This window comes from Bidens hawaiensis, unplaced genomic scaffold (genome assembly GCF_021521415.1).
Source record: "Bidens hawaiensis isolate Kalapana, Puna unplaced genomic scaffold, B.hawaiensis_p1.1 tig00026587_1, whole genome shotgun sequence".
Lineage (NCBI taxonomy): Eukaryota > Viridiplantae > Streptophyta > Magnoliopsida > Asterales > Asteraceae > Bidens > Bidens hawaiensis.
Window position 1 is genome coordinate 198,635 of NW_027494266.1, and position 144,179 is coordinate 342,813.

The following is a 144,179-nucleotide window of genomic DNA, read 5'->3' on the forward strand; positions in this document are numbered from 1 at the left end:
CTTTAGATGGAAAGGAACTTTTATGGTTGATAGCTGAAGATGTTACGGCTTTTGCTGCATGACAATATATAACACGCAATCGTTAATAAAACGTCTAAATATATGAAATATATCTAAAAAGTAAACTGGATATTTTTACAGACCTGTAGGTAAATTAGATATACTTTCACTGCTTGTCTCATGAACATAATCAGGTTTTACGCTATGATGAAACAGCTTTCTTCTCTTACCATTGTGATCAAAGGGTTTGACTCCAACCCCTAAAATAACCAATATTATAAATAAGTAAAATAATCACATAACATGAAATTGCGGAAAGTGTTAAAGAGAGTTATTTACTTTTACTAGTAGTGTTATGTTCATAATCTTTCAGCTTCGGTAACGATTTCCAATGCTTATTAGCAGCCATGATCTTCCTCATTCTTCTATATCCAACACTCGACTGTAACTTAAGCGCCCTCATTTTGGTAACATGTTGATTAAAACTAAACAAATTTTCGTCATCATCTCTAATACCTATCTTTACATTATTCCAATAAAAGGGTAGATGTACACCGTTACATGATTTATGTAACACACGTTGATTCACACATGATTTAACCGTGGTTAAATCTTCACTATGTTTCTCTACTGCATTTGTCTGTACTTTGCCTCCATTAGTATCCATTCGAACATCATTCTTGCCATTGGCGGTTTCCAACTTCACATTAGTAGTAATCATCGAAGCATGTTCGACACCAGAATCACTATCAGAATGTGGCAAATCCTTCAACGGGATTGAAGATTCTATCTTCAACTCGGGTTCGGGAACAAACTCGCTCTCACCGCAACATCCTTGATCAAGATAATCTAATCTTAACGGATCGAGTTTAACGTCAACTGGTTCCTGCTTGACACCATCTTTAATAATACTAATATGTTCTTTTGTTTCTGGAGCAGTGCTAGAAACCGAACTTTCACTCTCCTGCAATAACTTGCCGGCAACAGCGGCCAATAACTCAAAGGGGCAAATTTCACTACCAGCTGATGATTTCTTATGCGGAGTCCTCTGAATAAAGAAAGAAAGAATAATGTCAATTATAGAAGGTGTTATGTTACATATTGGGTTAAGTTCTGATTAAGAAATATATTTTTTACTTACCCTTAAAGATCTTGGAGCTTTAGGTACCACAGGGGCACGAAAACCATCGAGCCCGCCATAATATAATCTCTTCTTTGACACCATCTTTTAGGCATACATGTCCAATTATGTTAATCTGTTGTCTGATAATGAAACAATCAGACGCTTCATATACACTAATAAAAGAACATTTTTTTTCCTCTGTCAACAAATATAGCAAACCGCGCCATGAAGCGATTAAATAATAGCTCGTGATCATAACCAACAATAGCAGTAACACAACTTAAGGTCAAAATAACATGTACGGATGGATCCAAACTATATCTTTACAAAACGATCTTCAACAACTAAAAAAAACCTTAATTATGCACCAATTCATAAGCAAATAACTGGCAGCCATTGTTACACCAGAAACATGATCCCATAATTTAGGAGGTAAGATTAATAACGACAAAAATATATATATATATATATATAAATGAAGATAATGATATAGATCTATGAAAAGCTGGCCTTAGTCCCCACAGAGAAACCACCGCATGTTAGTCAAACACTTCACAGTTTCAAGTTTCAATCGTCATATTAACAAATACGGAAAACAAGACTAAAAAGTTTTAAGTACACAAATTCATACAACATATCAATTTCCTAATAAAAATAATAAAAAACAAAAACAATAAAAATTAAAAAAAAAACACAATCACAAATATTAGAACCATAAACCTCATAATCCATAAATAAAACTTTTACTTTATGATCTAATAATTGAAGGTGAAATGGTTATTAATAATGCACCGAAACCCATTCCGACCCGGACCCGAATCCGTTCCGACCCGACCCAAAAAAACCCTTTTTAATTCGACCCGATTCCCCATTTCAACCATAACCGTTCTGACCCGTGACCCGTTCTGACCCGACCCGAACCGAATTAGACTTAATAACATCTTCAATTCAACGCGATTAAATGTTCCGATCCGATCTCTACACCACAATTACCACCGATCGAAGATCAAATCCAACAATTAAACCCTAATTCTCCAATTCCGGTAAAGATCGGACCAAATCTCTTATAAAAAAACACAAATTCTGACGAATCGGACCTTTAGATTCAATACCCACCAACCAATTGAACCAAAATCAACAAAATTAAAGATCGATCGTGAATCTTTACCTGGTTTTATGATCTGGGTAATTCCGATATTACACGTAACTGTACAACAATTGGCTAATTGGGTTTTGGAATTGGAATTGAAGAAGAAATTGGGATGAAAATGGAAAGAAAGAGGGTTTAAGGTCCGGTTTAAATATTTGGGGAGGAAGGGTAGAATGGTAATTTGAGAGGTGGATGTGGGTGAAAGAGCATGTGACCATAAACCCTCTAATCTGATTGGGGCGGTTTTTAGGACCACTTTACCCTTGCGTGGATATGTGGATAGCTTTTGACACGTGGATTGGTTTTACAAGTCTTCCATAACTCCCATTTATGTTTTTTTGTTTTTCTTTTCTGTTTGTGAATGGTGTTTTGTGGACCAGATTTGTTTACTGTTTTTTATAATTTTATTACTTTGTGTTAAAACAAAAAGAAATATATAATGTGTGTGTGTTATATTGGGATTTGCTAATCCTAGTTATAAGGGCCAAAATTACAGTAATAAATGTTTGATCTTAAGATATAATATAGTCATGCCAAAATTTAAACCATGGTTTTTAACTTTTTATCATCAAAGACAAAAATCTTTACCATTCAATAAAGATATTATGACATATTAAGCTTTAGTAGCCAATACTTTGTGTTAGTGGGTCGATAAGGTCACATGTTTATAGCATAACGAAACATAACGATTGAAGAAACACTAACCGGACCCCGGGCAGATTACTGGTAACCTGGGGGTTGGATAGCTGTTTCCCACGAGGGGTTAGACCCTTGGAAGATGGTTCTTCTGATAACCTGCAAAACAGACACCGTGAGCTCGTCACTGAGAAGGGGGGGTTCCTCCTTGTGACCACCCTCCGGCGTGAGAATCAGACTAGATTGCTCTTTAAATATAAAAGTATATTAAGAGATTGCTAGAGCAGATATCAGGTATATTATGATGATAATATGATAATGTAATGTGTTGAGATGATCATACCATTTGGGGTATTTATAGCCGAAGGTAGGTTTCCAAGGAGGTATGGCCGGCTGCAACAGTGTTCCTGTTCATCAACAGTAGCCTACGCACGTGCCCTGCTGGTAGTTGGTGGGTAGGCAGCGGCTGATAGTGACCAGGCCTGCTGTATACTATTCCCTTTCCACCAACTGTCGGCTACGCACGTGGTATGACAGTAGTTGGTGAGTAGGCAGCGGCTAATAGTGATACAGTACAGGAGCATGCTGCTCGCCATACTGTATCAGTGAGCTGTCGTATCTCTGATCAGATCTTTCGCCCATACCTCGTTAGGTACAGTAAAAGGTCCTTCAGTATACAGACTGGCTTATTTGGGCGGGAGTATTCCCCCTCCCGCCTCTGTGCGGGATTGCTCCCGGCTTTGCTCATTCCTTCAGGTGACACTGAATGATCTAGAGCTAAGTACCTAGTGCGTGTAGCCATGCTGCGCGGGTGGCCTTCCCTCATGGCTTGTATCCGAGGCTGCGGGAACAGGCGGAGTCCTTCACCATGGGAGGCATTTCCTGCGGGAACAGCTTGCGTACTGCGCGTAAGGACGTCACGTCTCTGAGCATGGTTGGTCCTGCGGATCCAGTTGGTCTTTGCGCAGACGTCCCTGTTTAAGGTGAGTCTTGCGGGACCAACTGGGCTCTGCTGGGACCTACCTCTTCAAGTCCCCCCAGTCCAATGTTCTTCTCATGCGTGTTTAATAAAGTGAGGTGAACTTTTGGACTTGAGCAAAGGGTTTTGAAAAGGGTTTTGTAAGGTTTTCCATGGGGATTTTTTCCGCGGAAGTCCTTGTCACTTGCAGAAATGCCCGAGTTTCCTGCTTGGTCTTTGGGTATGATGCGGGTAGGTCTGTAACCTCCTCGCAAGTCAGGAGCATTGAGTCCCAGTTGTATGTATTTTCCATGAGGTTTTGGTAGTTTTGAACATAGTGATCAATTATGTTAAAACCATCAATTCCATCTTGGAACTTCCAACAACGTAGTTCTCGACGTTCCCGCTATGCGGGGATGTTATTTCCGTTTCCGCATGCATTGCCCAGAAGATCCTTCTTGGTTTCAATTCCTAGCGGAGCGCTAGGTATGTGAAGGGTTTTGCCTTGACACTGTACCTGCGCTCGTCTTACGGTTACTTTACTTCCAAGGTATTCCTGGCGTCAATTCCCTGCGGGTGCTAGGTATGTGGAGGGTTTTGCCTTTACACTGTATCCGCACCCGTCTTGTAGTTACTTGGTTGCCGAGGAATACTTGGCTTCAATTCCCTGCGGGTGCTAGGTATGTGAAGGGTTTTGCCTTTACACTGTACCCGCATCCGTCTTACGGTTACTTGTTTGCCAAGGTTTATTTGGCTTCAATTCCCTGCGGGTGCTAGGTATGTGAAGGGTTTTGCCTTTACACTGTACCCGCATCCGTCTTACGGTTACTTGTTTGCCAAGGTTTATTTGGCTTCAATTCCCTGCGGGTGCTAGGTATGTGAAGGGTTTTGCCTTTACACTGTACCCGCATCCGTCTTACGGTTACTTGTTTGCCAAGGTTTATTTGGCTTCAATTCCCTGCGGGTGCTAGGTATGTGAAGGGTTTTGCCTTTACACTGTACCCGCATCCGTCTTACGGTTACTTGTTTGCCAAGGGGTAAAGGGGTATTTTCCCGCTTACTTTTTAATATTTTCGAATTTTGAATTTTGAAATTCGAAGAGTTGGTGAAAAGATCAGAACAGTCCAAACCTCTGAAACGTCGTGCGACGGTTTCTTCTGACTGTGTCAGGACGTGCAGGAAGTTATGGTGACGTGACAGAACATGGTCATTCCAGTCGCTTTTTCAGGCGCGTGGGCGCGATTTTTCGGGCGCGTGGCCGCGAAATTACTGGCACACGTCCTTTCCACAGCTGTTGCCAGCTTGCTTTTTGCCACGTGTCATAGTTTCATTGCACATTCGATTTCTCTCTCCTCCGCATTAAATTCACCGCATTAATTGCGATTACTATATAAAGGGGTAGAGGGTTATTTGCAATTCACACTTTTCACTCCTCTTCATCTTTAAGGCGATTTCCGGCGAATACTCCTTTATTCAATCGAGCATTCTCTCGAAATCGTTCTCTTCTTTCTCTGCAAGATGTCTTCTCGTGATGCTGAAGCTATATCTGACGACAGGGGTACTGCTGGCGAGTGCCAGTGTGCTCTGCCCGGCGATCAGTACCGGTATGTTGTCAGGAAGTTCATGCTCGATCATCTCGAGCCTGAGTTTCCTGAATCCCACCAGACCGTGTATGATGCCCCCAGAGGCAAGATCGGGGTTTATGCTGCATTTTTTGTCTATGGGAATCTTAGATTCCCGTTGACAAAATTTGTTTACCGTGTCCTTGAGAGGCACGGTGTTCATTTGACCGAGCTGCACCCCATGGCGATCGCCAAGATTCGCCATTTTGAGTGGGTGTGCCGGATTTTGGGCATCGAGCCCCATGTGGACCGCCTGATGACCTTCTATACCTGGAGGTGCATCCAGGGGTGGTACACCTTGACGACCCGTATTAAGGGTCTGAAGATTTGCGACACCGAGCGCAGTCTTCGCGCGTGGAAGCAGGAATTCTTCTACATTTCTGCCCGCGCCATCCCCCTTGCCATGAAGTTTAAAAATGGCCAAGCGATACCGAGCCTTCACGCCCCCAACTACCAGGAGGCGGAATGGTTTTCGAAGATATCCCGGATCCAATCTCCGGTTTACCGGTTTGCGGAGTCCGAGATGGTCATGTTAGGGATGAGCCGGGTGTGGAAGGATGCGTCTCAGGTTCCCATCCTTCTCGAATACGGTTTGAACTCTATTCCCTATGGTATGTCTTGTCTTTCTTTTTGATACAAGTTTGTCTTCTAACTGTTTCTTTTCTTTCAGAGGGAAATAATTTGGAGTCGCTTCTGTTCCCGCGGGAAACCGACGGTCCCGCGCGGATGGGTACTCGTGCTCTGGACGAGGGCGAGTTGCCCATCCTGGAGCAAACGGCGGATCGTTTTGTGGAGGTCTATCCGCTGGGCCACGAGATCCTGAGCCACCGGCGGCCAGGTAAGGCGATATTCTTTCCTCAACCCCTTAATGCTGTACCCGCTGTTGGAATTCTTGACCTGTCTTCTTCTGAGGAATCCTCAGATGCTCCTCCACTGGTGCGGAAGAAGAAAGCTGCTGCCGGCGGGAAAGGGAAGGAGAAGGCCTCCACGGCTGGTCCGGTGGTTCTCTCTGACTCGGAGTCAGATAGTGAAGAGGTGGCGGGGAACCCCGGTGGTGAGGAGACCACTGCTCCGGAGGCTACGACCGTTACCTCCGGAGAACCAACGAAGACGACGGTGACCGGTACCAAGAGGCCGGCTCCATCGGGTTCCTCCCCGCCCGTCCGTACGTTCAGGGTCAAGAAAACCCGTAAGTACAATCATAATGTCTTTGCAGATTTATCACTATAAATTTATCTAACACTTTCTTCTTTGTGCAGGCGTGGGTGTTGACGCATTCCGGGGTGAAGAGCAGGGGAGTATCTCCCCGCCAATGACGGTAGGCTCGGTCAGCCTTCCTGAGGCGTCGACCCAGGCGCCTGCGCCTGCATCCGCTGGTCCAGTTGCTCATTCCTTTGAGCCAACTGTTCCGGCAGAGATGACGTCACCGCCGGCTGTGAGTGCGATTTTTACAGCATCCTTCACAGAGCCGGCGGTTACTGCTGCTGCTTACAAGGCGGCGACCACAACGGCGACCACGGCGGCTGCCACCATGCCCGCGCCACCGGCACCGATGGCCGGACCATCAGGTACGCGCAGGGCTTCCCGCCGATCTTTGCCACCTTCCCGTCTGCCTGACCTGTTGGATGGATTTCCTTTAGGTTCAGGTGATGGGTTTGGCGGCTATCGGCCTGTCATTGACCCTACAGGTGCGTAGGGATCCTTTCTTTTTCCCTTATTTTTTTTATCATCTTTTCCTTACTGCTTTTGTTTCTTTTGCAGTGTCGGATTCCAATGAAGTGTATGTTCCTCGATGGAACATACGCCGAGGAACAACCCTTCGCACACCTGTGGAGTGCGTGGATTGGGCTCGCCACGCTGCTCCTCCGGGTGCGTTGGGGGAAGCCATGGTTAGCTACCAGGAGGGTAGGCTAACCAATGAGCTTCGGGTTCTCCAGGCCCGGATGCAGCCGCGCGTCGAGCTGCTTTGTCGTGAAAACGACAAGTTGAAAGCAGCTCGCGCCAAGGACATATCTGAGGCGCGTGCTCTTCGGGTGGAGAACCAACAGCTGGCGGCAGCTGCCGCCGACAAGGAGAAGGCCTTCAAGGCCCTCGAGGTTGAAGTTCAGGCGCGACTCGAGGCCCGCTCCAAGGCTGCCCAAGCTGTGAATGAACAGCTTCGGCTGGCCAGGGAGACTGCGCGAAACGCAACCGAGAGGGCTGCCAAGGCTGAAGCCGTTGCTGAGCCTTTGCGTGTGGAGAATGAGGAGCTCAAGGCCAAATTAGAGGCTCTCCAACGCGCTCATGATGCCTTGGCAATGGAAGATGCCAAGAAACTCCAGGAAATCCTGGACCAGAGGGGGGTGCTTGACCACACCGAGCGGAAACTTAAGGGCGTCGAAGAGGCTGCCGCAAAGGAAGTTTTACTTGCCAACCTTAATAAGAGCGAAGCCGAACGCGCCCATAACGAAGCTCAAGCTGCCCTCCAATGGCTTCTTCGAGAAGCGTTGCCTCAGGTATGTTTAGTTTTATCTTCACGCTTTTCTTTTGTAAGAAAATGTTCTAATACTTGTGTTTTCTTTGTAGGTTGTGCGTCGGGTCTTTTCAGAGACCTCTTACGATGATGCTATGACCGCAGCCCTCAACGCTTCTCATGAGGATGGGGAAAAGGCCGGCTTCTTGCTTGGTCTAGGGTTTGTTGAGAAAGGCGTCCCGCCTTCCAACTTCCCTTTGTTCAATGTGGATACCGAAGCCATTTATGACCAAGCATTGAACCAATACGCCGCCTTCCCGCATCCAGTGGTGGAGAAGGTGGACGAAGTAGCTGCTGCTGATGATGGGTTAGCTGTCCTCAAAGCGTTCCTCGAACCACCCCGTTCTTCTGACGGAGCGGGTCCAAGTGGAAGCGGCCCTGAAGCTTGATCCTGAAGATCCCTTCCCATTGCTAAGATAGACAGTATAGTTTTTTTTTTTTTTTTTTTTTTCTTTTAGGCGGGTAGTTACCCGGCCATTCTTGTAATATATTCTTGAAATATTAATCTTTTTGCGTATAAGATTGTTATTTCCTTCTTTGGGTTCCTTGCTTTATAAACTTATGACTTGCATACTTAGTTTAAATTAGCAATTTTCCAAGTGTTTAGAATAAGAACCTTTGAACGTGGTTGATAATGGGTTAAAGTTTCGCTTCCTCCTTCGTGATTGTGCGGGTAGAACCGTCACTTGCACTTGGTAGGATGGCTAAACTTTAACCTTCATCTGACCTGCGTGTAGGTTTTCCTTATCTTTTGAGGATAAGTGAACCCTTGAACGTGGTTGATAGTAGGTGTGAAGTTTTGCTTCCTCTTTCGTGATTGTGCGGGTAGAACCGTCACTTGCACTTAGTAGGATGGCAAAACTTTACCCATATCTGACCTGCGTGTAGGTTTTTCTCATCTTTTGAGGATAAGTGAACCTTTGAACGTGGTTGATAGTAGGTGTGAAGTTTTGCTTCCTCTTTCGTGATTGTGCGGGTAGAACCGTCACTTGCACTTAGTAGGATGGCAAAACTTTACCCTTATCTGACCTGCGTGTAGGTTTTCCTTATCCTTTAAGAATTTTGTTTTGAACCGTTCGACGCGCGGTTGTCGATAGGTTAGTGTTCGGTTTCCTTTAATGATTCATGCGGATAGACTGGCACTTTCATTTAATAGGATAATTGAACTCTTCCCCTTCAACTGACCTGCGTGAAGGTTTGTCAAGTTATTGGGTTCGTGCGGGTAGGACCGCCTTCCCACGCAACGACTTCACGTAATGTGAACACCGTCACCAGTGTTGCATAGTTTAACCGTTCGACGCGCGGTTGTTGATAGGTTATTATTCAGTTTCCTAATGATTCATGCGGATAGACCGGCACTTTCATTTTTGGGTGCTGAACTTTTTCCCCTTCAACTGACCTGCGTGAAGGTTTGTCACGTTGCTGGGTTCGTGCGGGTAGGACCGCCTTCCCATGCAATGACGACGTAATTATGCGGTGAAAACCGGCATATTAGTTCAGAAAAGTATAAATGTAAAATCATCAGCTTCGGTGTTCTTAAAGAGAATCATTTCCATTAGAAGTGGCTCTTGGCCTTTTCTTTACAAATTGGAATTGATTTACATGCAGACTGTGTAAATGAGCTCCCTTCCATGATGGGAGTGCCATCGAGCCGATACGCACCTGGTTCGGGATCTCGTTCTTTACGCAGCATGTAGTCTCGATATTGAAGCTGGAATTTTGATTCGTGTTTTCCCCAGCTGGGGTTCTACACGCACCCGCCTGCTCAGCCTTTATTGTGCCACGAGGTGCGCGAGCGTCCCATCTCTGACAAATGCTTCGACCATGTCCTTTACGTCTATGCATTCTTCAGTGTTGTGGCCTTTTGTCTTGTGGAAGTTACAGTATTTGCTCCGATCAGCATCGTGACGATGTCGGATTATTGGAGGCTTTGGCCATGGGAGCTCTTCAGTGGCGAATATCTCAGTGACGCTTTTGGTGAGTGGTGTCCATCTGGAGTTCCGGTGCGACTGTACATTATCCCTTCCGCCCACTCGATGTTGCAAGCCGGATGAGGTGTCAAAGTTTACCCTTGACTGCCAAATGCCTAGCTTTCGCTTTTTATTTAGTCTGGCGGTGAGGACGTTGTCTTCTCTCGTCTTCTGAGTGTAGAGGTTTGTGCTCTGTGGGAGATCTCTACCCAGTTGCTTCTCTGTTTCCGCATAGCGTTTTGCTGCTGTCATGATGCCATCCCATGTGGATGGCATGCCATCTTTACCCGTTAGGGTGCGGATGAGCTCTGGGTCATGTGCGCCCTGGATGAAGGCAGCGCGAACAAGATCTTCGCTGATATTGCCCAAACTTAGCTTCTTTGAGTTGAAGCGAGTGATGAAGTTTGGCAGAGATTCATCTTCCTCTCGTATGCATTTGAGGATTGTCCATTGCTCCTCGGTATACTTCCGTTGCTGGCTGAAGTGTTGGCTAAACTTCTGCTGGAAGTCTGCCCAGTCGTAGATGTGGTTGACCGGTAGGCGATCAAACCAAGCTCTAGCAGCCCCCACCAGCGTCATTTGGAACATGTAACACCACGTGGGTTCCGTCCAATTGCTGACGGTTGCCCCCGCTATGAACCTGTTCAAATGATCGTCTGGATCAGATATACCGTCATATGTGCCTATGTTGGGCATTTGTATGGCACTCTTTGGGGCGATTGCTTCAGCAATGTCCCTTGCAAATTTGGACGTTCCTGCATTTGCAACGTTTGGTCTGAACGTTTTAGAGAAGTCTCGTGGACTTCCACCTGTGCTTTTTGGTTTGAAGGCTTGTCCAAAATGCCTTTTCGGTTGGGATTCCGTTTCCTTACGCTTCCCTTTTGCCCTATGGCGAGGGTTCGCGTCGGAGTCGGATTCCTCCGAGTCATCCTCCCAGTATTCGAATTCGTCGGCCTGTTGCACGGAACGCAAGCGTTCGTCCAACTCAGCCTGGAATTCCTTTTGTCGTGCCTCCGCCCATGCCTTAACTTCATCGAGAGTCTGGCGGGGGAGTCTTCGTTTCTCAAACTGGGTATCGGTGGATCCCAGTAGGCGATCATTTACTGCACTTGCCCCAGCTTTGGTAAGTGGGGTAGTGTTCGTAAAATTTACTTCACTTGCCCCGGCTTCGGTAGCCGGGGTAGTGTTCGTAAAAACTGTGTTGCCGGTGTTCATCCCAGTAGCTGGGGTTGTGGTTACCGGAATTTCTCTAACCATCTTTGTAGAAGTTTGAAAAAACTGGAGAAAAATAAAGTTCTAGCTTTATGCACGGATGGCGCCAATGAAGAAACACTAACCGGACCCCGGGCAGATTACTGGTAACCTGGGGGTTGGATAGCTGTTTCCCACGAGGGGTTAGACCCTTGGAAGATGGTTCTTCTGATAACCTGCAAAACAGACACCGTGAGCTCGTCACTGAGAAGGGGGGGGTTCCTTCTTGTGACCACCCTCCGGCGTGAGAATCAGACTAGATTGCTCTTTAAATATAAAAGTATATTAAGAGATTGCTAGAGCAGATATCAGGTATATTATGATGATAATATGATAATGTAATGTGTTGAGATGATCATACCATTTGGGGTATTTATAGCCGAAGGTAGGTTTCCAAGGAGGTATGGCCGGCTGCAACAGTGTTCCTGTTCATCAACAGTAGCCTACGCACGTGCCCTGCTGGTAGTTGGTGGGTAGGCAGCGGCTGATAGTGACCAGGCCTGCTGTATACTATTCCCTTTCCACCAACTGCCGGCTACGCACGTGGTATGACAGTAGTTGGTGAGTAGGCAGCGGCTAATAGTGATACAGTACAGGAGCATGCTGCTCGCCATACTGTATCAGTGAGCTGTCGTATCTCTGATCAGATCTTTCGCCCATACCTCGTCAGGTACAGTAAAAGGTCCTTCAGTATACAGACTGGCTTATTTGGGCGGGAGTATTCCCCCTCCCGCCTCTGTGCGGGATTGCTCCCGGCTTTGCTCATTCCTTCAGGTGACACTGAATGATCTAGAGCTAAGTACCTAGTGCGTGTAGCCATGCTGCGCGGGTGGCCTTCCCTCATGGCTTGTATCCGAGGCTGCGGGAACAGGCGGAGTCCTTCACCATGGGAGGCATTTCCTGCGGGAACAGCTTGCGTACTGCGCGTAAGGACGTCACGTCTCTGAGCATGGTTGGTCCTGCGGATCCAGTTGGTCTTTGCGCAGACGTCCCTGTTTAAGGTGAGTCTTGCGGGACCAACTGGGCTCTGCTGGGACCTACCTCTTCAACGATAGTTACAATTAAAACCTAATTATTAATGAATAATTATATATTAACAATGAACCATAATAAATAGATGTTTTGAAATACTCTTTTGCCGCTAGAGTGGGAAGATATTGAACGCTCATTTGGATCAAAATACAATAAATATTCAAGTATGGCCAAAAATATATAATCTTGAAAAAAACCTATAAAAAGGAAAAACATTTAGTTGCGTCAAGATGCATGAGTGCATGACACTCAGGCCATGATGACAAGAGCTATGATTGCAACAGAAGCTACAACGACAGCATGGTGCAAGAAGCTACGACTACGTCGGAGCTGTGACTGTGTCGACACAATAAGGGCATGAGAGGGATAGTAACAGAGAGAAGAAATATGCAACAAAATAAAGTTTATGGTTTCGATACCTCATAAAATTATGAACCTTTGAAAGGCATTGTGCATTACTGATATTTTATTTACAGGTGTATAATGAAGATAACTGTAACGAAACCTAATCACATCATTATCACATCGCCACTCTTCTCACTCACTGGTGATGGACTCACTCGCGCTTTTAGTTATTTTTCAAATGCAATTAATATTTTATACTTCGTTAAAAATCACTACTGGTGGCCTTTTCACAAGCATGCGCCGACTCATGCATGGCCGCTCACTTGAGGTCTCACAAGTCACAATGGGATAGTTACAACAGGATGCACCTAGGGGAGGGATTACGTGAGTTAGTGACGTGCCACATCCCTATTCACGGGTGGTGCATCTTATGGGCCATAACACATAGTATAGAAAGAAGTTGGATCCATTGAGACAATCAAAAACCAGTGACACTTAAGTACGTATTTAGATACGTGATTGTGTATGGGTTTAATTTAAAACAACATTGAGTCTAGGACAAGCTTAGTATTAATAATTACATGTCTAATTTACTCAACCCGCATTACATACTTTAAATTTAATAACCGTGTGGCTATCGAGATGGATTTTTAGCCTCCAATAACACTTCTTTTGGTTTTCGTTTTTTCCTTATTAAATCACGTCACCAACAAATTTTATGCTTTTGATTTGATTTGTTTGACGTTTCAAATGCGCTTTTATTTTCTACTTGAGTTCTCTTTCTAAAAGTGACTTTAAATTTTTTTTTCAAAACAAAATATTATACATACATATTAGTGTTCAAATGGTTATATATATCACAAATTTAGTGTTCAAATATGTTCCCAACTGGCGGTTTGTAGTTTTTTCTTCTGGATTTTTTATACGTAATTATCCAGCGTAAAGGAAGTAAACATAAAATTGTATAAGATACAATCATTACAAATTATCTCTACTACTCAACGGCTCAACGTTCCACTAGGTCACTTGATCATGATGCCTATTTAATTGGTCCGCCCATGATAGTTTGCAAAGGTACCTTGTTAGAAACTTTAATTAATTAAGTTTTGATAACCGAAATTTATACTTGAATATTCTATATTTTAAGTGAGATTTTAAGATGAGTTTGACTAATTAAGATCGAGTTTCAAGTAATAAGTGTTTCAACCATTAACCTTTAATCACATCCATATGGGTTAATGGGTATATATGTATCATAATACCATAAGTAACGGTTACATGGCGAGCTCGAAGTCATATACTAGACACGAGTTTATAATAAGTATTGTACTAAACTATCAACGATATTCGCGATAATCAGTATATCATACTATATAAAATATTGAACTCCTTCTGCAACAATAATAAAATATTTATAATTTTAATGTAAGTTTAAACTATTGAGATCATTACATTTTCATGTGAGAGATCTAATAAGAATTAAATAAACATGTCGTGTCGGTGTTAGAGTTAATCCTATGACTTGACATAATTTACGGAAATGGTCTTTCTATATCTTTAACAGAGTCAACACTTTTAACAGTCAAGCTGTAAAGTTGTGAAAATAATTAATTTTCCAATTTGATTGTTAAATTTGTCGTTTGTTTTTTCTATAATATTCTTTTTATAACAGTCATTTAGATCACTAACTGAAAGCTCGTACGTCAGTCCGCCTGATATTCTTCATTTCCTAAGTATGAGACCGTAGGATGCTAGGCTGGCACAATCCCGAAGAAAAGCTCGTACATCAGTCTGTCCAATCAACCCGACCCAAATACTACCCTTGAAAGGAATCCCACCACAAGTGAGAAAACCTTGTGACACCACCATGAACTCTAATTTTTTGACACATGTGACACTTAAACTTAAGAGATGCTCAATTTTAAATGAAGTCTTTAGGTAACTCAATCTTAATCATACATATACACACACATATATATATATGTATAATGTTAATATAAGTTATTTGTTTATGTAGCCATGGGCTTTTTTAACCTCTCTTCTTCAAAGGCCTTCCAAAAACCCGTAATGGATTTAGCTGGACTAAGGAACCACAACCTATCGTTTATTATGAATCGTTAACTTCATTGTTGCCTTCAACCAAGGGATAGCTTTGCAATTCTCAGTAAAGGTTACTAAAGCCAAAACCTCATTGGTGGTCTCTGACATCAAAATCATAGGTGGACGTCTAAGAACACAGATTTCAGATTACTCAACTTTCATTTAAAGAAAGGGTCGAGACAACAAACAAGAGCCTTCTTGGCAAGCCTGATCACGTTTTGATTTCCTCTTGTATTGCGTCAATGGATCAAGTAAAGCCAAAAATGAAATATTTGCATCATTAGCCCAGTTGACAAATGTTAGTTGGGTTAAGTATGAGACAAGAATATTTATGAGGGTTCGAACCATACATGTGCCAAGAATTTTGTGTGAACCTCTTGGGGTCCCGATACGATTTCAACATATGCATGTCACTAAGACACTAATAGGTAGAACATCACGATTATGGGATTCGAACTCGGGTAAGGTGTGCTTTATGCAGATGGTAAGATTTTCGGAGTCCATCGGCAATTAGATAGTAAAGCTGTTTAGAAAAACATATTATAGAATAAACGACACGTGAGACGATCAAATCTAGATGATTTACTACACAATCAAGAACAGATGATTACATGCTTGTAGGATATCATGGCATTAATGTGGTTTCATAGTTGTTTCTTTTTAGGACCACCATGTTACTTTTAGGTAATGGATTATGGTATTATATTAAGGCTATGTGTAGTGAGTTAGCTAACACATGCTATTTGAAGTATTATGTCATTACTACGTAGACGCCAAGACGGTGGGGCTTTAACAATCTCACCTCCTTAGTTGTGGCACGGTGTATCTGGAGTTAAGGGCTGATGTTCCAGCCAAGATGCCAGCAGCAGCGTTACTCGACAACGACCAGCCCCATAACTATCTCTTTCCTTATGCCTTATTATTAACTCCAAACCGGCAAGCCTATAACAACAACCTTGCATTGTGAAAAAAGAAAGAGAACACAAAAGCAATGACCATTTCTTTCGTAACTTGTCACAGATTGTGATTAACATAAGTAATAGAAAAAATAACGAGGAGTCTTCTTGATGTATATGACCATGCACCATGTGTTTGAGACAAACTGGATTGATTATAAATTTATTTGAACAGTTAACTTTCTAAACCAAAAGAAATGTACCGTGTGAACCGAAATTATTTGCCATTTAAAATTTATAAACTTAATGTAGAAGTTAGACAAAAGTGATCGCGTGGCCTAATGGATAAGGCGCTCGCCTCCGGAGCGGGAGATTGTGGGTTCGAGTCCCACCGTGATCGCATTATTTTAATTTTTTAGCTGTTGACTAACAAATATGGAGTATACTATTCTTCCAAAGGGATTCGTTTTAATTTTTTTTTCACATGCATGTCATATAAAGGACTTAAATTTAAAATTGACTGAAGTATGGATGTTTTTGGGGTTTTATGGTCAGCTTATTCGAGTTTCATAGTCTTATATCTAGACCCGAAACCATTGGCGAAGTATAATGAGGGCCCGGGCGGAGGGGCCGGCCCCCCTGTTTTTTCGCATAATAGTGTACATTTACCCGTTTTTCATCCGAAACTTGTTATACGTAGTGTAAATTAAGTCGTTTTCGACCGAAAAGTTAAGCCCGGACCCCCGTTTTTTTGTGCGGTAGTGTGAATTTACCCGTTTTTCATCCGAAATTTGTTATATGCAATATAAATTAAGCTGTTTTCGACCGAAAATTTAAGTCCGGACCCTTTTTTTTGCGCGGTAATGTAAATTTACCCGTTTTTCACCCGACATTTGTTATACGTAGTGTAAATTAAGCCGTTTTCGGTCAAAAATTTGAGCCCCACCCCCGCGTTTATAACTTTTTTAAATACATTTTGAGTCCGCCCCCCCCCCCCCCCGGTATCTTAGTCCAACCTTCGCCACTGCCCGAAACACAACCCAAACCTTTCGGGTTGTGTCAATCGAGTTTAAATTATCCTAGAAAATAGAAAAAAAATAAAATAAAAACTACAATGTTAAATTAAAGTTAACAGACTATTTTTGACTCGTAGTGTAAATAAACAAATAATAAATCAATGCCACTTGATAAAACAAACAAAAAAAGAGTAAAATTTAACAAAATCAACCATATTAATAAAAAAAATCCAACGTAGTCGTCTTCAGTCTGTCGTGATTAAAGCAATAAACATTTAATCCTTAAAAGATGGAGCTGGAATACCAAATCTAGGCCAAATCTAGATAACTTTAGTGGCTAAAGCTTCGAAAATTATACCTAAAAATATATTTGGTTTAAAACTATAATTTATTCAGGTTTTTCTAGTTGACTTAAAACCCATAATTTGGACCCCAAGAACCAACCCAAATTACTTCAATTCGGGTTCGTGTTCTGGTTAGTCTTTTTTGAGGTTCCGGTCTTCTCAGGTCGGGTTTCGGGTATAAGTATTGAAGTTTTCCTTTGGTGAAAAATAAAACGTGTATTTGTTATTTTGTTTTTCTTTTTTCCGTTTTAATTATAAGCATAAAAGTAAATTTTTAAATTTGTTACGAAATGACACAGTTTTGGGCTTATATACAAAGGATTCAGTGTGATAAATAAATGGGTCGAAAAGCTGTAAAAATATATTTAATTAGCCAGGGTTTCAATTAAAATATATCCAGAAGTAACAGTATGAAAAAGCTGTAGAGATAAATAATAAATTAAATGGGCGTCTATGATCGCTAACCCAACTCATTGAGATAAGACCCAAAGAATTTAATGTAAAAATTGTGAGGTATTAGATTCAAGTCTACTTCTAAAAAAAATAAAGGGCCCCATGTTAGATTAAGTGGGTTTTCTCACTCACTTACGACCCGGGGGGGGGGGGGGGTCTTTCTAACGGTGAAATTAAGATGATCGGGAGGTTAGTGTTACGGCACTTATCGAAATGGTTATTAAAAAAAATCAAATGGCCAACATTTTAGTAATAGTTTAGATGGGCCTGTACTTTTATAGATAAATTAAAAGGCCTAGTTTAACTCTTTAGTCTAATTACTGGCAGGTTGAGGCCCACGATTGACAGCCCCACTTGCTAAGTCAACACAAGAATATAGATATGAAGCCCAACAGAGTCTAGACATAGAACTATAGAAGTATCGGATCATAATTGTAATATCCGAATTTTTCAGATAATAATTATAATAGCTAAATTTTATGATAATAAAATAAGATGATTATTTAAATGATTATGGTTTAATGGAAATTGTATTGAATTTAGAATTTCGTTGGGAACTCAAATTTGATATGTAATCAAATGGTATTAGAGGTAAGATAATATATATACGTGGGTTAACTTGTTAACGATATATATATATATATACATATATATATATTATCACTTATGATTTGAGTAAAGATACCATTAAGTAGAATTTGAATATTATTATTGTAGTATATCGTTGCAAACTCATATAAATAAACAATTTAAATAAATAGATAGATAATAAGCACACCTAATCCTAAAATTTCAAGATATAATTTTTGAACTAGTCTTATCACCTCCAAGTACATCATTAATTAAAAGTGTTAGTATCTCGTAAATGGGTAGAACGTTAATGAAATATAAGCTAAACTTTTTAACATAAATACTATTTTAACATACACATGAGTAATAATAACCAAAAGTAAAAGGTTACTTAAAACAAACACTAAAGTAAAATGTTTGCTAAGTAAATGTGGAAATAAATTATGAAACAAAGTAGAGGGACCATTATTGCCTTTTCGTGAAAACCAGTTTGAAGAACACATGATCTGCATCTCTTCACAGCCGACTTACGTAAGGCTATCTCAACAAACCATACGGCTATATCGGGATTTGATTTTGTTTCAAATTCGTTAATATAGATACATACGATAACAATTCCAAGGAATGTTCATTGATTAAAAATCCAATAAATCTTAATCTTTCCCTGCCGTCAACACCACCACCGTAATCCCTACAACTCGCCGGAGAAACGTGGGCACCGCAACCACCTCGAGTTCTCGCTGACTCCGCGGGTAGTCACACACCACCGTTCGCCTCCGCTCTCTGTGTTTCCGTATTAAGCCGCTATGTACCGCCACCGTGAATCCCCCACCTTGAAGTTTCCGGCGACTAAGATGTTAAATTGGAACCCGATTCCCGCGTCAAACTCTTCGTTCCGTTTCATTCAGTTACTGAGGTGCTAATTCGTGACGAATTGAGAACTACCCGAATTTGTTTACGTTTGATTTGTTAAGGTACGGATTCTGGTTTCTGTCACTCATAGTATAAATTATATTCCGTTACTTCATTACGGTTTCTGTTTTCGGTTACTTATAGTATTGAATCTATTCCGTTACTTTGTAGTACGGATTCTGTTTCTTGTTACTTCGTAGTACGGTTTCCGTCTTTGTTTCCTTTTAGTATTATTAATATTCCGTTACTTCGTAGTACGGTTTCTGTTTTTGTTACTCTTAGTATTAATTATATTCTGTTACTTGGTAGTACGGTTTCTGTTTTTGTTACTCTTAGTATTAATTATATTCTGTTACTTGGTAGTACGGTTTCTGTTTTTGTTACTCTTAGTATTAATTATATTCTGTTACTTGGTAGTACGGTTTCCGTTTTTGTTACTCATAGTATTATATTTTGTTCATTCGTAGTACGGATTCTATTTCTTGTTACTTCGTAGTACGGTTTCTGTTTTTGTTCACTTTTAGTATTGACTCTATTCCGCTACTTTGTAGTACGGATTTTCGTTACGCGTCGGTTATATTTTGAGTTCAGTTATTTTATATAATATATTTTAGTTATACGACTTTAGTTCAGTACTCTGTTACCCGAGCATTTCTGACTTGTCGTTGGGGCGTCAACGACATGGCACTTATCGTGACAGTGCGTAATCAAAGTTCACGGCGTCTCTGAAAGTACTCATGTAGTACCTTGGCCACTTAGAGGCGTATAGATCGATCTTAGCTCCGACTCCTGACTCCTGACATGGCACTTATCGTGACAGTGCGTAATCAAAGTTCACGGCGTCTCTGAAAGTACTCATGTAGTACCTTGGCCACTTAGAGGCGTATAGATCGATCTTAGCTCCGACTCCTGACTCCTGACTCCTGACTTCTGTTTGAGATGGAACAATGTGTGCACGCCACCCACACCGTCTCCTTGGTGCATGGACTAGCTAGCTGTGTACCCCTCTGTTTAGGCTCTGGGTGCTTCCGTATTACACGACCTATTTATTTTAACATCATCGTCGTGTATTTTAGTAATTATATTTTGTTTCGCTATATTTCTGGTCCGTTTTGATATGTGTATATGCATTTGATTAAATTTGAGTATATTCAGATTACGTCCCGATCGTGTATCGGATTATGTTTCGCATTTAATTATAGTTCAGTTAAATGTTACACGTTATATGTTACACGTCACACATTATATGTTACAAGTTATATGTTTCTGGCTCTGGGTGTTTTTGTTATAGTTCTGATATATTTCCGCATGCGTTTGACCATGTTCTGACCAAGTGTCGGATCATACATCCGAATTTTATTAAGTATATGTTTAGGTAAAAAGGGTTGGTTTCAAGTTTGAATTGAAGTTCGTATATTTATTCTCTTACGTCTGTCCTTACCTATACTATTGTTCTTTCCGTTACTGGGCAATTTTTGGCTCAGCCGTGTTTTCTTGTTTTGTTTTTCTTATTTTGTTTTCAGGTAATACGGGATTCTGGGAATTTAGTGATGAGAGATAATAATGAAGTTCAAGTTTTTTTAAAGGCTATTCATTTTCGGTTACTTGAGTAAATATAATTTGACTTAGGCTTATTCGAATTTTGTTATGATGTCTGTAATAGTAACACGTTAGCCTGTTCCGGGTTGGGGTGTTACAGTTATGGTATCAGAGCTAAGGCTCTTTCCTGTAGAAAACTTAAACCTTAAAATCAGACTTGTGAGATAATGGGTAGACGTTGGGTTAGGATTAATATTTCATATCAATCTTCGTGCCGATCATTTTGTGATTTTCGGTCTATTTTTAGAGTCCTTTCTAGGCACCTACGTCAATCTCTGACTTTCCGGATTTCATTTAGTTGAATAAATTGTTCATGCTTACACTATACAAATATGAAAATGACTTTTGAAGACAACGTTTGACACAACTAAAAGGATCACGACTTTGACATAGCCCTCTATGCTCGATTCAGACTTTGCTACCATGCACGCCTCTCGACGTTTTCCGAAATAATTATACATTTGAATAAACATCATTTCTTAATTAGCCTGTCGTCACGTCATTTTTTTTTGTTATAAGCTAAGTCGTGTCTTTAAGGTGCATAATGGAAGGACAGTGTGACATCTGCCCCGATCCGACCCGACCCAGGTACCCGTTTCTCTGACCCGATCTCTTTCTTTTATTATTTAATATTTATACTTATATTTTACTTTTAATAATAATATATACTTTTCCTTCCCGCCTCTTTCTCTCTCTTTCTTTCCGCCGTCCCGTCCCTCTCCTTCTCTCTTTCCGCCTTCTTTTCCCTCTTGTCGCCGTCCCGCCCTTAAGCCTTGTTTCCCTCTTTTTCTTCTAACTCTTTGCTTGTCCTTTGTTCCTTCCCGCCTAAGGTTGTCTGCGCAGCTCCACGCGCCAGACCCCTTACAAGGAATCCTGCGTGAAGACCACCTGTTTCAGCGATACGCGAGACGAACTCTTCTCGCAGCGCGCTAAGGATTTGTAGTTCTTCTCGCAGCGCGCTAAGAATCGTAGTTCATCCCTCGACGCGCGAAGAATTATAGTTCTTCCCGCGGCGCGCTAGGAATTTTAGTTCCTCCCGCGGCGCGCTAAGAAATGTGATTCTTCCCGCGGCGCGCTTAGAAATGTAGTTCTTTCCGCGACGCGTTAAGGTTGTTTCTGTCTGCCTTCGCGCTCGCGCTCTCTTGACCTTCTGTGTCTGCCTTCGCGCCTTAGCCTTCTCGCGCTCAACCCTTTTAGTTTTCTTCTGTTTAATCTAGCCTTTTTGCTTTTGTGTTGTCTTATCTTTTGAGCTGTTGACCTAATCTGCTTTATGTCTGAAAAGTTACTTTCGGCGCAGCATGCGCACCAACCTCATTGGTTGACAGATAAAGTGACTGACATAATCTTTTGAGAATCTGCTTTTGCCATGCTTGACCAGTACCTTTTTCTGACCGCCCATGCCTTTTTACTGTTCCCTGACAGCTTTATCTTGCCCTCTGCAGCTGCCATATCTTTTGATATCTTTTGCTTTTGGAATCTTTTACTTTTTGAGATCTTTTCCCCTTTTTCCGGATTTATGTCTCCTAGGGTTTTCCTATAAATAATAATAATATTTTCATAACACATCACACACAAACACTTAATCTCTCCTGTTCTCTTGCCCCTTGCTCTCTCTGCCGCCTCCCTCTCTGCCTCCGTCTTCCTCCCTGTTCTGCCCTGCTTTTCCGGTAATATATATTATATATAATAATTTACTTATTAATTATGCTAACTTATAATCAAGACTTAAAACAAATCATTAAAACAACAATCTTATTTATAGGTTAACTTGTGCTTGTTTAAAGTTGGTTCTTGCTTTATCTTACACCGCACCGATTATCAAGTGAGTAATCTCGTACCTAATCCCTTTTTGCTTTTAATGTTTTGGGATGTTCATGTGTTCATACAAACTTAGAGTCTTAAACTTGTTTATGAACTTTAGTCGCGCAGTATCCCATGTGTTGAGGACGTAGACTTGGCTGTTTATTTGTATGTGTGGATCATTAACCGTCTTGTCGGTCTATTCCGCAGTTTTCATGGTACCATTAGATGAACACGGGAGAACTATCGTTTATGATTTTCTCTTTTGTTTACACATGCACAGTTTGTTTTGTTTGTGAGCTCAATTGTGAGCACTGGCAGTCTTATGAATCTTAGAGTTGGTCCCGATCAGATTACACCCTTGTTGAAAACCAGACATACACATGTTGCGCGCAGATTTATTGTTATCTATGTATTGTATTAAACTTGATTTCTCACCAACACGCAAGTGTTTGACGTTTTATTTTAACACATGTTCAGGTTTGCAGTAGCTGTTTTGAAGCTTGTGGACACGTAGGAAGTTTTCTTTATTTTTGACCTAGATTAAAATGTATCAAGACAAGTTATTGCTGTTCGAATATTATGATTTATAATATATTGATTTATGATGATTTATGTTATCTTATGTTTACTTTGCGCGTGCGCGAATGAATGTATTTATTAAATATTGACACCCAATAGTGTCACGAGTAATGAAACAATATGTGGCGCCCCGATGTATAATCCGCCTTTGGTCGGGGTGTTACAGATTGGTATCAGAGCTCGTTGACTTTAGGATAGGTGGTTAGACGTAACGGCCTAGAATACCTAAGAGTCCCCTCTCGCGCATGAGAGAAATCTCATGTTTGCGCGCTTATTGTTAATTCCTCGTTATTTATGAATATGCTCGCGCTTGCGCAGTATATGATTTTATGTTTTATTTCGCGATATTTCGATTTTTGCTGAATTTCGATTTTTACTGATTTTACCTACATATTCGTTTGTTGGATTTGAAAATCCGAAAAGTCATGGTGATACATGAATAGTTGATTTTCAATTTTCATTTACGATTATGTTCTGAGGTTGGAGACTTGAAAAGTCATGGTGATACATGAATTGTCAACCTCCAATACTCATATTCTTGTATATTTTATATTGAAGATTGAAAAGTCATGGTGATACATGAATCGTCAATCTCCAATACCCGTTTACTAGTCATTTAAATTGGGAATTCGGAAAGTCATGGTGATACATGAATTGCCGATTCTTGGTTCGAGTTTGTTACCTTTATTAAGTCTGCATTTAGGGTCATTTATTTTACTTTGGACAGTAACTGACTCCGTGAAACCAAGCTTTATAAGATTAAAACTTTGCGCTAAAACCAAGATATTAACTAAAATTAAAACTTTTATAGAATGCCTCCGCTATCTCGCCGATTTCAGAGAAGAGAAGCCTCGCGCATGCGTAGACAGCAACGTTCCCAGGAAATGGCCGCCGCGATAGCCCAAGCCTTGAGCCAAAACAATACCTCCAGTTATAACATTAAGTCCTTTAACGCGGGTAACCCTCCAAAGTTCACAGGTCTTGAAGGAGCCACCGTGATGCTCCAATGGCTCGAAAAGATTGAAAACACTTTCCTCCATACCCAATGCCCCTCAGACAGACGAACCCTGTATGCTTCCAGTGTCCTGGAATCTAGAGCGCTTACATGGTGGAATGGAGTAGCTCATGCGCGTGGCGCAGAGGCTGCTTCTAGCATGACATGGGAGGAATTCAAGGAAATTCTGACGCGAGAATTCTGCCCTCCCAACGAAGTTAAGCGCCTGGAGGAGGAATTCTGGAACTTGAAGCAATACAGCGGTGAAGCGCGCGAGTACGCGACGCGCTTCCATGAACTAAGTTTGCTTGTCCCTCACCTTGTTACCCCTTCCCGCCGAGCCATAGAGAAATTCCTTGGGGGTCTCCCCATGGAAATTCAAGATTCTGTATGGGCCAGAAACCCAGTAACCCTCTCTGACGCCATCGAGTTGGCCGCTGTGCTCAGCGACAACCATGTCAGAGCAGGAACCCTGTTCCTGCGGGGAACAGAAAAGACCAAACCCACCAAGACTGCCCCTGAACCAACAGAAACCAAACCCGAACCCTCAAACCGTAACAACCTCAAGCGCAGGCGCAAGGCCTATGCGCTTACCAACCCGCCCATTGTCCAGCAACCCATTTACCAACCTCCAGTTTATGCGCCTAACCCTCTGTCAACCTACCCAACACCTCCTGTAGTCCACAACTATGCCTTAACCAATCCAGCACTCCCTGCCCCGCCAACTAAGAAACCTTACACAGGAAACCACCCCTTTTGCCCAACCTGTAGATTTCACCACCCAACCCAAACCCCGTGTCGACTTTGTACCCGATGTGGCCGTACTGGTCACCTTGCAGAAAACTGTAGAGTCCTTCTCGCCAACCCAATTGCGCCAACACCACCAGTCTACCCGCAGAACCCACAACCAACCTACCAAAACCCACGACCCAGATCGTGCTTTAACTGCGGTGATCCCAGTCATTTCCGGAACGCGTGCCCGAGACTACAAGTGCAAATCACACAGGCGAATCCGGTGAACCAGATTTCAAACCAAGTGACGCGTGGACGAGCTTTTAACATAACCGCGCACCAAGCGCAAGCGAATAATGACGTAGTTAATGGTACATTTTTGCTTAACGGATTTCATGCTTCTGTACTTTTTGATACTGGCGCCGATCGAAGTTTTATCTCTCGCGCCTTCGAGCAGAAGCTTGCGCGACCGCGCAGCGATTTAAAAGAAAATTTTTCAGTTGAATTGGCTAATGGTGAAACTGTTTTAATTAACTCGGTGATTAAAGATTGTACGCTTAACCTTAACGAAAACGATTTTCTGATTGACCTCATCCCTATGCCTCTTGGAAGCTTTGATGTTATCATTGGTATGGACTGGCTTACGCATAATCGCGCCGAAGTTATTTGCGCCAAGAAGATGATTCGCATACCTCGAGAAAATGGTGATCTTCGCATTTACGGCGAAAAACCCTCCCGCGGTCTTAAACTTATGTCTTGCGCCGAAGCCCGAAGGCTCATGCGGAAGAAGTGTATTGCATTTCTAGCCCATGTGGTTAAACCTGCTGAAGAGAAGAAGCTTCGCGATATCCCTGTTGTGCGTGATTTCCCTGAAGTTTTTCCTGATGATCTTCCTGGTATCCCTCCCGCTCGTGAAGTCGAGTTCCGTATTGATCTTGTCCCTGGTGCTTCCCCCGTAGCTAAATCTCCTTACCGTCTTGCACCCGCTGAGATGCAAGAATTGGCCAGCCAACTTCAAGAGTTGACTGCTAAAGGATTCATTCGCCCTAGCTCTTCGCCCTGGGGTGCTCCGGTGTTGTTCGTTAAAAAGAAAGATGGATCGTTTCGCATGTGTATTGATTACCGCGAGTTGAACAAACTCACCATTAAGAACCGGTATCCCTTACCGCGTATTGACGACCTCTTTGATCAACTCCAAGGTGCCTCTTGTTTCTCCAAGATTGATCTCCGCTCTGGCTATCACCAGTTGCGCATCCGCGATGAAGATGTTCCGAAGACTGCTTTTCGAACTCGTTATGGCCATTTTGAATTCTTGGTCATGTCCTTCGGTTTAACCAACGCACCCGCCGTTTTCATGGATCTAATGAATCGGGTGTGTAGGCCTTTCTTGGATAAATTCGTGATTGTGTTTATCGATGATGTTCTGGTGTATTCTAAGACCAAGGCCGAGCACGAGCAACATCTTCGGTTGGTGTTGCAAAAGCTTAGAGTTGAGCAACTCTATGCTAAGCTTTCCAAGTGTGAATTCTGGTCTGATGAAGTACAGTTTCTTGGTCATGTTGTAAACAAGATGGGTATTCATGTCGACCCATCCAAGATTAAAGCAATCAAGAACTGGATCACGCCATCCTCTCCTTCCGAGATCCGTTCCTTTCTGGGCTTAGCTGGTTACTACCGGCGATTTATTTCGAACTTCTCAAAGATCGCTTTGCCTTTAACAGCTCTAACGCACAAAGGTAAACCGTATATTTGGGGCTCGAAGCAAGAAGAAGCCTTTCTGACGCTCAAGCGTTTGTTGTGTGAAGCTCCTGTTCTTGCGCTACCTGAGGGTAATGATGATTTTGTCGTGTATTGCGATGCATCCAACCAAGGTCTCGGTTGTGTTCTTATGCAACGAGGCAAGGTTATCGCTTACGCATCAAGGCAACTCAAGGTTCATGAAAAGAATTATACAACTCACGACCTCGAACTAGGTGCAGTTGTTTTTGCCTTGAAGATCTGGAGACACTACCTTTATGGTACTAAGTGTACCCTTTACACCGACCATAAAAGCCTTCAGCATATCTTTGATCAAAAGGAACTTAACATGAGGCAACGCCGATGGAACGAACTCATCAGCGATTACGATTGTGAGATCCGGTATCATCCTGGTAAGGCTAATGTGGTAGCCGATGCGCTCAGCCGAAAACCCTGCCAGCTTAACTGTATCTTGCCGCGCACCCAGCTTCACTTCGCGCCGATTCAAAGCAACCTTGAATCGCGTATTCGTGATGCGCAGCGCGCATCCATCAGTAATGGTAACCTTCGCGCCGAGTTAGCGTGTGGCGCGGAAGCGCATTTTGTGCCTAATCGGAGTGGAATTCTCTGCTATCTCAATCGCATCTGGATTCCCTTTGATGAGAATCTTCGCGCTGATATCCTGAGTGAAGCGCATAAATCTCGGTATTCTATTCATCCCGGCGCTGATAAGATGTACAAGGATTTGCGCATTACTTATTGGTGGCCCGGTATGAAAAAGGATATTGCTGTGTTCGTAGCTAAATGTCTGACTTGTTCTAAAGTGAAAGCTGAACACCAACGCCCATCTGGTTTGCTCGAACAACCAGAAATTCCTACGTGGAAATGGGAAGGTATAGCGATGGACTTTATTACCAAGTTACCTTTGACAGCAAGTAAACATGATAGCATTTGGGTAATAGTGGATCGTTTGACTAAGTCTGCTCACTTTCTGCCCATTCGTGAAAACTACCGTGTTGAGCAACTCGCGCAGCTTTATGTCAAGGAAATTGTCTGCCGCCATGGTACTCCTTTGAGCATCATATCCGATCGCGATGGCCGTTTTATATCTCGCTTTTGAAAATCTCTCCAATCTGCACTAGGAACTCGCTTGGACATGAGTACGGCATATCATCCTCAGACCGACGGACAGTCTGAGCGAACTATTCAGACTCTTGAGGATATGCTCCGATCTTGTGTTCTTGATTTTGGAGGTAATTGGGATTCACACATACCTTTGATTGAGTTCTCTTATAATAACAGCTATCATTCCAGTATCGGTATGGCCCCATTTGAAGCACTTTACGGTCGTAAGTGCCGCTCCCCGATCTGCTGGAGCGAAGTGGGTGAAACTCAAATCACAGGACCCGAACTTGTTCAAGAGACAACCGATAAAATCGCCAAGATCCGTGATCATCTGCTGACTGCCAGAAGCCGACAGAAGAGTTACGCAGATCGTAGACGGAAGCCTCTCGAATTTCAAGTTGGTGATCTTGTTCTCCTCAAAGTGTCGCCCTGGAAGGGTGTTGTCCGCTTTGGGAAGAAAGGTAAGCTTGCTCCTCGTTATGTTGGTCCATTTAAGATTCTCGCGCGTGTAGGAAAAGTTGCCTATAGACTTGACCTGCCGCCCGCGCTCAGTAATGTGCATCCAACGTTCCATGTATCCAATCTCAAGAAGTGTTTAGCTGGCGAGAACCTTCACATTCCACTTGATGAAGTTCAAGTTGATGAAACTATGCGTTTCGTTGAGAAGCCTGTTGAGATTATGGATCGCGAGGTTAAGCAAACCAAGCGCAGTCGTATCCCTATCGTGAAAGTTCGCTGGGAGTCCAAGCGCGGAGCCGAGTTTACATGGGAAAGGGAAGATCAAATGAAGATCAAGTACCCGCACCTGTTCTCTGCGCAACCTACTTCGAGATAAATTTCGGGACGAAATTTCTTAAAGTAGGGGAGACTGTGACATCTGCCCCGATCCGACCCGACCCAGGTACCCGTTTCTCTGACCCGATCTCTTTCTTTTATTATTTAATATTTATACTTATATTTTACTTTTAATAATAATATATACTTTTCCTTCCCGCCTCTTTCTCTCTCTTTCTTTCCGCCGTCCCGTCCCTCTCCTTCTCTCTTTCCGCCTTCTTTTCCCTCTTGTCGCCGTCCCGCCCTTAAGCCTTGTTTCCCTCTTTTTCTTCTAACTCTTTGCTTGTCCTTTGTTCCTTCCCGCCTAAGGTTGTCTGCGCAGCTCCACGCGCCAGACCCCTTACAAGGAATCCTGCGTGAAGACCACCTGTTTCAGCGATACGCGAGACGAACTCTTCTCGCAGCGCGCTAAGGATTTGTAGTTCTTCTCGCAGCGCGCTAAGAATCGTAGTTCATCCCTCGACGCGCGAAGAATTATAGTTCTTCCCGCGGCGCGCTAGGAATTTTAGTTCCTCCCGCGGCGCGCTAAGAAATGTGATTCTTCCCGCGGCGCGCTTAGAAATGTAGTTCTTTCCGCGACGCGTTAAGGTTGTTTCTGTCTGCCTTCGCGCTCGCGCTCTCTTGACCTTCTGTGTATGCCTTCGCGCCTTAGCCTTCTCGCGCTCAACCCTTTTAGTTTTCTTCTGTTTAATCTAGCCTTTTTGCTTTTGTGTTGTCTTATCTTTTGAGCTGTTGACCTAATCTGCTTTATGTCTGAAAAGTTACTTTCGGCGCAGCATGCGCACCAACCCCATTGGTTGACAGATAAAGTGACTGACATAATCTTTTGAGAATCTGCTTTTGCCATGCTTGACCAGTACCTTTTTCTGACCGCCCATGCCTTTTTACTGTTCCCTGACAGCTTTATCTTGCCCTCTGCAGCTGCCATATCTTTTGATATCTTTTGCTTTTGGAATCTTTTACTTTTTGAGATCTTTTCCCCTTTTTCCGGATTTATGTCTCCTAGGGTTTTCCTATAAATAATAATAATATTTTCATAACACATCACACACAAACACTTAATCTCTCCTGTTCTCTTGCCCCTTGCTCTCTCTGCCGCCTCCCTCTCTGCCTCCGTCTTCCTCCCTGTTCTGCCCTGCTTTTCCGGTAATATATATTATATATAATAATTTACTTATTAATTATGCTAACTTATAATCAAGACTTAAAACAAATCATTAAAACAACAATCTTATTTATAGGTTAACTTGTGCTTGTTTAAAGTTGGTTCTTGCTTTATCTTACACCGCACCGATTATCAAGTGAGTAATCTCGTACCTAATCCCTTTTTGCTTTTAATGTTTTGGGATGTTCATGTGTTCATACAAACTTAGAGTCTTAAACTTGTTTATGAACTTTAGTCGCGCAGTATCCCATGTGTTGAGGACGTAGACTTGGCTGTTTATTTGTATGTGTGGATCATTAACCGTCTTGTCGGTCTATTCCGCAGTTTTCATGGTACCATTAGATGAACACGGGAGAACTATCGTTTATGATTTTCTCTTTTGTTTACACATGCACAGTTTGTTTTGTTTGTGAGCTCAATTGTGAGCACTGGCAGTCTTATGAATCTTAGAGTTGGTCCCGATCAGATTACACCCTTGTTGAAAACCAGACATACACATGTTGCGCGCAGATTTATTGTTATCTATGTATTGTATTAAACTTGATTTCTCACCAACACGCAAGTGTTTGACGTTTTATTTTAACACATGTTCAGGTTTGCAGTAGCTGTTTTGAAGCTTGTGGACACGTAGGAAGTTTTCTTTATTTTTGACCTAGATTAAAATGTATCAAGACAAGTTATTGCTGTTCGAATATTATGATTTATAATATATTGATTTATGATGATTTATGTTATCTTATGTTTACTTTGCGCGTGCGCGAATGAATGTATTTATTAAATATTGACACCCAATAGTGTCACGAGTAATGAAACAATATGTGGCGCCCCGATGTATAATCCGCCTTTGGTCGGGGTGTTACAGACAGTTAGGACACAATCGTAAGGTAAATTGACGATTATGGTCGCGAACGTAATCGTGAATTTACAGGTATGTATGTGTGCTACTAAAATCCCATTGTGCCGATAAATGTTTCTCTAATACTCTAATATGACATCCTAAGTTTTCATTATTCTGTGCTAGTGTTACGTGCCTTTTGTTATTTATTTAATTAACTATATACGAGTTAAGAAATTTATATTAACATTCAAGACGTGTGTTTGAATTTTTATATTTAAGTCTTGGGTTTTTCGAAGTGTCTGATTGGCTACTACTTGTTCAACTTATAAGTCACATGCGTCAGTTAATTGTTTTTAGATTTAGCTATTGAGTGCATGCTAATGTCTTTATTTACCATTTTTTTTATTAGTCATCTTAAATGTATTCATATAAATTTTCCGTTTTCAAAAAAAAAAAAAAAACATTATGTTTCTCCTAATCCGTGAAGTCTAAAGTTTCATTTTGAATTTGTTTTTTTTTTTTTTATGTTATTTCATTTATGCTTAATTATTTTAGCTTAATTATTAATTTCGAGGTCGAAATTTTTTTTAGAATGGTAGAACTGTAATACTCAGACATTCATAGGATATATACTTAATAATTCAGTATTATTCTCACGACTAGGTATCCTTCTCTAGCCATTAGTTATTCAATTTTATTTATTACATTGTCAGTTATTTGTCTCCAAAAAGCCATCGCTTCCCAATACCTCTAAATCCCAGTTTCATCTATTCTACCAAAACTCTTGTGGTTTGGTGTGTTTAAGACATTCATAGGATATATACTTAATAATTCAGTATTATTCTCACGACTAGGTATCCTTCTCTAGCCATTAGTTATTCAATTTTATTTGTTACATTGTCAGTTATTTGTCTCCAATAAGCCATCGCTTCCCAATACCTCTAAATCCCAGTTTCATCTATTCTACCAAAACTCTTGTGGTTTGGTGTGTTTAATTTTTCGATGTTCGAAACAGTGAAAAATTAAATTCTGTTATGTATTTGTTACATCTAAAATTTATTTTCATTAATTATATATATCAAATTTCGAGGACGAAATTTATTTTAAGGAAGGAAGAATTGTAATATCCGAATTTTTCAGATAATAATTATAATAGCTAAATTTTATGATAATAAAATAAGATGATTATTTAAATGATTATGGTTTAATGGAAATTGTATTGAATTTAGAATTTCGTTGGGAACTCAAATTTGATATGTAATCAAATGGTATTAGAGGTAAGATAATATATATACGTGGGTTAACTTGTTAACGATATATATATATATATACATATATATATATATATTATCACTTATGATTTGAGTAAAGATACCATTAAGTAGAATTTGAATATTATTATTGTAGTATATCGTTGCAAACTCATATAAATAAACAATTTAAATAAATAGATAGATAATAAGCACACCTAATCCTAAAATTTCAAGATATAATTTTTGAACTAGTCTTATCACATCCAAGTACATCATTAATTAAAAGTGTTAGTATCTCGTAAATGGGTAGAACGTTAATGAAATATAAGCTAAACTTTTTAACATAAATACTATTTTAACATACACATGAGTAATAATAACCAAAAGTAAAAGGTTACTTAAAACAAACACTAAAGTAAAATGTTTGCTAAGTAAATGTGGAAATAAATTATGAAACAAAGTAGAGGGACCATTATTGCCTTTTCGTGAAAACCAGTTTGAAGAACACATGATCTGCATCTCTTCACAGCCGACTTACGTAAGGCTATCTCAACAAACCATACGGCTATATCGGGATTTGATTTTGTTTCAAATTCGTTAATATAGATACATACGATAACAATTCCAAGGAATGTTCATTGATAAAAAATCCAATAAATCTTAATCTTTCCCTGCCGTCAACACCACCACCGTAATCCCTACAACTCGCCGGAGAAACGTGGGCACTGCAGCCACCTCGAGTTCTCGCTGACTTCGCGGGTAGTCACACACCACCGTTCGCCTCCGCTCTCTGTGTTTCCGCATTAAGCCGCTATGTACCGCCACCGTGAATCCCCCACCTTGAAGTTTCCGGCGACTAAGATGTTAAATTGGAACCCGATTCCCGCGTCAAACTCTTCGTTCCGTTTCATTCAGTTACTGAGGTGCTAATTCGTGACGAATTGAGAACTACCCGAATTTGTTTACGTTTGATTTGTTAAGGTACGGATTCTGGTTTCTGTCACTCATAGTATAAATTATATTCCGTTACTTCATTACGGTTTCTGTTTTCGGTTACTTATAGTATTGAATCTATTCCGTTACTTTGTAGTACGGATTCTGTTTCTTGTTACTTCGTAGTACGGTTTCCGTCTTTGTTTCCTTTTAGTATTATTAATATTCCGTTACTTCGTAGTACGGTTTCTGTTTTTGTTACTCTTAGTATTAATTATATTCTGTTACTTGGTAGTACGGTTTCTGTTTTTGTTACTCTTAGTATTAATTATATTCTGTTACTTGGTAGTACGGTTTCTGTTTTTGTTACTCTTAGTATTAATTATATTCTGTTACTTGGTAGTACGGTTTCCGTTTTTGTTACTCATAGTATTATATTTTGTTCCTTCGTAGTACGGATTCTATTTCTTGTTACTTCGTAGTACGGTTTCTGTTTTTGTTCATTTTTAGTATTGACTCTATTCCGTTACTTTGTAGTACGGATTTTCGTTACGCGTCGGTTATATTTTGAGTTCAGTTATTTTATATAATATATTTTAGTTATACGACTTTAGTTCAGTACTCTGTTACCCGAGCATTTCTGACTTTTCGTTGGGGCGTCAACGACATGGCACTTATCGTGACAGTGCGTAATCAAAGTTCACGGCGTCTCTGAAAGTACTCATGTAGTACCTTGGCCACTTAGAGGCGTATAGATCGATCTTAGCTCCGACTCCTGACTCCTGACATGGCACTTATCGTGACAGTGCGTAATCAAAGTTCACGGCGTCTCTGAAAGTACTCATGTAGTACCTTGGCCACTTAGAGGCGTATAGATCGATCTTAGCTCCGACTCCTGACTCCTGACTCCTGACTTCTGTTTGAGATGGAACAATGTGTGCACGCCACCCACACCGTCTCCTTGGTGCATGGACTAGCTAGCTGTGTACCCCTCTGTTTAGGCTCTGGGTGCTTCCGTATTACACGACCTATTTATTTTAACATCATCGTCGTGTATTTTAGTAATTATATTTTGTTTCGCTATATTTCTGGTCCGTTTTGATATGTGTATATGCATTTGATTAAATTTGAGTATATTCAGATTACGTCCCGATCGTGTATCGGATTATGTTTCGCATTTAATTATAGTTCAGTTAAATGTTACACGTTATATGTTACACGTCACACATTATATGTTACAAGTTATATGTTTCTGGCTCTGGGTGTTTTTGTTATAGTTCTGATATATTTCCGCATGCGTTTGACCATGTTCTGGCCAAGTGTCGGATCATACATCCGAATTTTATTAAGTATATGTTTAGGTAAAAAGGGTTGGTTTCAAGTTTGAATTGAAGTTCGTATATTTATTCTCTTACGTCTGTCCTTACCTATACTATTGTTCTTTCCGTTACTGGGCAATTTTTGGCTCAGCCGTGTTTTCTTGTTTTGTTTTTCTTATTTTGTTTTCAGGTAATACGGGATTCTGGGAATTTAGTGATGAGAGATAATAATGAAGTTCAAGTTTTTTTAAAGGCTATTCATTTTCGGTTACTTGAGTAAATATAATTTGACTTAGGCTTATTCGAATTTTGTTATGATGTCTGTAATAGTAACACGTTAGCCTGTTCCGGGTTGGGGTGTTACAATAATTTACTAAGGACGTGTGAACCGATGCTTTAAAAACCGATATTTTACTCGTATCGGATTTGTCTAAAAAAATGGTACAACCGGTTGAACCGAGTTATACCGAGGGTTCAACCGGTTGAATAGTTTACCTTATAATATTTTATAAATGTAACTTTAATCCAAAAATAACCCAAAACTAGATGATTCCTATAACAAAAAATAATTTAAAAGTTAATCTATATTAAAAAAAATGCAAAATCACTCATTTTTAAAGGAATAGTTCTAAAGTTTACACGTTTGAATGTTATTTGTTAGGTTAAAAATAATTTTAAAAAAATATGGGCCGCAAATATCTAAAATTTCTCGGGTTTAAAATCAGTTTGCCGGTAAAAACCGGTATTTTAGACAAAAACCGCCGGTACGATGTTCTAGCAAACTACCTAGTCAAAAATACCGGCCTACTGTGCGAAATCCAGTTTTACCGGTTCACCCGCCCGATTTGAACCTGTTTTTAAAAGTGTAAAGTGATGCTCTTTAACATAACTTCCATCAAAGGCGGTTAGTGTTAGTTGGTTTGGTAGTTGCTTTCTAGTACAATAAAACAATAAATCGCAATGGAATAAAGCAGTCCCAAGAGTGACCATAGTTGGTCCCTTCATGATATGATTATTTTGATGAATATTTTATACATTAAAGTTTTCTCTTTCAAATAGAACGAACATTTGAAACAGTATTATTTTTTTATAATAATTATATAGAAAAACATATTGAAGTTGATAAACAAGTCGAAGATATATTCGTAAGTTTAGTTGCTTGAAGAAGTTCGAGAGAAGAAATTCTTGTGGGGATTGCGTAAACCGGCCAAATTGAGAAGGAACACTATCTATTGATCTGGTCCCTATTTTCATGAATGGCTGAGTATAAAACTGTGTTTTTTTTCTTTTACTTCCATATATTTTTATTTATGGTGTTTAAATGAATACCTGTACACCCAAATAGAAAAAAAAATTATAATATACATGAAATCCTATATGCATAGAGTATTTATAATATTAAAAAAGCTCAAATGGGGGTGAGCCCAATATGGATTCAGAAAAGAGATATAAATTAAAAGAAAACAGGAAAAGAGAGATAAATTAAAAGAAAACAGTTAAAATAGAACTACAAATATTAAAAAAAAATCTCTTTACAAAATAAATATTTACTAAAATCTTACAAGAATCAATAAGTAGTCGTCTTCTTCACAATTAACCTCCCCCCCTCCCTTTTTTTTTCTAATTATTTATAACCAAAACATGTCAAGATTATATAAATGGGTTTTACATATCAATCTAATTGGTTAGATATCGACGCACTTTTTAACTTGCATTATAAGGGGGGAGGGGTGGTGGATGTGGTGTGATCACTGATCACACATCCCACCCAATTTTATTGTTCATCACACATCCCACCCAATTATATTGTGTCACATCATCAACCCAGATTCCATCACATGTGATGGTTTTTTACTAGGGGTGGTAGTGTGGTGTGATGGTGTGTGATGAAATTTTTTATTTTTTTATTTTTTTTGTAACTTTAAAAATTAAAACAATATTTAATAGAACTTAAAAATAAAAACAATAGTTTAATAGAACATAATTCAACTTAAAATTTAGAAATAAAAAATAAAAGTTACAACGAACGTCTACTCCTCGTCTGAATCCGGAAGTTCTTTGTATAGCAACGGGAACCATTCGAGAATGTCATCGTCCGAAGACGAAGAGCTATCGGTGTGTAAGGGCATCGAGTGTTTCGGAAATTCTATATTTTTTGTTGTGAATGAAGGGAAAGTTTGAGAGTGTTTTTGAGTTGGATTTGGTTTTGATTTGGATTTAGTTATGTTTTTGTTTTGGTTTTATATTGTTTTTTTTTATTTAACCCCCCCCCCCCTTTTAACTTGCATTATAAGGGGGGAGGGGTGGTGGATGTGGTGTGATCACTCATCACACATCCCACCCAATTATATTGTTCATCACACATCCCACCCAATTATATTGTGTCACATCATCAACCCAGATTCCATCACATGTGATGGTTTTTTACTAGGGGTGGTAGTGTGGTGTGATGGTGTGTGATGAAATTTTTTATTTTTTTATTTTTTTTGTAACTTTAAAAATTAAAACAATATTTAATAGAACTTAAAAATAAAAACAATAGTTTAATAGAACATAATTCAACTTAAAATTTAGAAATAAAAAATAAAAGTTACAACGAACGTCTACTCCTCGTCTGAATCCGGAAGTTCTTTGTATAGCAACGGGAACCATTCGAGAATGTCATCGTCCGAAGACGAAGAGCTATCGGTGTGTAAGGGCATCGAGTGTTTCGGAAATTCTATATTTTTTGTTGTGAATGAAGGGAAAGTTTGAGAGTGTTTTTGAGTTGGATTTGGTTTTGATTTGGATTTGGTTATGTTTTTGTTTTGGTTTTATATTGTTTTTTTTTATTTAACCCCCCCCCCCCCCCCAACGGCTAGATCCCCACCCAATGGCTACATTCCTTCTTGGAAATCACCCCCACCAAGCGTGATGGCCATCACGCAAAATACCCATTTTCGCATGACCATAGGACCGGCGGTGGTGTGGCTTTTCTCATCACGCGTGACGGGGAGGCCACCACGCACCGCCCCGTCCGCCCTAAAACCTAACCCAAATATTTCTTTTTTATGTTTAATTTAACTTGCATTATAAAACCTAACCCAAATATTTCTTTTTTATGTTTAATTCGCGTCTAAATTCTCTTTCGCGTTAATTTCCGCTTCTAATTATAATCATAAGAGACGATATTTTTCTGGCTCTACTTTATATATTTTAGAGTACTACACACTCGCACTTTGAGTTGATGTTTTGAACAAATTTATGATGTGTATAACTTAAAATAATGTTGCAAATGATTTAGTAGTCCCTTTGCGTTGCAGATTGGAGACATTTAACAAACATGTTAATGATTTGATTTTTCTACCCCTGAATATTATATTTAAAGGATTATAAGTAGACATAATGGATTTTTTTTATCATTAGTAAAACCATGAAATATATAAAATAAAGTGTTGAGAAAGTAGTATCTTTAGAGGTATATATGGTGCAAATATGAGTGTTGGTAGAAAGTTTAAAATCTTGGAATACAAGATATGAATTTGGAGTAGTCACAAACAAGTTCTATTTATCGAAAAATCAATTGCTTGAAATTATTCTCTCTTTCTTTGACCATCACCAAAAATATGGCTTTTATACTTCCATCAATATTCTTTTCACATCTACTACAATACATTAACATTCTCGTTTAAAAAACAGCTTATATATTTCAAAATTTTGTTACGTAGGGTTTACATTTATTTTTATTTTAGCTCGACCGAATTATATAAATTCTTGAAGACAACCATGGCTACAAGCGAAATTCACTAAATCAAAATACATTCACCTCCTAACTGGGGAATGTTCTAATTAGGCCCATTAAAGTAATTTTGGGGAGTAAGTTAAAAACCCTAATTCTAGTATATATATACCTATTTATTGTAATTTTAATATGTGTGGCTTCTGTAGCACCAATAATGAAATAACCTAGTTGTATTCATGGATGTGGGTTTCATGTTGTGATTGAACCACGTAAAATTCTTGTGTCAATTCTATTTATTTTCTATCTCTGCGTGTTTATCATTTGTGCATGTGTGTTGTCGTTTCCGCGTCGCCGCCTTATTCTTAACAGGGCAGACCCTCAGCTAAGGCTAAAGATCATAAACGCTCGCCTAAAGACAGGACAATGTTGTGAGATAAAATCTGTATAGTTCAAGGATCGAACTAGCAATTGTTGTCTACTTCCCTAGTCTTACATCATCATCAACATCGCCAATACTAAATGGTGAAGACATAAATCAAACTTGGATCACACGAAATAATAAAAAAAATTAGCAGGTAAATATAACACACGTATGGTAATCATAATTTACTTGTCAATTCAATTAATCTATTTCTACATCTTAATTATATTTTGATATCTTTTTAGAAAAAACTCAAATATTTTTATCTTTAATTCAAGGACAACTATTTATAATATTAAATATATATACATATATATATATATACTATAATATATATATATATATATATACACTATATAGATATATACACACATTTATATTTTATATTTGATATTAATGCTTTAATATGATACGAGTATATTCATTTAGAAATAATTTGTATTTATACTGGCGAAGAATTAAGTAAAAATACGAGAATAAGTCCAATCAGTATAAAGGCAAATCATCGGATAAGAAGGAGTGAGGTATGTGTTCTCAGATGGACATTCGTTATGACAAGAAAGACGGAAATAGTATCTTTTTTTAACGACCAACAAAATTTTATTGCTATAAACATTAACACTAACTTGCAAGATGCTAGCAACACCAAAAAGCAACCACCCAATACTACGCAAAACACACCTAGCTAAGAACTGCCCATACCGCCCAATTACATAACCAAATTAAAAGAACACCAGCCCTCCCAAGTCAATGTCATATTCTTTGATCTATTCGTCACCCATAAAAAGCTCAACGCTTTGATCTCATTTACGACATTGCTTATTTCATGTACTTTTCGAACACTAAGGAATTTCACACCTTTTAAAGACACCATATTGTTGTAAGACACACCATATGAAGCATTTTAGCTTTACGAAAATATAATAATGATAATTGTTGACTTAGTTCAAGCATTTTTAAATATATACAATATTTACATATTTTGTTATCCTTTAAGAAAAAATTGTACCTTAAACTCAACATTTTTCTCTATAATTCAAGGACAATTGCTATGATTAGAGTGTGTCGAACTTTAGCGTCACCCAGTACACAAAGTTTTAAATTTATAATTTCGTAGTTACTCACTTAGATGGTGGTCCATCATCAATTCATCACACCAGCTAAAGTGATTTAAAATTTTTCAAAATAAAAAAGCTTATGAAAATTTTGTACAAAAATGGTTCTACAAACAAGCTTTAAACTCAATATCCACCGAGTATAGATGAATAAGTTCATTTCATAATAGTGTTTAAATCCTTGTATCATAAAAGACTCAATCTTAACCAAAGAAAAAGAAAGAAGAAAAACAAAATAACGAACAAACTAACTATAATAACAAAAAAAGATATGTTAGCCAGTTTATTACAATGTGGTCGCAAGTATTTCCGGTAGAAAATGAGTGAATTGATCAAGTTAAGAAGCACTCAAATACTTGGTTATAACATTAGTAACTGAAATGATGTTTCTAAACCGTTCAAAAGTTTTTTTCTATTTTTCCTTTTTTACCTTTTTTTAGTGATAAAAAATTTTATTATAAGAAGCTAGCAAAAAGCTAGGCATACCAAAACATCCAATACAACTATGAGAAACCCACCAAGATAGAAGTCAGTGTCGGCTCAGTCACTTTAATGGCCTAAAACGATGTTTAAAAATGAGATATTGTTGTAAAAAAATATCTTTCTTTCACTCCAAACAAATTAAAATGTTGTCATCATTTTTTGCAAATACAAAGGTAATGCAATTCCCACATATTCGTACACCTAATTCAGTTTAAACACTGCTTAAATCATACACACTAATTCAAATCCCATATTAATGAAAATTGGAGACCTTAATTAAATGTGGGGGGCTAAAGCAGTAGCTAGGTTATTCCTCACAATTAGATTCATACTACTAGAGTTCAAATGCTCAATCAATGTTTTCATTTCACTGTCCCTGCAGGTGGTCCTTACTGAAGTCACCAAACAAAACCATCAATTTGGTTGTATCCGAAACTCACACCAATCTTTGTAAGACAAACCCACATTAGATGACTTATTTTCAACCAAAAAGAAAAGACTAATCACCTCGCTTTTAAACTGTTGAAATCTGTTAAACTGTTTAAAATGAAAAATTCTACCTCATCAAAATCTAAGAATGCATCTTACATATACTTGGTCAAAATAAAACTAAATGGTCTCCTTCTTTACTATTAAGCAAAGAAGACCGCCCATTAGCTAGGTTATTCCTCACAATTAGATGCATAGATTCCTCCTACTAGAGCCCAATCACTGTTTTCATTTCACTGTCCCTATAGGCTCAACGGTCCTGACCGAAGTCACCAAACAAAACCATCAACTTGGTTACATCCGAAACTCACCAATCTTTATAAGACATACCCACCTTAGATGACTTATTTTTAACAAAAAAAAAAAGACTAATCACCTCGTTTTTAAACTGTTGAAATCTATCAAACTGTTTAAAATGAAAATTTTTACCTCATCCAAAACTAAGAATACATCTTACATATACTTGGTCAAAATAAAACTAAATGTCTAAATGTTCTCCCTCTTTTCTATTAAGCAGAGAAGACCACCCACTAGCTAGGTTATTCCTCACAGTTAGATTCCTTCTACTACCGCCCAATAATCATTGTTTTGCCTCATTGGCTGAGTTTTAAATATATAAATATACTGACATTAACAATAAACACATGTAAAAAATTATTTTGTTTTTAACCACGCTATTTAACAATTAAAAACATGTTTAAATGATTTTAAGATGAAACTTTACGTAGGTATTGATTATTACTTTAATCTTGTTGCATATATAAAATTGAGGTATTGATTATTACTTTAATCTTGTTGCATATATAAAATTGTTGACTTCATATTTTACAGGAATATAGTATAACAAAATATCTTCACTAAAAGAATATGTCATCATGATAAGGTATGATAGTGAAATTTTTATCCTTTCCAACTTTTTATATCGAATATATGTATATATGACCAATCAAGCTACCCAGGAATATTATCTTAAGTTATTTGAAACATACGTATAAATGAGTTAGATTAAAAAAGAAGCTAACATTAAAAAGTTACTAATAGTCATTTTATTTATTGATGATTATATTTATAAGTTAATATATAATAGTTAGTTACTAATCATTTTTAAGATAATGTACGTTATTGATGAATACGAAACATGAAGCATTAAGTAGAAGTTCTCTATGCTTGTTAAGCAGTTTTATCCTAAATTGGCATAACTTTACGCTTAGCATTTTGGGGTTGGAATATAGTTATAAGCAATACCCCATTCGGAGCAATAGTGAATGAGACTGAAAACAAAGTAACGAGACATTCATAAAAACTTAGTATTTGTACGCAGGGGCGCGCAGCTTCACTAGGGCCAGGGGTCCCCCCCACCCGTTTTTCCGCTTAGTAGTGTGAATTTTCCGATATTCGGCCGAAAATTTGTACACGTGGTGTAAATTTACCCGTTTTTGGCCGAAAATTTGAGCCCCCCCCCCCCCCGAGTTTATGATTTTCACAATACATTACCCCGTTTTTGCCCGAAAATTTGAGCCCGGCCCGCCCGAGTTTATGATTTTCACAATACATTTTGAGCCCCCCCCTCCCGACAAACTTGTCCAAGCTTCGCCACAATTTGTACGTACACTAGAAATTCAAAAAATAACTATGTGTAACTTTTTGTTGTATATCAAATAAGTAAATAACAATATTTAGCAACTGATTAAATTAAAATATCCGAACTTGTACATGTAGATTACTGTAGATAGATTCTAGTAGCCCAAGTCTTGGTCCTTTTATGACTATAAAGCCAAAATGACCTCAAACAAAAACTTGACTGTCATATGTTACTGCAAAGCCTATGTTTAACAACTGTCATGGACGATTATTAAGCTAAAGGAAAATGGTCCGGGTTAGAGCACATATGGCATACAAATAAACTTTAAATAAAGAATAAACACGTGTTATTATAGCGTAGAATCTATTCCTTTCCAACTTTCACTATCAACCGTGCCCATATGTGTAAGTTGCAAATGCGGTCAATCTTTATAAAAGTTTGATGGTTGTACGCCTTCAGAATCTTCAAGTCATGGTGCTAACGGTATTTCTTTTTGTCTCGCGATATTATTCATTCGATCATTCTATTCTAGATTATCATTCTATTCAGATAAAAGTATGATATAGTGAAATTGATATATGAGATAATGAGAATCTAATACAAGGGCATTTAGGGACTGGAATAACAATTAGAGAAAGGTAAAGGGGTAACAAACATTACCCACTAACAATATGTTGAGAGAACAACTTCATTTTCAAGCAAAGCGGCAAACTTATTCCATTTTTTTCCCTCTAATATTAATATTATTTTAATTTAACTCAACGTTAATTTGGAATTCCAGTGTTACCCCTCTCTCTTTCAATAAAGAGTCTAGCAGCCTTTGTCTAGTGGAAGGGTATTTTAGACAAAGTAAGGAAAGTACAATAAGAGCTTCTTTGACAAGATGACTTGAGTAGTTAAAACACTTAAAACTCCCTACCCCTAGTATTGCCTCTAATTAAGGAATCAAGTCAACATAGTTTACTCTCTTTTATAAAAGGACTTGGCTTAGTGATAGTCCGGTTGGTTTTTTTAAGAGAGGTCGCTAATTTGAGCTTGATGTCTGGGACGGGTTTACCCGGTTGTCGAGATTTCTGTCTACATGGGTTTTTGAGTCAGAGGTTAAATGACAAACAAGTAAGGACGGTTGAAAACCAGTCACAAACAGACTAAAAGGTTGGCTCGAAAAAAAACATTGTTAAAAAAGGTTTAGTCCCTCCAATCATATAAAAAGACATAACGTAAATTAAGTAAATATTAATATTTATAATATAAAAACTTTTAAGAATATTAAAATATATAACAACGAAGAACTACAAGAGCCGAAAACTACGTATATATAGTGATTGGCGGATACAAAGATAGACAAGAAAAGAAATGAGACAAATCAGTTTTTTAGTCTATTTTGCTAATATTATTTTCTTAAAGATTAAAATTAAAATTGTTTATAACATTATTTTAGTTTACTTGATTAATAGTAAGACTATATAAATTATCTCACGTAAGTATTAAATTGAATAATTGGTAAATATTTCCATTTAAGTAGATGGTGGAAAAAAGTCTTGATAAGTAATGGCTATATTAGACCGAATGTTACCAGAAAAAAACATAACTGATTTTACAAGAGTCTCTGAAGTAAACATCAATTTTTAAAAGACAACAATTCATAAATTCTTGAGACTTTAACTTAAACTTCAGTTATTTCTTTATAGAACATTTAACTCAATTCATACAAAGACACTTTCAACATAACTACTTCTGATACACTTCGATAACTCTAGTCCCTAGAGTGATTGAAGAAACACTAATCGACCCCGGGCAGATTACGGATAATCTGGGGGTTAAATAGATGTTTCCCACGAGGGTTAGGTCCGGCAAAGATGGTTGTTCTTCTGATGACCTGCAAAACAGACACCGTGAGCTCGTCACTGAGAAGGGGGGGGGTACCTCCTTGTGACCACCCTCCGGCGTGAGAATCAGACTAGATTGCTCTTGAATATAAGTGTATATTAAGAGATTGCTAGAAAAGATAAGATGTGATAAGGTAATGTAATGTAATGTCCCCCTACCATTCCAAGGTGTTGGAGTATTTATAGCCGAATGTAGGTTTCCAAGCAGGTACAGCCGGCTGAATAGTATTCCTGTTCTGCCAACTGTGGGCTACGCACGTGCCATGCTGGTGGTTGGTGGGTAGGCATCGGCTGATAGTGACCAGGCCGGCTGTGTACTATTCCTGTTCCACCAACTGCAGGCTATGCACGTCCTCCGACAGGTTGGTGAGTAGGCAGCGGCTGATAGTGACATTCAGTACAAGAGCGTGCTGCTCGTCATACTGTTGTCAGTGAGCTGTCGTATCTTTGGTCAGATCTTTTGTCCATACCTCGTCAGGTACAGTACAAAAGATCCTCCAGTATCGTACGGACTGGCTCATTTGTGCGGGAGTGTTCCCGGCTTGCTCACTCCTTCTTCAGGTGACATTACTGAATTATTTAAGAGTTAAGTGCCTTGTGCGTGTAGCCTTGCTGCGCGGGTAGCCTTCCCTGATGGCTAGTATCCGTTGCTGCGGGAACAGGCGGAGTACGTCGACCATTGGGAGGCTTTTCCTGCGGGAACAGCTTGCGTACTGCGCGTAAGGACGTCACGTCTCTGAGCAGGTGGGTCCTGCGGATCCAGTTGGTTTCTGCGCAGACGTCTCTTCAAGGTGAGTCTTGCGAGTTTAGCCTTTGCGCAGACGTCCCTGTTGAAGGTGAGTCTTGCGGGTTCAACTGCGTAGACGTCCCTCTTTGAGGTGAGTCTTGCGGGTCCAGCTGGGCTCTGCTGGGACCTACCTCTTTAAGTCCCCCCAGTCCAATGTTCTTCTCATGAATTGTTAATAAGTGAGGTGAACTTTTGGACTTAAGCAAAGGGTTTTGAAAAGGGTTTAGTTTTAAGGTTTTCCCTGGGGATTCTTCCCGCGGAAGTCCTAATGTCACGTGCAGAAATTCCCGACTTTTCTGCTTGATATTTGGGTATGATGCGGGTAGGTCTGTAACCTCCTCGCAAGTCAGGAGCGTTGAGTTCCACTTGTATAGATTCTCCATGAGGTTTTGGTAGTTTTGAACATAGTGATCAATTATGTTAAAACAACCAATTCCATCTTGGAGCTTCAAACAATCTAGTTCTCGACGTTCCCGCTATGCGGGGATGTTATTCCCGTTTCCGCAAGCATGGCCCAGAAGATCCTTCTTGGTTTCAATTCCCTGCGGAGTGCTAGGTATGTGAAGGGTTTCGCCTTAACACTGTACCCGCACTCGTCTTATAGTTACTTTACTTCCAAGGTATTCCTGGCTTCAATTCCCTGCGGGTGCTAAGTATGTGAAGGGTTTTGCCTTGACACTGTTCCCGCACCCGTCTTATAGTTACTTGGTCGCCGAGGTATTCTTGGCTTCAATTCCCTGCAGGTGCTAAGTATGTGAAGGGTTTTGCCTTAACACTGTACTCGCACCTGTCTTATAGTTACTTGGTTGCCAAGGTAAGGGGTATAGTCCCGCTTACTTTTGAATCTTTTTGAAATTCGAAGAGTTGGTGAAAGAATAAGAACAGTCTAAACTGTTGAAACGTCGTCCGACGGTTTCTTCTGACAGTGTCAGGACGTGCAGGAAGTTATTATGACGTGACAGTATATGGTCATTCCAGACGCTTTTTCAGGCGCGTGGGCGCGAGTTTTCGGGCGCGTGGCCGCGAAGTTTACGGCACGCGTCCTGTCAACAGCTGTTGCCAGCTTGCTTTTTCCACGTGTGAGTTCACCTCTGTTGGTTCCTACGACGGCGGCTTCAACCGCGCCTCCGGCACCGGCGACCACCTCGCCCCCGGCCGGTTCAGCAGGTATGTTTGGGGTTGGGGCGTCTAGCCAATCTCTGCCTCCTTCCCATCTGCCTGACCTCTTGGATGGATATCCGTTAGGTTCGGGTGATGGGTTTGGCGGCTACAGGCCTGTCGTCGACCCTACAGGTGCGTAGGGTTATTTTGGCCTGTTATGTTTTTTTTTTTTATATCATCTTTTCCTAACTGCTTTTTGTTTTTGCAGTGTCGGATTCGAATGAGGTGTTTGTTCCGCGGTGGAACATCCGCCGGGGAACCACCCTTCGGACGGCTGTGGACTGCGTCGAGTGGGCGCGCCACGCCGCCCCCAGTGGTGCACTGGGAGAAGCTATGTCAAGCTACCAGGAGGGTAGGCAGACAAACGAGCTTCGAATTCTCCTTGCCCGGATGCAGCCGCGCGTAGAGCTGCTTTGTCGTGAAAACGACAAGTTAAAAGCAGCTCGTATCCAAGAAGTAGCTCAGGCGCGGGCTGTCCGGGAGGAGAACAGGAGGCTCTCCGCCGTTGCTGCGGAGAAGGAGAAGGCCTTCAAGGCCCTTGAGGTTGAAGTTCAGGCCCGTCTCGAGGCCCGTTCCAAGGCTGCCCAAGCTGTTAACGAACAGCTTCGGTTAGCTAAGGAAACCGCTCGGAACGCAACTGAGAGGGCCACCAGGGCTGAAGCTGTTGCTGAGCCTCTACGCACCGAGAATGAGGAGCTCAAAGCCAAATTAGAGAGGCTCCAGCAGGCTCATGACGCCTTGGCCATGGAAGACGCCAAGAAGCTTCAAGAAATCTTGGACCAGAGGGGTATGTTTGACCATGCTGAGCGTAAGCTAAAGGGCGTTGAAGAGGCTGCTGCTAAGGAAGTGTTGCTTGCCAACCTTAACAAAAGTGAAGCCGAACGCGCCCGTAACCAAGCTCAAGCTGCCCTCCAGGAGGCTCTGGTTACCACGGAATGGCTTCTACGAGAAGCGTTGTCGCAGGTAAGCTTAGCTTCATAATGTCTTCACGCTTTTCTTTATACTTAGAAAAGGTTTTGATACTTGTATTTTTGTTTTGTAGGCTGTGCATCGGGTCTTCACGGACACATCATATGACGATGCCATGAGCGCAACCCTCAATGCTTCTCATGAGGATGGGGAAAATGCTGGCTTCCTGCTTGGTCTAGGGTTCGTTGAGAAGGGATCCAACTTCCCTTTATATGATGTGGATACTGAAGCTGCTTATGACCAAGCAGTGAACCAGTATGCTGCCTTTCCGCATCCAGTAGTGGAGAAGGTGAACGAAGTTGCTGCTGCTGATGATGGGTTAACCATTCTCAAGACCTTCCTTGAACCGCCACAGCCAAGTGATGGTGCGGGTACAAGTGGGTTTGGAGGAAGTGGTCCTGAAGCTTGAACCTTTAAATCCCTTTCCACTGTTAGGATAGGTTTATGTTTTTGTATAGATTTACACTCTTGTAGGCGGGTAGATACCCGGCCATTCTTGTAATACTTGAATTTTTATGGAATGTAAATTCTTTGTGCGGGTAGGACCGTCACTCTTGCTTTATAAACGTTATACGACTTGCTCATGCATAGTATAGTTTAATTTGGCACTTGTTTTGCCGCATAAACAATATATGATTCGCTTGTGCATACTTTAGTTTAACTTAGCAATTTCTTATGTACTTTGAATAAGTTAACCTATCAACGTGGCAGATAATAGGTTAAAGTTTTGCTTCCTCTTTCGTGATTGTGCGGGTAAGACCGTCACTTGCACGTAGTAGGATGGCTAAACTTTACCTATATCTGACCTGCGTGGCGGTTGTCAATAGGTTAATGTTCAGTTTCCTCTATCATGATTGTGCGGGTAAGACCGTCACTTGCATTTAGTAGGATGACCAAACTTTACCTATGACTGACCTGCGTGAAGGTTGGCCGTTTTTTGTGTTTATGCGGGTTTTGCCGCCTTCCACACGCAACGACTTACTTCCCCACTTATGTATGCGGTGAAGACCGGCATATCAGTGTTTTGGATAAGTTAACCGTTCGACGTGCGGTTGTCAATAGGTTAACGTTCAGTTTCCTCTATGATGATTGTGCGGGTAGGACCGGCACTTTCATTTAGTGGGATGACCCAACTTTACCTATAACTGACCTGCGTGAAGGTTGGCCGTTTTTTGTGTTTATGCGGGTTTTGCCGCCTTCCACACGCAACGACTTACTTCCCCACTTATGTATGCGGTGAAGACCGGCATATCAGTGTGGAAAGTTCATAAGTATAAATGTAAGATTATCAGCGTCAATGTGATAAGGAGAATTATTTCCATTAGAAGTGGCTCTGGGCCTTTTCTTTTACAAGTTTGGAATTGATCTACATGCACTGTGTAATTGAGCTCCATTCCATGTTGTGTTGGATGGGAGTGCCATCGAGCCGATATGCACTTGGTTCGGAATCTCGTTGTTTACGCAGTATGTAGTCTCCAACATTGTAGCTGTAGTTTTGTGTTTTTCCCAACTGGGGTTCTACACGCGTTGGCCTGCTCAGCATCCTTTACGCCACGAGGTGTGCGAGTTCTCCATCACTGACGAATGTCTCGATGATGTCTTTCAAGTCTATGCATTCGTCGGTGTTGTGGCCTTTTGTCCTGTGGAAGTCACAGAATTTGCTCTGATCAGCGTTGTTACGCTCTCGGATTATTGGAGCCTTTGGCCATGGGAGCCTCTCGGTGTCGAAAATCTCGGTGACGCTTTTGGTGAGCGGCGTCCACCGGGGGTTCCGGTTCGACGACTGCCTGTTGTCCTTTCCGCCAAACCGAGGGTGCGAGCCGGATGAGGTGTCGAAGTTTACCCTTGACTGCCAAATACCTAGCTTCCTCTTTTTGTTTAGTCGGGCGGTAAGGACGTTATTTTCTCTTGTTTTCTGGGTGTAGAGGTTTGTGCTTTGGGGAAGATCTCTACCCAATTGCTTTTCCGTTTCCGCGAAGCGTTTAGCTGCTGTCATGATGGCATCCCATGTGGATGGCATGCCATCTTTACCCGTTAAGGTGCGGATGAGCTCTGGGTCTTTCGCGCCCTGGATGAAAGCAGCGCGAACAAGATCTTCGCTAATACTGCCCAGACTTAGCTTCTTTGAATTGAAGCGCGTGATGAAGTCTAGTAAAGACTCATCTTCCTCTCGGATGCAGTTGAGGAATGTCCATTGCTCTTCAGTGTACTTTCTTTGTTGACTGAAGTGTTGGCTGAACTTCTGTTGGAAGTCTGCCCAATCGTAGATGTGGTGGACCGGTAGACGGTCGAACCACGCTCTGGCTGCTCCAACCAACGTCATCTGGAACATATAACACTACGTGGGTTCCGTCCAGTTGCTGACGGTTGCCCCGCTATGAATCTGTTCAAATGATCGTCTGGGTCGGATATACCATCATAGGTGCCGATGTTTGACATCTGTTTGGCACTTCTTGGGGCGATTGCTTCCGCAATGTCCCTTGCAAACTTGGAGGTTCCCGCATTTGCAGCGGTTGGTCTGAAGGTTTTAGAGAAGTCACGTGGGTTTCCACTCGCGTTTTTTGGTTTGAAGGTTTCTCCAAAATTCCTTCTCGGTTGGAAGTCCGTTTCCTTACGCTTCCCTTTCGCCCTATGGCGAGGGTTTGCGTCGGTGTCGGATTCCTCCGAATCATCGTCCAAGTACTCGCACTCATTGCTCATGTTGAGCTGTTGTCGAGTGCTTCCGAATTCGTCAGCCTGTTGGAGTGAACGTAAGCGTTCATCCAACTCAGCTTGGAATTCCCTTTGACGTTTTTCCGCCCACGCTTTAACTTGTTCAAGTGTTTGGCGGGGGGGGGGGGGGCTCGTCTGTTGTCTTTCCACCTGGGTATCAATGAATCCCAGGGGAGGATTGTTTACGGCACTTGCCCCGGCTCGGGTAACCGGGGTAGTGTTCGTAAAATTTACTGCACTTGCCCCGGCTTGGGTAACCGGGGTAGTGTTCGTAAAATATGTGTACTCGCCGGTGTTCACCCCAGTAGCTGGGGTTGTGGTTACCGGGGTTTCTTGGTTACTCCCTGGCCTGGGGACCTGAGTAACGTTAACCATCTTTTCGGAGGATTTGAAAAAACTGAGAATTAGTTCTAGCTTTTATGCACGGATGGCGCCAATGAAGAAACACTAATCGACCCCGGGCAGATTACGGATAATCTGGGGGTTAAATAGATGTTTCCCACGAGGGTTAGGTCCGGCAAAGATGGTTGTTCTTCTGATGACCTGCAAAACAGACACCGTGAGCTCGTCACTGAGAAGGGGGGGGGGGGTACCTCCTTGTGACCACCCTCCGGCGTGAGATTCAGACTAGATTGCTCTTGAATATAAGTGTATATTAAGAGATTGCTAGAAAAGATAAGATGTGATAAGGTAATGTAATGTAATGTCCCCCTACCATTCCAATGTGTTGGAGTATTTATAGCCGAAGGTAGGTTTCCAAGCAGGTACAGCCGGCTGAATAGTATTCCTGTTCTGCCAACTGTGGGCTACGCACGTGCCATGCTGGTGGTTATTGGGTAGGCAGCGGCTGATAGTGACCAGGCCGGCTGTGTACTATTCCTGTTCCACCAACTGCAGGCTATGCACATCCTCCGACAGGTTGGTGAGTAGGCAGCGGCTGATAGTGACATACAGTACAAGAGCGTGCTGCTCGTCATACTGTTGTCAGTGAGCTGTCGTATCTTTGGTCAGATCTTTTGTCCATACCTTGTCAGGTACAGTACAAAAGATCCTCCAGTATCGTACGGACTGGCTCATTTGTGCGGGAGTGTTCCCGGCTTTGTGCGGGAGTGTTCCCGGCTTGCTCACTCCTTCTTCAGGTGACATTACTGAATTATTTAAGAGTTAAGTGCCTTGTGCGTGTAGCCTTGCTGCGCCGGTAGCCTTCCCTGATGGCTAGTATCCGTTGCTGCGGGAACAGGCGGAGTACGTCGACCATTGGGAGGCTTTTCCTGCGGGAACAGCTTGCGTACTGCGCGTAAGGACGTCACGTCTCTGAGCATGGTGGGTCCTGCGGATCCAGTTGGTTTCTGCGCAGACGTCTCTTCAAGGTGAGTCTTGCGAGTTTAGCCTTTGCGCAGACGTCCCTGTTGAAGGTGAGTCTTGCGGGTTCAACTGCGCAGACGTCCCTCTTTGAGGTGAGTCTTACGGGTCCAACTGGGCTCTGCTGGGACCTACCTCTTCAGTGATCTAAATATATAAAAAAGAGGTGAAACCAAACTAACTCTATAAACCTACAAAGGTTACATTTATATACATAACAGATTTATATAAAATTAGTATCATTATAAAGTATGATGATTCGACATGATGTATAGATTGAGTAGATAAAAAGAAAAAAAGATTATGTTGTGAGATACGTAGTTGGAACAAAATCAAAATACTTTTGAGAACCAAGATTCCTAAACTCCCTTTTTTTTTCTCACTTCTTTGGCCACTATAAGTAGCCGTTTAGATTTCATTATCTTCATATTTCACACTTCCAACTTCCAACTTCTTCTTGTGCGAAAATGGCGGTTAAGTGTGTTGGCTATGTTGTAATTCTTTGTGCACTTTTGAACGCAGTTAGCGCTCGTATTCCTGGAGTTTACACCGGCGGGCAGTGGGAGAGTGCCCATGCTACCTTCTACGGCGGCAGCGACGGCTCTGGGACCATGGGTGAGTCACCATTTGCATTTTAATATGTTACAACTAACTAACCTACTAATAATACTAATAAACGATTTACAATCTAATATGTTACAACAACTCACTAACTAACTAACAGACCGTTGGACACAAGTGATTAAGTTGTGTGCCACTAGTAGAAAAAGTAATTTTTTAGAAGCAGAGCTTCTAAATAGTTCAAATCCTGCAAAATACATATTATGAAGTATTTATTTTAAAAACTCGTGTTAAAAACTTAAAATAAAGAAAACTGATTTTCTACCTTTTTTTTTCATTAAATTAAATCTTACTTGTTTACATATTGCATTTTTGAATTATGTTTGTTTATTATATGGTTATTTACCTTTAAAAATGCAGATAATTATGTTGTTTTAATTTTTTACATTTTACTTAAAAAAATCTTTCTAATTTTTCCGATAAAATACTCGAAACCCGATAAATGTGTGACAAATTTGAGTTGAGTTACGGGTGACTATTTAAAATTTTCAAAACAAAAAAACCTGGAACTAGAAATTTTAATCCGAAAAACACCAGTAGTTACAACTAACTACCTAACAAAGTCAACAAATCAACACCAACTAATATTTTGATTGTGTTACAGGAGGAGCATGTGGGTATGGAAATTTATACAAACAAGGCTACGGTGTTAACACCGCGGCACTCAGCACAGCTCTGTTCAACAACGGGCAGAGCTGCGGTGCGTGTTTTGAGATAAAGTGTGTGAATGACCCACAGTGGTGTCATCCGGGCAGCCCTTCTATTTTCATAACGGCCACCAATTTCTGTCCGCCTAATTTTGCTCAGCCTAGTGATAATGGCGGGTGGTGCAACCTGCCTCGAACACATTTTGATCTTGCCATGCCCATGTTTCTCAAGATTGCCCAATACCGTGCCGGAATAGTACCCGTCTCTTACCGCAGGTGAGTCGTTTTCTAATATCTATTTAAATTACTATAGTTAATATTTTTTACTTCTAGCTTCTTTACATGATATGAAATACTATAAAAAGTACTTTTTTTAGATTACACGATTAACCTAACAGAATAAAAATTTAAATAACCAATAAAACCAAACAGAAATAACACCTTAAACTAATAACTGACAGTTGGTTTTTTTTTTTTTTTTTTGCTTTTTTATTATAAAAAGAAAAAAGAGACCTAACCGTGCCAAAACTGTATCGTACGACAACGACGCTATCCGCACAAAAAGCGAACTAAACTGTGGAATCGAACCACAATGAACTTTTCTACAATGGTTGATAATTGTTATTGGTTTTATGGTACAAACTTATTTGAGCTAAAATTTTTAAGCCAAGTGGTTAACAAAAGCTTTTGGGTAAAAATTTTTACCCAACATCATCTTAGGTAATTTTTGCGGTCACAAACATTTAAGCTCAAATGTAAAATCTAAAATCTACACATGACCAAACCAAACCCGTATTTAAAACCGAAAGCGAACTTTTTCTAAAAACTGAAAAGCGGAAAATTTGATTTTGGATGTTTGAACTCAAAATTGACAAATACACACCCATAAGTTCATAACTATAAATAGATAAAGTTGATGTGTTGTACAAGTTTTACACCTTAAAATAGGCATGCCCTTAAAAGTAACCGTGGGTCTCACTATTCTTTTATTTACATTTTACCTTGTAGAACTAAAATTACAAATGTTTTTGTTTACATAGGGTCCCATGCCGAAAGCAAGGCGGGATAAGATTCACCGTCAACGGATTCCGTTACTTCAACTTGGTTCTGATCACCAATGTTGCTGGAGCCGGGGACATAACACAAGCATGGGTGAAAGGTTCAAGGACTGAATGGATGAGCCTTAGCCGTAACTGGGGTCAAAATTGGCAGTCAAATGCCGTGCTGGTTGGCCAGTCACTTTCATTTAGGGTTAGGGGAAGTGATCGTCGTACCTCCACCTCATGGAACATTGTCCCCGCTAACTGGAACTTTGGTCAAACCTTTATTGGGAAAAATTTTCGAGCTTAACCTCCCTTGATTATTAAAGGGGATTAAGTTGGAACTTAAGGTTTTTTGATCATACTAAAAGTCATTAGACAAGTTTTATAATAAAGATTTTGGTGTGCTAGGTTTAGGTGTCATTTAAATTTGAAATCAGGTTTTGACTTTTGAGAGAAGAAAGTCAAAAGAAAGAGATAGGACCAAGTTTAGTAGTGTGTGATTGAGAGGTTTGTTTGAGGGGTATTTTTGACATTTGAGAAATGCTTAATAGGAGCTGAAGATGAGTCTCAACTCATAACGGCCCGAGCTTTCGGTTTTTTATTTATTATCTATCATCATTATTATCAATGATAAGAATACAATAATCTATTTTGCTTTGGTTAAGTTTTTTGGTTGTGTTTAAACTTTAAATGATGGAGTGGTATTTAACAATATGTTCATAAATGATTGACATCTAACCAAACATCCAAACCAAATCTAGTCAACGTGTTTGAAATCAAACGGTCCGATTCACAATTTGGTTTTGATATTGTGTGTTGTTTATAAGGTTCGGTTCAATTGAGCTTGGAACTTGAAACAGGTCATGTAAAATGAGTCGTCCTTTATATGTGTTCTCTATGGAATATCTAGTCACCATCCTATAACACTCTTAATTCGAGTCCTACTCGTATTCAAATACACAATTCGATACCAACACAAATAGGATTTATGATAAGACTAACGACCAACTTATTAATAAATAATAAACACATTATTTAAAATCTTCTCTAAACCACCCCATGAGATTTACCGAACCGCCCTTAAATATCGTCTCGTTTAACAAAAACAATGGCTATAGTTTGTTAACCCTATAAAGTACAAAAACCTAACCGTGAATCAAACCGACTGGATATCAAAACGAATGAATTCGTGGTTCGGTTAGGCACCTCATTTAACATTGATTATGATATACTTTATATTTAGTTATGCATATGGATTATAGTCACCAACTGTTAAACCTATAACAACTGTATTCATCTGATACAAGACTATCATATTATTAAACAAAATTGGATTTTAATAATCCCAACTGAATGTAGTTGGCCGATAATAATCCCAACTTTGAAAATAGTTGTCACTGGTCCCAACTTTCACACTATTTGTTTTCATTGGACCTCCGTTAAAAAAAATTTAACGACGTTAAGTTTTTTCCAAATCTCAAATTGATTTTTTAGGACTTTTGATATGAATGAGAATGTGAATCGATTGATGTAAAACTTAACTTGAAATGACGCTTCAAACGGCTTGATTTTTGTTAATTAAAAGTTTAAACACCGGAATTGAAGCATCATTTAGTCGTTTGAACCACCGTTTGGACGAAAGTTTAACATCAATCGACTCATATCATCATTCCGATCAAAAGCCATAAAATATCAGTTTGAAATTTGGAAAAGACTTAACGTCGTTAAGTTTTTTTAACGGAGGTTCAATGAAAACAAATAGTGTAAAATTAAGACCATTGACAACTATTTTCAAAGTTAGAATTATTATCGGCCGACTGCATTAAGTTTGGGATTATTAAAATCCAATTCGCCTATTATTGAGCATGAAATAGGCCATCACATCGTTTAACAAAAACTGGGTCCCACGCGTTCATTTCTACTAGTTTCACTTATTTTACATAAAACAAACATAGTCTTAAAACAGTGCAGTCCATAAACCCATGACCAAATGCAACAAACATTTAGCCACCAACAATTATTAACACATAACTAAACGATCCATCACACGACTCGCCTGCGCTTCTGATCCCTCTGAGCATCCCACATCTTCAAAAGATACGAAACCCCCTCCTGCAAGCTAGCTTTCCTCCCTTCCGTAAAGTTCCACAGCTCGGTTGTTATGTACATTCCACTCGGATTATAATCATTAATCTCGATCAAAGCAGTCGTCACAGCGTTATACACTTCTTCACCCATGTCGCGCTTTAAACCTTTCAGCTTCTCATCATTTTCATCAATAATTTGCTGTACCAATAACATCAAACTTTTAACCACAAGTTTTAATATAAATAATCTAATTTCAACATATTTGTTAACCGATAACCACGCGCACCTTTGGTCTCCCGTTCACTGTTACAACTTCAAACGGATGCCAGTTCAGATCTCTGAGATATTCTTCCCACAACGAACGCATTTCCGAGGCGCGATTCTCCGCATCTCTCCCCGTACTTCCTTTTCATAGCGTCTAAAAAGGGTTTATTCTCGAGCTCCCCCATTCTCTTCACACCGATTTGTGCACTTGATAGATCCTTCAACCCCTACACACATAATATATTATTATTATAAATACAAAACATAAGTGATTGATTATTATAAAATACTTGCATCGATTAATTCTTTGCGTGCATCTTGCAACTCGTCATTGCTTTTACGTTCTTGAACAACGACAGTTTGATTCAAGCTTTCTAAATCGTCAAGCTCTTCCTCTTTTTCCCTTAGGTTTTTGTGTGTGTCTTCCACTTTCTTCATGACTTCTAAATCATCATCTCCCATGCGCTTCATAACATTTAACTGACCCCTCAAACGCTCTATTTCAAGCTCGACCGCTTGCTTTGCGTCTAGTTGTTTCTCGAGTAAAATAATTTTCTTGTGAAGTTCTTCCTTTTCCCACTGCAATTGATAATAATAATAATAATAATAATAATAATAATAATAATAAAAATAATAATAAAAATCATCATCAACATCCACAACACGAAACATGATCTTTTTTTATAAGTTAAAACACGAACCTTTTGATCATCAGCAAGTTTCATGACACTTTCATCGGCTTTCTTTTGTTCATTAGATGCCCTTTGAAGCAAACTGTTTCTTGCAGCATTCTAACATAAAAATAAAACTATTAGCCAATGTTAACAAAGTAGAATTAATAGAAGGTTAATACATTAACATTTTAAAAAACACCTGTTCCATCTCTTCAGAAACCTTTTTCCTTTCGTTTTCATTATAAACCTCACGTTTTTCCAGCTCTTGCCCACGAAGCTCGAGCTCCTTCTTTTCATTTACCAGCCGTAATTTAATCTTTTCATGATCATTAAAGATCTTTAGAAAATGCTCGCGTGCGCCGACCTGGATTTTCTTGAGATCTGATAAACAAATAGTTAAAACAGTTTAGTAAATACTATATAGTGTCTAATAATATAACTGAATAAATCGCATGTAAACAAACCGAACGTACGCGAACAGGGCATGTTCGTGTTCGTTCGTTTAACTTTAACCGAACAAACAATCGAACAAGACCAATCAAACGAAAATAGTTTTATGGTTCGTCTTCATTCGTTAAGAGACGTGTTCATGTTCGTTATTCTTTTCATGTCAATTCGTTTACGAACATAAACGAACTACCAGCCGAACGATTCACAAATTGTTCCCTGAACGTACAGTTCATTTACAGCCTCGCAGGCCTATGCATAATCTTTAAGAACAAAAACGTAACCTTCATTATAAGATTGATGAAGCACATCTTTTTCAGCAATTAACTTGCCTAACGAACTTTCAGTCTCAATAAATTTACTCTCCATTTCTTCAAAATGTCGTTTCTTCACTTCAATAACAGTTGTCAAATTCGACACGAGCAACTTCGCCTTTCGCTCTTCTTCCGCCATAATATCAGAAACGGTTCTAAGATCGCCAATCTTGCGAAGATGCTCGCCAATAATATTAAGACCTTCGAAATCATCAGCACGTGCTACCCAACCGTAAATTTCAGAATTTTGATCTTTAAAAACCTTCCAATCCCGCTTGCCGTGATGATCCGCTTCATAAGCCTTCTCGAATGACATGGCGTTGTTAAATCCTTCCCACCCTTTGTTAAACTCAACAATCGCGGATCCGGAGTGACCGCGGAAGTTCCACAGTGGAACAACACGCGTGGGATTAAACCCCCTCGCGGTCAACTGGTCCCTCATGTTTGACCCGCTTTTCCCTCCGTCTTTAAGCTCAATTGGGAGATTTACAACAATGCCCTTCCATGGCCATACAAACATCTCATCACCATCATGGTCTGCAAGGCGGTCAATATCGTCTATCGGCTTTGATGGGCCCGAGGTTTGCGCTATGTCTTTTTCAAAGAAACTTGACTAAAGCAAGATGGTTAGCTTTGTCTTTTGGATTTCTCTTTTTCGAGTCACTTTTACCCACCATTGTAGCATGTTGAAGAAGATCCTTGTATTTATAATCTTGCTTTTTTTTGTTGGGACAAAACGGGCAAGTGAAGGCTTCTTCAGATAACTTGACTCGGCGTTTTCCGCTTTTTAGTTGTTCATAAGATTCTTTCACATATTGCTCGACCTCGGAATCACTTCCGTCAGTGTCTCCTCCCGAGCTTTGATCCATATAATCATCCTCCATTTTTTTCTGTAAAGTATAATAAGAATAACCAAAATAATTATAAAAGGATTGTCATAAGTCATAACAAGTGAACAAACAAACATATCCACGATAGTCCCACTCGTGTAGTAAGGTCGGGTCTACGGTAACAAAATGAAGAAAAAACTATACTAGTAACAGATAACAATTAGTAAAAATTATATTTTTAGCAGTAAACCACTGGTAAAACAAAATGGTGAGAAAACCATAGTACTAACAAATAACAAATAAAACGTGAGTATAGTATCTACATAACATAAACAAAATGGAGAGAAAACTATAGTAGTAACAGATTACATAAGAAAATGCAAGTTTAATATCCAAATAACATAAACATCAACAAAACAAAAGGAACCAGAAATAATAGCAGTAAACTACTTGTAACACAAAATGATGAGAAAAACTATAGAAGTAACAGATAACATAACAAGTAAAGCGTAGTTAGTATCCACATAACATAAACATCAACAAAACAAAAAAATTACTAAAAATAATAGCAGTAAACCACTGGTAACACAGAATAATTAAAAAACCAAAACCATACTAGTAACAGATTAAAAAAGACTTTATAAACAAAAACAAAAATTACCAGCCAACACCCTCAGTTTCTTGCAGATTTACACTAATAATAACACAAATTTACATGACTAGAAAATCATAACTATAACAATTCAAAATTTCAAACATCAATACTAATGTTATGACCTCAAGATCTATGAATATAATTCTTAAACGACTTGTGGTTGTTTGGCAATCTTGTGCTGAACCATTAAGGGGCATGACCGATTAAGAGGCAGCCTCTGAATCATTCATCATGTTTCTGAAACTTACCCGTTAAGAGGCTCTATAAACCACAAAGAGGGTGTCTTTTTAATGAACCAAACACACTCTACATCTGACCGATTCAGAGGTAGCCTCTTCACGGAATTTTTGTTGGGCGTTTGCCTTGTATTTCGATCAATTTTGTGAAAGCTTCAATTTTTTTGCAATTTTGGAAACAAAAAACCTAACTTTTTATGAACCCACAAAACGCTAACGATTACTGAACGGAAACCCAAATGTAGTATGTATATAAATCAAATTACAACCCACACTCAGCAATTCAGTTTCAAATATTAGTAACTAAACATAAATATTAGAACATAATAAAGACTAAAGAAACATACAATTGAAACGAATTTGAGCAATTTATAATTAGTATGGTAGTGCGTACAAGATCGATTGATCGATCGTACCTGGAAGTGAAGGTAGAAATTGGGGATTAGGGTTTTAGTTAGGCTGAGGGGTGTGGGGGGCGCGAGAGGGGGCGCGAGTTGGGGGGCTCCAGCCAATAATATTGTGACGTGTGGCAGAGAGAGAAACTTGATAAGATGGGTGTTGGTTGTGGTGCTCGCGCCCCGGGGCCTGGTGTGGAGGGGCGCGAGAGGGGGCACGAGCGGTTTTTTTTTTTAATAAACAAAGAGCCCAACGGCTCTATTTACGCATTCCCAGGCCACTTCACGCGTTCTCCCAGCCGCTACCCCTCTTGCGCCCGCCTGGAAATCCGCGCTCGCGCCCCTCTCGCGCCTCGGTGGTGTGGTGCTCGTGCCCCGGGGCGCGAGCGGATGACCTCATGCGCCCTTTCTCGCGCTCCACACCCCTCAGCCTTAGGGAGAAGAACACGTAGGATGAAGTGAAGTGAATAGGAGGAGTTCGAGATAAAAGGTGAAAGTTTAAGTCAAGTGCTTTTGTCGTGTATTGGATCTCAAGTCTAAATTGCAGTTTTCGTCATTTAAGTTTGTAATATTTTTTTTATTGGTTGGATGTTCTTTCCGTTTAAAAATATCAGAATTTGTATTTTGTGTTTCAAAATCTTGTAAGTTCTATCATTTTCATTAACGAGTGTTAGATTTTCCAATTTAGATGATCTATTAGTGAAAAGAACATTACGTGCAATATTGTAAAATATAAAGTACGGATTATTATATCTCTAAAGAGAAAAAGGATTACCACTGAAAAAAGAAACTAATGTAAAGGACGAAAAATGTAATTTACTCTTATATCTCATGTCACAATGAATAAAATATTATCATAAATTTAATATAAGTCGTTACATAATAACTGCAAATTTTATATTTAATTAATAAATGCTCACATTCGTCAGTTTAGGCTAGCCCGCTTGGTAAAAGAATTGCCCATTAAGGGTGACATAGTGCCCCCACAATGGTCTCGAGGTGTCCCAGTACCAGCGGGAACACCGCACTAGGTCCCTCGGAATAAAAGAAAATTATGTAACGATAGTCAACTGAATATTGACCTAAAAAAATTCCGACTCATATTAGAACATTTTCTGATTTCGTCACTGACGTTTTAAATAAAATATTACAAAGGGTAAAAATACAATATACAAGAGTTAAAACTCTAGAACTAAAATAAATAAAAATGTATGCAATGTATAACTTATGAAAAGAATGTCTCCATATTTAGTTAGTCATGATTCTTGAATTGATTATTGAGAATGGATTATTATTATTATATTAAAATCACATTTTTTTTTGCTATTAAAAAACAAACTGATTACAATAAAGTGACAGGTAAATTTGCATCAAGCTGCGTTGTAACCCACTTTTAGATAGCGAAACTAATTTACTAGAAACAAAGTTCGAGGTCTCATGGGTCGAAGAACGCACCACCCGTTGAACCTGGCTAAAAAATTCCACACCCTCTTGGTCTAAGAAACCAATTGTATCAAAAGCAAAATTGATAACACGTGTTGATTCTCTAAGCAAGCATTCTCGTGTTTAGGCAGTTTCCACGATTCTTCCTTAAACGTCGCTTGCCCCGTAGTGTAGACCTCCTTTCAAGCGGATCCATAAAAAATTCACGGGAGCCTCCTTTTTAATAGAAATTCCTGCTCACTTAAGAACATCACATAGAACACCCTTAACCAAATCATGCATGTATTTAAACCCAGGTAACTCCTTACTATGGACTACGTGCTCGCCAAAAGAATCCAAACAAGCCTTACAACACACTGAACAATGCCTATCAATTGAAAATAGAAAGATCATTAGCCGGTATTCCAAAGCCTGCATATGTTGACCTAGTCCTTTTAATAGGTACGTCTGTCAGAAAATCACGAGTCTGAAGAGCCCGGGGACACTAAAACATTACTTTATGACGAGGGGATAGATCGAACTTCATTTAGCATGTTGGACTTAAAAAGGGGGGGGGGGGGGGAGGTGTCCTTATTAGAGAAATCACTAAGATCAAAATCTGGAAGGAGCATGCGTAAGGGACCCATCGAATATCCATAATCGGATTCAACCCCATCAATATCACAATTCTGAATAATGTGGTCATGCAACATCTAAGATTGAGCCCTTGAGGTCACAAAAGCATATGTAGATACATCCTTAGCCGAACATAAACATAACCCGCCAAGATTATTATTAGGTTATTATCGTTGATACTAGATACTATGGAGCAAATAAAGTTTTCTCCATGTTATGATAATGTTTCTTGAATGGTCCATGTCATATTGTCACCAACGCAAATTTAGTGTTTTTTTTACTATTTTAGTTAAGATGTCATATATAATGGTTTTATTTGGTGTTTTTCCTATAATAATATGAAGGTAATTTTGTGTCGAAAGTACAGCGTGATGATCTGAATCATTGTTATCAAGGCCGTCTTTGAGGCATGGCGGGGTAGTCGACGGCCACATGCCCAACACCCCGCTAGGCCCGAATTTTTTTTTTCAAAAAAATTATATGTATTTTTATCAAAAAAAAAATATGTATAATTAATGTTTCAGCACAATTACATAACCACTAGCTTGGTTTAGTGATAATGATGTTGACATCTAACCAAAAGGTTGTGGTTCTAATCTTACTTGAAACATTTTTAACCATATTTTTATACAAAACTCAAATCATAACTAAGTAAGCCCATTTAAAATTAAATTGTTTAAACCCAAAAAAATGTTTCTTTTACTTAAGGCCTAATAAAATTTCCTTCTTCGACCCAAAAAAAATTTCGCCTTCTCGGAGCCGACCCGATTGTTACATTACTCAATAGACTTTCAGTGATTCCCTCCTATACTGTGCGTCTGAACCTACATGTCTCTGTACTACATGTCTACATGTACCCTCCTACTTCACTCACATGCATTTCAACAACAATTTTATATTTTTATTAGTTATTTATTGAGAAAATTACCAAAACAGCCTTTTAACGAGAGAGAAAACATCAAATAGCCCGTGAGATTTGAATTTCCCAAAATAGCCCTTCAAATCTCACGTCCACGTTAGTTTGTGATATTCCCCGTGAGTTTTCGTGGTCAAATCAAATTCTGTCATGTGTTTTCCATTACCACCTACCACGCTATTTTTCATCCCAAATCTGTCGGCAACGTAACTTTTGGCATCAAATATAACATGAAGAAAACCAACTGTAACGTGATGTTTCAAGCTGTTTTCATCGGCAACGTGAGCTTTCAAATAAGATGATTTTTGAGTTATTTTGAAATTCATCTCCTAATTTCATATGAATTTCGTCTTTTAAAAAAAATCATATTCATCGTCTTCATCAAACTTCCACCATTTCCTCCGCCACCTAACGCTATCGGACACCACGCCCACCACAACCACGCACCACCACTATATCGACACTCTCAAACCAAACCCTCATCACCAACCAAACCCATGTCTGAACCAAACCCATATCGACACTCTCAAACCAAGGTGAAAATAGGCAGATGAGGAGGTATTAATTAATGTTACTTGTTGGTATTTGCTCAAGCGAATGGGGTTCCGGACGAGCCGATGATTTCGATGCCGATTCGCTCTAACCATGGTTACTCTACTTCTGTATGACTGTCTCTTTATATTCATACATACACAAACACACTCCAAAGTCAAAACATATATATATATATTTGTTTGATCTTGTTTTATGTTTACGAATGAGGCTGTAATGATGAAATGAATTTTGAGCAACATAAGCTCTCTCCCGCGTTACCGTTGAATTCAGACCTAACTCCGCTGTCGTGCCGGAAACCAAAACCGAAACCTCATATCTGTCCAGAAAACGGCGGTTTGAGGCGGTGGAGACGAGCGCGTGCACCAGTCCTAAGCGGCGCGTGGTGAACCGGTGCTTAAGTTGCAAATGGAAGGTCAGATTGATCGGATTCCGGTGCCGGTGCGGCGATAGGGATGCAAGGGACTGGTCACTCACTCCCATTATTTAAGTTTGGAGTTTGATGAAGAAGATGATGAATATGGTTTTTTTTAAAAGACGAAATTCATATGGAAATTAACTTTGGAGATTAATTTCAAAATAACTCAAAAATCATCTTATTTGAAAACTCACATTGCCGATGAAAACTGCTTGAAACATCACGTTACAGTTGGTTTTCTTCAGGTTATATTTGATGTCAAAAGTTACGTTTCCGACAGATTTGTGATGAAAAATAGTGGTAGGTGGGAATGGAAAACACATGGCCTAATTTGATTCGACCATGAAAACTCACAGGGAATATCACAAACTAACGTGGACGTGAGATTTGAAGGGCTATTTTGGGAAATTCAAATCTCACGGATTATTTGGTGTTCTCTCTCTCATTTGAAGGGCTGTTTTGGGTTATTCAAATCTCACGGATTTATTTCCAGTTTTCCTTATACCGTTTTGGTTTGAGTGTGGATAAAATAAATTTCGTTTAAATTAAATATAACCTCTTAAACTTGTTTTAAGTTTTCCTACACATTAGGGTGGTGGGGATGATAGCGGGTAGCCTGGGTTCGCGGGAACATCGCTGCCACCCCATAAAAATTGCCATCGGGTTGTAATTCCGGATGGTAGAACTCGATTCTCTCTCTTCTTGGTGATGTTTGCCTCCATCTTCTTGTGGGTTTAAAAAAATAATAATAAAATCATTCTGATTATTTCCATCTCTAGTTTTTTTTATTCTTTTTTTGTGTTGTAGAATTGAAGGAGTAACGGTTTTTCTCAAATTTTTGACTTCCGTACAAGTACCGTACTTATACTGAATTGAACATTTTTTGTATCGGTACTGAACATTGAAGTATAATGGGAGATTTAGGTGAGATATTTTTTGTTTTGGGTCATCATATATAGATTTCTTTAATTAAGTATTAAGTTATTTAAATAAATATTTTTCCGATTCATAAACTTTGAAATAAAATCAAAATAGGTATCACTGTTGGTCCCACATTTAAATGTAATAAAATAGTTGATACTATATCTTTTCTCAGTAAAAATAGATTGAGCTCTATTATAGGCATTGTATATGTTGATCCAAAATGGTAACTTCTTTTAATGTTGACAATTCCCATTCTCTGGTGTGTGTTTTCTCCAAGTATAAACTGAGGTTCAACTTGTGGAGTTTCCTCTCAAGCCACATGATTTCTTCTTCCACTGTAACCAGTTCTGTTAGTAGTTATTTTATCTGCAATGAAACAATGAATTATGAGTTATGCTACTCTTATATACTACTAAAAATTATATTCTCTATATGGTAACAATAATTTTATATCATTATAAATTTGGTGCCTCAAATCTTAACTCAAGGACTTTGCTTGGCATATATCTGAGACATTCATTAAAAAATGAATGAAATGTTTTATTTACCGAAGTTGAGTTTGAATGGATAAACATGGGCTACAAGGGTGAAGTGGACCATCCAATGCATACATCAAGACTTTAGTTAAATTCAACTCATTCTCTAATTCTTCTTCAAGTTGCTCAATCTACACAACCCTTTTCTCAGCATATACTTTAAGATTGGAAAACTATTTTTTAAATGTTCTAAATAACAATATATATATATATATATATATATATATATATATATATATATATATATATATATATATATATATAAACAAGGCTCATCCTACTATTGGATATATGATATATCTAATGGGACAAAGCAGCTAAACAAGGCTCATCCTACAATAACTACAATATAAAAATCAATATATGAATACTTACTAACTATTTGATTTTCAAAATTTACAACTATTTGATCGTTAATTAAAAGTTTACTACATGAATAAATAGAAAAAAGATATGACCTCTAGCTGAAGATCCATTGTTTTTTGCTTCTCCTGAGACTCCTGCATTATGAGCTCTTCAAATTTCATTGTATTCAAGAATTACAGAAATAGAGAGATAAAGAGATGATGGGGGGAGGTGTGATTTGGAGTAGAGTAGAGTGTAGTGTAAGGATCTATAATATATGTCACCTGCATGTTGTCTCTGCTAGCTCCTTTAAATTAGTGTTCATCATAATTAACTCTCTGTCTTCAACAAAAATACAAAAAATAACTATTTCTTTTTCTTATATATATATATATATATATATTTATTTATTATTTATTTTAGATAAAGTTTACCTCTTGTACGTGAAATTGTTTTGGGTATCCATATTTTATGTTAGCGTATTATAAAAATTGTTTTAAATACGCGAACGCAACCGGCTTGTGAAAAATTAAGTTGAACGCAACACAAGTTTTTACGGGTTGAATTTAAGTTATAATAAAACAATATTTTTACACACAAATTATAAAACCAAATTGTGTGCAGTGAGAGGTCTTGGACACATAATATTAGTGGGGGAGTATGATCTTGAACAATAATTTGAATGTTCCACGCTCAATACATACAAATCTTTTTTATTTTTAGGAAAAAAATACAATTGATGTAAAAAGCTATGAGCTATCAATTCCATCATCACGTGTGTGAGTGTGATGCTTACCACATGCAAACTGATCAGGCACTTCCCCAAATGGATATCACAAGTTCGATGTTGATCGGACCCATATATCAATAACATTTGCTGTGTTCTACCACCATTGTATTCATCATTATTCTTTCGGAACTTAAGATGTTGCACATCTAACAAACAGAGAATTGTTTAGATATTTCGTACAGGGTGATCCAATAACAAAAGGCTAAGTGACTCAACCTAGTTGTGTGGAGCCCTTAAGGGCTTTCAAGTTATTTCCAATTTCGGAGAAAACGTATCCGCCCGAAGGCCAACTGGTAGTAAATCCGGACGCCCACAAGATTGAACTGGAGATCACAAATATTCAGGTTTTTCTTCAGTGAGTCACTCATGCCCTCCTCAAATTGTTGTAAATAAAGATTGAACTATGTCTCCGTTGAAGAACCCAGTCTCTATGACTCCATTGAAGATCGCGCGTACGATTAAAAGGAACTTAATAGTTGTAAAATGATAAAAGATTATTGCTTAATCAAACAAATAATTTTAGAAAACTTGTAATAAAACAGATTTTTATAAATCAAATTAGTTACTTAGGTTCTTAATAAAATTTTAAAAAAAATCTATAAAATAAAAATAAGAAAATATATAACTTATTCAGACGGATGATAATAATTAAAATAGAATAATTAAGTATAAGAAGGATATGTCTTTATAAAACAAATAAGTAGGTTATTTAATTAATAAAATTTTGGTTAAATCTATAAAATTATAAATTAAAAGTGATAAAAAGAAAAGAAAATAAAGAAAACTTTAAGTAAAAAATAAGAAAACTTTCAGTTACAATTGTTATATATAACAATTGACAAGTTTGGTGCCGCTGAGGGCACCGTACTTGTCAATTGTTTTTTTTTCCGGTTTCTTTTTTGCTTTTTTTATTGTTTTTAGTTATAGTATCGTAGCGAAATTACGAAAGCTAACCAAACGTTAATTTTGTGGCTTATGTTTGATTGACTTCCAGTATCGTAACAAACATGATAGAAACTGAATGATTCCGTCTAGACTCATCGCCTTAACGTCCGGAACCGACAACGCTCGAGTTTACCAACGCCCAAGTTTACCGATGGACACCAATGATTCGTGCACCTCAATATATATATATATATAATCCATTTTTTCGCTTTGGTACCGTAACGAAAACGGACTGAATGACAATTTTTTTCCGGTATTCTAAAGAACGTCACCGAAACTGACCGAATTCACGTAGACTTACCGTATTTTGTTATAAATCCGGTATCGTAACGCACGTAACGAAAACCAACCGAATGCCAATGTTTTTTTTTGTTTTGGCTCCGGTACTGTAATGAACGTGACGAAACCGGTCGAATTTACGTGCACTCACCGTCTCAACGCCCGAGATCAACTACACTCGGGGTCTTCCCAATGTCCGGGTTTTACTGACCGATACCACCCATTAGTCCACCTCAATTTTATACTTTTTTTGTTTTATGTTTATGTTTTAGTTTCGATATCCTAACGCACAACACCGAAATCGATTGAATTCGAGTCGACTTATTGCCTCAACGATGGGATCGACGACACTTGAATTTTACCAACCTGTCCGGCGCAACGCGCCGGGTAAAACCCTAGTTTAAAAGTATAATTAAATGGCCAAAACCGCCAACAAAACAAGAATTTTTACAAAAAACTACACTTTAGTCTTTGTTTGATGAATATAAGTCTTGTTTTGTTCTTTTAAGTAAAAGAAAAAGTAATTTGTTAGATATGGATGTGGCATGGAGATACGATAGGAAACTCTGGTGGGACTTCACGACCACCTTGTTAAAAGTCACGCGCTCTACCAACTGAGCTAGAACGGCTTGATTGATTGTGGCTTTGATATATCCTTTGATGAATGGGTTCTTATTAAAATTTTGAAATACATTTTTTTACAAGCATTTTTTTTAATTTGATCAGATCGAAATGCTACCATTTGATAAGAATAAACACAATTGTGTAGCTTGAAGGTTTCTTAGGTATTCGAAAAAAGAAAATACGAGAAAAACGTTATCTTTTTTCTTCTTATCAGCATACGACTTTTGTTCACGTTCAACCGTTTCCACAACTTCTCGAAGTTGATAAATCTTTTGACTATTTCTTGCATAATTACTTTTCCACCAAGGTCTTGTTGACTGATTTCAACTCAACGAGTTAAGATTATACGCATTTCATTGAGTTCATTCAATGAAGCATTATTAGATATGAAAACTTTACCAAGTGTAAATGTGCATCCCAACTATCCCTACATCTCGACTTGGTTGATATCGAAGTCGTTCACGTTTTTTTGTAACGAACTGCAATAGGTCATCACCCGCGGTCATGCAGAGTTGAACTCATACGTAGTTATGCAATCTTACTTTGTAATTCACACCATTCGATTTTACTTGTATAAATTTCGTAATATTTGCCTTGAAAAACAGATTGTGTCCACTTGCAAGAGAGAAGTAAAAGAAACAAAGAAACCCATCACAAACTAACATAACTAACAGATTCTTTTAACAGGTTCATGAACTCTCCCGCCACTAAAACAACCACAACACAACTCACATTACAAACATCTAAAATTCAGACACAGAACCTGCACAACTTGAATCAAACATTACACATAAATCACCACTGGGTCTCTTTCCACCCTCCAAATTCCTGTCCATAATTTTCATTTTCCGCCTGCATCGATTAAAATCCAATTCTTGAATATAAAATTTTCAAATGGTATGTATAAACTATGAAGTAGATTAAATACCCTTGGGGTGAAAGTGATGCCCACTCGAATATCTCCAGAGTAGCTTTGATTGCTATCCACAACACTGTACTTTTGAGCCCGTAATTCTGCAGTTCCGTTCTCCACTCCTAGCTCCAATAACTCTTTCAAGTATATTCTGTATGCATATATGATTAACAAGTAGGTTCTTTTGTGAAACAATAATAAAGATTTGCACGGTCTTACGTTGTTTGTCCAATGTAGTCATCAGATGACAAGGTGTCATGGTCCATAATCTTGAGAACAAGTGTCGGTTGATCGTCTGCTCCTGGATATTCAACCCGGAATGTGAACTTTTCATTCCACTTTGGATTCTTTCCCTGCCCTGCATCATTTAAATGTTACATCTTTTCATGAGCAAATCAAACTCAAAATAATATGATATATGTTGAGAGGTTCACAATGCAATAAACAGTATGGATTTCATATTTATACAAGTCATAAAAACAACTTATTTATATAAATAGATTTTCTTTTTTTGATCACATAAACCCAAGCTCTGTGTTCATCACATTTATTGTCACACATTATTTTTAAATGGTAACTTAGAGTCTTAGATTATACATTAATAATGTTCATTCTTTTTTCCACATTGTGTTTAATTTCAATTTTCAACCAAGGTAAGGGTATAACCTTTGGCAATACTGCTCTTGTGCTCCTGGCTCCTGTATTTGATCAACACATATGGGTCTATTTTGTCTGCACCAAAATGAATGAAAGACAATAAAGTTATTTGATAATTTTAATTTTTTGTAAAATACATAAATATATCACTTTATATCAATATCAATCAACAAGATCCTATATGCTTCAAACCATAATGATATATCAAAATGTACAAATGTCATCAAGAGGGGCCTAAAAATAACTAAAATGATTAAATGATGTTAGGATCAATACTCTTTCACAATATATCTACTGCTTATTATAGTAGTTCCAACTTCCAACTATCCAAAATAAGCTGAATAGAGTATTAATTATTGAACATTCAATGGTTACCTACGGCCTGCCTACCACCAAAATCAATAAACAGTTTTTTGACGTAGTTTTGACTTTTGAGACTAATTAAAATGTAAAAGAGACGAGCCGAGCCGAGTCACACCCGAGCTTGGCTCGTTTAGACTTACGAGAGTTCAGGCTCTAGCTCGGCTTGTTTCGAACCCTTTTTCTAACGTTTGAGTTCGGTTCGTTTATTATTTATTAAAATATTTTATATACATTTTTTATTATTTTTTATATAAATTCAGAAAAACCTTAACGAACCTAAGCTCCGCTAAAACCAGTGTGCATTACGTTAAACTAGCCAAAGCTCGGCCAGAGCTCGAAATAGCAGTGTGAAATTAATACATAGTGGTACAAAAGATTTAAAACATACATATACACTGGCACCTAAACGAACTTCCACACAAGGCTCGAGAGTGGGCTCGATAATTAAACGAGCTTTATTAAAACATACATATACACTGGCACCTAAACGAACTTCCACACAAGGCTCGGCTCGTTTCGAGCTTTTTATCGAGCCAATATCAAGTAGCTTGTGACCCGTTTACACCCATGCCGGTCTCATTCACCGCAATTGACTGCGAACATGAACGTAACAAACTAACAACCCCTCAATCAGCTGATCATTTCAAATTTTAAACAAATTCACCAGAAACAGGTGCGATTAAGCGTAAAACTGAACAACAATCACATATTTATCATCAGAACTACAAGAAAAGTCAAAATTAACGTCAAATACACTAAATTATAAGAGTTTGAATACTTACTAAAGAAATCGGATTTGGTGAGACCGTGAGCATCCACCAGATTCACCTCCATTACTCCGATCGTCATCTTCAATTATCTTTCTCTGATTCTCTCTCTCACACACACAGTAAACAAAGTTACAGAGGAGAATAGGCTTAATATGATGAAAGTGAAAATAACACGCAGATGGCAGCGTCATATATACAGAATAAAAGACGTGACTACTAACTTGTAATATAGGAAAATGACGAAAATGTCCATTTTAGCGGCTAAAGTAAACAAAAAGTTTATTTGACTCACTTTTTCTCATAATGTTCATCCTTAATATTGTTCACTCGTACACTTTTTAATCGAAGCTGGCGAGATTTTCTACCAACAAGATTCGGCTACGTGTCATGTTAATCTCGCCAAAAGCTATAAAAATCTCGTCGGATGTCTAAAAAATATGTCGGCTCTGGCGATTTAAAAAAATACGGGACAAATAAACGTTTTGTTTACTTTGGCTAATTAATGGGCATTTTCGTCATTTACAATTGTAATATTTACATGTTAAATCCCTGTATGTTCAAGCAATGGCCAAACAACCTCCTTGTAGTTTCATAATGGTTACTAAAGTGGTGTACTTGTCATGAACGAGACATGAAGAATTGAAGATTCCTATGGTGACATCTTTGATTTTTTCAAAGTCAACCATTGACTCGGTTAATATGTCATTAGTCATTACATAATTTTTGAATGTTACTTTAAAAAATTACTACTAAAACATGCTCGAAATCGAACTTTGCAACTATTGGGTCTTTAGATTTTGTCGTATCTTAAGAAAATATTTAAAAGTGTCATCACTCAACACGTCACTAGTTATGGTTCTTGGTGGTGTCAACTAGGCTATGTAGTTGAGGTCTAGAGCCTTGGTGTCTCTCGCTACCGTTTGTTGTTTTCATTCGTCACCGTTGATAGGACGACGTTGTAATAAAGATGGAGAAGGTAAAACAGAAATGAATTCATATAAGTGTTAGATGTTCTAGCAAACGTTTAGATATAATTTACATAGGAGACATTTTATTGTAATATAATTCATTGTTCTAAATATTACAAGGGCGCTTTTATTTATAGGTCATTCTACCAGTCTACACATAAAGTAACTGACATATTATCCCTCGTTAGAACTTAGAAGGTGATTAGAATAAGTAGATAGTCATATTCAGTAAACTGTTTGGTAGCCAGGGGACAACCGTGAGGAGGTTTATACCTGAAGTTTAAAATCCAAGCTTCAATTTTACTCTCTAATATTATTTTAAAGAAATATTTGGTATTGTGTATCTGTGAATATATTTTTCCAATAGTGCTCATAGAAAATGAAGATAACATCATTATTCATTAATCCAACTTTTGATTAGTGTTAAAATTTAAAAGTTACTAATTCTTTGCTTTTTTCAAACGATGAATTCTAGAATAAATATAGTTTAGGAACAACATTTAGACGTGTACACTACTATCTAGTTACAAACTGATTGAGTAAAACCGAACTTTACCGAAATCGTATAAAAGCAAACCAAATTATATATTCAGTTTTTAATCCGTTTAAACCGTGCACGAACTTTTTTATTTCTTTTGTCAAAAGTTTTTTATTTACTTTTTTCCGTGTCATATTGCCGAAATCATATAAAAGCAAACCAAAATAGTTTATTATATGTTTTGTTTTTATTACCGCCCATCCGCACCCATGATACACCGATCTCCTTTAAAGTCTCATCTTTTTTTCTCAAAAAAAGAAAGAAAAGAATCTACATATTATAGTGTAAATGTTTTTTTTGAAAGCGAGGTGATTTTATTAAAATATAAAAATCCTATGATACAAACATGACAGTTGCAACGGAAAATTCACAAAACTAAATCTATAACACTTAAACTAGGATGAGCAATTTGGTTTTTGCAAACATGTAAATTTTAATTTTGTAAACTAGGAATGAGCAATTTATATACAAATTAAAAGATTAAATGATTAAAGTAAAAATGTTTGCTAAAAGACATATTGAAAGTTGTAAAAAGTGTTTTAAGTGTCTTTACTAATTGAATTTTTGATAATCCAAACTATGAATGGGCAATTACTTACAAGAAATTAAACAATTAAAAGTATAAAAAGCGATAAAAGACATGCCAAAAGTTGTAAGAAATGTACAAAGTGTCCTTATGAATTGACTTTTGATAATCTAAACTATTTTCAATTAACCAGTAGGCAGTTTATAATTTATAATTGTATTTTGACTAATGACACCAAAGTGTATTAGTGTAACACCTCAAATTGTTTTGAAGTATGATGATGGTTCGGTATATCCGGTATGAAACAAAGATTATGATGAAGAGTAGTCAAGTTAATATGATTCAGGGAGTATGATGGTAGTTCAATACGACCAAATCAACCTGAAGAATATGAAGATGATACGGATCTTGAAAAAAATCATTATACGATTGTAACAAAGTAGGGACCACCGGTAACATACTTACAGCTGTTAACATCCAAGTGAAATTATTTAACTCGAATAAGGAACCACATGCTATGTCATCACCTAAATATCTCAGCAATATATATACATCATCTAGGATCTCGGTAAGGAACCATAATCATTTTACATTTACCATCACTAATTCAATACCTCCGACACTTATTCTCAAGGCCGAAGTTTGGTCATAGAGAAACCTTCTATATGTGGCAAGGCTAACCAATGTTACTTTGTGCAAGATCGTAAAAAAAAAATTTATGTCATCATAACTTATCGGAACTCTAGAAGTTCTTTATAATTTAATAATTGAAGATCTCTTGAAGCTACACTTTAACTTTTATTTTTGTTGCTAAGGACAATTTGCAGATAAGATCATAAGAGTTTGAATCCGAGGTAAATCATGGTTACACTTTAACTCCTCACACGGCCACCCGCTTTTTGACTAGAGTTGAATCCTAGGTTAGGGGCACATGCTTACCAACTTTTCAACATTTAGGTTGTGACTTCATTACTCAAGCAAATGATGAATGTGGAGTTATGAGCCCCGAATATGATACTTACGATCAAACCAAAAAATAAAAAAGTCATTATAAATCATTTATGTCGAAGCACGAAATGAATCTGACCTGATCCATGACGATGTTTCCACGGATTTTCGAGATGAACGAACCACGTCTTGATCTTCTTCATCAGCTGCTGGTGACCTGCGATGGCTTTTTGGGGGGTGTGGAGGTGACTGCTAAGAAATCTAAAGATCTCTTGTTTACAGACACAAAAAAGTGGTGGTGGCTCTTATTGAGCATGACCCCTTGATAAGGAGGTGGAGACCTCCTTATATAGAGAGTCTCATGGCCACTATCATGGTACCCTAATGGGCCTAGCCCAGTTAGGGTTACCTTCACAAAACCCCCTCAGCCCAATAACATTGTATCAGTCCATATAATAAAATAAGCCAAACATAATAAATTTAGGGTCGTAAAACCGGGTTTAGTACCATACCCCTACAAGCCCCCCCAAGTCCAGCGTTGCTCCTGGGCGCGCAAGCATCTAGGTGGAGCGCTGGACTTTATGAGGTGTGTTAGGCTATGAGGAGGTTTTTTCCCTTTTCTTTGGCCTTGTCTTTATTGTCTTTGAGTTTTGGGAGGTTTTCTTCATGATGGTGACATGTTGCGGTCCCTATGATGATGATGGTGCCCTGGCTTAAATAAGATATGGCACGCATCATAGTGGCGCGAGGCCTGATAAAAGATGGGGCGCGCATCTTGATAATAATGTAACATAACTTGCGCGCGAGGCAGCTTATGAGTTATGAGAATAATAAAGCTTGCGCGTGAGGCGACTTACGAGCTATAAGAATAGTAACAGCTTGCGCGCGAGGCGTCTTATGAGCTGTATGAATAATAAAAGCTTGCGCGCGAGGCGTCTTATGAGCTGTATGAATAATAAAAGCTTGCGCGCGAGGCGTCTTACGAGCTAAAAGAATAATAACAGCTTGCGCGCGAGGCGGCTTATGAGCTATAATAATAATGAAGCTTGCGCGTGAGGCGACTTACGAGCCATGAGAATAATAATGAAGCTTGCGCGAGTTGCGGCTTACGAGCTATGAGAAAAATAAAGCTTGCGCGAGTTGCGGCTTACAAGCTATAATAATAATAAAGCCAGCGCGTAAGGCGGCTTACGGGCTGTAATAATAATGGAGCTTGCGCGAGTTGCGGCTTACGAGCTATAAGAAAAATAAAGCTTGCGCGAGTAGCGGATTACGAGCTATAATAATAATGAGGCTTGCGCGTGAGGCGACTTACGAGCTATAAGAATAATAACAGCTTACGCGCGAGGCGTCTTATGAGCTGTAATAATAGTGGAGCTTGCGCGTGAGGCGTCTTACGAGCTAAAAGAATAATAACAGCTTGCGCGCGAGGCGTCTTATGAGCTGTATGAATAATAAAAGCTTGCGCGCGAGGCGTCTTACGAGCTATAAGAATAATAACAGCTTGCGCGCGAGGCGTCTTATGAGCTGTATGAATAATAAAAGCTTGCGCGCGAGGCGTCTTACGAGCTATAAGAATAATAACAGCTTGCGCGCGAGGCGTCTTATGAGCTGTATGAATAATAAAAGCTTGCGCGCGAGGCGTCTTACGAGCTAAAAGAATAATAACAGCTTGCGTGCGAGGCGTCTTATGAGCTGTAATAATAGTGGAGCTTGCGCGTGTGGCGGCTTACGAGCTACTTTATGTCCCGCGCCACGCGCAGATGTTGCATGCGCGTGCGCGTAGACTTTGGTTTTGTGTTATGCGACACGCGCAGATGTTGCATGCGCGTGCGCGTAGGCTTTATGTCCCGCGCCGCGCGCAGACGTTGCATGCGCGTGCGCGTAGACTGTGATATGTGTGAGCATGTGATGCGTAAGCATGTGTAATATGCGTGAGCATATGTGATGCGTGAGCATATGTGGTGCATGAGCATGTGGTATGAGGATTCCCAACCCTTAAGTTTGGCGCGTGTCCATATGGGATATTATGAGGATTCCCAACCTTGAAGTTTGGCGCGTAGCCATACGGGATATTATGAGGATTCCCAACCTTGAAGTTTGGCGCGTAGCCATATGGGATATTATGAGGATTCCCAACCTTGAAGTTTGGCGCGTAGCCATACGGGATATTATGAGGATTCCCAACCTTTAAGTTTGGCGCGTAGCCATACGGGATATTATGAGGATTCCCAACCTTTAAGTTTGGCGCGTAGCCATACGGGATATTATGAGGATTCCCAACCTTTAAGTTTGGCGCGAGGCCTGACGCGCGCATACACGGCGATGGAGTGGTGACTCGTGAGTGCGCGTGCATGGCGGAGGTCTCTTGCGCAAAACCCAGATGGTGGTTTCCGCGGCGGCACGTGCACGGCTGCGGAGTGAGAATCCGCGGGCGCGCGTACATGGCGGCGGAAGTCTGGTAATTTCTGGATCTGCAATTTTAGAGTTAGATCTGCAACTTTAGACCTAAAATCCAGGTCTGTAATCTAGACCTAGATCTGTAAATCAGACCTAGATAGATCTGAAGCTCGGAGCAGATTTAAAACCATCACAGATTCGGAGACCTGATCATTCGAATCAGGCCGTTTCTTTTTGCACAGATCTGGAAGCCTCTTTTTAGATCTATGGATCTTTTTGAGCTTTAATAGAACAAGCCTTGAAGCCTTTTTCTGTAAACTTCCAGATCTGGGTTTTTCCTGGGAGAGATCTGACAGCCAAGATGAAGATCGAAGGGTAGTTCGTTGCCGTCCCACGGATGGCGCCAATTTCGAAGCACGAAATGAATCTGACCTGATCCATGACGATGTTTCCACGGATTTTCGAGATGAACGAACCACGTCTTGATCTTCTTCATCAGCTGCTGGTGACCTGCGATGGCTTTTTGGGGGGTGTGGAGGTGACTGCTAAGAAATCTAAAGATCTCTTGTTTATAGACACAAAAAAGTGGTGGTAGCTCTTATTGAGCATGACCCCTTGATAAGGAGGTGGAGACCTCCTTATATAGAGAGTCTCATGGCCACCATCATGGTACCCTAATGGGCCTAGCCCAGTTAGGGTTACCTCCACAAAACCCCCTCAGCCCAATAACATTGTATTAGTCCATATAATAAAATAAGCAAAACATAATAAATTTAGGGTCGTAAAACCGGGTTTAGTACCATACCCCTACAATTTAAAAATACCATACTTGTATAAAAAAAACTTTGCATCACCTACAACTACATTATCTATACATCTTTTTGCATAAAATCTCTATTACAACGTAGGAACATTTTTTACCACTAAATTAAGGAACCAGATATAATTAACAATTTAATAATCAACATCTACAATTTCAAAAATACAAAATCAAGGCAGGGTCTAATTGTACAACTGGCTCTCTTTCCATCCACCAAATTCTTGTTCATAACTTTGGGTTTCAACCTGCATCCATCAAAACAGTACAAGATATGTAAGTTAAGAGGGACAATAAAGATCATATATGCATATAGTTACAATCAATACACAATCAGTTTTAAGCAGACGAAGTAAGCACCCTTGGCGTGAAGGTGACCCCGACTTGCATATCTCCGCAGTAGTTTTGACTATTACCCACAACACGATATTTTTGAGGATGTAGTTCAGCGCTTCCATTCTCGACTCCTTTTTCCAATACTTCTTTCAAATATATCCTGAATTCATCAATTAATCCGAATGAAAACGATATTAACTAGTTTACTATACAGCTGTACTAAGATGTGCATGTAACAAAAATAAAATAAAAATTTGAAGTTGCATTCTTAACGGGAGCAACCTCTCCATCCCTTGTGACAAAAGAAAAGTCTGCCCTCGTCCCACCCTACTAATAGGCTAATAGCTATACTATAACTTTATAAGTGAATTTTACTGGGTACGCTTGTTTGTTTTTTTAACTCAATATATCCTAAAACACATGCTTACGTTGTTTGTCCGATGTAGTCATCAGATGAGAAGGTTTCGTTGTCCATAATCTTGAGAACAAGCTTAGGCTTTTTTGTCGGCTCCTGGATATTCTACCCGGAATTTGAATTTTTCTTTCCATTTTGGGTTACTTCCTTGCCCTGCATTATGTATTTAAGGTTATAGTTATAATCTTACTTATTGATATGTACATCTTAATATTTGACAACATTTAAATCATACCTTTAGCAACACTGGTTTTGTGTTCTTGACTCCTGTATTGGATCAACACATATGGATCTATTTTGTCTGCACCAAAATGGATAAAGTTATTTGGATCAATTCATTTGATCACGCTTCGAGCCAATTTGGCTTGGCTCGGTTTCAACTGAGTAGATTTCTGAGATGCAATGTACATAAATAGAAAAAAAAACGTACTGAGGAAATCGGATTTGCTTAGACCATGAGCATCAACCAGACTGACCTCCAATATTCCGATCGTCATCTCTCTTAACTTCAAATTCCTTTCTCTATTTCTATCTCTATGTGTCTCTTTCTCTTGCCAAATCACCCTTTGAATGAACTGAAAATTATGGGAAGTGAATGTATTTATAATGTTTAGAAGTTAGGCCCCCAAAAGTTGATCAAGTCATGTCATCCAGTCCACTTGTAATTGTTTCTTAGTTGTTTAAAACTTTAAAAGGGTGGTTGGGTGTCACTATTTTGAATAAGACTTGGAATCTTCGATAATTCCATGGCGTCTTTGACATCTTCAAAGTTAACAATACTTTTCCTTCTAATTCAATTCAAGTTATTTAAGTGCTATGCTTCCATAACTAACATCTAATAATGTAATGTCTTGTTTCTGGACACAAACACCTATAACTATAAGTATTATAAAATCACAAAAATAGTAAAATACTCATTAATTTCCTCACGTGTCAGAAAACATTTACATAGAAAACATTTCTTTTTTACTTTGACTTTCTTTAATAAACAAAATTATTTATGTCCATCCATCAATCTACATACACTCCTAACGCCCTGATTAACAAAATGTACATTTTATGGTAGCTAGATGGTAAAACTCAATGCGTACTTGTAGGTACTCGGGTATTAGTTATTTATTTTTTAATTCAATTCGGGTAATTAAATTTGTCATGTTTTAGAGAATCGTAATATATCAATGAACCACTATATTTGGTCCTTAGATTATCAAATCAACTTCATAAATTAATTATTTAGTGAGGCTAGTTTCTTATGTTTAATTTAACCTTCAAACTAGACGCCCTTTCATTAAGCATCATGTTGTCTAAAAAAATTGTGATGATTGACAACCTATAAAACAAAAATATTTTTTCTATATTGAGTATAGTTTCATAGCAAAAACATACATACTCGTTCTTGACTTTTCCAATGACGGTTTCAAGTGTCCATCAAAATACTTCAATCTGAAAATAATTACACGATTCATACACATAATCTACGACATTACCTATTTATCCACATTGTCGGCAACGGATGTATCTACCTTTTCTAGCCTCGAACTTTTCGACACTTGGTTCATAGGTCTTACACGTAGGATAAAACTTAGGGTAAGATAGATAATACCCTTAACCGTCAATAACTAACTAATAACTACCCTTAACCGCCAATAACCAACTAATAACTAACCTTAGCTGCCAATACTTAGGGTAAGATAAATAATACAATAATATTAACTTAAGACAGAAACTTGATTATTCTTCCAACATGACACACCATTATGGTTTGAGATTGACTTCACTATTCAACCCGGATATGATACTGAACAAAATTTAAGAAGCAATGCACTTGGACACACGGTAAATATTTTAAAATGCAATACTTTTATAAAAAAAATATCATCAATTACAACATCCACATTACATCATGTATAAATTTATATAATCTCTATTTACATATATGAACATTTTCACCATTAAATTAAGCAATATATAAACAGTTTACACAATGAACAATCTACAACTTCAAAATACAAAATCAATGCCACTGGTTCTCTTTCCATCCACCAAACTCTTGTCCATAACTTTGGGTTTCAACCTGTATCCATCAAAGCGATCAGTGAAAATATATAAGTCACAAGACCGTTATACTTATATAAATACACATATACGCAACCAATTTTAAGTAGAGACTGTGAGATAAAGTGATTAAGTACCCTTGGAGTGAAGGTGACCCCGACTTGCATATCTCCACGGTAGTTTTGATTACTACCCACAACGCGATATTTTTGTGGATGTAGTTCCGCACTTCCATTCTCAACTCCTCTTTCCAATACTTGTTTCAAGTACATCCTGAATTCATTATTTTATCGGAATTAAAACAATATCAATTTGACATCTATGGTACATTGGTTGCTTAATATTTCCTAGGCCAAATACTTACGTTGTTTGTCCGATGTAGTCATCAGACGAGAATGTGTCATGGTCCATAATCTTGAGAACAAGCTTAGGTTGCTTGTCGGCTCCTGGATATTCTACCCGGAATTTGAATTTTTCGTTCCATTTTGGGTTACTTCCCTGGCCTGCATTATTATATATTTAAGATTTATATTATGATTTTGCCATTTCGTTGAGGTGAACATGTTTATACTTGAAAGGATTTAAACCATACCTTTGGCAATACTGCTTTTGTGTTCTTGACTCCTGTATTGGATCAATACATATGGATCTATTTTGTCTACACAAAAATGAATAAAGTTATTTGGATTTCATTTGATCATCAAACTGAGCCTACTCAGCTCGGTTCGAATTATAAACCGAGCTGAAACTAACTGAGACAGCTCGGCTGATTTTGAGTTTTTATCAAGTGAGTTTCAAGCCATGAGCTATTTAGACGGATATACTGAATAAATACGTACTGAGGAAATCGGATTTGCTGAGACCGTGAGCATCCACCAGATTCACCTCCAATATTCCGATCGTCATCTCTCTCTTAACTTCAAATTCCTCTATCTCTATATATATCTTTCTCTTGCCAAATCACACCTTTGAATGAACTGGAAATTATGGAAGTGAATGTATTTATAATGTTCAAAATTAAGTTAAGACCCCAAAAGTTGAACTCGTGTCAATTCAGTCCACTTGTAATTGTTTTTTAAATTTTAATTTATTTAAAGAGTGGTATAACTGTTTTGAATAAGACTTCAGGAATACTTCAATGTCGTCTCTGACCTCTCCAAAGTTCTCCATAGAATGCAATGTTTAAATCAAATTTAAGGTTTTTAGGAAAATGCTTACTAGAAACTAATTAGTGTATTATTATTTTCTGTAGTCATGTTAGAAAATAATTACATTTATGTTTATAAGATATGCCACCTCAAAGTTATGTATCTACTTTCATTCTCATACAAGAATTAAATCCTATAAATGTAGACGTAAAATCATCTCATTCGCAATGGGTAACTCCCGTAACATCTTTTCACTCATAAGTTATCACGAAACATCTATATCTATATTACATAATATAGAGGTTAATTTTTTTATTACGTGTCACTCTCTGAAGCAGTTGCTTAATGTTTTTTATGCTAAGCTAGACGTAGGTGTTGTCCGCGTCCGCCTATTGGAGAGACATGGAAGGGGTGCATAAATTGGGTGTTGGACCATAACTGGTTCCGGGTATGGTCAACAAAACTGCAACCATCCTTTTTTATCTTTTACAAGCTTTAAATAAAAGATTTGTGTTTTGCCATAAAACTTGATTTGTTATCAAACAAAAATCACATTTAAAAAGGGATACAAAGAAAATACACCTTAAGCATTCATAGAGTTCCATAATCCATAAAACACGCAACACAACAGAAAGTCTTCACATGAGAATTCTAGGAACATACATGCCAGGTAGCGACATCACCAGGCTTAAGTTTTAAGTAATTATAATGCATGCACATAATAACCAACTCAACAGAAACTTGTATGATCTAATCGCGCGGTGGTGACATATCAGCAGAACGGGACCTAGAACCAGATGGCGACCTCGATGCTCCACCAGGAGATGGCCTGTACCGCGTGCTCCCTCCGTCTGGAAACCTCCTACAATATAATCTCATTCGCCTCATTCAAAAAACCGTTATTTAAAAAATAATAATAACATAAATATTTAACAGAGTATTTGCTCTAACAATACCTATCATCATTATGATCAGCAGCTCCATCATAACCCGGGGAATCACTGGGTGATCGGGGTGCCCTTCTTGCAGGGGATGGAGAATAATCCCGTCTTCTTTTGGGAGCAGGAGAATAAGACCTGTTCAAATACAATAGGTTCACCCTCTTAAACAAAATAAAGAATTAATTACACAGATAGTCCATGTGGTATGTCCGTTTTAGTCCTCATGTTTCAAAAGTTACAGGTTTAAACCAACCATTTGTCAAAACGTAACACCATGGTCCCCAAATTGGATATAAGTTAACCTGTGCTGCTAAATTTTTAAAATGACCAAAATACCCCTACCTTTTACACAAAAAAAATGTGCCCGGCTTGATAGATTTATTAATTTTTATTTTTTAAAGTTCAGGGTATTTTGGTCATTTCAAATGCAATTAACAAAAAAGGTTAACCATCTTCCATTTCATAGATCATTAGTGTTACGTGTTGACAAACAATCGGTCTAAACCGATAATTTCTGTATCTTGGAAACTAGATTTGCAATATGACCACACCTCATGGACAATTCGTGTAACTAATTCTAATTTATGCAAATCCTCTTAAAAACCAAAAATTACCTTGACCGATGACGGTTTCTGGGGCCTGAAGGATGGCGGGGAGAACGAGAACGGGACCGCGACCGAGATCGCCCGTGATAAGATCGCCTGCCTTCATGACTGGAGGGTCCCCTAGTTATTTTTTAAATAAACAAAATAATCAGAAAACCATGACATATGAAACATTTAATGAATAAAAAGCGACCAGCGTGTGTTAATTAATAATTACCTAACCCTAGCTCTTCTACGCATCTCCTCGGGCCTCTTTCTTGTGTCTGAAGCAAGAACAACAGAAATCTCCCGACCAGCAAACATACGCCTGTTCATATGATGTTGGGCTTCTACAGCATCATACGGGTCCACAAACTGCACAAATGCAAATCCACGTGGCTTCCTGCGTACAACTAAAAGTATCTTTAACAAAAGAACCAAGTACACATAGGATTCCTGATAACAAGCCAACCAATATCCGACACGAGTTGACTCACATTTTTCTTATTATACCTTTCTTATTATACATAAGTACATGGAAGCAGCTAAGATCCAAATGGCTGACCTTTTCCTCTACATTCAAAAATCTTGTAAAGATTTGAACTTGAAATCAATGGTGTCCAAATACAAAACTTGCTTCAACTTCTTCTCAACCGATCGATTTATATAATTTCTCTTCATAATCGAACATTCTTGAATTACAATCTTGGTTGAAATAATGTTAGGCAATGTGGGGCTTGGGCTTGTTTTAACTTCAAAGTTCAAACCAACCATACCCCCTGATGACAAACCAGGTCAAAACATAACTCCCTAGATCCGGTTACATTTGTAACACAAATATTATGATTATGATCTATGATTATTAACAACAGTCAATTGTCCCTTTTAAGTTATGAAGTTACTAAAACAATAAGAGCTAACTTATTATTACTTATTAGCAGTATGCACACTCACCCTGTGTAATAGTTCTTTGGAAGATAAACATCCCTCGCCACTCCATACCGTTCAAACGGGACGCGAAGCTCTTCGGGCCTAAAAGTCCAATAAAAAAAACACAAATTGATAAATCATATTAATAGGGCTGTAAACAAACCAAACGTTCAGCGGAAGTTTGTTACGTTCGTTCGTTTAATCGATGAACAAACACGAACAAGAAACTTCGTTCGATTAACTAAATGAACAAACACGAACAGAGGCCATGTTCGTTCAAATGTATTCATAAGCATTCGATAACGTGTTCATATACGTACAGTTTATTAAAATTTTTTAATACTTTTTAATGACTTTTCTAATCTTATGATATAGATTTAAGCAAAATTATTAATTATAAAACCAAATTATATAGGAGTATTTTGTGATAATTTACAGTAAAACTACCATATGAATATGAATGCAAGAAAACACCAGCACAAACTTGATAGCCGAACCAAACCATTGACACTAACCATTCTTGGTTAGTCAAATCAAATAAAACATTGTTTATGTTTGTAAACCGTTCACAAACAAGTTCATTTCCTTAATGAACGAACATGAACAAGAAATTTCGTTCATTCAGCTGTTCATGAACCATTCGCTTGCCCAATAAAAGCTTAACGACCAAACATGTTATCAAATAAATTAAAATTAAACACAGGTAAATTGAGGATTTTTATGTTATTTAACCTGCAATTTAAGGGAATATTGCGAACCAAAAGGCTGCCTTGATTCTGGTCTTTCGACAACCTGCCTCGGTCACCACCACCGCCATAGCCTCGTCTCGGAGGAGGAGGAGGCGGTGGGCTTCGAGGTCGACCTCTGCGTGGAGGACTGTGATACGCTGGACTGTATCTCCGCATTATTCAAATTTCAAACCCTAACATAAAGTTCAATTCCAATTATAATAATCGTTACATAAGCATCACATAAGCAATTCAGCATGGTCTGCAATTTCTAATGGGTAACGAAATTAAGACAAGAATATGAATGTTGTTTGTAATTAGAACAAAAATAATAATAATAATAATCGGAAGGGCGTGAAGATTAAATGTTGGATATAAGAAACAATAAGATGAGATGTGTTACCGGATTGATGGAATTAAGGAGGAGAAGAGCAGATCGAGAAGCTTGAATTTGAAATGAAATTCGGTGCCCTAGAAAAGGGCCGGCTTTGTTGTTAGCTTCTTGTCCTGTTTGTGTTCGGTCGGGGTGTCTGGGACTTGCTTATTCAGCTATAAGGAAAAGTACCGTATTCAATCAATACCGAAATTTAAGAAATAAAAAATTGGGTATCGATAGCGGTTTGGTATGGTACTGATAGTCTGATACCGAATGTAAGATTCAATGAAATTAGTAAAATACCGATACTAAATCGTATTGTTTGATTCAGTTCAGTACCGGTATCATTTGCTCATAGCTACTTATAACTAATCAACTTTTCTAAAAAGTTGATAGGTATTTCGATAAAGTCAAAAGGACTTTTTTGTTTTAAGTTTTCATATAGTGTTAATATGTTGTTTTTGATAAGTTTGTGGCATGTGACGTTTTAGAACTTCTTATAAAGTAATTACCTATTACATTTCTTAAATCTTTAAAACTCATTATGCTCTTTTTGGTCGTTTTGGTTTTTTTTCACAACATAAGTTAATCCAAATAATTTTTTAAAATCTCATTTTAAAAATTCATATCTTAAACACGTCACTTTGACAAAAAGTCTTTTTTCGACTCGAATAAGTAGACCCACAAAATATACTCACAGTATCAGAAATTTTCTCTATTAACTATCGCTATATAATCACATGGATCAATCTGAATTTTTACGGTACAACAATAGTTCAAAAAGATTCACATGGGACAACATACCTCATACCACTAAGGTAGATTCCCCAAACACACTCATTATGTTTAGAGTTATTACTTTTGCATTTTTGTTAGTTAAGGGGGTAAGCGAGTTGGGTATGGGCTTCACTTGTTTAACTTATACAAAGCTCAAGCTCAGTTTGTTTTGATATATATTTTCAAAACTCAAGCTTGGCTCATGAGTAATTTTTCAAATTCGGGTTTGGTTTAGGCTCGACTTGTTTTCTATTTATTAATTAACTTTATATATAGTAATTATATTTTTAATATATATTATTTAGTTGTTTTTATAACATTATATAAAATAATGTGATATGTATATATTATATAAGTAATAGGCTCGTTGAGGCTCGCGAGCTGGCTCGAGCTCGATAAGGGAAGCTAGAGCTTATTTTTAAGATCTTGTTCGTTTAAGCTCGGCTCGATCGAGCTTTTTGACAAGTCGGTCTCAAGTAGCTCGCGAGCTGCTTGGTTTGTTTGCGACCATGTTCATACCAAAGGATGGTTGCGCGATGCGACATGGAACATGGACTCTAGTAATCACGTAATAAACGATAATGTGTTAATTTTTTTTAACTAAACAAAAAAAATTACAGTAATATTATACTCACATTAAAGAAAATAAAATGCTTGCTTTTCATGGTGCATCAAAACCGGATATGAAACTTTGATTTCATTTGGCCATAAAAAGGAATATCGAAAATTCGAGTGTGATAAAAATGAAGTAGAAGAACTGAGATACCTAATGAACCACTCGGACCAAGACATAACTTTTACTTGTTTAAATAACATTAAGTCTTGTAGATACATATAATTCAGAAGAACAATAAGTGATTCATGTATTTACATGTTTATTTCATGCATTTATGTATCCATTTTAAGTATTTCTAAGTACAAAGTTTGGCCCAAATTTGATTTGGTTATTAACTAAAATTAAAACCCGAAAAGTTAACCGAATAAATTGAAACGATTAACCGAAACCGATTGGTTAATTTTGTTGGAGCTATTAACCGAATAAACCGAACTGTCCACACCAATGATCATAAGAATTGAAAGGTTATATTTTTAGTTAAAGACAAAGCACGTGCTTCCTTTATTATATATAGTATAGAAAAAAATATTATAGTTGATGTTATCTTATAACTATACAAAAAATCAAGTAAAACTTATAATTTTATATAAGTATATTATATCTCTACCAAAATTCGATTTGAGCCGAGCTTAAACGAATTTATTTAGACAAGTTTATCTTCATAAATTGGAGCTCATGTGATATAAAAAAAATCTAGCCAAATTCATATGACAAGCTTAAATAAAACTCGTGAGCTTAAAGAAGAAGTGTATTATCTATGTAAACATAACGAACCTTATATAATGTACCAAGCTTATTGTTACACCCTTACCTGTGTTGGGTTCAATATAAACAATATAGCGTACACGTAATGTTGTTTATATAAAACAAATTGAATTAAACTAAAATACATAACCACCATAATTAATACCCTAAAAACAAACGTCGATTAGTGATCAAATGAAGAACGTTACTATCATAGAAGAAAGGATGGCCAGAATACAAATGTGTGGGGTAACTTATTTATCATATGGCGTGACCCCTTTAAAAGTCGTGTCACTATCTTAGCTTAGGTGACAATTAATGTTATCCTTTACCCTTCTTTAGAACCTCCAAATATATTGATTAAATAATATTTTATTAAGTCATACAAGAATACTTTATTTTTAAAAACTTAATTTCTGAGAACGGAAATTACCTTGTTAATCAAACTTTGGTGACCCCAAATTGACTCCGATTAAGATTAAGCTCACCAACCTTATATAAACAAAATGCCACTCGTAAATCAGATTAAGATCTCTCTTAAATATAATTTACAAGATGAACATGTCTAACTTGTGCGTCAAAATGGATGTGGGGATTTAAATATATGACTAACTTGTGCGCCAAAGTGGATGTGGGGATTTAAATATGTGAACTCTGTAATCAGTTGTGGTTTCAGCTTGCATTATAACACGACAAAAAGATAAATTCTATATTGTTGTATGGGAGACGGATCTAAACCGGATCTAACTACTCGAGTTCAAAACCTCAATGATGAAAATTTCGGATTCAACAATATGTTATAAAAAAATGATCATGATCTTCGACTTTATGTTTCTTGCAAAGTTACTTGAGTGGATAACAAACATACAAATATTTTAAAAAAATACGAAAGTACCCCACAAGCGAATATACTTCATTTTGTGAGTCATTCACCCATATCCTCCACTTACCAATTCCATGCCCTTTTTAGTCATTTCACATTCCACCCAAATCCTCTACATATCAATTTCCCCCGTTTCTTTCGTCTTCATCCTCATCCTCTGCGGGTTGATTGTATCTCAATTCACACAATTTCTCTCAATCTTATTCCTCTTTGGATCTCTGTTTCAAATATTTTGTAAAACATATCATTAATCCCTTCTTTTTGATGTAATCACAATCCTTAAATAACCCACATGCGAACAAACAAACAGAGACAATAATCTTTGAAAAAATTAAAAATTGATCGGTTTGCGAATCAATTAACAGATTCGGATACCCTTTTCGCTCAATTGAAATGGGTTGTCGTCAATTTAGGGTTTTTGTTTCTTAAAATTGGAATTTGTAATTGGGTGTTATATTGAAGGTGGTTTATTGGGTGATTGATTTTAATTGGAGTGAATGGATTGTAGGGTGTACCCTGAAACAGGGGACCCGTGGTTGATGGTGGCGGGAAGTGGGTCCGGTGGTGGTGGGAGGGTGTTGGGTGGAGCGTTTAGCCATGAAAGTGAACATGATTTGGCTGCTATGGTTAGCGATTTCTTGGAGAATGGTAGTAGCTGTGGGGCTGATTCGCGGTGCAGTAGCGATAGCGATTCGGGTTTCTGTGAACTTGCTTACCTCGCCGACAAGATTTCGGTACTCCTCTTGCTCTGTATAATTTAAATATTTTCCATTATTAGTTATTGCTTCATGCCTCATAAGTGTTTGCAAGTTTTGTTCATATATTTGCTGTTTATCATAAATTTTCATTTTTTGCGGTAAATTGGATTTTAATAATCCAAACGATGACCCATTGGTCGATAATATGTTTCCCAGTTTGGTTCTTAATCATCACCGTGAGCGAAATTGAGTAAAAAGTAAATGTAAATCATTAACGATTATGATACTGGGATTGCGCATAATAATCAAAGTGAAAGTTAGGGCTGTCAGCGGTCAAATTGATAGTATGGATTATTATCTCCCAATGTGTAATAATTTGGATTATTAAAATCCAACTTTCCATTTTTTGCCTAATGATCTTTATAAAGATGTTGAGTTGTCAAAATTCATTGGATTTTGATATGTTTAGGTACACTAGGTGGAAAATGACAATCTTGTGATGTTCAATTAGGACTTTTCATTAATACTTTTGCCTGATTTTGAAGTAGGTTTGTTGAGTTTGTCCAAATTTCAAAAGTTTATGCCTATGTTACTTTAGGAGCCATAATGTATATTTTTTGACTTTTTGTTACAAATCAAGAAAGAATATGTCTTTGTAGTTGATGAATTAGATACTTGAATTTTGATTATTATTTTGCTTTCATGCAGTACTACAAAGGTTTGCAAGATCAGCACGGGATTGACATGCTATCAGTGGTTAACTCTCTCATCTTATCGATCAATTCCATGGATCTTGAATATATGAAATGTTCATGTAATAGTAGTTGCATTAGGTTCTCTCTGGTCAAACTTCTCAGACTTTCCGGTTATGATGCTGCTGTTTGCACATCCAGGTGGCAGGGGACCGGAAAAGTTCCCGGAGGTAATCTTTTGATGTTTTATTTTTATATTTTTTTGTGTTATTGACATTAGAAATATTGCATAATAAAAATGCAGGCGATCATGAATACATTGATATCATAAACTACACCGATCCTACAAACTCCGACCGTTTAATCATCGACATCGATTTCAGAAGTCATTTTGAGATAGCTAGAGCTGTTCCGTCCTACAACCGGATATTAAACTCGCTTCCCGTTGTTTACGTGGGCCCGCTAACAAAACTAAAGCAGTATCTTCAGGTAATGGTGGAAGCTGCCAAGTCATCACTTAAGCAAAACTCCATGCCACTTCCTCCATGGAGATCACTTGCATATCTTCAATCAAAATGGGACTCTTCTTACCAAAGACAAATGTACCCTGAACCCGAACCCGAACCCGTTTCCGACTCGTTTGCTTCACAACATAAACTATGTGCTGGGCATCTGAAACGGGTCAAATCTTTGATCCAGTTCGAGATGGAAACAGATAGGGGTCATTTGAAGAAACCCGCGGGTCGAGCAATGGTGGATAGGTGGAGGATGGGAAATTAAGCTTTAAGAAATAAGAACAGGGTGAGATGTAAAGAATGTTGCACGGTTAAAATAAGGTGATTAATAATTTTGAAGTTTAAACCTCGCGAGATTGATGCTTTTTTTTGGGGTCATCGAAGTCGTGACGGGGTTGTATACTTGGTTTTTTTTAATATGTTTTATAGGTTTTGTTGAGTTTACCTTGTTTCATCTTTTGATGATGAGATGAAATGAGATGAGATGATCTGATCCTCAGTGTTTTGTTATGTGGATCTGATAGAGTTTTGGTTTGTTTTTTAGTTTGGAGTTTGTTGAGTTGTTATAAGAGGTTGTTATATTCTTTAATTTAGAAGATAAGGTTTATGCCATAATAATGGAGAATATGTATTATTTTTTTTTTCTGTTCTTTTGGTTTCTGAATCTGCATTCTTGAATGGTAGTAGCGGTTTAAAGTAGGATGTTCATTATTCAAATTGGATTTGAATCGAATTTCGAGTTATTCAATTCGAATCTTTATTTCGATCTGAAATTTTTATTCAAATGCGAATAGATTCAAATTAGCTGAATAATATTTATATGTATTTTTTTTACATACTATGTATTGTGCTTCAAATTCAAATGGCCTTTCAAATATTTTTAGGAAAAAAATGGAGTTAGTTTTTTTACATTACTCGTTCTAACGTTTAACAAATAACAATACGATCGATTCAAGTTATTTAACCATTTAACCTAGTCGCTAAAAGAAAAATAACTCTGAATGTGTAAATTGAGGTTCCAATTGAAGTATTGTGTATGAATTAGATGATAGCTCAGAAACATTTTTTTTAAAATAATTATGAAACAACATATTTTCCTAATACCATTTGTCCGAATAATTTCGAATTCAAGTACACTTATTCGAATTTTAGCGAATTCAAGCCGAATTCAAATTTAAGTTTTACATATGAATAACTCAATTCGAATAAACCAAATTTCGATTCAGAGTTAAAAGGAGTGAGACAAGTAGCTTGGGTAACATCTTAATTCTTAAAATGCAAGTGCTTTTCAAAATTTCAAGAGTCCAGCTGTTTACTTGAATGTTTAACTGGGCTATAAGTTCTGGCTTTGAAAGAATGGATTGGGCCGAATGTACATGTTTGTCTCATGTCATATCTTAATATCTTAAGAATGTAGCAACTAGCAACTGCCCACATCGAAGATTCGGAGGAAAAAAGCCAGCGTCTCACTCGAAAATAGCTCATATGTAAACAAGCCAAGCGGAGTCGGCTTGTAAATAAGCCGAGCCACTGGCTCAAGTATATAGCGGGTTCATTGGCTCTCTTTATTGGCTCGTTTAAATAATTTAACAAATTGAATACGCATATTATAATAACATAACAAAATATGTAAATAAAAAAGAGTAACAATATGCCTGGAGCTTTTTAAAAAATTACATATAATGTTATAAACTCACGTGTTTATAAAGTTAGTAATGTGTATGTTTTGAAATTAACTAGGCAAGAGCGGAATATTTGTCATATTTTATATTGTCATCCTCACTCATATCGTCATTTATGTAGTTAATTTGGATGTAAACACTCTTTTTATTGTAACTTCAACCACTTATTATTTAGTTAGCTTTTAGTTAGTATTGAATGTGTTTTATAACAAACATAGGCTTTTAAGTCTATAGCGTAAACAGATGGGCCACAACAACCAAAACTAAGATATATTACCAACAGTTTAATGCCAATATAGATTAAAGATCAAATCAAAATCTATGAAACAGTATTTCCCAAGCAATTTTTTCAATAACATTGAAAATAGGGTAAGGCTCCCTTTCAGTTGTGACAAAAAAAAAAGAAAAAGAAAAAAGATGTTATTTGTGGGGCCTGCATGTCATCAAGAGGTGGGTCTAGTTAGGAACATGGGAGGTTTCTTTTTCTCCTTGTGAAATGATTATAAGCTCAATGTTACCAGCATAAAGAAAGCAACTTTATTCTATGTTTTCCATAATTTTTGGTGTGCCAACCTTAATATCATAACTAATGTTTCTTTAAAAACTCTTAATGGTTTTTATAAACTGGAAGGATGTTCATGATTGAATCAGTTTCCGGGTTATGAATTGAGACTTTGGAATGGAGAGCATATTTGAAATGCGTTTGAATTGGAATTAGAGAAAATATTCGAATCAGAAATTTTAAACGATTTGAACAAACCTAATTAGTAGTTTGGGTTGATTTGAACAAAATGATGTCTATGATGGTTGAAGAGTACCCGTAACTTTACATGGCTGTTTGCGGGATTAGGTAGAGTTGTTCGGAATCATGACTTAATGTTTTCGGGTCATCACACATGCCTCTAATAATCCACTTTTTACTTGATAGAACTCACACCAGAGCTCCAACTATCCTTAGTGTAACTTCAAGGAAATCGGTTGTTAGACAGTTCGATTAGTCTTTTGTTTAGTAAAGTAAGGTTAGATTTTTTTTGTTTAATAATAAGTAAAGACGGATGATATCCGTTTTCTAAGTTTAGTTACAGTAAAGTGCATATATAACGATAATAACAGCTGAATAGGTATAGTTGACATAAAGGTTAACAAATACTTTTTGTGAGTCATTCCAAATCAATATAAATTTGGTAAAGATATAGTCTGGGTGACATCAATGATTGTTTCTTGTATACCCATTCCCAAAAGGCAAAAGATGTGCATGTTATGCGCTTATTCAATTTATTGCTTTTGTGACCCTATTTTATTACCTTTTTTCTCATTATTATTATTATTATTATCAGTTGATTTTAAATTTTCTAAGAAAATGATTAATTTGTTGATAAAAAATATGGAAAATTACCAACAAAAAAATTTGATAGGTTTATAATAATGGTTTAATGCTTCAAATTAAACAAGGTGCATGTGTGTCGAAATAATAATGATACATACCAACACACGTATATGTATGCAATGAAAATCTACTTCGTTATGCACGCAAATATACTTCGTTATGCACACAAACATGACGCACACGTAGTTATGAATGTTTAGCTTAGTATTTCACCACTTTTAAGTGTAAATATGTAAAAAGGTATCTACTGATATCTGACACAGCACTGGCACACAAAAACGTCATAGAATTAAAGAGTTCTCAAAAAATTTGATATGGTATATAGTTGAATGACGAAAACAATACATCATGGTCTCTTTTAAAATGAATTTCAAAATTTTGGCAAGCATATATAAATTTTCGAATTTACAATCGAATTGACAAACTCTCAAATAAATATTGAAATTAAAGACATAAATAAACATGTGAACTACGATAATTAGTGATTTACACAATTTGAACTAAAAAGAAAAGAATTGAAAATAGTTAAATTTGAGCCCTAACTAATGGAATTCGGGTCTAATAGCTGATATGTCTCGTTAAAGACCTTTTTATCCACTACCTATGGGTCTCGTAACTCCACGCACAATTCAAATTATACTTGTTTTACGTTTGAGCATTTTCTTTCATATTTATCTTTATGTAGCTGGTCAAGCAAGAATCAACTAACTTTTTGGATGCCAATATTTTTTATACAATTTATTAATTAATTTTATTTTACGTATTGGTTTTATAAGATTCATGCATATAGATAGAGATGTATGATGATGTTAGGATATAGTGCACATTCATGCATGTAGAGTTGTAGACAGAAATGTATTGAGTGCCAAGCCGTATCAATATTCGAGCTATGATTGAAGAAAAATTAAGGGTGTGTTTGGGATTCCTTATTTTAGTTGAAAAGGACTTATTGTGATAAGTAGAAAATGACTTATGAATTTATAATTAGGAGTTTCCAAAAATGTGTTTGGATTAATAAAAGTTAATAAGTTGTTTTTTAAAAAGTGTTTATTTAAGTATTTAACTTATTGATGGAAAATGACCAAAAATGACACTTTTATATTAAGTGAATAAGTTGTTTTTAAAAAGTGTTTGGGTGGAATGAAAGGATGGAATGGGTATTTTAAACATATAAGGAGATAAGTTACCATATGCCAACTTATTCAAAACCCATTTTTTAGCCTATGAATAAGAAGAAAGTAAAAAAGCCTTAATGATTCCCAAACACTATATAAACATAGAAATGACTTATTTATCCTATATAAGTTATAAGGAGAGAAAAATAAGGAATCCCAAACACACCCTAAGTATTGTCTTATTTTCATTTAAAAGATTAACTTGATAATTAGATATGCAACCGGAAATAACTTTGTAACCAGGTGGGCTGCACAATGTATACCTTTCGTAATTTCGTATAAATATATAGCAAAAACAAATTAAGATGTCATTGTTTATGTAATTATGATGATTGTCATATATAACTCAAGTTGCTTCATCAGTATAAACACGTAGATGCAATTATTAACGAAAAGCCAACACCAAATCAATAAGATAAGGTTTTGTTTAGTATAGAAGCATGCATGTATCCAATGGGGCAATCATGAAGATAACTAGATAAGCACTCGTATGTAGCGTATATCATATAATTGTATATAGCGGAGATTATAAAAAAAACGTAATTGTATTACATATCACAATTAAAACAATAAGTATATGCATTTTTTTCAATATGATAATTGTATAACTCAAGTTACTTTTGATATACAATTGTCTATGCCTTGAATATTCATTTTCGCTTTTTATGTGTGACAAAAGTATTATATATTAGAAACCAAAGGTTTCTCATTGTATATTAAATGTGATAACATCAACTTATCAACAACATTACCTACTTTTATCATACAATTACGTTTTAGAAAACTAAATCAAACAAAACCGACAAGTTAAATCATACACAATTGGTGTTGTTAATTTGGCATGAAACGAGTAAAAATGAAGCCATTCGGTTCTAACCAGGCAAAATCGATAAAACATAACAAAACCAATCAAAGATACTGATGTTTGTTTCCTTATTTTGTTAGGCGACAATACTTTTGAATGTAGTTGACACGCTAAATCAATAACCATCAAAGCTACCGGTTCAATTATTCATCTTATTTTTTTAAATGAAAGATAGCATTATTAAGAAAAACTTTCTAGTTATACATACATAAACATTTTTATAAACCTAATATTAGCGTACTTCCTAGACACCGGTTGAAAGGTAGACCAAGACAACACAAAACTTGTGAACACTTTGCCTTGTTAAAATACAATGGTATTTCGGTATTGCTCTTAAATATACGAGGATTTCTACTAAAAAGTAGGGCCCTGTGAACTTTCTGACGGATCTGCTCGAAGGAAGATCTACTCTTCGATCAACTTATATGCTTTTGTTTGAATGGGCATGGAGGGAACACGCTTATGGGGCAAAGTTGCTAAACTCATGGACAATGAGTATGTTGCGAGTCCAGCGACGTTGAAGGAAAGATCAGACAAAATTGCTAAGCACGAGAAAGTTTGTTTAGAGAATCAACATTTGTTTATCTATTTGGCTTTTGATACATTCGATTTCCTAGTCCCAAAGACTTTTGAATTTCAGAACAGGTTCAACGGCTTGTGCATAATGATTTATTCGGCCCTAAGACCAAAACTTTGTTTTTAGTTGTATATGTTCTGCTATCCAAAAAGAAGTTATAGCAAAACTTGTTGTCCGCTTACCTGAAATTTGATTATAAACGTTTTGAATTGTTAAAGATCCTATATACACTTTCAATATAAACGTATAGAGAAAGGATCAAATAAGAAGTTTAATTTTCCTAAGAAGGCTAGGAAGGAGGGTATTTTTGTCTAATACCTTAATATTGAAAACCCACTTAATTTAATTTCAAAAACCCGCTTAATTAAAACAAACTTAATTAAAACCCACTTAAATTTTCATTTATCTCCTACAACCACCGCCGCCCACCGCCACCATCTTGCAGGAAAAGTCTTCAAAAATTTCGCCGAAAAATAAAATACTATGAAAAACACAATGAAAAAGACACAATGAAAAAAAACACAATGGAAAAAACACTATGAAAAAAAAAACACAATGAAAACACAATTAAATAACATAATGTAAAAAACACAATGCAAAAAAACACTATGAAAAAATAAAACACAATTGTATAACATAATTTTGTAAAACACAATTATGGTAAAACACACTTTGTAAAAGCCCATGATTTTTTTTATTTTTATAAAGCAATATGGTACTCATATAAAAGATAAAAAAACACTCGTTTTTATGGTGAAACTGTTTTGAAAAAAAAATGTCGTATAAAAAAGTTATGGACGTTTTAAAATGATGGGAAATTTGACATGTGTCTTGCATGTAAAGAGAGAAAGTCAACAAATGTGTTATCCCTATTATGCCCTTACCCTTGTTTTACACTTGATGAACTCTCTAATCTAATCTCAACCATTCAATTTTAAAATGAATGAACAAGATTATTTTTTATCCTTCCTAAAAAAACTAATCTTTTTATTATAACTCAATCCTCCTAAACGTATATATACCAAGTATCAAACTATCACTGTATCAATGATTGGAAGTTATGACAGACATGTTTCCCTTCATTTAATACTTACACCAAAATACATTCAAAAATTCAACAAACCATTAAAAATAAAATTAATTTAAAAAGCAGCAGAAATATATGTACTAGCATAAATGAATAAAATAGTTATGTCCATTTGTTCAAAAATTAAAAAGCGTACTTTTTTCCTTCAAAAATAAGCCAGAAATAAAAAAGCCATTCATTCATAATCATAATCACAAATCATTATTCAAATTCCACAAAACAAAAAAACCCATTCCACCAACTTCTCTCTCATCACCACCACCACAACCACCGTCAACCACCAGCAACCACCACCACCCCATGGATGAAAAATCATCAAAATCCAAAAAAAAGAAACCAAAACACAAACACCCATCAAACGATTACACCTTCAAACCCTCATCAGAAGTCAAAGGCCTCCGTTTCGGCGGTCAACTCTTGATCAAATCCTTCAACGTCCGCCGTGCCCGCCACCACGAACTGCCACGTCTCTTATCCCTCCAACCCGCAATATTATTCCCTTCAACCACCACATTCATCCCCACCAACTTCACCATCCTGGCCCACCATGCATGGCACACCCTCACCCTCGGCCTCGGCACCAAAAACTCCAAGATTATTGTATTCGTATTCGAATCCGAAAATTTAAAATCCTCCGTGGACCCCCTATGGCCCACGGAGATTCCTTTAGGGGATGTGAACAGGAAAATTATTAAAAACTTGACCGGGTGTGAAATGGCCCGGTTCAAGTTTAGAAAAGGGTGCATTACGTTTTATGTTTATGCGGTTAGGCAAACCGGGTCGGTTGGGTTCAAGTGCGCGGATGATTTGAGGGTAATTTTGGAATATGTTGTGGCGCTGAATGATTTTATGGATCATACGGCTATGCTTGCTTTGCCTAATCAAAGAAGTATTAATTTTGCTCCGGCTGCTGCTATGGCTCATTAGCGATAGGAAATTACTGTATTGCCCTTTTCTTTTGTTCTTTTATTTTTTTTATATAAATGGTAATATTTTGTTGTATCTCGGGGGGATTTTTTTTAAAAAATTTTGATTTGAATTTTTTTTGTTTTTTTTTTTTTTTGTGAGAAAACAGAACGTATATAGTCTGTAAATAACTTTAATTTTTTTTGGCTTGTTTTACAGGTCATTTAAGTAAATACATTAATAGCTACTCCATTTAATAGTATAAATTAAGAATAACTAAAGGGGTGTTAATATTTGAAAAGACGTTGATAATTAAAGTTTTAATTATTTAATAACTTTTTAATAAATATTTAAATATTTGGAAAAACGTCGGTAGAATACCAACTCCCAAGGCATTGAGGCAGGACAACAGCTCTCTCTGACGTGTATTCAATCATGCAAGCCTCTAATCAAAATTTTGTTCACAAGATGTCAAAAATATGAGATTTTCAGGGAACATGTGAATATGTGATCGGTATGTAACGACTTTACTCTTCCCACTCAAATAAAAAAAAATTGATGATGTAGTTTTCACAACAATAGGATAATATTAAAATTTAAGTGGTTTGGAAAATTTTGAGTAAGTTTAGTGATTTTTATAGGTAAGAAAAAGTTGAGGTGATACAAATTATAAATAGTACGTAAAATTTAGAGTTCATATGGCTTGGAATTAGGTTACACTTTTATGGTTACCAGTTAGTGTTACCACAACCTGTTTTGATCACCACTATAATTTCTTCCTTTTGCTTTAGTTACAATCAAAACCCTGTTCGGCTTCGTTTCAGTTCCATAGAACCCTTGACATTATTATTGCGATAAACCCAGTGACAGGGAAATCGATATGTGACCATTGTCCATTAGAGTTACAGAGATTGATGGATGTGAAGATGTGTTTGGTGGTGTTAGATCGATCTCCGTCAACATAACTACACAAAATCGACACCACTCTTCTCGGCTCTATGCAAAATGCATTTTCTATTGAAAATCAAAACTATGAAAATGAAGAGGGGTTAGTTTTCTTTTCATTCCGAGTTAACTACACAAACAATCCCTTAAAAGTGGTATTTTAGTCATTTTACGAAAACTTAACATAGAAGTTTAATTCAAACTTGTTACAACATTAAGAGCGTGTTGGGATTGAGTTTGAATAATGCTTATTGACTTTTTTAAAAAACATTTTGAAAATCCAGAATTTGAGGCTTTTGAAAAATTGATTTTTAACCATTTCAAAATGCTAAAATAAGAAAGATTTTTGTGATTACCAAGCACATTTTAGCTTATTGGCATTTTTAAAACACCAATAAGCCAATAAACATTTTTTAAACTCAATCCTAAACACGCTCTAAATCTAAATATATGTATATAACCCAAACATTCAGTTATTTAAACTTAAGTCTCAAAAATGTGACTAGGTAAATAGAGATTATTTGTATAATAACTCTAAATTACTTAGAAATTAAATCCAAGGGAATGAAACAATAGTATTCCAAAGATAATGGAGCTGTGAATATTAACAATATTGTGTTTGTTTAAATATTATAGTGCAACATCTATTTTGATCTATTCATGGTAAGATTAACTTTCTACTTACCAAGTATTGGATGAAAACGACTTAACAAGTTGACATTATAACGTGAGAAAACACAAGGTTTTATTGGTGGGTAACTTTAATGCGTAACATGTGATAAGCAGGAGCATGCATAGCAATAAAACACAGACCAAATCATGTGTTTCTCTTCATAGTCTAAAATATTTATATAACTATACTTAAGAGCATTCATTTCTACCTCTATAACTAAAGTAAAAAAACATATCTTTATTTAAATTTTGTTTACTTATCTGAAATATTTATACAATTCTCATGCTATTTCACATAAATTTTAATTATGTATAACAAACTGGTTTTTCTTTCTTACATATTTAGAGAAATCATTATATTCTTCTAACCATGTTAAATACAGGTGAATTGAAGTCTAAAAACAAAGATTTTCTTTAACCCACGTAACGGACTTTCATTACCAAACCAAAAGTATTACAATAAGTCTAATCAGCATTCAGCATGGAGCAAAAAATTGATAATATGTTTATACATTGTATGAACAGGTTATCAATTTTCAGCTCCTTGCTTATTAGACATATTTGAATGTTTTTGGTTCGGGATTGAAAGTCCTATCATAAAATATTGCAACAAAGTCGTACACAAATTAAAATTATATGTTTGTTTGAGAAGTCAACTCCAACCTTTTGAATTACGATATCACTCTGAAAACTTTATACAATTTGAAAAGTAATATGCAACTTATTTATTAATATTTCAAGACACGTATATATTGCAACAAAAGTCAATAGTGTATAAACAAATTTTATGTCTGAAAAGCAACCTCTAAGTATGATTCTAACCTTTTGAATTTCAGTTTTAGATTTAGAAATCTCTCAAACAACGAACCGCTACAAACTATGACGAATCGACCAGTTCTTAATAAACGAAAAGATAAATTGAAACTAATTAAATAGCTAGCTGCACGAGAGATTATGAAAACTTTGAAAACAAGAACGATTCAAGACGGATGAAATCTACGATTGTGATATTTCGATCTTCAGCCGTTCCCGTTCATATAATGACTCATTGACTCTCACCAACAACTTGTAGCAACTACCCTGATTCGGCAAGCAATTTCGGGTTATGGTACCCGAACAAATTGGAAGGAAAATGTGGATTTCAAATAAAACCAAAGGATATTTTTTACATTTCAAAAAGCCAACAATACATAAAATATTAATAATCATAATCCATTTGTATCTTTTATACGTTGTTCAATAAGACAATGAATATGATTAAAGTGCCAACTAGAAGCCTTGACACTATTTTTCTTTTTTTTTTTCCTTAGGCATCGCGGGTTTCCCCCGGCCCTTATTGTGGCCCAGACCCACTAAGTTTCTGTCTGGCCCAAGGAGTTCGTAGAGACCAATAGACCATAATTCCTAGCTCTTTTTTTTGGTCTGGGTTTTAAAATATCCGGGGTGGGTTACTTTGTCTTGGGCCCTTGGACATAGAGGTGCACAAAAAACCCGAACCCGAACCGGACCCGAAATAAATACCCGGAACCGGTTTTTCTAATACCCGGGTTTTTAATACCCGAACCCGAACCCGACCCTACCCGTAGGGTACGGATAGGGTATGCATTTTGGCACTAAAACCCGAACCCGAACCCGAACCGGACCCGATTTGTACCCGGTAATACCCGAAAACCCGATTTGTACCCGGTAATACCCGAACCCCAAACCGAGGTTTTCCAATGCCCGAAACCGGGTTTTTCAAATACCCGATGTATACCCGAAAAATACCTTAAAAATACTCGAATAATGCCCCTAAAAAGTGTAACTTTTAAAAAATCCAATCTATATAAAAAAAATACCGGAAAAAAACCCGAAAAAACCCGTAAATAGAGTTTTTTCAATACCCGATAATAGGGTATTCAAATACCCGGTTCTATACCCTACCCGAACCCGATGCATAGGGTATGATTTTTAGAGACAATACCCGACCCGAACCCTACCCGATTATTACCAATACCCGGTCATACCCGTACCCGGTCATACCCAAAACTGGGTATTTAGAAAACCCGATTTGTGCACCTCTACTTGGACAATTAGGTTTATTATGAGTAGGCCCAATTGCCCAAAGCCTTTTGACTTTATTAGAGGTGTATAAAAAACCAGTTCAGACTGGTTCATGGCAAACCGACCCGAACCGGTTCAGGAACCGACCCAAACCGCCGGTTTAGGTACCGGTTTCTCTTTTGAACAATACCAGTTTTAAAACATGATAGGTTAGGGGAAAACCAGTTCTAAATTGAACCGAACCGACCTAGACCAGATCGAGATCTCTTGCTCCTAAACCAGTTTCTAAACCAAACCGGTTTGGGTCAAATAGCAAACCGGTTCGTTATAAACCTGTTCGACTTGGGAAAAACCGGTTTTGTACACCTCTATACCGTATCACTTCACTTTTGGAAATGAAATCGACACAGACGAGCACACACTTCATGATACCATTATTATTATCAGGTTCGGTTCAACGAACTCGGATGCCTAAAGCCAACTAAAATGTTGATGCATTTTTTTTATGCGTATAGTACTAAAGTGTATCCAAGATTACGGAATATGAATGAATGAAGTGATAATGGATATGAGACATTCCACCTTCTTGAGTTGTGGCCAATTAGCGGGTTACTAATTCTTAAAAAACTTATTTAAAAACCTATAATACATAACCCGTATTTTAGATAGAGGCCATATGAAGCTGGAGGTCTAAAGACTAAAACGATGTCCTGGTTTAGCTTACCTACGAGATAACCCTGATTATTATTATTATTATTATTATTAAAACATGTTTGACTTAATCAAAGCATCTTTTGCTTCGATAACGCATCTCCAGCTCAGAAGGCCTTTAATTAAACACAGTCTAGCTTATATAGTTATATTATATTAGAAGAGAAGTTGGTGAACATTTCATTTCGTCAAATCCGTGTACTGTTTAAAGTGATTTGATGCTAAAGTTATAACATAAACCATTCAAGTTTAACTGTATTTAGGTGCTTACTCTTCACCCTTTATAGTTTTTAAAATAATCTACGAATTATCAAAGCACAAACTTGAACTTATCAACAGTGGCAAAGCTTGGGCTTAGTCACGGGGGTGACCGAAGTCACGGACTCAAAAAGTTTTCTGATCGACGATTCGGTTCGTGCCGGTGATTCGGGTCGGATCAAACAATATAACATCTATATATCTATTTTTTCTTCATTTATTCAAACAATTGTTCTTATAATAAAAAAACTAAATAACTTTTAACCAACAAAGAATTAAAATATTCATGATAATGCGAGAGGAAGGGTGAGTTGGGATAAGCAAATTTAGTATTGCAACTGGTACCGAAATCGGTACAGATTTGATACCTTTTGTACCGAATAGGTACCAAAGTTTTGAGTTTCGGCATCTACTATCTCAAATTTTATATTCAATACCGGTATCGAGCTGAATATTTTGGTATCGGTACCGGTATGGTACCGATTTCATCCCTATGGGTGAATACTTAGAAGAAGAATTGCAAAGACCTAAAACATTTATAAAAACATATCTTTTACTATTCAACTACTATTTTGTAATGTTTATTAATAAATACTACGAAATTTTAGAAAAAAAACAGCCAAATGATGGGGTATTATATTTATAAAAAAAATATCAGTGGTGACCGGCAGCATTTTGGAAAACTATATCGGGGGGTGACCGCGCTTAACACCTATAAAAATTTTCAAGAAAAATCGTGGAATTTACCCTACCAACAGAGAAAACGGCAGTGGCCGGGGCCACCCCGGTCCCCATTGAACTTCGCCCCTGCTTGTCAACGTACAGTGCTATATTGTTTCGATACTTTACAACTTTTTTCCTCTAACTAATTTTAAAATATAATGTATGATAAAAATCCTAATTTGTTGTTATGACATGTTTATATTTATCATTCCGTCTTGATTTTTTTTAAAACCGAGTTGTCAATGTAAATTTAGTTCAAAACATGCATGTGTTAGGCCATAATTGCAAATCGGGCCTTGTTTTGTCACTTACCGCAAAATTAGTAAAATAGTACAATAATCTTGATTAAAGTAAAAACTTGTAAAAACTAATAATGCAATAATGCAACTTGTGTTGAAATCCACCTATCCTTGCAATAATACAATTATAACTTATTAGAGGAGATCATAGCCGTTGCCATATTCCTTCACTTTCAGATTCATAGAAATCGAATTAATAGTCACATATCAAATTATCAATGGCAGAGGCCGACCTTAAAAACCTAGACCACCTTAGGATCCCACTTGAAGACATCATTTCAGCTACTGACAACTTTGCTCGATACAATATCCTTGGCCATGGAGGATTCGGGAGTGTGTACAAGGGTCAACTCCCCGGTGAGCCAGGTACAACCGTCGCTGTTAAAAAATTAGGTGTTCAAAGTATGCAAGGCGATCGCGAGTTCTTAACGGAGATCGCTACACTTGCTAGTTGCAAACATAAAAACCTTGTATCTCTAGTTGGATTTAGTGACCAAGGTAACGAGAAAATTGTTGTTTACAAGAAGGAGGATAATGGAAGCCTAGACAAATATCTAGACTCCATAGACCTCACATGGGAGCAACGTCTTCGAATATGTCTTGGTGCGGCTCGTGGACTCGAGTATCTTCACAGTGGTGTGGGAGCAGTGCACCGGGTGCTTCACCGTGATGTAAAAAGTTCTAACATCTTGTTAGATGCTGACTGGGAAGCTAAAATTTCAGATTTTGGATTGTCTAAAATAGGTCCAAGAAATATGTTCCAAACCTTTCTAGTCACGGCGCCTTGTGGCACACTCGGTTATATAGATCCAAAGTATGTAAGTATTGGAGTGCTAACAAAAGAATCTGACGTGTATTCTTTCGGCGTTGTATTGTTCGAAGTCTTGTGTGGAAGGGCAGCATCAATTGAGAAATTTAAAGACGAGTTTGAGTTTCTCTCAGTATCTGTGAAAAATTATTGTGGAGAGGGGAAATTAGACGAGATCATTTTCCCCAGTCTACTTGAACAAATGAAGCCGAACTCGCTAGAAATCTTCTCTAAAATTGCTTTCAGATGCCTGAACGAAGAACGAAGTATGCGACCAACGATGAGGTCCATAGTTGAAGAACTAGAAAGCGCTTTAGAACATCAACTTGTAAGTCATTATTTTCTTAAAATTAAGTATATTGCATAATATATAGGGAAAATCAAGAGAATATAGATATTGACCAAACATATTAGCAAACTCCTAAATGCTTAGCGGGTGTTTGGGTGAGTTTTTAATCTTGTTTTTTTTTTGTTTATTGGCTTTTTAAAAAACAAAATTAACTTTTGAAAAGCTTCAATTTGAAGCTTTTGGAGGAGTTTTGACAAACATATTTTGTTTTTCAACAAACAAATAATCAAGTTTTAAAAGCTCACCAAAACACCCCTCTTATTTGAGTTAAGAAAACTTCTGAAAACCAGTGTAACAAATGAAACTTTTTTGGTTGAAGTTTTAACAAAATGTAGTACATGTTAATATCATCATGTAAATAAAAAATTAACTACAAATTTTAATTTACCTACGGGTTATACTATGTGTAACGTTTTGATTTTTATATTACGCGTACCGACGTTTTGTTACACATATTATAACTCATATGATTTTTATATTAAGTGATGATAATATATGTGTGTGTGTATATAACATTAGGGTAGGGTTAACGTAAAAACATTTTTTTGTGAGAAGCATAAGAATATCTAGGCACTTGGATCTATGATATAGTGGTTGAGATTAGTGGTTTTTAAAATATTGTATAGTTTCCTATTTACATGATATAATCCATTTTTCTAAAATATTTTAAAGTCTTCTCACACTTCCACAAAACAATTGTTTTTTATTTGAACCCTTTTCTATAACATCATGTTAAAAAATTTTGATTGTTACACTACGATTTTAATAGTTTCTTGACACAAGTGAGTTATATGGTTGGGTTATACTAAAAAGACCAATGCATCTAAGAATGATTGGAAACAATCCTAGCCATTGAATGAAATGTTTAAGGGCTATGATTGAAAGTAGGGGGGACAATCTTGACCCATGGGTTGAATGAGTTGTATCAAAATGTATAAGATGGGTCAGAATGAGTCAAACTAAAAAAAGAAAATGATTGAAACGGGTCAAAACAGGTTGACATTTCTCGAGTTTTTTTTATGGAACGAGAAAAACGGAAATTTTTTTTGATATTTTTACTTTTTAAATTTTTGATTTATATTTCGAGTTATAATTTTTTAATTTTTTGGTGAGGGATTTTGAAATGGGTCAAAATGGGTTGAGATTTCAAAACCCATTTCAAAACCCCTCACCAAAAAATTCAAAAAAAATAAAATTATAACTCAAAATATAAATCAAAAACTTAAAAAGTAAAATGCCAAAAAGTTTTTTCCGTTTTTCTCGTTCCATAAAAAATAAAAAAAAAACAAACAAAAAAACCGAGAAATGTCAACCCGTTTTGACCCGTTTCAATAATTTTATTTTTTTTAGTTTAACCCATTCTGATCCATCTTATACATTTTGATACAAGTCGTTCAACCCATGGGTCAAGATTGCCACCCCTAATTGAAAGTTTGACGATATGCTAAGTGTGTGTTAATTTACTTTGACACCATTGAGTTTAATTTGAAGGATGATATCGTCCAAAGTGTTATATTATATAAGAAAAGTTGATAGGAACTCTAATAGCATAATTATCACATCCTATTTTTTTAGGCTTGATTAAAGGAAAATTCGAAAACCTCTCTTTTATTTTTGTCTTTTAGGCTTGAGTATAGGAACTTTCAATCGAATCATCAACATTTTTCTGAATCTTCTTTCATTTTTCCGTGGCTTTATTGTGTTATAGTTCATGTGCTTGTTGTGTTATAATTCCAATGTTTATTGATTTAAGTATTAACAAAAACACAACTATAAAACAATACAACAACCTGATAATAAAAATCCTTAGTATGACACATGAATCCATTAATGTTAAACACTACTCACGCTTAATATATAAAAGAGTAAACTGCGTTTTTCGTCAATGTGTTTTGTCTAAATCCGTAATTTTAGTCAAACAGTTTCAAATTTGTGATTTTTGTCCATGTGGCTTTATTTCACATGCAATTAAACCCGAATTCATTAACCCCGTTAAGTCTGGTCGTTAAACTGTTCAGTGTACCCTTCACGTGAGGGGCAGTTTTGTACCCTTCACGGAGCTATTAGTTTTTGAGTCAATATTCCTAGCCTCTCAAGTGAGGGGGCTTGCGAATTACGACTGAGTTTATTTGGGAAGAAAAAGGACAAAAATGCCCCTCACTTGAGGGGCACGTTGATGGGTTTCACGACCAAACCTAACAGAGTTAATGAATTCGGGTTTAATTGCAAGTGAAATGAAACCACATGGACGAAAATCGCAAATTTGAAACTATTGAATTAAAACCGCAGAGTTTGACAAAACACATAGACGAAAACTGCAGTTCACTCTATGTAAAAAATCAATGAATACGCTAACACAATATTATTTCGTTTAAACCACAACACAACAATGAATATGTATTATCTATAACACAACAATATACTGTTTGAACAATAACACAACAGTGAATACATATGACCAATAACACAACATTTAATATGTATGAACTGTAACACAACCGCAAATATGCATGAACTATAACCGTTGATTGCTTGCGATTACCGTGAAATGCTATAATTAAGTGTGTTTGTTTATGGTGCCAATTATGAAATAGCTATAGAATATAATTTTAAATTAATGAAGGCTTAAGTACACGAAAGGAGTTAATTGTATGGAAATTAACAAAGGGACATGGGTATGTCTTTAGCAGGTTAGGGTTTGCAATTCAGAAAGGGGTAGCGGCGCAGCTTGTTGCCCGCCTACCTGCTATATTGATGTAATATCTATGTTTATATTGACAATGGAAACCAAAAATTATATCAGAGTCGTAGTTGAATGTAACTTGTTTGGTTTTAGCGAAAAAAAAAAATTAACAAAAATCCTAGTGACAATAATGTCCCTATTAGTTATGATAAGTCCTTGCCACATGCCACAATCGGGCTGCCTCCTTCCCTTCTTTCTCACAATATTTTTTTTATTCTAACCTTCCTATATCTACACACACAAGCACACACGTTATTAGATTTTAACTTAAACTCATAAACTTCGTGTTGTATAGGGTACACGAATAATTGAGCCAGAACGTCAAATCGTAAGTTATCTATCCTCTTCATGAAATTAATTACAATCAGTTCAACTGATGATTTTTTTCTACAATTTGAAATTATATACAGTCACATATTGTACTTGTGTTATTTGGTAGGGTACACGAACCAGATTATGGGGATCACAAACAGGTGGAAATCCATTTTTGTTCCAGCTTAAGAGCAATCGAAAGTTGAAGAAGATAACCATTTTTCACGACGTCTGGATCCATGCTCTAATTTTTACGACACAAGATTTTAGTGGATCGTTGGAGTCTATAGAATATGGTTTCGAGCCTTACTACACGTGGGTGCGCGAGAGTACTAATGCTAAGAAGTTTGAGGTGAACAACTCTTTGTCCATATATATATATATAAATTTAGAACCCGTTTACCACGTATGGTGAAAAATATTAAATATAATATATAAAATTATTTTCTTATGTACATCTAATAGGTGGAAAAACTTATTACAGTATCATATTTTTTAAAAAAATAATATGTAAAAACTAATATGTAATTAGGTTTCGAAAATAAATTAAATACTATTTAATGTAATTTGACTTCCATATACTATTTTCTTTTTAAATGAATTATTAAAAATGAGAGATCTGTTGTGAAACAAACCTAATAGCCAATCAATATGAGAAAGAGAGATAGGAGAAAGATGGAGATTTCATTAATCATGTTTATATTACAATGAGATGCAATAGATTATATATAGGAGAGGAATACTTGTAGAATAAGCTAATCTATTTTAGGTGTTGATAACCAAAATAATAATATATATTTATAACACTCCCCCTTGGTTATCAACTTAATACGCTTGGAGATGCTGCTTCGTTAAAAACCTTGTTAGGAAAACCCAGTGGGACAAAACCATAGCTAAGGAAAAAAGAGTGCAGCGCGTATTGTCTCCCCCTGATTTATATATCCGTTAAAATTGTAAACATCGATCTTATATGAAAGTTGCCCAAAACTTTTGTAGTCAATCATTTGCATCTCCGTCCCTTGAAATTTGAATCCTCAAGTTGAATAATGTTGTATTATCTTCACGTGAAAAAATCTATTGCTTCATCTGGTAAACACTATGATCCTGTTGTGTTTATCTGCATCGACAATACTAGCCAAACTTGTTTTGATGGGTTAGTAAAATATAAACTCATATATTTCATACCTGTAATATATGTATTAACCCATTTGATGTCTCCAAGCCGGACACATGCTGATAAATATAAATAAAAGATATAAAAATCATGTATAGTTAGCATCGCATATTAATGCGCATATGCATTTAGTTATAATACTTTTGAACCAATAATGTTTCATATTATGATAGGAAATGATATAGAGTGCAATGTTGGATATCCTTTAACGTACTCAAAGAATGAATCTTGTCTTTAGTAAATTGTCTCAACATTTTTAGATGGACTTTGATAGATTGATACACATATAATTACACATATACTCAAACTGCAGGTCGAGCAATAATCACATCGGGTCAAGGTATTTCAAAAATTCTCATTCTAAAAGTTCTGCAGTTTCTCTCGATAATGTGTACATCATCACTGTAAACTGTGATTATATGAACCTTTAAGAGTAGAATTTTGATAAAAGTATGACTAATGACATCCAACTTGTCTCCCTCTTTATCAAAATAATTATTGATTGTACAATGCTTAATCCGACTATATTAGTCCATACATAATAAGCATAACTCTATGCATTTTTCAATCTATCATGAACTTCTTTCTAACTTGACAAATTGTGCATGTGTGTTCACTTTTCTATGATTTTTTGCTGCATAAACTTGCTCATTTAACACATCATTTTTGTATCACATATCAAAATCCATATTGTACCATTTCTTTGTTTATTAAGATATTGTACTCATCATATAGATTCTCTTCTATGTGCATTGCTTATTGATGCACAAGAATTCCATCATTAAGATGTATTAGTTAACATTTCAGGTATTCAACTACCTTATGAAACTCTTTAGGTTACATTTATGTTCAACATATTCAATAATCGTAACATATTCAAATATGAATCTGTATACAACATGAGTCATAGTGTTCTCGAGAATTTAATTTACATGATTTGATAATTCAAATCATTCGAAGACTTTCTTGTAAACTTTCAGTATCAACTGAATCACAATACTTATTAGACGCATATCAATTCTCTCTTTTTATTACCAGACTATTTAGATATCGAAAAGTCAATGCTTCCAGCATTGGAGAATGTGTCTCCTCATAATTAATCATGGATCTTTGCAAAATCCTTGTGCTACCAATTTTACCTTATATCACTTGTGCTACCAATTTTGCCTTATATCACTTTATTGAATTTTTATAACTCACATAAAAGACCCGTTTATATCTAACATATTTTACAACTTCAGTTGTATGGACTGCTGGTCCGACAAACTTTCCGTTATTTAGAGAATTCAACTCTGCCCTGTTTGCGTCTTTCCACTTTGGCCAATCATTTTTATAGGCAGATTTAGAATCTTGATCCTCATCATCAACATTTCAAGCGCTAATTATATATATATTAAAGTATAGCGACGTCGACTTTATTTCGATTCCATATATCTTTGTAGACATGATAAAATATATATTATTGAGAGCACTTTGTTTTCAGGTACCTAAGGTTCTTCAAGAACCATCATGTCTAATCTCTTTCAAGAGACCTTTTACTACACCTCGACTTAACCATCTTCATTATTTGCTCCAATTTTCGAGGAAATTTTACATTTGGAACCGATCAGTCTACCACGCTACACGCGCGCGTTAGACTTATTATCAATATGCGTTTGTCGTTTTGGGACATTTATTAATTGGAGCATTAGCAGTTCATATGAGTGTCTTAGCTAGACACTCTCTTTTGATCAGTGAATCGTCTGGTAATTGATTCGTTAATCTTCATACATGAATTATCCTTTGAACTTCTAGTTAATATAAGTTTGAGGATCAGCGATAATTCATTACAATTAAATTCATTTTCTAACTGCTTTATATCTCACCCCTAATGTTGGGAATGTTGATTCACTAAAGTGAAAACTAATGAGCCATAAACAAATATCTCATTAATAGCTCTAAGTATATAATCATAGATAATATTTAATACCAGCATACATTCCCAACTTCCTTTGTGGCCTCATCTTTGTGTCTTGTGGTAGATTAATTTCAATATATAATATTAGATGAGAAATACTTAGCTACTGACCCAAAACCAATTAAAATGGGGAGGAAGTATCATAACTTGTTGGCTTGATGTGAATTAGTTTTTTAAACATGTAAAATCATATGTACTCAAATACAAACATGAACCTTTGCTCTCGTGATAATTGCCTTTGTAACCAATTATAAAGTTGAGTAATCGTCTTTAACAATTTGTTAGAAGTTCAACACTTATTCCAACGATCAATATTAACTTGGGAATAAAATTCATTATTATAACATAATGTAAGTATACCAATATGGAATAATATGCTTGCTATCTTATTAGCTAAGCCATAAATCATGCAAACATCAAGTTGCCTTGATAACCATTTAGACGATGCATCGATTTTCAAAACACTAAATGGTATCATGTTAGGATATGTGTATCCTTTTCTCAATTACATAACATCTAGGGATTTACACCCCACCTTCATGTGGTAACTAAATGATTTCCCTTGAGAGCAATATTACATGTATAATTATTATGATGAATCTTTTGGTTCCTCAATAAATTTCACATCATTGACTCAGTATGGTCTAACCGGTCACGCCATAAGATAATCATGATCCATTAACTTCAAGTTTATGATCGTATATATATCATGCTTCTTTAGTACAAGATTTTAAATATGAGTGAACATTGTATGATCGTTTCAAACGATCATGTGATTTCACTTTTGTATTTCCAGATTTTGTTCTCATATATAACCAATCTCTTTGCAACATGTGGTGGTCGATCTCATTATTAGCATAGGCATCATTATATATTGATGATCGATCTCATTATTAAAATAATCACCATTACAATTTTCTCAATTATGTCCATGATTGCAATGATCAATACGTTGTCAAATTCACTTCAGGAATGGTATAAAACCAAACCATTTCCATGGTTTATTCTTAACTTTCTCCAGCACGGATACTAAATCATTTCAAACGTTTCATACGTTTTAATGATATGCTACTTCGGGAGCATATTTGAGGTTTGACAAATGAAAAATTGTCTTATCCATGTTTTTCCTCATAATTAATCTTCTCTTTATATACTAACAAGTATTGAGAAAGTAATTACATGAATGAGTTATGTAAGATTTATCATACTAATATTTTATAATCTTTAATAATAAGATCTTGGGAGAATGACATTTTAGGTGTCATATCTAAGTATATTTTATTTTTCCATGAGATTAATAATAAACCATAACTTGATGTACTTGTTCTATTCAATACTATCTAATAGATTACACACAATACTAAATAGTAAACATGTCATTATAAAACAAATTATAATAACTTTAAGTTATCAACTATTAATTACCTTTAACAAGGTAATATTTATTGACATATGCAAGTGGTACAAATAGTTATTTTCTTATGAATTCTTTTTGTTAAAACTAATGTATTAAGCCACCCAAAAATAGAACACAAACACTAACCAAATTATATATCTATCTTTTGAGAACGAAAACCAATATTCTATAAGTAGTATCGTTTGACATCATATTCACTCATCAATTTATTTAACTAACATAACCATAGTTTGTTTAAGCTAAAGAAACGACTAATCATATTATTATCTAGCTACATCATATAATAACCGATATCAAACATGGCAATTTAGAGAACCAATAAATTATAGCAAAATAATAGTTGTAATATAAATCATTTAATATTACAAAAGTATGTATACTCGGTATCATACAATCAATCAATCTAGTTTTTCTCAATACTAACTGAATTTATTTCATATATCAATATGCATACGAAAATAACTATCTACTAGATGTATGATTTACTTTGTTTCAATAAATCATAAGGAATCAATAATAACTAATAACCACCCATGTATCCGTTTACATAAATCTTAATAAATTTGTGGAAGACCAAGATTATGATAATATAACTTACATAGAGAATATCTACAATTACTTTAAATCACAGAGTTATATTGTAATATATTTTAAAACTTATATTACATATTAAATAAAGATAATATTTATACCTTATTTGAATAAAATAAATATAACTATGCATTACTATACAAAAAGGAAAAATCACATTTAAAGTATAACGATTATTTGAACAATAATATCCATGTATAGTTCATATATAATTCGCTTATAGAAAACGCTAAACAATATATGAATATATAAAGGCAATAAATTTCGTCTAAATATAGAATATGTTTTATTTAATTTCCAAATCATGTACATTGGAAACGAATCCGGTGCATTGATCCTTCACTTTAACATACATGGATGGCTTAATAATTTGTGAGATTCTTTATTTTATACAACAATATTAGTTTATATAAATAATAGTTAAACTTGGTTATGATAAGTAAATACATGGTATTAATTAGTTTAATATTTAATCGAGATGAAACTATTTATTCACAGTTAAACAACTTTCATAAATCTCTTAGAACAAATAATCATAATCAACATATATGTTATGCAACTTGCAGTTTGCTTTTCATCTTATATGAGATATCATTAAATAATTTAAATTGTTGTCGTTTTCTCCAAAAACAAGATTATGGTTCCTGATAAACATATTATTTGAATGCAGGCATTATAAACAAATATTGATAGAATCAAAAGGTTACCAGTTTTGCGGTTGCAATCTGATTAATTCATACCCACGGCTTATTAAAATCTGATCCACTCCGTCTCCAATAGCAACTCGTGCTGATAACGTGTTGTGAAACAAGCCTAATAGCCAATGAATATGAGAAAGAGAGATATGAGAAAGATGGAGATTTCATTAATCATGTGTATATTACAATGAGATGCAATAGATTATATATAGGAGAGGAATACTTGTAGAAGAAGCTAATCTATTTTAGGTGTTGATAACCAAAATAATAATATATATTTATAACAAGATCGAGATCTTTAATAAGGGAGAGGGACACGAAAAAAATGTGACAATAAATATGGAGTCAACATATGGCATGCGAGCCTTTTAGTTAGAGCGTGTGCGTGTGTGTATATATATATTCATTTTAATTAATTAAATCATTAAAAATATAAAAAAATTAAAAATGTATTTTTTATTACAAAAACGAGATTTTTTTAATTAGAACAACTGTTAGCACGCAAAAACTTTGAAAACAATTATGTAGAAAGAATTTTTTTACTTGTAAAACTCATAGTTTCTCCATTTCCCATTAAACTTCACCATACTCACACACGAACTATAATATATTTCAAAAGATAAAGAGCTACTAAGTATGAGTGTCATGTGACAAATTAGCATGACCGTGCCATAATTTAAGGAAGGTTAATTTTAATGATGCACAGATTAACCTTGATGATGACGAAGAAATAATTGGGTTATCTGGAAGTGTCGGGAAATATAAGGGTAACCATGAATTGATCACGAGTTTGTGTGTTACGACAAACAAAAGGAAGTACGGTCCTTTCACTCACGAAGCTGAAGATCGTTTTTCAGGATCATGGGACACGGGTTTGTTTGATGGGTTTTATGGTCGTGCAGGTGAGTACATCGATGCCATTGGTTGCTGTTTGAAGGCTACCGCTTTGGCAGATTGATTTCTTTAAAACGTAATTATCGACCAGTTTAAAAAGATGTAAGAATGATCGACTACTCGGTTGAAAGTAATCTAAACTAAGTTTGTAATCTCAAGTTTGGCTATTATTAGATTGTAATCTCATGCAGTCAATAGAATCGTGTAAGCTTATGATTAATCTTGTGTTTATATTGTTTGAAGTTTGTGTGTTAGTTCTTGAGTGTATTCTATTGCCAACTTTGTGGTATGAAAGCCACAAAGATTCAAGCAGTGAGAGTATTCTATTTGTTCTATAGATGAAACAACTATCGATATTCTAGGTTAAGATATTTTTTTAGTTTCGCTTTTCAAAGGTGAAGGTTATAAATATTGGAGGATTCAGTTGAAAACCATCCTTACGTCTTAGGAGTCTTGGGATGTAGTCGAATATGGTGTGAATGATAATGATAAACATCAGATTCGACACAAAGAAGCCAAGAAGAATGATGCATATGCAATAGCAGTTATTCAACAAGGAATTCATGATCAGATTTTCTCGTGGATTTCTGCGACCTCCACCTTAAAGGCGATTCAGGAGGTTCTTCGATTGGGACTTTAGGGAGATTCACAGGATTAGGTTGTAAGGTTACAAAGCCTTAGGAGAGATTTTAAATCTCTTCGTGAAGGAAGAAAAAATGTGGCTAACTAGTTCTCATGTGTGATGGCTATTGCAAGTTAAAAAAAAAGAGCTAATGGTGAAGAAGGTGAAGGTCACAATGTGATGGAGAAATTACTAAGGAGTCCTAGTTCAAAATTTGTTTTTATGTGGTGCCATCATTAAGTTGACTCACAATTATGAAGAAGCTTACTATTGACAAGCTGAGGAGTTTGCTCCAAGAAACAAAATAGGTGAGAGGAACAAGTACTTCAAGGATTTCAAAACGACAATAGGTTTCAATACGAGATGTTTTTTTCAAGCCGTAGAGGAAGAGGCTAAAGAATCAAGGTTACTTTGAAGAATCCTATAACTTTTGTTAAAATTGTCAAGATTCCAGGTCTAATTTGAGCATTTATAAAGTTAAAGGACTTGATTGTAATTAAGCCAAAGTGTGAGCCCAGGGTTAAAGGTTATGAAAAGATATAACACCTCTTCCATAGCCTCGATATCAAATGAAACGAACACCGCATGAACATAAATCAACACAACATAATACAAATGAACATCAACAAGCACCAACTGAAGTCTAATAGTTTTATTATCCTTAAAAACTATAAAATAACATAGTTTAGTGGGTTTAACGAACAAAACCAAACATACATAAACAAACAAATGTAAATAGAAAAAACATAAACGAACACCAACTGAAGTCTAATACTTGTTAAGTTACCCTTAAAAAATACATATAATGACGTAGTTAAACAAAGAAACGTAAATCAAGGAACAACGAAACATGTGTTCACATTCATTCGTTTAATTATAAGCCATAAAAGTTATCCTTGTTCGCTCATTTATTAAACAAACGAACATAAGAATCTTATGCACTGTTTGGTTCGTGCCATCACCCGAAACCTCCCTCCCCATAAGCAACTTATATTTAAAACCACAAAAAAGAAGCAACAAATTAAAAACGCTTCGCCCACCTTGGGGCTCGAACCCACGACCACAAGGTTAAGAGCCTTGCGTTCTACCAACTGAGCTAGACGGGCTATACATACTTTGTTACATTACTTTAATAAGTAACAGTAAAATTGTGGAGTGCAGTTTTGGAAGGAGACATAGGATTGCTTGAATTAACGGTTTTGGTCTTGGAGACACTGAGTGATTAGTGATAGTTATACTAATGTGCTAATCTATTCTGCCTCTTTGAATGTCTTCACAGAGATGAGAGATCTAATAACTTTAAGGTATAAAGTCTAAATTTATATTTAAACGAATTTTTAAATTCAGACTTATAGATGTGTATTAAACAAGTTTCTATGTATGAAATTTTTTATATACATATATATATTTTTTATTTTTTTACCAAAATGGTGTAGTTGGAAAATTTCATAGTTTGTGGAAGTAAACACAAAAGAAAGACTCAAACTAGCAAATACAAATCAGCTAAATTCAAAAGTCTTATGCAGCTAGTACACATGGTATGATTCACAATTCAAAAGAAACAAAAGTTCTAAACATGTAAAACATATGTTGACTAAAAAAACAAACTCATACAAATCTAGCCAATAAACCTGAGTCATTGAAAACGACATACAATCCATATCCGTACTCGCTTACAGAAATGGGGGCAGTATTACCCATCGACGAGGGTACTTCGGTCTTCCTTCCTTCCCATCAAACAGCTGCAACAAAAAAAACACCATAACATGTATCAGAGCCAGTATTTATAATTAAACCAAATTTGACTTGATTGAATTAAAACACAACTACAAAGGTCAAGAAAATTACCCTTCTGAGCCGCCGATGTTTAGCCAAGGCCCGGTTAGTCATAATGGAAGCAGCAACCACAAGAAACACATAACCCGCAACAGTTTGTGTTGCAATATTAAACCCCAACCACTGATAAATCTCGGTAGTGTAATTCGCACATGTCACAATATTAAACAAAAACCCACGTGGAATCTGGTACCCTTCATTCCCACCCGGGCTCCTAAGATTCCTTAGTATGATGTGGCAATACAAGTTTGCAACTTGCATAACCAACCCGAACCCAAATCCAACTTTCATTTGAAGATCACTTACAGGCGTGTAAAACGGATAATTAACATAATAAGCAATGTAACACCCGAAAGTCCAATAATAAGCACAGTTTCTAAACACATTTGAAAGAGGCGAAGTTGCGTGACTGAACCGGTGCACGAAAAACGTCTCCATGATCCGTTTGAAGTAGTGTAAAGACCAATAATATAACGCGTATGTTTGAACCGGATGGATGACCCGTTCACCTTTGTACCCGAAAAATTGGTACACCACTGGGAAGTAGTAGAAGATGGGGTAGAGGATTAACGGGCCCAAGTACTCGAAAAAGAAGAGTGTGCGGTATGAAACTTGTGGGCCCAAATCCTTGAACACTACGGTTATGGTGTCATTATTTCCATTTGTGTAGTCTTTTGAGGCTTTTTTTGGATTGAAGAACAACGGGCTTCTTTGAGCCCGGTTCTAGGGGCAGCGTTAGACGTTGTCGAGAAGGATAGTATTTCTTAACTGTTTAAAGAAAACGCGCGTAAGAAGATATACAGTTTTGATTATATAAAACTCTTTAAAAATATAAATGAAATGAGAACTATTTAATAATTAGGTACAAAAGGAAACACTTTTGGCCTTTGAATCCATTGAAATATGATTCATTTGGTTCCCAGCTATCTAGTGGTTATCATTCTATCTTTCCTTAATATGTATTGTGTATAAATACTAAACCTTTTATTTTTATAAATTGACCACAATTGTTTTGTTGTTTAGAGTTTGGCCAGATTTTTAAAAAAAAATTAAAACTAGTAAAGCTAAAATTTTTATAAATATAACACAAAGTTTTGTTAATATACAGTTTAGCCACAAAGTTTTTATTTTTAAATTTTGATTTTTATATAAAAAGCAAAATGTGCAGGTGTGTTTACTATTTTTATTTTTTATCTATCTTGTGGTATAAATTTCGTGACGAACCAAATGGATACCAACATTGGCCCCTCTATTTGTTTTCATGGTTTTTGATCCATGTAAAACACGCGTTATGATCCTTTTAGGCATATATCACGACTTTATTCGTTTATATGGTTTTCGATCGATAGCTGAATTCCCTCAATTGTATTAGATCCGTAATGGGTCAATCGGGTATAATTTGGATTGTATTTGATCAATTTAATGAGTAAAACTTACTTTGGTTATAAATTGCTTCCTGCAAATCAGCAACAGTAGCCTGGAATATCCACAAATAATATAAAACATCAAAACCCTACAATAATTAGACTCACTGGCATGAATATGAGGAAATTGAACTTACAGAGTTGTCGAGAACAAGGCCGCCGTTAATTAATTCTGTGCCGTTACGCGTAGTAACGGTGACCTTCATTTTCATTTTTCTTAAGAGAAAGCGGAGAAAACAATAATAACAATGGTTGAGAATGAGATCTGGTTAACGGGTAGGGGTGATATTAGAGCATTCACATCCCATCCCCTGTAATTATACGCGGGATGTTTACAAATTATAGGGTGGGGTTAACGAGTGTAAATTATAGGGTGGAAAGAGAAATGTAGTGATTTTTTGTAAATTTGGGCTCCTATTTATTTTTTAATATTTGTTGGATTGGTTGTGAGTAGAGGAGAGAGAAAATTGTAATGATAAGAGTAAAAAATATTATTTAATTGAACAGGAGAGAGAAATGTAGTATTTTTTAGTGTAATTATAGAGATAGGGATGAGGAATAAGATGAGAATGCTCTTAATATAAGGTCTTGTTGTATAGGTGATGCGTTAAATTTAATTTAATTTAATTTAATTTAAGGGGGAAAAGTGTGATTTTAAAGGCGTGTGGTTGGGGTAGATGAAACTACCTGTGTGTCTGGTTGTCGAGTATGAACAAGAGAAGTTTAAATTTGAGATATTGCCAAAATTGTAAATAAAAAAACCCCAGTTATTTACGATTACGGAATTTATTGAAATATGGAATTCAACCCTGAAAATACAAGATCCCAGTTTTTTTACTATCCGGAGTTCGATACATTTCAAAATCGAGGGGGGGAGGCGGTGATGTCAAGTATTAGCTTGGTAAAGAGGTTTTCGATAAGTCATGAGGGTCAAAATCGGTATATGCGGTTGACATCCGTTTTAAAAAGACTTACTCGGATATTACGGGTAATCCAGAAGTTGTTCAAGAAGAAAAAAAAATAAATGAAGGGTAGTGTTTGAAGTAGGCAGGTGGGGGTAGTGGGCGGTAGCTGCATCTATGCATGGTAGCTTGATTTGGTTGATTTTCATACATAGCATTTAATGGTTTATACTTTTTAGAGATTATGATAAAAGATAAATTAAGAATAACCACTTGTTTTGAATTATGGGTTTTAGAGGTGCACACGGTTACCGGCTAGTAAATGGTAAATCTATAACTGGTTTTTTTATTTTGGCCTAGTTCAAGGTTTTTTAATTATTTTTTTCTAAAACCTACTTTTTCCCGATTATTTACTGGTTCGGTTATATACTTGTTAGGGTTTTTGTGCTTTAAATCCGGGTAGTACCTGACCTAATTAACCGGTCTAACAGGTTAGTTGATTTTTGACCACTAACTAATTATTAAATTAACTAGTTTTCAAATAACCATTTGACTGGTTTGTGCATGTATAAAATTGGGTTTGTCCTAATTGTTTGTCACACACTGAATTGCAATATGATACGATCGATCCAATACTGTCAACTCCCAATTTCATCGGCCCAAGATCATGCAACACCCACCAAGTTATGCAGGCTCAAAATCAATGGCCCAAACATTCCATTCGTTTACCGCTTCGTCTCAACTCTCAACTCTCAAACAATGATTTGCAACCAACTTTATGAAGATAACAATCATTTGTTAACTTATTTTCAAGTCCTTTTAGTTTCTTATAGTTATAAAAAGATATTTTCTTATAGTTATAAAAAGATATTTTCTTGTTGTTCTATATTTAATGTTCTATAAGTACTTTTGAGTTTTAATAAAAACCCAATCCAACACAATAAAGTTTTTATTAACATTTAACACAAATCAAATTACATCTGGATAACGGGTAAACGAGCAATAAGCTGCGCCGCTATCCCCTTTTGGATTGCAAAGCCTATTCTACATGTTCGAAAGTTAATGTGCGTGCTACGCTGGGAAGTTGGCTGGTATCAGTTCGGTTCGTTACGATAAAAGTTTTGAAAAATTTCATTACCAAATTTGAGATACCAAAAAACAAGGGGATGTATGAAATTAAAGTTGAGGGGCCAAAAGTATAGATGTGAAAATTTTTTGGCTAAAGTATAATGAACCCAAGTTTATACATAAAGGTGAGGGGCCGAGAAGTATAAATGCGAAAGTTTTGTGACAAAAGTCTAATGAAATAAAGTTCAGAAGCCAATAAGTATTTTTACGAAAAATTTGTGCTAAAAGATTGAAAAGGGCAACTTAAAGTTGCATTTTAATATATACTAGTTCTTTACCCGCACGTCGCGGCGATAACACTTAGTTGTTGATCTCCGACCCAAAACTGCTTTAACATTCACTCTTTTTCCCAATTTATTACCTTGATCAAGTGAATTAGCACATTCTATTGCCAGTTTTTTTATATTTCTTCCACAAACTTCTTTACAGCATCTAAGTTGTTGATTCACACTAATGCGAATTCAAAGTTAAAAAATTTATATATGTTGAAACCAAAGAAAATGGGCAAAGCATTCGAATTCATGTATATTTTTGTTGATCAAAAGTTGACAGGGCCACCAATTCATGCCAATACGTTAAGTTGAAACCATGCAAATTGTTTAATCGAAGTTCCCATATTTAAACAACCTTTTCCGATATTAAGTGAATTACTAATCAGCCATCATATTTTGCCCAAACGTTTGCTCTAAATAAAGACATTTATATGGTAACAGGTAACCTATAAATTGTCAAACTAATTATTTACTCCCACGCACAACTATGAAAGAAAGTATTGCAAATTTACAGTATATCAAAAATATGGTATAAGAACACTTTTGCCCATAACACAGACCAAAACCTTGATCTTTTCTTGCTGCCCCCTTAACTGCTGAAGTCAACTCATTTAAGAATAATGTAGTTGCGCATGAGCGTCCGGAAGTTATCATTGTATACTCCCGCGAGTTGGAAGGCAGCAAACCCGTATATAAATGCTTTACCTGACCTGCTATAGTCTTAATTACCATTTGTGTAACAGTAACTCAAACCTGCAGTGAAGCAAATTCTTGATATTTTCTTTTGGCGTCTGCTGTAAATCTCTTGATTGAAAAAACATGCCTGTTTCAATTAGAAATTATGCACTAACGAAGCTTAAATATTTATGATTTGCTACAAATCTGTATAAAAGTAGTAAATTATTTCTCAAAAAAAAAATTACAAAATTCTTATCAATTTGGAAGTAAATTTCCAAAATGAATCAATAGTAAATGTCCAAAACCTAATTGCACATGAACACGAACAAACCTGGATGGTAGGTTGCGAAGAATTCACATATATGTATCTGCAAACATAAGGGGCAAAAAAAAAGCAAATAACAAAAACCAAAAAAACTCAAAAGTTATAAGCCTCAAGAAAGAAATAAAAAAAACCGGGGAATGATATCTACATACTGTAGTTTAGAGATCGAACGATTCCCGAACACTAGCTGTAATAGTTGAAGAGCTATTTGACGATGCGCGTACTTATAATAATCACATAATCCTAAACCAAAATTTTTTAGATCTAAGATAATAACAGATTGAGTCTGTAAAACGAATCAGAGATTGACTTTGCTATTCAAAAGGGGGTTGCGGCGCAGCTTGTTGCCCGTTTACCTGCCACTTTATTGTAATCGTTTTATAGTAAATTATATATAAAATAAAATTAAATATTTAATCAGAGATGAATCGTTGGTTCTGAACACCTAACTTTGACGACGATTTTTGTAAGTTCACTAAGCATTAAGTTTTTTACCTTTGCATATCGGTCGCTTTGTCCGCCCACACTCAAGGCGTCAGGCATGATCAACCTCAGTTTTTGCAGCCATATACCTACTCATTATGAGAGTACATGCTAATAAATTAACGAAAGTTAATCTTAAAATTACTAAAGCAGAAGAAACTAAACCTAAAATGTAATTTATTGCTAGAGTTTAAGGCTCAGACATGTTTTTATCATAGCAACACGTTTACACAAACAGGGCGGCAAAAAAAGTTTGCAAATGGAGTACCCATTTGCCCCAGTGTAACATCTCAAACTGAGTAAGATTATGTGCAGTCATCATAGTCAACAATCTCAACTGAAAATACATGAAATGCACATCGTTGCCACAAACATCATAACCGACCAAGCGAACCACCATCCACAGAGGAGGTGTTTTGGGAGTGGGAATTGCGGTGGTGGTCAAGGCATCCACAGGAGTGACGGTGTAACTGTCCACATTGGAATCCGTAACACTTTGCAACGTGGCATAAAACAACTGCTTAAACTTATGAATAGTAAAAATCTGTGAGATAACAGAAAGTTGCTTTTATAATATTTATATAATTTAATCATCAGCAAATTGTTTCAGCTCTCTATTCATCATCTCATATTCTTTTTGGATGTTGATTCTCTTGTAGGCGGCCTTATCACTGTTGATTCTCCACAGCTTTAAAAACGTCTAACTAGACTAGTCTTTTACTTCTTTGAACTTGGGTAAGCTGTGGAGTGTCTATTTTTATAAAAGATAAGACTAGTACAACGTTTTTGAACTATAAAACGAGGTAAATGTTTTAAAACAAGTTTAGAACATGTTAAACTAGACCTGATAAAGGTTTTAAGCTGGATCCAATGTTGATTTGAGTATTTAATAAATAACCTATTATAAAACTATTGATCAGAGATAATAATCAAGTGACATGATTGATCTAGGTATTTGATATATAACCTATTATAAGATTATTGATCGAAGATAATATCATAATAATCAAGTGCATAATCATATCCCGGGCCATACAACCAAGAAAATGGCGGTGCACACGGTAGTGATGATTGCTTGTTGGAGCTTATGTCGGGTTCGCTACATTTGTATCTTCTCCAATATCCCCATAAAAGTTGAAAACATCATTCGTGAGATTAAATCATTGGCTTTTCTTCGGATTAAAAATAGGTCTAAGAGGTTGGAGTTAGATCGAGAAAATGGGCAAAATTTAACTTGTTTGTTCATTTTGTTGTGGTGTTGTAGCGCCCTTCTTGCAAGCTTCTTGTTAGCGGGTCGGTTAAAATTGGCCGTTTGAAAAAAAACAGAATATATGGACGATGACATGATGGTATTTTAAATCTTCATTGATCCCTCGTTGTCGAATTCTAAAGAACGAAAGAAGCTGACAACGTGGCACAACCTCCATCATGGTCTAGTGATTTATGCATGTGGACGAAACGAGGATAGAAAAAAAATAAATTTTTTCAGATAACCCTGTATTTAATTGACGGGCCCATTTGCCCAAATGACGTTGATTGAACTCAAGAAGACTAATATTGACAACTTTATATTATTTTAACTTTTTTCATCATCCCCTAATATATATTCTATTAGGCCATGTGTAGTGAATATGCTACAGAATGAGGCTATGTGTAGTGAATATGCTACAGAATGAGGTGATTTGTGAAATTTGATGTATAGACAACACGTGAGGAATTTTTATTTTACGTATGTAGTGGTGTTGTTGCTCAATATATATATACACATAAATATATATACCACATACATGACAAAAAAAATAACAATACTCCACAAACCCTTTTCAGCGACAAAATCGTCGGGGGGGGGGGGGGGTGGGGGTGTTTCTTCTCTTTGTCACCCCTTCTCGCCTGAAATTGCCGCCTAGTAGTTATAGCCTTACGGTTTGGTGTAAGACTCTTTGCCCCCCGACTGCTCCTCTTAGTTAGGGACGACCAAAATTAAAGTAGAAGACAAGTGGACAACAAACTGCGCCGCTACACCCTTTTGAATTACAAACCCCAATCTTTTAAAAACTACATTTGCTGATTTTGGAGTCATAACATTACTATGCCTGACCTGTTGAACTCGGGTAAGATACTCCACAGCTTCAGGCGCGAGGAAACCAAAAGTGTCAAAAACTAAATGAATAAATGCATGTTGGTTGTTAAGACACGCCTTCTCATGTTTAGTCACCTTGTATGAAACATATTTTAAAGCAGCTTGACCGACAGTGAAAACACTAACATTTATAATTATTATGTTTAATTAAAGCTAGTTAGTTATAGAATAGATATACATTAATTTGTTTGCATTCGCTTTAACTACTCTTCTACCAGTAATAATTTGAGTGATTGAACATGAGGAAATGTCAAAACATTTACGTTTAGTGTATATCGTATACTATTGATAGAAAATTTTATCGGTCCACGGCCATCAAACATCCTTCTAATTCGGGCCATGATTACAAATATAGTTACAATATTGGGATAACAAAAACACATGCTAAAGCGTATTTTTATATACAATTAGGTAGAAATTATTCAATAGAGTTATAATTAAATGAAATGTTGAAAGACTGCAATGGTAAATTCAAATCTGGCTACTACTTTAAAAGTCCAACAAAAATCAGTGGAGTGGTTGTTTTTCAATTCTTGCTGAATCCTATTCTCCATCAACATTCCACCCAACCACACCATTTTGTAACCTCATGGCTTCCATACCAGAACTAGGCCACCTCAAAATCCCCCTTGAAGACATCAAATTGGCCACCAACAACTTTTCCGACTCTAATTTTATCGGTCAGGGTGGATTCGGAAGTGTCTACAAGGGCCAACTCCCCCTCTCTGCCTCTATCTCCTCGTCCAACGGCCCCTCAACCATGCCAGCCGCCACGCCCACCACGGTTGCGGTGAAACGATTAGACGTGAAGAGCAGACAAGGACAACATGAGTTCTTAATGGAGATCGCTATGCTTTCTAGTTACAAACATGACAACCCTTTTTCTCTTGTTGGATTTTCTGAAGAAGGTGATGAGAAACTCATTGTCTACAAGCATGAGGTTCGTGGAAGCCTTGATAAGTATCCAGCAACCGATCTAACATGGGTGCAACGACTTCAGATATGTCTTGGTGCTGCTCGTGGGCTAAACTACCTTCATGTTGGTGTAGGAGAAGGTCATAGAGTGTTACATCGTGACATAAAGAGCTCAAACATCTTATTAGACGAAAACTGGGAAGCTAAAGTTTCTGATTTTGGGTTATCTAAAATAGGCCCCACAAATCAGGAGAACACTTTTCTTGTTACAACTGCTGCTGGCACATTTGGTTATGTAGATCCGGTATATATATCGAGTGGTGTGCTCACAAAAGAATCTGACGTGTACTCTTTTGGTGTTGTATTATTTAAAGTTTTACGTGGGAGACTAGCAATGATCGGAAAATATGAAGATGAACGTCGGTTTTTAGCTCATTTAGCTATAGTCCGTTTTGAAGAGGGAAAACTAGATGAAATTATCCTCCCCAATATACGAAAACAAACTAAGCCGAATTCGTTGTGGACGTACTCCAACATTGCTTATCAATGCTTGAAATTAGAACGAAAACAACGTCCAACAATGGCTTTAATCATTGAGCAACTACAAACTTCATTGGAGTTTCAAATTGTAAGTTATCAATCTCATGAAACTAGTATGAAGATTTGTTTTGATTACGAAAATTTTAACTTAATATTTAAAACTTAACAACGGTAGGATTGCAGAAAAATTACACGAATTGGGTTATGGGGATCGAGCACGGGTGGATCTCCATGGTCATTCCAACTTGACTGTCATCAAAAGCTTAGGAAGATAACGATAGATCACAAGGATTGGATTTATTCCATTCGTTTTACAACTGAAGATTTTAATGGTTCGTTAGATTCTTCTCAACACCACGGCGGCGACGGCGGCAAGAGCGGTGGCCAAATTTCTGAGGTGATCCTTTATCCCTATTCATCATTTGCTTAGTGAAGTTGCAAACTAATTAGCCATAATAATTATAAAGGCGAAAAAGGTATACACCTGAGTTCAAGTTTGATTATTGGCATTCTTATTATTTTAGCAAACGTGTTTATATATCCTAAAAATAAAAACAACAATTTCATTTTAGATTCATATTAACTAGTAAAATTTCTCCCCGCGCTGTGGTGGAAATTGAATCGGTGTCGGTTCAATTTATTACGGCACTTGATTTTGAAGTCGAAAGTTAAAGCCAAAAATATAAAGTCTTGATATTCCAAAAGGGTACCAACACGTGTTACATTGAAAACAACCGGTACCGATGTTGTTTGGTCGGAATTGGCGTAGTTTCGATGTTGGGATAATATCATCTGGTTCGTCGCAGTGCCGGTACGGTAATGCCACTTGCTAGCTTATGGTACAAAAAAAATTATAATGTAAATACAACACAGTTTTAAACAAATTTATACCAGAAACCGTAAAAACGAATACTAAATGGCTTGTACCACCAAAAATAAGTGCTATTTTAAACTATTTATTGCATAAAAAAATTCACTAAACTCAAACATCACACAATCATAGCTAAAGGTTAATAACACATACGCAGACATCACGTTTCTTTAAACAAATTAGTATTTACGTATTGATACCATATTAGTTTTGTTTGTTTTTTTAACATAAAAGCATGTTGTTTATTCTCAAGAAACATGTACAAAGTAACAAATTCATGTGGAAATAGGGTTTGTTAAAGTGAATGATCAGTGATAAACATCTTTCAAATGGGGTCATAATTAACGCAGAATGAAAATTTATGTGGTGTAGCTCAATTCAAGCTTAGCTAATTGTATTAATGCCGAATGAAAATTTATGTGGCTAGTAAAGAAATTAAAACCTTTGGGGCCCAAAACATAAAAGAAACAAATCTAACAGTAGTTTTCAACTTTCAAGATGTTATTTAATATTCAATGAAGGTACATTCTAAGCTTTAACAATGGTAGATCACTGTAGCATTTCATTATTTAATATAATGTCTCGTTAAACAACCATAAATTTATATCCCTTTCAAATAGACTTTGATTATACCCTTGCGACATTATGGGTGTGATCAAAGTCTCTTCGCACATTTTTTGTTATTGTATTAAATTAAGCATTTTGAGAATATTTAACTTGAAAACAGTTTTCATATCTATGAAAGTTAAATATTTGTTTAAAAGTTTTGCTAATAAATATCCATTGATGAAGCCAGTGGTGGATTCAAGAATTTTAGTTAGTGGGTGTTAAAAAAAAAGGTTAACCTAGAACGAGTGGGTTAAACAAAAATTGGTTGGGTCAAGAAAAATTACATTACATAAATTACGTTTAGAAATGTAAGCAACAAATTTCATTAAATATAATAAACGAATACATCTAAAAAACTGTCCGTTACACTTCATTCATAAGACTTGCAAGTGTCTCATTCGTGATTTCATATTTTAGAAACCTATAATCAAAACCATCATTCTCCAAATAACAACACAAATCCATTGCCTATCATTCCCCAAATGACAACACAAATCCATTGCCTTTTGAATTTCAAGAAAAACATAAACAATCAAATCAAAACTAAAAGGAAAATTAGATTTTAATAATCTCAACTTAATGTAGTTGGCTGATAATAATCCCAACTTTGAAAGTAGCAGTCACTGGTCCCAACTTTCACACTATTATTTTCATTGGACCTCCGTTAAAAAAAACTTAACGACGTTATGTTTTTTTCCAAATTTCAAACTGATATTTTAGGGCTTTTGATCGGAATGAGAATACGAGTCGATTGATGTAAAACTTACTTCCAAACGATGGTCCAAACGACTAAAGGAAGCTTCAATTTCGGTGTTTAAACTTTTAATTAACAAAAACCAAGCTGTTTGAAGCGTCGTTTCGAGTTAAGTTTTACATCAATCAACTCGTATTCTCATTCCGATCAAAAGCCCTAAAATATCAATTTGAAATTTGGAAAAAAAAACATAACGTCGTTAAGTTTTTTTTAATGGAGGTCCAATGAAAATAAATAGTGTGAAAGTTGAGCCCAGTGACAGCTACTTTCAAAGTTGGGATTATTATCAGTCAACTGCATTAAGTTGGGATTATTAAAATCCAATTTTCCAAACTAAAACCAACAAAATCAGCAAAACAGATAAACATTTGATGAGCGTTTCTTTTATTCAAAATAAAAACAAGAAATCAATTACAAAAAAAGTATAAAAAAAAAATTAGAAGCCACAAACTTGAGACACATGGTCATCTTCCACTCTAAAATTTCAATACACAATTAAGCAATTTGGGCTTTATTGATATTTTCGAAACAAAATTGAACTTGAGCATGGAAAGTTGTACTCAAATTGGGGCACTAAAAAAAATATTGATGAGACACTTGGGTTTTTGGATCGAACATGTCAAAAAATTATAAAGAAACTACAGATTTGAGGGGGTACACGCCCCTGGATGGAACATCATTTTAACGTACATGCTCATCATTGTTTTTTCTAAGATTAACTTTGACGCGGATGAAGAAATAACAGAGATACTCGGTACAGTAGGGGTAACGACTGGACGTTATTGGGGTTATATAGTGATCTCATTGTTATCTTTTAGAACAAACAAAAATAAATTAGGGCCTTTTGGAAAGGAGACAGGAGATCGATTTTCAGTTCCATGGGATGTAGGCTCATTTGCAGGGTTTTATGGTCGTGCTGGGTATTACATGGATGGACTTGGTTGTTATTTAAAGGCTACCATATGATCAACTTTTCCTTCATAGAAGAACTGCTTAACGATTAACTCACTGAATCAACAACATTCATATTATAAACCAACCACTAAATGAGTATGGAACCAATGTATATATCGCAACTGGATATTTTCTTGCATTGTTTCACAAGGGGTTGCCGCCTCTATTGAGGATGACTTCTTGGGGGTGGTCTTAATCTTCGATTCTTCGTGCCCTACAACCCACTGCAATCTAGCCATATGATTTGACAACGGACTTAGAGGTCGCCCATGGTTGGTGTGATATCTTAATTCTTAATTTCATTACACCTAGACGTCGCCATTGGTAGACGCAATTTCTTTATTTTTTCTTGATTTGATTACAGGGACATGTCACCATGGGTAGGGGCAGTTTCTCCCCAAGATGGACGGTGTAGACCATGTAAAGTCGGTTTCTGTGTTACCTCGCACTTCTCATTAGGCTTAGCTAGTGCACGAGCTTTAGGGCCAAGAAATCATCTTTGGAGTTTTATAACATGCTACATGTATCCAAATGAAGTGAAATAGCTAACTTATTCATCATCAACTGTATGTAAAATAGCTAACTTATTCATCATCAACTCTACATGAATGGTTTATCTGATACCTTTCTGAATAGTGCATATATGACTTTCATTTTTAGTGTTTTGTTTGTATGCGAAATCAATAATCAGATAAGATATAAAGAGTTCTAGATAAGAAAGAGATGACCGATTATGGAAAAGCAAAGTTTTAATTCATATATTGAAAAGACTAGATGATTTTCTTTAAATATGGGTCGAACCATTAGGTGAAAAGTTGCAACCTTTCGTGGTCTGATAGTTTGGTTGTAAGCACAACAATTACATCAAATGTATCAGTGAGAACATCATCAATGGAAACTTAAATAAACAATTCCATACTGGTTACTAAGCTGCCACTTACCGCATATTTACCACTAATAGTTGATTTGCCATCGATGCATGGTTGTGACTGATGACTATTTTGTCACTGCTTGACAAGGTTGCAACTCATCTTTTATTACCACTGATGATTACTAGCAACTTGCTACCAAAATTCATTAAGAGTCTTGAATAAACTTGTACTCCACACCTCCTAAGTTGTAGCAATGGTAATTAAGGTTTCTCATTTGGTATTCAAGTAAATCTTGATTACCCAAAATATTTTAATGACATTAAAATTAGCAAAAACTTCAAAGGCCTAAAATAGCTACCGCTTTTAATTTGGCATAAATTTACATTTTGATCGTCGGAGAATCTTTCTCATAATAGTAATCATTTGATTTCTTCAGATATGCTATATTATATTGTTAAACCCAATCGGACGTAAACACCATCCTGTGTCGACATACACCCCAAACAACCACAATTGCTACATGTTTTTTCAGATATATTGATGCAGGAGCATTGGTCCGTAATGGTCAGGCCTAATCGGTTATTTTTACTTATAAATATGATTGTTAGGTCTTTTGTTTGGTAGATTGTTGTAGGAACCGAATTTGTGAATTGAGTAAATAAACAGAAAATTAACAAACAGTTTTATTACTCATACAATACAATACAAGAATCTGAAATACAATACAAAATCAAAGAAATAAACCAAATACAATACAAAAAAAAATGTAAACGGTTTAGCTGAGGATCGTGTTGAACACGGGGCCCTTAAAACAATATTTCGAGTCTCCCAAGAGAACTCGTTGTTTCCCAGGGTACAACAGCCGGAGCAGTAGTACTGCCGAAGTTAACCGTAAACCTGAAAAAGGTTCGAATAAAAGAAACCAGAAATGTAGAAGAAGAAGTTGGAAAAACCTTGCAACAATGCTTGTGTTGTGTGTAAGGTTTGGTGTGTGTTGCAACTTAGTTTACCTCTCTATTTATAGAGGAAAAACAAGGCACAAGTTCTCCATCCCACCGATGTGAGATACACCACTATAGTATTTTCTTTCAAATACACACAATCACACATCGATATTTCATTCATCAATGTCTATTAGTGTGCATTTGTTGTGTCATAACAACCTACTAATGCACACGTAACAAATTTTCCAACAATCCCCCACATGAATGGAAATCGATTCTTCGAAGTAAGTTTCAGCAGTTGAGTATTGTCGGATAGGTAGGCGTTACCCTTTGAACCTTCCGTTGTGAAGCATACTTAGCTTCCTAGCGGTTTGTAGTCGCGATGACTTTGAACAGACCCCCATTTGTGTAGACGACAATATGCCTTCACACAATACTCTCCCTGGTTTGGTCAACCCCTCATTTGTGTCCGTTATGGTCATGGATCACGGTTCTGGTTCTGCGAGAGCTCTAGGAAATTGCGCCTCCCCACAATTCCATTCGAAGCGACCACACTTCTCTCTAACATAGGTGATTCCCATGTATCATTAAAAGCATCATGGTTATTTCACTTAACCTTAATATGCTTAACCTCTCCCAAATGTCACTGGTTTTAGGGTACTCCCCTAGGAGAAAGGACCAGGAAGTTCAAGACTCCCTTTGGTTTTGGGGTACTCCCCCACAGTGACTGCCTCTGGTCATATGATTAAGTTTGCCTATTGAACTTAGCTCTTGGGATCTCCAGTCTGCTAAGTTAGGTTTCCCTCATACTTCCTTTATCACGGGCTTTAGTCCCATTCCTCTCGACAACTTATAAAATTTATCCGTGCTTAAGCCTTTTGTTAACGGGTCTGCAATGTTATCTTCTGACCTCACATGGTCAATCGTGATAACACCCGTTGACAGTAGTTGTCGTATCGTGTTATGTCTACGTCTCATATGCCTTGATTTGCCATTATACATTGAATGTTGAGATCTACCAATTGCAGACTCACTGTCACAATGTATGCAAATTGCCGACAACGGCTTTGGCCATTGTGGAATGTCTTCCACGAATTGACGTAACCATTCTGCCTCTTCCTCAGATTTGTCTAAGGCAATGAATTCAGACTCCATTATGGATCTAACAATTACAGTTTGTTTGGATGATTTCCAAGATATTGCTGCCCCACCAAGTAGGAACACGTACCCACTTGTTGATTTGGAATCTTTTATATCCGAAATCCAGTTCGCATCAGTATACCCTTCGATCACAGCTGGATGGTTGGTATAATGCAAACCATAGTCTCTTGTGTATCTTAAGTATCTAAGCACCCTTATAATAGCTTTCCAATGTTGAACACTTGGATTGCTAGTATATCTACTTAGCCTACTCACCGCGTATGCTAAATCGGGTCTCGTACATGTCATGAGATACATTAGACTTCCAATGATTATTGAATACTCTAATTGAGCAACCGACTCAACTCTATTTTTACATAGATGTAGAGTAGTGTCAACAGGAGAACGAGCCACTCGCTTGTCTTCATTGTTGAATTTTTCAAGAATCTTGTCGGCATAGTGTGCTTGACTCAAAGTAAGACCTTCTTTGGTTTTAATGATTTTTATTCCAAGAATAGTATCAACTAAACTCATGTTTTTCATGTCAAATCGTGCCTTTAACGTGTCTTTTGTATATTGAACCATTTTATCATTACTCCCAATGATAAGCATGTCATCCACATAAAGGCATAAAATAACATAACCTCCCTTTGTGTTTTTAACATAAACACATTTATCACACTCATTAATTTTAAAACCATTGCCAATCATGACTTGGTCAAACTTTTGGTGCCATTGTTTTGGAGCTTGCTTCAAGCCATACAAAGACTTGATGAGTTTGCATACTTTACCCTTTTGACCAGGGGCGGAGAAACCCTCAGGTTGCTCCATGTATATCTTTTCTTCCAAATCACCATTTAGAAAAGCCGTTTTTACATCCATTTGGTGCACTTCCAAACTTCGTAAAGACGCGATTGCAAGCACCAACCTTATAGAGGTTATACGTGTTACAGGTGAGTAAGTATCAAAATAGTCTAGACATTCCTTTTGTCTAAAACCTTTGATCACTAGCCTCGCCTTGTATTTATCAATACTTCCATCGGCTTTCATCTTCTTTTTGAATATCCAACGATATCCAAGTGGTTTGCAACCAATTGGAAGATCTACCAATTCCCAAGTATGATTTTGTAAGATCGAATCAATTTCATTCTTGATTGTTTCTTTCCATTGAGGTCCTTCAGGTGAGGTCACCGCTTCATGGTAGGTATTAGGTTCACCTTCAACCATAAAGCTTACGAAGTCAGGACCAAAGGATTTTGCAACCTTTTGTCTTTTGCTTCGTCTTAAATCACCATCCTCAGTCTCGGGCCTTTCATGTGTTCCTTCATGAACTAAGTCGTCATTTTGTGTTGACGAGCTTGCACATACATCATTCGCTCGTGATGATGAGGCCTCATGTGTGTGTCCTAACTTAGGAAACACGTGCTCAAAATACGAGACAGTATTGGGGCTCGCCTCCATGAAAGTGTTTACGTGTACATTTGGATTTTTGGATTCATGTACCAAAAACCGATGTGCACTACTATTGTGAGCATATCCAATGAAAATTCAATCAACAGTTTTGGGACCAATCCTAAGCGCCTTAGGAGGTGGTACGGTGACTTTAGCTAGGCACCCCCACACTTTCATGTATTTGTACGAAGGTTCTCTTCCCTTCCATAACTTATAAGGAGTCTCGTCCTTATTCTTGAGAGGTATCTTATTTAAAAGATAATTTGCCGTTAAAATAGCACCCCCCCACATGTCATGGCTCACCCCAGAACTAACCAACATGGCATTCATCATCTCTTTCAATGTACGGTTCTTTCGTTCCACCATGCCATTTGATTGTGGAGAATAAGGAGCGGTTAATTCATGTATTATGCCACTTTGTGCGCATAAATCCGCAAATGGTGAAACTCACCTCCTCGATCGCTTCTCACACATTTAATTTTCTTGTTAAGTTGTAACTCAACTTCATTTTTAAACAAGATAAAATTTTCTACCGCTTCATCTTTACTTTTAAGTAAATATACATAGCAATATTTTAAGCAATCATCAATAAACGTGATGAAATATTTGTTTCCCCCTCTTGTTGGGCACATTTTTATATCGCACACATCGGTGTGAATTAAATCAAGTGTTTCGGTTATTCTTTCAACCGATTTGAAGGATGATCTTGTAAGTTTGGATTCAACACATGTTTCGCATTTCGAGTTTGTATCAATGTGGAATGTTGGTATGCTTTTTAATGTAATTAAACGACGAAGTGAATTGAAATTTACATGTCCTAATCTACCATGCCAAACATTTGAATTTAAAGACTCAATAATATAAGCAGAAGTAGATGCCTTATTCATTTCATTTCCAATCACGGTTACATCAAGTTTAAACATACCATTGAGGGCATAGCCCTTACCAACATACATTCCACGCTTAGTCAAGACAAACTTGTCCGACTCAAACACTAAACGAAAACCAAACTTATTAAGCAACCAACCCGAAACCAAATTCTTATGAATTTCGGGCATATACAAAGTGTTGCTCAAAGTAAGCTCTTTTCCCGAAGTCATCTTCAAGATCACATTCCCTTCACCCTTGATGTCGGCCGTTGCTTGATTCCCCATAAACAACTTAGCATCACTAGCAGCCTCCTTAAAGGTGCTAAAGAGGGTCTTGTCACCACACACATGACGGGTCGCACCCGTATCAATGAACCATCCTTGCGGTTTGTCCCTCACAAGATTGATTTCTTCAATCATTGCCGAGTGCTCGGTGATCATTGCCACCAACGGTTCACCATTTCATCCACCATATGCGCACGCTCACGCTTAGGCTTCTTGCATTGGTTCGCACGTTGGCCATTCTCATTACAATTGTAACAAACACCTTGGAAGTTTGAAGATTGAGGTTTCTTTTTCACAACCTCCTTCTTTGGTCCAAGGTTCACCTTTCCCTTTCCCTTATCCATTTTACCCTTACCCTTATGCCCCCCCCCCCTTAGAAGATTGTCCAAGTTCAACCATGTTGGCCTTAGCCATTGGCTCCACACGAGCTGATTTTTGAGCCGTTTGATTGTCTTCCTCAATTCGAAGACGAATAATTAATTCATCAATAGTCATCTCCTTTCGTTTGTGCTTAAGATAATTCTTAAACTCAAACCAACTAGGAGGCAACTTTTCAATTATGGCTGCAACTTGGAACGTTTCACTAAGTGTCATACCCTCGGCATGAATTTCATGAAGTATAACTTGTAGTTCTTGGACTTGGGTGATCACAGTCTTGGAGTCAACCATTTTAAAGTCCAAAAAACGGGCCACAACAAATTTCTTTGTTCCGCATCTTCGGTTTTATACTTCTTGTCTAAAGACTCCTATAGTTCTTTGGCAGTCTTTATCCCACAATAGACGTTATACAATGGATCCGCCAAACCATTGAGCACGTAATTGCGACATAGAAATTCAGAATGTTTCCAAGCGTCCAAAGTACTCATACTTTGGGCATCATCTTGAGCAGTGGGTATGGGGGCTGTTTTCTCCAAGAACTGTGCTAAGTTCAAGGTTGTCAAGTAGAAAAAATTTCCTGCGGCCACCTCTTAAAGTGGACACCCGTGAACTTTTCGGGTTTTTCAGCATGGTTAGCCATTGTGGTCGCTCCCACATTGGCTGGGGTCAAATGGACAGTAGGGGTAGCATTAGAAGTGTTTGGGTTGGTCCTGTCATTCTTAAACACAGAAAACAGACCAAGTTAGTAACTTAGAAAAGAAAATTCAGAGAATTCTGAAATTTGCGAGATAAATTTATCCCGTGCGAGATAGCTTTATCTCGTGCGAGATAACACTATCTCGTGCGAGATAGACAAAAACAACCCAAAAAAGGAGCCTTTTCTGATTTCAGAATGCTAAACCAAGAACGAATCTGTCTAAGTCCAACTTTGAAGATCCAATTCTTGATTCTGAGACCAAAACAGAAAAGAAAAAACTGTTTTTAAAACATATACTATTTTGAAACAAAACTGGTTTGGATCAAAATAGAATAGTTTCTGAAAATTTAAACAAAGTTTTCACGATAACGGTTTTAAAAATACTGTTTTAAGATTGTAGGAACCAAATTCATGAATTGAGTAAATAAACAGAAAATTAACAAACAGTTTTATTACTCATACAATACAATACAAGAATCTGAAATACAATACAGAATCAAAGAAATAAACCAAATAAATACAAAATAAAATGTAAACGGTTTGGCTGAGGATCGTGTTGAACACGGGGCCCTTAAAACAATATTTCGAGTCTCCCAAGAGAACTCGTTGTTTCCTAGGGTACAACAGCCGGAGCAGTAGTACTGCCGGAGTTAACCGTAAACCTGAAAAAGGTTCGAATAAAAGAAACCAGAAATGTAGAAGAAGAAGAAGTTGAAAAAACCTTGCAACAATCCTTGTGTTGTGTGTAAGGTTTGGTGTGTGTAGCAACTTAGTTTACCTCTCTATTTATAGAGAAAAAACAAGGCACAAGTTCTCCATCCCACCGATGTGGAATACACCACTATAGTATTTCTTTCAAATACACACAATCACACATCGATATCTCATTCATCAATGTCTATTAGTGTGCATTTGTTGTGTCATAACAACCTACTAATGCACACGCAACAAATTTTCCAACAATTGTTTTAATAAAGACTTTGTAAGCTTTAAGCTTTTCAACCGAATCATTTTGTAGCCGGAATTAGGGTGAATGCCACCTTGAACCACCTAGCTAGATTGCACTTAAAGGTGGTGTTGAAGTTTTGGCCGAACCTGGACTTCACTTTTCGGTTTGAACAATGACAGGAACATAACGAGTAGGGGATTAGCATATATGGGTTTTTGGTTATATTAATGCCTCATTATGTCTAACAATGCAATTGATTAGGGTTTTTTTAATGATCAAAGTTTTTTGTTGATCATGGTTTTATCTTGATCATGGTATTTCCAACATTTGTTACAGAATATTGATGTCAATTTGATAGAAGGACGCAACGTTTTAACGAAAGTGCATACACAATGGGTCAAGATTTGTAAATGAGATCGCAACCTGTTGTTTATGTCAATTTAGTAACTCAAATTAATTAATATACTTTACACTCTAAAAGCAATAAAGAATCGTTGCCTTCGATATATTACGTTGGTTCATATTTGCGATTTAGTTTTGTTTTATTTTATGAAATAAAAACTTCATATAATATGAATCACCAACACAATAGGGTTAATTCTTTTATGCTGACCATGTCACGGGCCCATTAAAACTACATTGATCATTTCATTTAAATCAATTGGTCATACCAAAACCATAACACTAAAGAGTTCCAAATCCCTCCCTTTCTATACGTAAGACTCAAAATTAATAATTTTGACTCTACTTTGAAAATCATTTTCCTAACAAAACTCCTTTCCATATGATACTCCTCCATCAACTCTGCATTCTGGAAAAAGAAAATCGTTGCAAAACCCGACACCAGAAGCTTTAATTCGAGTTCATCCTATTAAGACTTAAGAGTCTTGAACTTGGTTCTGATACCAATTTGAGTCCGGATCAATAACCAAACACAGCATACGACTAACTCTTGTTAATATTAATCAACTCAAGTCCCTATCGATAATCAAACTCAAAGTAAACGACTAACTCACGTTTATATTAATCAGAAAATATAACTCAAAAAACTGATAACAATATCTCAAACCCTAACTCGATTTGATTCTTGATGAACTCTAACTTTGTTGTATCTAGATGAACCATAACTCGGTTACATCTCGTGTATGTGTCTAGATGAACCATAATTTGGTTGCAGCTCACACATTTTATAATGTTTGACCATAACTCGGTTTATATACTAAGCTAACTTGCTAGCCAATGCATTACCAGTTATAATAACCAAAAATTGGGAAACATGTTGTAATTATGAAACGTAACCAAGTATGACCGACTTGTAATTATTGGTCCCTTAAGTTCATTAGCTCCTGACTTTGAATGCAAAATTACGTCCAACAAAGAGGGTAACCTCACACGTCATTGAAGTCATCCGTCAATAGTCATGATCCACACCCTAGAAAGATCGAGACCTCCTAACAAACACAACTGAATTATTGGATATAGAATTAGCAATTTAATTATCATCATATACATATAAATTATTTATACATATAAATTAAAGATGCCGGTAAATGGTAGGAATCGATCAAAGAACTTCCGGGAAATTTACACACACTTTTTTTTTATTAAATGTTAGGTTATAAGTTGCGTAATAAATGGGCCAATTAGCCTATATAAATTAATTAGTCTCATCGACCATTCATAACACACCAAAACTTAACAATATGTCAAGTGCTAGAAACCCCGAAGTGATCAGATCACGCTCTCGAGGAGTAGTTGCCCCCGCGAACCAAAACACTCATCTTGTTGTATCACGCCACGCACGTGTAAGTGGAACTCCAGATCTTCAAGCGTTCGGCCAGCTTGCGCGTAGACTGGCCTCGTATGGTGGTGTGGTGATTACAAACACAGATACAATCGGTCACAACTTCCTCCGAAGAGAAACCAGACTGGTTTTTAACCCGGCACCCCGTGGCAATAATAGTGTTCATGATCCACATAGATACCACCACAATCACCACCACCACGGGCAGCCACAGAACCAATCCCGTGGCAATAATAATCATCCGCACAGGATCCACCACAATAGCCACAACGGGAGGTCACAGGAAACCCGTGGCAACAATATTCATGCACATGGAAACCACCATAGTCACCAGCACCATAGCCAGTCACAGAACCATCGCCGCCACCACTGATGTCCATGGTAGGATAAGTGGTTTATGGAGCCTAGCCATACCTTTTTTTCTTTTGTTAATTGTGTGATTGGAATTTCGAGTGGTTGTATTTGTGTTTCAGGTGTTGTAATTTGTAAAGAAAATAATAACTCTATAAATGTATGTGTTTGTTGCAAAACAGACTATATGGCCGATCCAATATGCGATGTATGAGCTTTAGCTTTCACAATATATTGGCATATATATGTATGATTTATGTGTTGATGTTTCACTATGAGTGAGTTCGAATTACTTTTTTGTCTTGTTTTCTCTCTTGTTGTCTTGTTTATAACATGTTATTAGCACAAGTTTATTCATTGTTAACTATTCGTATGATTCTTGTGATGAATGTTGGTGACTTTAGTATTATAAGGTTACTTAAGGCAATCGGGTTTTAGTTGTAGACAAAATATGAAATTATAATAAATATTTATGTGTACCACATATTCATCTCAGAGCATTTCCAGCCTGTCCCCTATCTCCATCTTTATATCAACTTCCTTTGTAATTTTAGATTTGAGCATTTCCAGCCCGTCCCCCATCTCCATCTTTATATCAACTTCCTTTGTAACTTTAGATTTGGGTATAGATATTTTGCTTATTGTTTTAAATTTTTACAGTCACTTTAATACTTTTGGAACAAATTCTCTACAATTGAGCAACCTAAAACGAATATAAACATATATAATAAATGCAAAACATGTATAAAGAGCAGCCGAACATGAAAAAAATGGAACATAATATTAAGAAATAATTCATTTTGATAACCCTGTTGGAGTGTTAGGCTAGAGAAGTGCGAAAAAATTAGGTTATATGTACTATTTCTTAACAAGTGTATAGCAATCCAAGCAATCTCAGTGTTTACATATTGGATGATATAAAAACCAAGGAATGAAAGGATCTTCAGCAATCAAGATATGTTAGTTAACAACATCAAAGCACCCTCATTCCTATGGTTCAAGCATATCAACAAAAGATCAGGCTTGGAATGAGAGAAGTAACTAGTATTTAATTTTGAGAATATTCCTTTATAGATGGTCTCTTGTTTATTTGGTTTAATTAGTTTGTTATATGGTTGTTTGTATGTTTGGGCTTCTTGCTTCTTGTGGGTTGCCCTTTATTTTGTATTTTGTAATATTGGTCATTAAATTAAAAAAATTTAAAGCATTACTTAAAAATTGAATTTGCAAAGTCAGAACAAATTTGCTTAACGAATCAAGGAAGTTTGGCGGAAGGCTGGGCTTTCTAAAACAATGCCAAATGTTTCGGGTTGTAGGTATTCCCATCAGGCTTGTTTGTTTTTTTTTCCATGCGGTCCCGAATGTGTTGGCCATGTGTTTATAAGTTTTGAGATATTAATAAACACTGAAGAAATAGGTTAATTTTATGGTATTAAATATGTTTATTGGATTTTAGTAATCCTTATTGAATGATATTGGCCGATAATAATCTTTATTCATTTTATCGCCACTAACGGTCCCAAATTTAATAAAGTTGGCTCCCAATGGTCTCCCGTTAAAAAGGAGTTAATGGCGTTATACTTTTTTCCGATTTTCATACTAATGTTTTAGGGTTTTTGATCGGAAGTAGAATACGAGCCGACTAATGTAAACATAGTTTGAAACGGTGCTCCAAAACGACGAAATAATGCTTCAATTCGAGTGTTCGGACTTACAATTAACAAGCCGTTTGAATCATCATTTTGAGCTAAGATTTACATCAATCGATTCGTATCCTCCTTCCGATTAAAAGCCCTAAAACATTTGTTTAAAATTCAGAAAAAAGTATAACGTTGTTAAGTCTTTTTTAACGGGAAACCACCGGGGGTCAAAATTTCTAAATTTGGAACCAATAGTGGTGACCAAATAAATAGGGATTATTATCGGCCAATACCGTTAGTAGAGATTAGTAAAATCCAATAAACCTTAAATATATCATTAGAAAAAATTATGAAGAAGATTTAGAACATGTATATTGGATTTTAAAGCCTTTATGAGGACGTTTTGCGCCATGTGACGTCACGTCACTATAGCGGCGTTTTGCAACAAAATAGTGTAGCGGATAAAATAATTTTAATCATTACCTCATTATTTATTATTTTCATTAAAAATAAAACAATTAAAGCCAACCCACTAATCATTGACCAGCTTCTTCCCACCATCTAACCCCCCCCCCCCCCCTCCCACTTCCACTCAAGACGCCTGAAGGCAGTGTTCCCTAACGCTTTGAGGGCGTTTTAGATGGGTATGGTGCCCATTACGCACGATCTTATAATGAAATGTATTTTTAATCAGAAAACTTAGTAGACGTACTCGAAAAATCATATGATTTTTGAATGTTTTAATAAAAAAAATTAAAAATTTTAATCATGAAACCAAATATTGGCAGATTCATATTTCATTAAAAACATTTTTTTTATAAATCAAGTATATGCAATGTAGGGAAAAGATGAAATAACTTCCCCGAAATTCACACACTTGTTTTTTTCTCAAATGTTAGTATTTACTTGAATACTTGGAAGATTCTAATAACTTGTGGCATTCTGAATCATATGGTGAGGTGCCTTACTCCTACTACGGACAAACGACTGATGATGGAGTGTTTGAGGTGACCAACTCGTATCCTTATGCATTTACGCGTAAACTATTTACTTGAATACTTGGAAGGTAGAAAATTAATATTGAATTAACGAACTATATATTATTATATAAAACAACTTTAATACAGAAATCAAAATTTTAGTAAAATTTGGAGAACCTAAATTGGTTTTCTAGGAATTAAATTGACTGGCTAAAGAATGTATGATATTTTGTCATGTATGGCTAATCCGGTAGAAGACTAGAAGTACAAACAAATGATTGATATTTAACTCAATATCACGAGTTCTTAATTATATTGATTTTCTCAAAATAACTATTATAAAGTCTTGTTCATTTTTACATGTGTGTAAAAGGTTTGAATATTGGGTTTTGTTTTCTTTAGTCACCTACACTTAACTTCTAGTGACAATTTTCGTCTCTCACTATGTCTATGACAATCTTGTAGTTCAATTCTATGCCTGGACATATGGGTTGGTTATTTTAAGAAGTTTAATTGAACTATAACTATCAATCAGTTATTGTTTAAAGTTTGTAGTCACCTAAAAGAGTATTTTGGTCACACAATTGAAGCATATGTATAATTTAGAATGCGACCTTTGATTGTTTACATGTTTTTTTTTATACACGGATTTTTAAATTGCACCTCTAGCGAACAGCGCTTTATCAAATTTATAGTTTGTCATCATTTGATTAAAGTAATTTTAAAATCCTTATTTAAGTTTATGCGTCCGTTAATATAATAATTGATATAAATATCATTGTATGTCAGATAAGAACACCGTACGATAATTTAAAGAAGGCTTTAACGATACCACAATTGTTGTTCTTCACAGATTGACCTTGATGCTGACGAAGAAATAGTTGGGATATCTGGAAGCGTCGGGGTATACAATGGTCTCGAATTGGTCACGTCATTGTGTTTTATGACAAATAAAGGGAAGTATGGTCCTTTTAATCGCGAGACTGATGATCCCTTTTCCGAATCATGGGAGGTGGGTTTGTTTGATGGGTTTTATGGTCGTAAGGATATGTACATCGATGCCTTGGGTTGTTGTTTAAAGGCTACCACTTAACTAGTTTTATACCCGTCCATTGGACGGGCAATTTAATGTTATAAATTATAAACTCTTTTATTTTTCTAACAAACACACATAAAAAATAAAGAAATAGATCAAAGTAGAATATAGCACCTACACTAACACAACAATACAATTATATGAAAATATAATTGTCTAAAAACTCAAAGCATACGTTACTTGTTGAAGAATAATGTTCTTTAATACGACGGGTTCATGAATAGTAACTATGCTGCATTAGGTGGTTCAAATGTAATCATCAATTTAGCACCAAATAGATACAAATTGTTAACATAAACTCACATATTTCAATTCAACATAGCAACTGGACTGCATTTTGTTTACACTTTACAATCAAATAGAACAAAATATGGTGTTTGTAACTTGTTATTACCCCAATACCATACCACTGCTCAGTTCTTGTTAAGTCAAAATGATTTTAAACATACATCTAACTTGATTACCCATTCAAAAAGTAATATACTCGAAGATGGCCAAAAGCTACGAAACAATTAATACAAAGATTGAACACGCCCATAAATCTATTATAAATACATTTACTTCCCCTTTTCACGATAATCCAACCCAATGAAATCTATATACACTCGAAAATGACTCACACCCAAATTGTACTATCTTTCTTTTTCGGTAAAGGGAAAGAACCTAGAAAAACAACATACACTATCCATCTCATATATACCCTAAATTCATACTCATACGATTCAATTGACAACTCTAGTAACAAAAGCCCAACACTAGATTAGCTGGGCGAAAATAATCATGCCCAACTCATAATATAACTCTCTTCATATTCTTGTAGCCCAATATAGTATTCAATTCTGCCTTCACGAATATTCTCCTTATTCATCATCCGACCCCATTTTGGACTTTGTTGTCGACAACATCCAAGGCTCAGACGAAATCTGATTTACTATTCTGAGCGTGACCCCAATTTATGCCACAAACACGACTCAAAAATACCCTGCACACAAAACAACTTGTATTAATCCAAACAGAATGGATACATTTAAAACAACCCATTTTGATCCGAACTCATTATGCTAATAACCCGTTTTGACCCGTTACCCCATCCAACCCCACTTGCTCGTTTTGCCAGGCTATATATGGCCATTGGGTACCGCAAGCAGGAAAAAAATTTCGTTCTACATTTACTAATAGAATTAGCAATAATTACTATATTCATTAAAAAAAACAGAAAATCCCCTTGTTTTAGAGAATTTCACCTTTTAATAGTGCTTGTGAATACAAACAATAGAACTGTCATTCGGGCATAAATCCACCTGGTAATAATGTAACACAAAAGACTCTTTTTAGTCTTGAAGCACTAGAAAAACTTATTTTTGCATTTCAAAAACTGTATCACCATGGTCCATTTTGATACCTTAATAATTTTAAATCAACTAATTTTACCTTTTATAGCTTTAGAATTTGGCATAAAATAGTTGACAGTTTAATTTGTTACAAATAACACATTTTAATAAATTAAAGTAAAAAACAAATGGGTTAAACTGGCCAACCCATGAGCTGATGATGTTGACCCAAACACAACTGTTCAATAAATAGGGTCGCGAGTTTAACCCAAAAGATTTGTACATAGACTAATGGAAGTCGAAAAAAAGCCCGTATGAACTTACGAAATGATACCGTTTGTGATCGTTCCCTTTTTATGATACACGGGCCACCGATGGTCCCGAGTTCCCTGCATTTTCCTCCGGGCTGGAATTGCAGCCCATAGGTGGGCTAAGACCTAAGGTACTCCAAATTGTTTAATGCAATTTCTGTATGCATATACAAAAATAAATCAATACAGGTTTTTTTATATAAGTTAATTAAAAAAAGCACCTCAGAGCGCATCAGCATTATTTCTGACCCATCCATAAGTTTTCACATCCTCATAGCCTAACTAACATAGATGAAATTAGCATGGGTAAATCATATCCTTATGTGGTTATGAATAAATTCAACGAGAAGAAATTACACCAAAATGAGAGAACCAACGAAGACCATCATGCAATCAACGAAGAAATTACACCAAAATGAGAGAAGTTCAAGCTTGATTGGGGATTATGAAGTCACTAAGAGAGCTTTGGTGATGGTGGGAGTTTATAATAGGGGCGGTGGTGAGGAAATTAAGGGAGGACATATGACGTGGGTTGGAAACATAATAACTGTAGCGTGGCAGGAGAGAGAGAGCGTAAAAACCTCCCTCAACTGTTGCTTCTAGAAGAAAAATTAGAACTTTAGATGGCTAGGATTAAAAGTTGGATACTTTTGATGGTTAAGATTAACCCATTTTACAGTTTCTTTTAGGGGGAACAATAATATATATAATTAGGTGGATTGATTTCCTTAAACGACTTAATTGTTGGTTCTTAATTCTTTTATTTTGACCTGTTGAAATGCCCTAGTACTTAATAAAGTTAACGTGCAAACTAAAAAAAACGTGTTAACTGTGGAATCAAATAGTGTAATTGATTATGTAATTACATTGTAGTGTAATTAATTATGCTATTATTACACTACACTATGTTGTATGTATAATTACACTATTTAATTCACATAATTAGCACATTAATTTAATTTGTACTTGATCCAACCCTCATTCTTTAAATGAGGGTAAAGTTTTGGGATTACTTCTCCATTAGAAGGGAGAAAGAAAATAAAAGAATAATAAAAAGAAAGTAACATGCTTTAATGGAGCTAGTTTTATACTCACCTGGTGGTGAGGGCGAAGTATAAAAGGGACCGGGGGTGACCCCAGGTCCCTGGTCACTGCCGTTTTCTCACTTAGTAGGGTAAATATTCGCGATTTTGTCTGGAAAATATTTATAAGTATCGAGTACGGTCACCGGGGGTGATCCACATAGATACCACCACAATCACCACCACCACGGGCAGCCACAGAACCAATCCCGTGGCAATAATAATCATCCGCACAGGATCCACCACAATAGCCACAACGGGAGGTCACAGGAAACCGTGGCAACAATATTCATGCACATGGAAACCACCATAGTCACCAGCACCACAGCCAGTCACAGAACCATCGCCGCCACCCACTGATGTCCATGGTAGGATAAGTGGTTTATGGAGCCTAGCCATACCTTTTTTTCTTTTGTTAATTGTGTGATTGGAATTTCGAGTGGTTGTATTTGTGTTTCAGGTGTTGTAATTTGTAAAGAAAATAATAAACTCTATAAATGTATGTGTTTGTTGCAAAACAGACTATATGGCCGATCCAATATGCGATGTATGAGCTTTAGCTTTCACAATATATTGGCATATATATGTATGATTTATGTGTTGATGTTTCACTATGAGTGAGTTCGAATTACTTTTTTGTCTTGTTTTCTCTCTTGTTGTCTTGTTTATAACATGTTATTAGCACAAGTTATTCATTGTTAACTATTCGTATGATTCTTGTGATGAATGTTGGTGACTTTAGTATTATAAGGTTACTTAGGCAATCGGGTTTTAGTTGTAGACAAAATATGAAATTATAATAAATATTTATGTGTTACCACATATTCATCTCAGAGCATTT

The 144,179-nt window shown here is 36.7% G+C and overlaps 9 protein-coding genes, 2 non-coding genes and 3 pseudogenes across 17 annotated transcripts in view; 6 read left to right on the forward strand and 8 right to left on the reverse strand.

Moving 5' to 3' along the window:
- LOC143573577 (telomere repeat-binding protein 4-like) overlaps nucleotides 1-2,730 on the reverse strand; it is a 4,240-nt gene extending 1,510 nt beyond the window's left edge. The window contains exons 1-5 of one of the 2 annotated variants that reach the window (XM_077058417.1): nucleotides 2,292-2,730; nucleotides 1,142-1,256; nucleotides 340-1,048; nucleotides 144-260; nucleotides 1-54 (exon numbers count right to left, since the gene is read on the reverse strand). The exon at nucleotides 1-54 is cut by the window's left edge and continues 9 nt beyond it. In XM_077058417.1, the coding sequence (XP_076914532.1) occupies nucleotides 1-54; nucleotides 144-260; nucleotides 340-1,048; nucleotides 1,142-1,225 (964 nt within the window). In that variant the 5' untranslated portion in view covers nucleotides 1,226-1,256; nucleotides 2,292-2,730. The remainder of the gene's footprint in view (nucleotides 55-143; nucleotides 261-339; nucleotides 1,049-1,141; nucleotides 1,257-2,291) is intronic. The other variant, XM_077058418.1, reaches the window with a different exon arrangement.
- A 13,192-nt stretch (nucleotides 2,731-15,922) lies between these two features.
- On the forward strand, nucleotides 15,923-15,995 carry TRNAR-CCG (transfer RNA arginine (anticodon CCG)). The gene has a single exon. It is a non-coding gene; the product is annotated as a tRNA-Arg (tRNA).
- A 34,937-nt stretch (nucleotides 15,996-50,932) lies between these two features.
- LOC143573562 (expansin-A4-like) lies at nucleotides 50,933-53,400 on the forward strand. Its single transcript, XM_077058406.1, has 3 exons — nucleotides 50,933-51,107; nucleotides 51,718-52,036; nucleotides 52,801-53,400. Exons 1-3 carry the CDS (start codon nucleotides 50,960-50,962, stop codon nucleotides 53,108-53,110), a joined length of 777 nt encoding a protein of 258 aa, XP_076914521.1. The 5' UTR covers nucleotides 50,933-50,959; the 3' UTR covers nucleotides 53,111-53,400.
- Nucleotides 53,401-54,705: 1,305 nt separating this feature from the next.
- LOC143573579 (protein INVOLVED IN DE NOVO 2-like) lies at nucleotides 54,706-58,762 on the reverse strand (annotated as a pseudogene). Its single transcript, XR_013142454.1, has 7 exons — nucleotides 58,728-58,762; nucleotides 56,561-57,480; nucleotides 56,029-56,210; nucleotides 55,857-55,946; nucleotides 55,450-55,734; nucleotides 55,178-55,382; nucleotides 54,706-55,089 (listed from the first exon to the last, which is right to left on the reverse strand). The product of XR_013142454.1 is annotated as a protein INVOLVED IN DE NOVO 2-like (transcript).
- Nucleotides 58,763-67,849: 9,087 nt separating this feature from the next.
- LOC143573565 (16 kDa phloem protein 1-like) lies at nucleotides 67,850-69,975 on the reverse strand. The gene is made up of 5 exons (XM_077058408.1): nucleotides 69,809-69,975; nucleotides 68,673-68,738; nucleotides 68,226-68,364; nucleotides 68,022-68,157; nucleotides 67,850-67,945 (listed from the first exon to the last, which is right to left on the reverse strand). The coding sequence occupies exons 1-5, from the start codon at nucleotides 69,873-69,875 to the stop codon at nucleotides 67,889-67,891; spliced, it is 465 nt and encodes a 154-aa protein (XP_076914523.1). The 5' UTR covers nucleotides 69,876-69,975; the 3' UTR covers nucleotides 67,850-67,888.
- A 6,102-nt stretch (nucleotides 69,976-76,077) lies between these two features.
- LOC143573563 (16 kDa phloem protein 1-like) lies at nucleotides 76,078-77,547 on the reverse strand (annotated as a pseudogene). Its single transcript, XR_013142451.1, has 5 exons — nucleotides 77,175-77,547; nucleotides 76,980-77,045; nucleotides 76,758-76,897; nucleotides 76,354-76,489; nucleotides 76,078-76,241 (listed from the first exon to the last, which is right to left on the reverse strand). The product of XR_013142451.1 is annotated as a 16 kDa phloem protein 1-like (transcript).
- An 850-nt stretch (nucleotides 77,548-78,397) lies between these two features.
- Nucleotides 78,398-79,801, reverse strand: LOC143573564 (16 kDa phloem protein 1-like). The gene is made up of 5 exons (XM_077058407.1): nucleotides 79,639-79,801; nucleotides 79,392-79,457; nucleotides 79,164-79,302; nucleotides 78,937-79,072; nucleotides 78,398-78,818 (listed from the first exon to the last, which is right to left on the reverse strand). Exons 1-5 carry the CDS (start codon nucleotides 79,703-79,705, stop codon nucleotides 78,759-78,761), a joined length of 468 nt encoding a protein of 155 aa, XP_076914522.1. The 5' UTR covers nucleotides 79,706-79,801; the 3' UTR covers nucleotides 78,398-78,758.
- A 703-nt stretch (nucleotides 79,802-80,504) lies between these two features.
- Nucleotides 80,505-83,655, reverse strand: LOC143573580 (serine/arginine-rich SC35-like splicing factor SCL30). 2 transcript variants are annotated; one of them, XM_077058419.1, is made up of 7 exons: nucleotides 83,561-83,655; nucleotides 83,135-83,334; nucleotides 82,427-82,504; nucleotides 81,711-81,875; nucleotides 81,503-81,613; nucleotides 80,904-81,023; nucleotides 80,505-80,809 (listed from the first exon to the last, which is right to left on the reverse strand). In XM_077058419.1, exons 2-7 carry the CDS (start codon nucleotides 83,305-83,307, stop codon nucleotides 80,698-80,700), a joined length of 759 nt encoding a protein of 252 aa, XP_076914534.1. In that variant the 5' UTR covers nucleotides 83,308-83,334; nucleotides 83,561-83,655; the 3' UTR covers nucleotides 80,505-80,697. The 2 variants fall into 2 exon arrangements, with proteins under 2 accessions (XP_076914534.1, XP_076914535.1); XM_077058420.1 differs by lacking the exon at nucleotides 83,561-83,655 and adding an exon at nucleotides 81,986-82,045 and having other exon boundaries at nucleotides 81,711-81,885; nucleotides 83,135-83,247.
- Nucleotides 83,656-86,573: 2,918 nt separating this feature from the next.
- LOC143573566 (uncharacterized) lies at nucleotides 86,574-89,001 on the forward strand. Its single transcript, XM_077058409.1, has 3 exons — nucleotides 86,574-87,260; nucleotides 87,933-88,146; nucleotides 88,221-89,001. The coding sequence occupies exons 1-3, from the start codon at nucleotides 87,024-87,026 to the stop codon at nucleotides 88,694-88,696; spliced, it is 927 nt and encodes a 308-aa protein (XP_076914524.1). The 5' UTR covers nucleotides 86,574-87,023; the 3' UTR covers nucleotides 88,697-89,001.
- Nucleotides 89,002-95,341: 6,340 nt separating this feature from the next.
- On the forward strand, nucleotides 95,342-96,211 carry LOC143573567 (uncharacterized). The gene has a single exon (XM_077058410.1). The coding sequence runs from the start codon at nucleotides 95,505-95,507 to the stop codon at nucleotides 96,129-96,131; it is 627 nt and encodes a 208-aa protein (XP_076914525.1). The 5' UTR covers nucleotides 95,342-95,504; the 3' UTR covers nucleotides 96,132-96,211.
- Nucleotides 96,212-101,940: 5,729 nt separating this feature from the next.
- On the forward strand, nucleotides 101,941-112,774 carry LOC143573569 (putative serine/threonine-protein kinase PBL28). 2 transcript variants are annotated; one of them, XM_077058411.1, is made up of 4 exons: nucleotides 101,941-102,897; nucleotides 105,957-105,989; nucleotides 106,101-106,325; nucleotides 112,517-112,774. In XM_077058411.1, exons 1-4 carry the CDS (start codon nucleotides 101,980-101,982, stop codon nucleotides 112,766-112,768), a joined length of 1,428 nt encoding a protein of 475 aa, XP_076914526.1. In that variant the 5' UTR covers nucleotides 101,941-101,979; the 3' UTR covers nucleotides 112,769-112,774. The 2 variants fall into 2 exon arrangements, with proteins under 2 accessions (XP_076914526.1, XP_076914527.1); XM_077058412.1 differs by lacking the exon at nucleotides 105,957-105,989.
- A 1,585-nt stretch (nucleotides 112,775-114,359) lies between these two features.
- Nucleotides 114,360-114,432, reverse strand: TRNAK-CUU (transfer RNA lysine (anticodon CUU)). The gene has a single exon. It is a non-coding gene; the product is annotated as a tRNA-Lys (tRNA).
- Nucleotides 114,433-114,808: 376 nt separating this feature from the next.
- LOC143573570 (very-long-chain enoyl-CoA reductase-like) lies at nucleotides 114,809-116,871 on the reverse strand (annotated as a pseudogene). Its single transcript, XR_013142452.1, has 4 exons — nucleotides 116,724-116,871; nucleotides 116,600-116,639; nucleotides 115,175-115,930; nucleotides 114,809-115,068 (listed from the first exon to the last, which is right to left on the reverse strand). The product of XR_013142452.1 is annotated as a very-long-chain enoyl-CoA reductase-like (transcript).
- Nucleotides 116,872-122,802: 5,931 nt separating this feature from the next.
- Nucleotides 122,803-124,675, forward strand: LOC143573571 (receptor-like protein kinase HERK 1). The gene is made up of 2 exons (XM_077058414.1): nucleotides 122,803-124,057; nucleotides 124,145-124,675. Exons 1-2 carry the CDS (start codon nucleotides 123,104-123,106, stop codon nucleotides 124,397-124,399), a joined length of 1,209 nt encoding a protein of 402 aa, XP_076914529.1. The 5' UTR covers nucleotides 122,803-123,103; the 3' UTR covers nucleotides 124,400-124,675.
- Nucleotides 124,676-144,179: the final 19,504 nt, after the last annotated feature.

Bases quoted from the DNA above. Each gene is read 5' to 3' on its own strand.
- LOC143573562 (XM_077058406.1), top strand. From the start codon at position 50,960: ATGGCGGTTAAGTGTGTTGGCTATGTTGTAATTCTTTGTGCACTTTTG. The intron at 51,108-51,717 runs GTGAGTCACCAT...ATTGTGTTACAG, and splicing joins CGACGGCTCTGGGACCATGG to GAGGAGCATGTGGGTATGGA. The intron at 52,037-52,800 runs GTGAGTCGTTTT...TTGTTTACATAG, and splicing joins GTACCCGTCTCTTACCGCAG to GGTCCCATGCCGAAAGCAAG.
- LOC143573565 (XM_077058408.1), bottom strand. From the start codon at position 69,875: ATGACGATCGGAGTAATGGAGGTGAATCTGGTGGATGCTCACGGTCTC. The intron at 68,365-68,672 runs GTTATACCCTTA...TAAATGATGCAG, and splicing joins CAAGAGCAGTATTGCCAAAG to GGCAGGGAAAGAATCCAAAG. The intron at 67,946-68,021 runs GTATTTAATCTA...TAATCGATGCAG, and splicing joins GCATCACTTTCACCCCAAGG to GCGGAAAATGAAAATTATGG.
- LOC143573564 (XM_077058407.1), bottom strand. From the start codon at position 79,705: ATGACGATCGGAATATTGGAGGTGAATCTGGTGGATGCTCACGGTCTC. The intron at 79,458-79,638 runs GTACGTATTTAT...ATTTTTGTGTAG, and splicing joins CAGCAAATCCGATTTCCTCA to ACAAAATAGATCCATATGTA. The intron at 79,303-79,391 runs GTATGGTTTAAA...ATAATAATGCAG, and splicing joins CAAAAGCAGTATTGCCAAAG to GCCAGGGAAGTAACCCAAAA.
- LOC143573580 (XM_077058419.1), bottom strand. From the start codon at position 83,307: ATGCGGAGATACAGTCCAGCGTATCACAGTCCTCCACGCAGAGGTCGA. The intron at 82,505-83,134 runs GTTAAATAACAT...TTGGACTTTTAG, and splicing joins AATATTCCCTTAAATTGCAG to GCCCGAAGAGCTTCGCGTCC. The intron at 81,876-82,426 runs GTGAGTGTGCAT...AGTTGTACGCAG, and splicing joins CCAAAGAACTATTACACAGG to GAAGCCACGTGGATTTGCAT.
- LOC143573566 (XM_077058409.1), top strand. From the start codon at position 87,024: ATGGATTGTAGGGTGTACCCTGAAACAGGGGACCCGTGGTTGATGGTG. The intron at 87,261-87,932 runs GTACTCCTCTTG...GCTTTCATGCAG, and splicing joins ACCTCGCCGACAAGATTTCG to TACTACAAAGGTTTGCAAGA. The intron at 88,147-88,220 runs GTAATCTTTTGA...ATAAAAATGCAG, and splicing joins GACCGGAAAAGTTCCCGGAG to GCGATCATGAATACATTGAT.
- LOC143573567 (XM_077058410.1), top strand. From the start codon at position 95,505: ATGGATGAAAAATCATCAAAATCCAAAAAAAAGAAACCAAAACACAAA.
- LOC143573569 (XM_077058411.1), top strand. From the start codon at position 101,980: ATGGCAGAGGCCGACCTTAAAAACCTAGACCACCTTAGGATCCCACTT. The intron at 105,990-106,100 runs GTAAGTTATCTA...GTTATTTGGTAG, and splicing joins TTGAGCCAGAACGTCAAATC to GGTACACGAACCAGATTATG. The intron at 106,326-112,516 runs GTGAACAACTCT...AATGATGCACAG, and splicing joins CTAATGCTAAGAAGTTTGAG to ATTAACCTTGATGATGACGA.
- LOC143573571 (XM_077058414.1), top strand. From the start codon at position 123,104: ATGGCTTCCATACCAGAACTAGGCCACCTCAAAATCCCCCTTGAAGAC. The intron at 124,058-124,144 runs GTAAGTTATCAA...TAACAACGGTAG, and splicing joins CTTCATTGGAGTTTCAAATT to GATTGCAGAAAAATTACACG.